Genomic DNA, 144,179 nt, shown 5'->3' with positions numbered 1-144,179 from the left:
TCAATGAGGTCTTTGTAGGAAAGAAAAAGTAATCTCGAGCCGAGTCACGTAGTAGGAAGCAGCAACGCGCAATGCAAATACTGAAGTCCGCGTTTGGAGCCAGCGTCCTTAATTCCCCCAGCTCCCTGTAACTTTGCCTCCGAGGAAAGTGCTGGAAGGGAACCTCAGCTGTAGTTAATGATTACCGGTGGGCGGCTCCTTCTCGGCCGCGCTCCCGCCTCGGGGCGGCCCGAGCGTGGCCCCGCCCGACGGCTTCCCAGAGCGCCAGGCGTCGCGCTAGTGGGCCCCGCAGCCACCTGCTGCTGCCCGTCCCCGCGTCCGGCATGGTAAGGGGGCTCACGCGCTGCCACCGTCCGGGCAGCGGGTTAGGAGCGGACGCGCGGGAGGAACGGAGGAGGGCCAGGGGCCCGCGCAGTATCCCCGCCCAGGCCAGAGGACCGCGCTAGGCGTGCGGGGGAGCCTCCCTCCCAGGCCTTAGCGAGGCAGCCGCGCGCCGGGCGGGGAGAGTCGGGGTCTCGGTCCCTCCTCCACCCTACCCGCAGTGGTGCCGCCGGGGACACTGAGGCCGAGAGACGGGCGGTGGCAGGTTCAGTGACAGCCAGGAGGGAGCTCAGGCCAGAGTCCGCTCAGGGCCTCGGTGCCTCGGGCAGGGAGTGGGGCGGTGAGGCGGGGATGGGGAATGGCAGCATAGTGAGCCCGCAGACGCGGCCCTGTCCTATATTGGGGGCTGGCGCGGGGCGGGGTGCAGCGGCGAGGAGACCGATGCCTGTGTGGGTGTGCAAAGGAGGGGCGGCTGAATTTCCCCTGTGCATCTGCCTGCCTGTTTACTGCCCTTTTCGCTTGCACTTCTGGGCACGAGGTCTAGCTGAGCCCCCTCTGCTGAGCCCGGACCTCAGGGCCAGCCTCTGGCGCCTAGTTTGAGGCCTATGCCCGGCAGTGGGGACGTGATTGCTCAGGATCACACGCCCTCCAGGCTGAGCTTTCTGGGAGCAGAGTGTCAGCTATAGAGATGAAGGTGAACCTGCAGGGCAGCAAGAAGGGAAGCTTCTAGACCCAGACCTTTACTAAACAGCAAAAACGTTAGGCTGCAAAGCATCAGGAGCAGTTGGGACTGTGGTGACACCTGGGAGGGCACTTTGGAGACCTTGGCTTGAACATAGGGGAGGTGGTGGGTGAGCTGATTGTGAGGTACACCCAGGCTCCGCAGCTGCAGGGCATGGGTAATCAGTAACCCCTCTGCACACCCCCAGAGGCCCAGGCCTGGCCTGGGATTTACTAAGCAAACACTGCCCCTGCTCCCTCTCTGAGCCCAGATCTCAGAGGGGTTTGTCAGTTCAGCCCCAGGCTGTGAAATGTGGGGATTCCAGAAGACTCTAAAGAGAAAGGGGAGCCTCCTAGGAGCCTGCTAGTAGCCACGCACTCCTTTCAGAGTCAGCGTACCAGGTGGTAGCTTCTGATGCCTTAGCTGCCATCTGGTTGCCTGGATACACAGACCAGGCTTATCAGCCACTGAGACAGGGCCAGGCTCTGGAAGAGAGACTGGGTTGAATGGTGATGCAAATCTCAACTGTCCTTGCTGATCTTCCAGAGCCTAGGAGAGACGGACCCATCCAGATCTGTCCAGAGAGAGCCCACGCTTTTTAGGAGGGAGAAAACTGTTGAGTTACCAGAACCCTGCAGTGTTTTGTTCAGTTCTAACCCACACCTGAAGGCCTGTCACAGACCTGCTTGCCCCAGGAAGTCTCCTTCTAAAAATGCAGATAATATCCCTGTAATAACAAGGGAATTAAGCGTCTCCTGGCTCCCCTTGCTGATTCCTAAAGTGGCAGTTCTCGTAACTTTTACCCTTCAAGTCAGGAGAAATGAGTGCCCCCAGGCCACCTGGCTTCCAGTTTGCAGGCTGCCCTATCAAAACTAAATTAACCTCCCTCATATTCTTTTCCCAGACCTAACTAATTCACTTTTAATTTAGTACCCAACAATGTCCATCCTTGGGTAGTTCTACTTCACAGGCCTAAATTCTAGGATCCCTTAAGCTCCTCTGCCTGGATCTTTTTAAGAGGCTGGAGAACGGACCTTCCCTTTCTTCTGTTTTCCAAGAGAGGGTTCCACTCGTGGCCTGAATGGTGCCAGTTTGGGCTGCCCTGGGGACATTTTGCACAATAGGAAAATGGCACTGCCCTGGCCGTTTGCCCTTGGCCAAGTTACTCCTGCTTTGGGCCTGAGCTCTGGCTCAAGCTGACAGAATAGAAAAGAAGGTGCAAATAAAAGAAACATAGGCCTGGCAGCTGGGAAGCAGAGGCTGTGTAGGAACGAGGTGGGGTACCCACCAGGAAGGAATGCCAGTGGCTAAGAATCTCCTGGAACATGTTTTAAGTGCGTTCCTTTGCCAATCCCCAGGGATATGGACCCATCTTGAGAATGATGCCTGTGCTTTCACTGACTGGGGGGAGGGGGGCTGGTCATTTCCCCTCTCCAGGCCTCAGTTTCCTCTTCAGGACACAGTAACAGTAGGACTTGCTTTTATTCTCTCATGAATGAAAGAGACCTGATTTTTAAATGGAGGGGTGCCCTCTGAAAGCTCTGAGGACAGGCGCAGGGAGGAACATTTCTCTGCCCCGGTGATTGGCATTACACCTCAGGACTCTGTTCTCTAAGAACCTATGAGTGCCCAAGCCAGAGCCCCGCCTCCCAGTCTGTTGCGTTAGACAAGCTGCCCTTTGACTGTGTCACCACGGCCACCAGTGGAGGCTGGCTAAATTTCCCCAATGGCCCAGGGCCCTCTCTTTTGTCCTGTTTAAAGGGAAAAAAAAAAAATAAGTGCCCTTGAGCTTCTGTGTTTTCCCTCTCCTAGGCTGGCAAAGCACACAGGCTGAGTGCTGAGGAAAGGGACCAGCTGCTGCCAAACCTGCGGGCCGTGGGGTGGAACGAGCTGGAAGGCCGGGATGCCATCTTCAAGCAGTTCCATTTCAAAGACTTTAATCGGGTATGACGGGTGGGACACAGTTCTGAGACCGGGCCGACTGGGTCACATTCCAGAACGTGTCCCCTCCCTGAGAGTCCTGTTAGCCAAGACTGTCAAGATGCTGGGCTAATCCAGTTTAGTTGTCTTCATCCAGTTTAGCTGAAGATAGGTCCTGGGCTGTCTCCATTTTCTGTATGTGAGTCGCTCAGTCGTGTCTGACTCTGCGACCCCATGGACTGTAGCCTGCCAGTCTCCTCTATCCGTGGGATTCTCCAGGCAAGAATACTGAGTGGGTTGCCATGTGCTTCTCCGGGGGATTTTCCTGACCCAGGAATCGAACCTGGGTCCCCTGCATTGTAAGCAGATTCTTTAGCCACCAGGGAAGCCTTGGACTCTCCATGCCTGGAACTTTTAGAAGTAGTCCTAAGAGGAGACAGTTCAAGTGGGAAACGGGTGACTATTTGAAGACATTTTAGTAGATAACCTAAAGATTGGCCAAGATGCAAAACCTCTTTGGGATTTCCACCTTCTTAGTGGTCCTGGTGATAAGACTTTCTACTGCAGAAGGACCACCTCAAACTCCAGCCTCAGAACTAGTGGCAAGGCACCAGGAGGAATGCTTAAAGCTGGGAAGGTCACCTTGGAGGGAGCGGGGCTATCCTCTTCCTTCTGGGCCTCACATTGGCCATAACGGGAGCCCAGCTGTCCTTTCTCTCAGAATGCTAACCCGGGTCTCACTTCATTAAGCAGGCTTTTGGCTTCATGACAAGAGTGGCCCTGCAGGCTGAGAAGTTGGACCACCATCCCGAATGGTTTAACGTGTATAATAAGGTGAGTGATGCATGCCTTGAACTCCAACTCACTCTGAGGGCCTCTCCCTTGGACTTCCCTGTGGGCCCTCCTCACTGACATAGTATCAGCTCCAGTTCCTTTCATCTCCTTCCTAGAATCGACATAAACGGCCCCTGGAAAATATTCAGTCTCACTACAGATTGAAAAAAAAAATGCAAACTAGAACGCTAGTGAGATAATGTGTGGTTAAAGTAGACATTAAGGAGGCAAATCCCAAGGACGGAAAACCTGTGGGAACCAGGCATATTCATTGTTAATCGCTCTCAAGGGCTGAAATTTTTCTTGAGATATAGAAGAATGAAAAAGCAATAATCTTGAACTAAGAATGCCCAGGCACACCAGGAAGGTCAGCCTATCTGCTGAATGAACGGAAACAGTCATTAAATGCCTGCCATGCGCCAAGCGCTGTGCTGGACTCTTTCTAAAACATTACGGTTGGAAGAGACAGTCTGTAAATGGACAGTGTTTAGGAGCTGAAGTTGGTCTGGAGTCTTGTCTTTAGCTTTTAGGTTGCTCTTGATATTTGGATCTTTCTTTTTGATCCCGTGCTGCAGTCACCACTGTTTATGGGGATGTAGTAGAAGCCAGTTTTGCCCTGTTAAAGACCGGTCAGGAAGGCAGCCCCGGGGAGAGCCAGTGTGCCCAGGTACTCTTCATAGTGTGCTTGAGCCCGGGAGCTGGCGACTCCCGCCTGCTCGTGGGTTCAGTTGGTGGAAGCAGCTGGCCTGGAATCTCTGGTTTTGTTTCAGGTCCACATCACCCTGAGCACTCACGAGTGTGCGGGCCTTTCAGAACGGGATGTAAACCTGGCCAGCTTCATCGAGCAAGTAGCGGTGTCCATGACGTAGATCCTGCCCTCTGTCAGCTCTTCCGGGGAAGGGTTGGGGCACTGAACTGGGATCCAGAGAGGGAGCTGGGGGAGCCCCGAGATGCTACTCTAGTCAAAACTGCCAAAGTGACCCTGCTGCCTCTTTAGGGGCAAGTCCTTGCTGCTGGAAGGAGAGGCCAGCATCACTGCTAAGACCAGGAACTTAGACCAGTTTTACCCCACATCACTTTCATCTTCTTTGAGGCTCTATGATGTGTACGCTGATTTGAATAAGCTCTTCTCTTTCATTACAACTCTCCAGCAAAAATAATGACTTTATGTCCAAGCTGTGTCTTGCTCCCTTTCTAATTCACTTCCTAAAAAGCTGTGATAAAAGCTGTGTATAAGATAAACAGTCTTATCTTAGAAGCTAGGACCCTAGGGCCATCTTTATCCTATGTGACAGAAACCCATGCACTTTTATGCCTAAAATAAAACTGTTGTTTCACTTGGCCTCAGGCTCTAGAATCTTCTTTTCCACAGTTCAGTCGCTCAGTTGTGTCCGACTCTTTGCAACCCCATGAATCACAGCACGCCAGGCCTCCCTGTCCATCACCAACTCCCAGAGTTCACTCAGACTCACATCCATCAATTCAGTGATGCCATCCAGCCATCTCATCCTCTGTCATCCCTTTCTCCTCCTGCCCCCAGTCCCTCCCAGCATCAGAGTCTTTTCCAATGAGTCAACTCTTTGCAAGCCAAGCCAAATTGGAATCAATAGACATTTAAAGCACCTACTTTGTACAAGACAGTGTTCAGATTGCTAAGGGGAAAGGGGACCAGAACACCCTAAGCTCCTATTATCTCTGGGAATTAAGTAGAAAAATAATTAAATATTACTAGGCAGCATGAATGAAGTTAATGCCAGATGCAAAGATAAGAAATGAGTTAATGAACATACAATGATTCACACAGTTGAACCAGGAAGAATTTGACTTAATTCTTGAGGCAGAGGTAACTGAGGGAGCATCTTGAACAAAGATAAAGGTTAGCCAGACAGTTTTATGCATGATGGGACCTATGACTGGGTCGTCTTCCTGGCCTACAGCATCCAACGTGGAGACTTTTTTTTTTCTTGAAGCATAGTTCTTTTGCCATATTATGTTAATTTCAGGTGTAAATCAAATTGATTCAGTTGTATATATGTGTGAGTACATATATATATACATACACAATATACGGGCATATGTTTTTTATACTTTTCCATTGAAGGTTATCACAAACTGTTGGATATAGTGCCCCTTCTGTACACTAATCTTGTTTATTTTATATGTGATAAGGTATAGCTATTAATTCTGTACTCCTAATTTATCCGTCCCCGGCCTTCCCCTTTGGTAGCCATGAATTTGTTTTCTATTGCTATGTTTCTGTTCTCTAGTTAATTTCTTAATTCCACATATAAGAAATTATATTCTGACTGATTGCATGTAGTACGGTAATCTCTAGGTCCATCCATATTTTTGTGAACAGTATTCTTTCTTTTTTTATGCCTGAGTAATATTCCATTGTATGTGTGTGTGTGTGTGTGTGTGTGTCTATGTGTGTTCACGCACATGTAAACGTGTGTGTACAAATGTATATACAGGGGTCCTCAACCCCCAGCTGAGGATTGGTGGTGGCCCGTGGCCTACTGGGACCTGGGGCAGACAGCAGACGGTGAGTGGCTGGGCAGGTGAGTGAAGCTCCATCTGCTGCTCACCATTGCTGGCATTACCACCTGAACCTTCCCTACTCCATCTGTGGAAAAACTGTCTTCCAAAAAACCAGTCCCTGCTGTCAAAAAGGTTAGGAACCGCTGATATAAACTGTATCTTCCTTATGTTGATGGACACTAGGGTTCCTTCCGTGATTTGGCAATTATAAACACTACTGCTTGCATATTGGGGTGCATGAATTTTTTCCCCAATGTGTATCTATCATTTCTTTTAATGAAAAGCAATTAGAGAAAAAACAAAGAGCATATATTTCCCTAAGTGCATTTTTATTTTTACATTTATAAAATGTAAAACTTATTTTTACATTTATAAAATGTAACTTACTGGAAATGTTTTTAAAATTTTTATTTTATATTGGGGGATAGCCGATTAACATACGATGTGGTGGTGGTTTCAGGTGAGCCGTGAAGGGACTCAGCCATACACACACCTGTGTCCATTCTCCCCCAGACTCCCCACCAGCCAGGCCCGTGACACTGAGAGCATACCACACTGTAAGTTCCGTGTGCTACACAGGACGTCCTTTTTGGTTATCCATTTTAATACAGCGTGTGTGTAGCATGTATATTTTTTAATTAGAGTTTTTTGGAGGGTATATTCCCAGTCATGGGATTCCTGCATCATATGCTAGCTCTATTTTTATTTTTTTAAAGAACCACCATGCTCTTTACTGTTGAGGCTGCACCAGTTCACATGGCCAGCAACAGGGAGGGGAATTGCTTTTTCTCCACTTCCTCTCCAGCATTTATCATTTGTAGCCTTTTTGACGATAGCCAAGACTCAGACCAGTGTGAGATGACAGCTCACTGGAGTTTTCCCTTGTGTCTCTGGTAACTAGGGATGTTGCCTGTCTTTTCACGTGCCTGTCGCCCCTGCGTATGTTGTCTTTGGAGAACTGTCTCTTGAGGTCTTCTGCCAGATTTTAAAATTGGGTTGTCGATGGTTTGGTATTGATTGTATGAGCTGCTGGTATATTTTGGAAGTGAAGCCCTTGTTATTCGCTCTTTGCAGATATTTTCTCCCAGCCCGTAGCTTGGCTCTTGGTTTTGTGTATGCTTCCCTTTGTTGTGTAAAAGATGGTGAGCTTGACTGAAGTCCTGTTTGTTTAGTTTTGCATTTTAGTTTAGTTTAGTTCCTGTAGCCTTGGGAGACTGACCTAAGAAGACATTACTAGGATGTACGTCAGAGAATGTATTGTCTGTTCTCTTCTAGGAGTCTTGTGGCGTCATGTCTTGTGTTTTAACCCGGTAAGGCATTTGGAGCTTATTTTGTATGTTGTATGAGGGAGTATTCCAGCCTCATTGATTCACATGTAGCTGTCCGCTTCCACAACACCAGTTGCTGAAGGGACTGTCTTTTCTCCATGGTATATTTTCTTGCCTCCTTTGTCTAAGATTAATTAACCATAGGTGTGTGAGTTTATTTCTAGGCTCTTGGTCATGTTCCCTCGACCCATAAGGCTGTTTTTGTGCCAGTACCATGCTGCTTTGCTTACTGTAGCTTGGTAATACGGTCCGAAGTCTGAGAGCTTTCATTTTGTATACAGGATTGCTTTGGGCATTCTGGGTTTTTCTGGTTCCATATACATTTTAGGACTATTTATTTTAGTCCTGTGAACAACGTCATAGATTGATTTCAGTCGTATGAAATCTGTCATTTGCTTTGGGTAGTGCACGCACGCATGCTGAGTCCCTTCAGTTGTGTTCAACTCTTTGTGACCCTATGTACTATAGCGCCAGGCTATGTCCATTGTATTCTCCAGGCAAGAATTCTGGAGTGGGTTGCCATGCCCTCCTCCAGGGGATCTTCCTGACACAAGGATCGAACCCATGGCCTCTGCAGTGCAGGCAGATTCTCTACCACTGAGCCACCAGGGAAGCCCCGCCCCCACACCCAAGAGAACAGGGTGGCTGTCAAATTTTGAATCCCCTTCACTTGCCTTTATCCGTGTTCTATAGTTGTAAGCAGATGAGTCTCTCACCACCTTGGTCAGGTTTATCCTATGTATTTTATTTTGCTTTTTGATATGATTTTAAATGAGACTCTTTGCTTTACTTTCCCATTCTGTTAGCGTGAAGAAATGCAGACGATTTCTGTGTATCAGGTTTGTTTCTGCTACATTGCTGCATTGGTTCACCACTGCCAGGAGTCGATGTGTGACATCCTTAGGGTGTTCTGTGTACACTGTCTCATCATCTGCATGGCATCACAGTATGCTCTTTCCTTCCAATCTGGACACCTTTTCCTTCTGTTTTTTTTTTTTTTCTGATTGTTGTGGCTAGGATTTCCAATATCATGTTGGATAGAAGTGGTGCTAGGGGGCATCTGGATTTGTTCCAGCTTTCAGTGGGGAGGCAGTCAGCTTGTCACTAGTGAGCCTTATGTTGGCTGTGGGTTGGTCCTACATTGCCTCTTCCCATCCCTGCTTTGGGAAGAGTGTTTGTGATGAATGGTGTTGAATTGTATGAAACGCTTTTCCTGCATCTGTGGAGATGATCATGTGATTTTTGTCTTTTCCTTTGTTGACGTGCTGGGTCACATTGATTGATGAACACTGAACCATCCTTCTGAGCCTGAGATGAATCCAACTTGATCATGGTGTATGATCCTTTTTTATGATTGAAGTATCTTTAATTTAAAATGTTGTGATAATTTGTGGTGTAGAGAGAAGTGACTCAGTTAAATACGTGTACATCTCTCTATTCCTTGTCACAGTGTTTGCATTATAGCTCCTTATAAGACATTGAATGGAGTTCCCTGTGGTACGGTAGGACCTCGTCTTTCACTTCTATATATAGTAGTCTGCCTCTGCTAATCCACAACCCCTCATTTATCACTCCCCCACCCTTTCCCCTGTGGTGACCATGAGTTTGTTTTCTGTATATGAGTCTGTTTCTGATTTGCAAATAAGTTCATTTATATCATAGTTCAGGTTTCACATATAAGTGATCTCACAGAATATTTGTCTTTCTCTGTCTGACTTCACTTTGTATGCACATTCACATTGCTGCAAGTGGCATCATGTCATTCTTTGTTGAAGACTGAGTAACATATTCATGTGTATAGGTAGAGATATTCATATGTGTCTATAGAGCACAACTTTTTGCATTCATCTGTTCATGGCCATTTAGGCAGCTTCCATGTCTTGGCTATTGTGAACAGTGCTGCTATGACCCTTGGAGGACATATATCTTTTTGAATTAGAGTTTTTTCCAAATATAAGCCAGGAATGGGATTGCTGGATCGTGTGGTAACTGTGTTTTTAATTTTTAAGGCACCTCCATACACTTCTCCATAGTAGCTGCACAGTTTCAAGGCCACCAAAGGGTGTTGGGGTTCTTTATTCCCCACATCCTCTCCAGCATGTATTATTTGTAGCTCTTTTGATGATGGCCTTCTGATGAGTGTGAAGCGATAATTCATTGGAGTTCTGACTTGGACTTTGATAATTAGGGATGTTGGCCATCTTTTAACATGCCTTTGCCCACAGGCATGTCTTCTTGGAGAGCTTCCCTGGTGGCTCAGTGGTAAAGAACTCCCCTGCCAATGCAGGAGACATAAGAGATGTGGGTTCGGTCCCTGGGTTGGGAAGATCCCCTGGAGGAGGGCATGGCAACCCACTTCAGTATTCTTGCCTGAAGAATCCCATGCACAGAGGAGCCTGGCAGGCTATAGTCCATGAGGTCACAAAGAGTCAGACACGACTGAAGTGACTTAGCATGCATGCACCCACATATCTTCTTGGAGAACCAAAAAAATTGGGTTGTGTCCAATTTTAAAATTGGGTTGTTTGTGGTTTTGGTATGGAAATGTATGAGCTGCTGATGTATTTTAGAAGTGCAACCCTTGTGGGTCATTCTGTTTGCAGATATTTTCTTCTAGTCTGTTGATTGTGCTTTGATCTTGTTTATGGTTCCCACAGCTGTGTAAAATATGATAAGTTTGATGAGGTTCTATTTGTTTAGTTTTGCTTTTGTTTCAGTTGCCTTGGAAGAATGACTGTAGAAAAACATTACTATGATTTATGTGAAAGAATGTTTTGCCTAATGTTCTCTTCAAGGAGTCTTGTCACCGGTGTATTGTGTTGTATTTAAGCCATTTTGAGTTTATTTTTGTGTGTGGTGTGAGAGAGTCTTTGAAAATTTTTGACGTGACTGTCCCGCTTTTCTAGTATTACTTGCTGAAGGACTATTTTTTCTTTATTGTATGTTCTTGCTTCCTTTCTCAAAGATTAATTAAGCGTAGATGTGTGTGTGTTTATTTCTGGGATCTCAGACCTGTGCTGGGAAGATTGAGGGCAGGAGGAGAAAGGGCCACAGAGGATAAGACGGTTGGATGGCATCACCGACTCAATGGACATGAGTTTGAATAAACTCCAGGAGATAGTGAAGGACAGGGAAGCCTGGCGTGTTGCAGTCCATGGGGTCACAAAGAGTCAGACATGGCTTAGCCACTAAAGAACAACTGACCTGTGCCTCTGATCCATATGAATGTTTTTGTGCTAGTTTCCTGAATGTTTTGGTTATTGCAGCTTGATAGTAGTGTCTGAATTCTGGGCAGCTTTTTCTTTTTGCACAGGATTTCTTTGGTTTTGGTAGGTCCTTTATGGGTCAATATACATTTTAGGATTATTCTAGTTGTGTGAAAAATATCATGGTTAGTTTGATATGTATCACATGAAATCTGTAGCTTGCATTGAGTAGTAGAGCCAATTAAATAACCATAATTTTTCCATTCCAAGAGTGTGGGATGAATGTCCACGTCTTTGAATCATTTTTAATTGCCTTTATCAATGTTTCAAAGTTGTCAGCAAAGAAGTCTCTCACCTCCTTGGTCATGTTTATTCCTATGTATTTTGTTTTTTGAAACCCATTTTAAGTGCGATTGTTTTGCTTAACTTCTTTTCTGAAATTTAGTTGTCAGCATGAAGAAGTGTAACGTTTCTGTACGTCAGTCTCGTACCCTGCTGCCTTGCTGAATTTGTTGGCCAGTGCTAGTGGTTGATGTGTGGCATCTGGAGGGTGTTATCTGTATAGGATCATGTTACCTGCCTACCATGACTGTCATACCTCTTTGCTTCCAATCTGAGTGCCTTTCATTACTGTTTCTTGTCTAATTGTTGACTTATTCCAGATTTTAGTGGGAAGGTTATCAGCTTTACATTATTAAGCGTTACGCTGGCAGTGGGCTGGTTCTGCTGCTGCTGCTAAGTCGCTTCAGTCATGTCCGACTCTGTGTGACCCCATAGACAGCAGCCCACCAGGCTCTGCCGTCCCTGGGATTCTCCAGGCAAGAACACTGGAGCGGGTTGCCATTGCCTTCTCCAATGCATGAAAGTGAAAAGTGAAAGTGAAGTTGCTCAGTCGTGTCTGACTCTTCGCAACCCCATGGACTGCAGCCTACCAGGCTCCTCCATCCATGGGATTTTCCAGGCAAGAGTGGGTTGCCATTGACTTCTCCTGGGCTGGTTCTACGTAGCTTTTATTATGTTGAGATGTGTCCCCCCCATACCCAGTTTGGGAAGAGTTTTCATGATGAATGGATGCTGAATTTCATGAGATGCTTTTCCTGTGTCTGTGGAGATGCTTGTTAGGTTTTGTCTTTTCCGTTGTTGACGTGCTTGGTCACATTGATTGACTTGTGTGTGTTGAATCCTTCTTGTGAGACTGGGATGAATCCAACTTGATCGTGGTGTATGCCCTTTTTAAAAAAATTTTTTGTTCATTCATTTTTTACTTCCCTCAGTCTTTGGTGCTGAGTGCAAGCTTTCTCTAGTTGCAGTGGGCAGGCTTCTTATTGTGGGGACACTCTTGTTGCAGAGTATGGCCTCTAGGGCATGGGGGTTCAGTAGTTCCAGTGTGTGGGATTAGATGCCCTGCTGCCTGTGGAATCTTCCCAGACTAGGGATTGAACTTGTGTCCTTTCCTTTGGGAGGTTGATTCTTAACCACTGGACCACCAGAGAAGTCCCCACTTTTTAAAACATTGAATTGCCATTAATTTTCAATGTTGTGGTAGTTTCTGGTGTACAGATGAGAGGTTCAGTTAAAGATATCCTGTCATTGTCATATTGTTAAATTATAGTTCCTAAGACAGTGAGTAGAATTCTCTATGCTGTACAGATGGGCTGTGTCTTTTATCTGGTTTATATATAGTAGTTTGTATCTCTTAAGCTCAAACTCCTAATTCATCTCTCCCCTACCCTTTAGTTCAGTTCAGTTCAGTCGCTTAGTCATGTCGGACTCTTTGCGACCCCATGAATCGAAGCATGCCAGGCCTCCCTGTCCATCACCAACTCCCGGAGTTCACTGAGACTCACGTCCATCGAGTCAGTGATGCCATCCAGCCTTCTCATCCTCTGTCGTCCCCTTCTCTTCCTGCCCCCAATCCCTCCCAGCATCAGAGTCTTTTCCAATGAGTCAGCTCTTCACATGAGGTGGCCAAAGTACTGGAGTTTCAGCTTTAGCATCAGTCCTTCCAATGAACACCCAGGACTGGTCTCCTTCAGAATGGACTGGTTAGATCTCCTTGCAGTCCAAGGGACTCTCAAGAGTCTTCTCCAACACCACAGTTCAAAACCATCAATTCTTCAATGCTCAGCTTTCTTCACAGTCCAACTCTCACATCCATACATGACCACTGGAAAAACCATAGCCTTGACTAGACGGACCTTTGTTGGCAAAGTAATGTCTCTGCTTTTCAATATGCTATCTAGGTTGGTCATGCCTTTCCTTCCAAGGAGTAAGCGTCTTTTAATTTCATGGCTGCAGTCACCACCTGCAGTGATTTTGGAGCCCAAGGAAATAAAGTCTGACACTGTTTCCACTGTTTCCCCATCTGTTTGCCATGAAGTGATAGGACCAGATGCCATGATCTTAGTTTTCTGAATGTTGAGCTTTATGCCAACTTTTTCACTCTCCTCTTTCACTTTCATCAAGAGGCTCTTCAGTTCCTCTTCACTTTCTGCCATAAGGGTGTTGTCATCTGCATATCTGAGGTTATTGAGATTTCTCCCAGCAATCTTGATTCCAGCTTGTGCTTCCTCCAGCCCAGCGTTTCTCATGATGTACTCTGCATATAAGTTAAATAAGCAGGGTGACAATATACAGCCTTGATGTCCTCCTTTTCCTATTTGGAACCAGTCTGTTGTTCCATGTCCAGTTCTAACTGTTGCTTCCTGACCTGCATATAGGTTTCTCAAGAGGCAGGTCAGGTGGTCTGGTATTCCCATCTCTTGAAGAATTTTCCACAGTTTATTGTGATCCACACAGTCAAGCCTTTGGCATAGTCAATAAAGCAGAAATAGATGTTTGTCTGGAACTCTCTTGCTTTTTCCATGATCCAGTGGATGTTGACAATTTGATCTCGGGTTCCTCTGCCTTTTCTAAAACCAGCTTGAACATCTGGAAGTTCATGGTTCATGTATTGCTGTAGCCTGGCTTGGAGAATTTTGAGCATTACTTTACTAGCATGTGAGATGAGTGCAATTGTGTGGTAGTTTGAGCATTCTTTGGCATTGCCTTTCTTTGGGATTGGAATGAAAACTGACCTTTTCCAGTCCTGTGGCTGCTGCTGAGTTTTCCAAATTTGCTGGCATATTGAGTGCAGCACTTTCACAGCATCATCTTTCAGGATTTGGAATAGCTCAACTGGAACTCCATCACCTCCACTAGCTTTGTTCGTAGTGATGCTTTCTAAGGCCCACTTGACTTCACATTCCAGGATGTCTGGCTCTAGGTCAGTGATCATACCATCATAATTATCTGGGTCATGAAGGTCTTTTTTGTACAGTTCTTCTGTGTATTCTTGCCACCTCTTCTTAATATTTTCTGCTTCTGTTAGGTCCATACCATTTCTGTCCTTTATCGAGCCCATCTTTGCATGAAATGTTCCCTTGGTATCTCTAATTTTCTTGAAGAGATCTCTTGTCTTTCCCATTCTGTTGTTTTCCTTTATTTCTTTGCATTGATTGCTGAGGAAGGCTTTACTATCTCTCCTTGCTATTCTTTGGAACTCTGCATTCATATGCTTATATCTTTCCTTTTCTCCTTTGCTTTTCGCTTCTGTTCTTTCCACAGCTATTTGTAAGGCCTCCCCAGACAGCCATTTTGCTTTTTTGCATTTCTTTTCCATGGGGATGGTCTTGATCCCTGTCTCCTGTACAGTGTCACGAACCTCTGTCCATAGTTCATCAGGCACTCTATCTATCAGATCTAGTCCCTTAAATCTATTTCTCACTTCCACTGTATAACCATAAGGGATTTGATTTAGGTCATACCTGAATGGTCTAGTGGTTTTCCCTACTTTCTTCAATTTCAGTCAGAATTTGGCAATAAGGAGTTCATGATCTGAGCCACAGTCAGCTCCCGGTCTTGTTTTTGCTGACTGTATAGAGCTTCTCCATCTTTGGCTGCAAAGAATATAATCAGTCTGATTTTGGGATTGACCATCTGGTGATGCCCATGTGTAGAGTCTTCTCTTATGTTGTTGGAAGAGGGTGTTTGCTATGACAAGTGCATTCTCTTGGCAAAATTCTATTAGCCTTTGCCCTGCTTCATTCCGTATTCCAAGGCCAAATTTGCCTGTTACCCCAGGTGTTTCTTGACTTCCAACTTTTGCATGCCAGTCCCCTATAATGAAAAGGACATCTTTTTTGGGTGTTAGTTCTAAAAGGTCTTGTTTATGCTGTGGTAACTATGAGTTTTTCTTTCTTTCTTTTTTTTTTTTAATGTGTATGAGTGTTTCTGGCTTGAAAATATGTTCAAGTATATCCAACCAGTCCATCCTAAAGGAAATCAGTCCTGAATATTCACTGGAAGGACTGATGTTGAAGCTGAAACTCCAATACTTCATCCACCTGATGCAAAGACCTGACTCATTTGAAAAGACCCTGATGCTGGGAAAGATTGAAGGCGGGAGAAGAGGGGGACGACAGAGGATGAGATGGTTGGATGGCATCACCGACTCAATGGACATGAGTTTGGGTAAACTCCAGGAGTTGGTGATGGACAGGGAGGCCTGGCGTGCTGCAGTCCATGGGGTCGCAAAGAGTCTGATACGACTGAGTGACTGAACTGAATTGATATCAAATTATAGATTTCACATTAAATGATAGCATAGAATATCTATCTTTCTGTGTCTGACTTCAAAGGACCGTCTCTTGGTCCATCCACACCGCTGCAAATGGCATTACGTCATTTCTTTTTTGAGGGCTGAGTTGTATTTCATGTGTACGTGTAGAGATTTACACATATCTAAATAGAGTACGTCTTCTTTATGCTTTCCTCTGTTGATGGAACATTTAGGTGGCTTCCATATGAGTGTTGTAAACAGTGTTGCTGTGACCACTGGGGGGTACATGTATGTTTTCTAATTAGTTTTCTCCAGATACATTCCCAGGAGTGGGATTGCTAGATATTATGGTAGCTCTCTTTTTAGTTTTTTAAAGAACCTCCCATAGTGGCTGAACAAAAAAACACAGCCACTGACATGATTGAGGGGTGGGGTGGGGATTCCTTTTTCTCCACATCCTCTCCGGCATTTAATATTTATAACCTTTTTGATGATGGCTTTCTGACCAGTGGGAGGTGATGACAACTCATTGGAGTTTTGACTTGCACTTCTCTAACAATTACCAATGCTGGCCATCTTTTCATGTGCCTGCTGTACACGTGGATGTTATCTTTGGAGACTGACTGTAGAGGTCTTCTGCCTGCTTTTAAAATTGGGTTGTCTGTGGTTTTGGTATGGAGTTGCTTGAGCTGCCAGTATATTTTGTAAATGAAGCCCTTGTCAGTGACCCCATTTGCACGTTTTCTACTAGTCCATACAGTGTACTTTAATCTTGTATGTGGTTCCCTTTGCTGTGTACAAAGATAATATGCTCGATGAAGTCCTGTTTGCTTAGTTTAGTTTTGTTTCTATTGCCTTGGAAGAATGACCTAAGGAAAACATTACTAAGATTTATGTCAGAGAATGTTTTGCCTGATGTTCTCTTCTGGCAGTCTTTTGGTGTCATGTTTTCTACTTAAATCATTATCCTTTTGGGGTTGATTTTTGTGCGTGGTATGAGGGAGTGTTCCAACTTCATTGATTGACAGGTGGCTGTCCAGCTTCCCTAATACCATTTGTGGAAGGGACTGTCTTCTCTCTTGTATATTCTTGCCTCCTGTGTCAAAGATTAATTGACTGTGGGTGTGTCAGTCTCTAGGGTCTCTGTCCTGTTCCCTTGATTAATCTTCTTTGTGTCTCTCCCATGCTATTTTGGTTACTGTCGCTTGGTGGTGTTGTCTGAAGTCTGGGAAGCTGTGTTTTTTGTGCCCAGGATTGCTTTGGTAATTGCGGGTCTTCTCTGGTTCCCATGTGCATATTAGGGTTATTTGTTCTAGTTCTGTGAAAAATGTCATGGATACTTTGACAGGGATAGAATGAAATTTGTAGTTGGCTTTGAGTAGTAGACTCTTTTAGATGATATTAATACATCTATTCCAAGAGCATGGGGTAGTTCTCCACTTGCTTGAATCATTTTCATTTACCTTTATCAGTGTATTATACTTGTCTGCATATAAGTCTCTCACCTCCTTGGTCAGGTTTAGCATTACGTACTTTTTTTTTCAGTATGATTTTAAATGGGATTGCTTTGTTTTCATCGCTTTACTTTCACTTCCTGATTTCTGTTGTTAGCGTGAAGAAATGCAGCCAATTTCTGTATGTCAATCTTATATCCTGTTACCTTGCCAAATTTGTTTACTAGTGCTAGGAGTTGATGTGTGGCATCTTCAGGGTGTTGTCTGAATAGTATCATGTTACCTGCATACCAGGACAGTCATACCTCTTTGCTTCTAGTCTCAGTGCCTTTCACTTCTGTGTCTTATCTGATTGTTGCAGGTAGGATATCCAGCCCCATGTTGGATAGAAGGAATGCATTTGGGCTCCCTTTCTTCTTCCAGATTTTAGTTGGAAGACTATCAGCTTGTCACTGTTGAGCATTATGTTTGCTATGGGTTGGTCCTTCATAGCTTTTATTATGTTGAGATAAGTTGCCCCCATGGAGAATGGAATGGCAGCCCACTCCAGAATTCTTGTCCAGAATTCTTTCCACAGATGAAAGGCAAATGGACAAAGGAGCTGGCGGGCTACAGTCCATGGAGTCATAAAGGGTTGGACATGACTCAGCAACTAATACACAAGCATGTTGCCCCCATACCCGATTTGGGAAGATTGTTTATGATGAATGGATGTTGAATTATATGAAATGCTTTTCCTGAGTCTGTGGAGATGACCATTTGGCTTTTGTCTTTTCCTTTGATGATGTTCTGGGTCATGTTCATTAATCTGCATTTGTTGAAGCATCCTTGTGAACCTAAGATGAATCCACCTTGACTGCGGTATATCCGTGTGTATTACGTCACTTCATTCAAGTCCAACTCTTTGCAACCCTGTGGATTGTAGATTTCCAAGCTCCTCTCTTCATGGGATTCTCCAGGCAAGAATACTGGAGTGTCTCGCCATGCCCTCTTCAGGGGATCTTTCCGACCCAGGGATCATACATGCATTTCTTATGTATCCTGAATTGGCAGGCAGGTTCTTATACCACTAGCACTACCTTGGTGTGATGTATGATTCCCCCTTAATTTTTTGATTAAAGCATTAATTTACTTTAGTTCCTGGTGTATAGTGACTCAGTTAAACATACCTGTATACCTATTTTTTGTCATACTGCTTATGATTATAGTTCCTAAAGACATTGGATATAATCTTCTGGCTATACAGGAGGACCCTGTTTCTCTGTTTTATATATTTTTTAAAAAATGTTTATTTACCTCTGTCGGGTCTTACTTGCGGCCTGTGGGATCCTTTGTTGAGACTTTCTCTAGTTGTGGTGTGCAGGCTCTAGAGCATGTGGGCTTAGTTGCCCTGCAGCATGCGAGATGTTGGTCCCCCAGCCAGGGACCAAACCCATGTCCCCAGCATTGCAAGGTGGAGTCCCAACCACTGGACCCCCAGGAAGTCCTGTCTGTACAAGTATAGCAGTCTGAACCTGCTAATTCCAAACTCCCTATTTATCCCTCCCTCCACGCTTTCCCCTGTGGTGTCCATGAGTTTGTTTACTATGTGTGTGAGTCTGTTCTGGTCTATAAGTAAGTTCACTGGTATCATATTTCAGATTCCTCAAATAAGTGATACCATCATATTTGTCTTTTTCTGTCTGACTTCACTGTGTATGATCATCTTTCTATTTCTTCACATTACTGCAAAAGCCATTATGTCATTATCTTTGATATCTGAGTAGTATCTCAGTGGTATATACAAAGATATCTGTATAGAATACATCTTGTTTATGCTTTCATTTGTTGATGGACATTTAGGTGGCTTCCATGTCTTGGCTATTGTAGACAGTGCTGCTGTGACCCTTGGGATGCATGTATCTTTTGGAATTAAGAGTTTTCTCCTGGTTTAAGCCCAGGAGTGTGACTGCTGCTCATGTGGTAGCTCTATTTTTAGTTTTTTTTTTTTTTAGAGTGAAGTAAGCCAGAAAGAAAAACACCAATACAGTATACTAACGCATATGTATGGAATTTAGAAAGATGGTAACAATAACCCTGTGTACAAGACAGCAAAAGAGACACTGATGTATAGGTCAGTCTTATGGACTCTGTGGGAGAGGGAGAGGGTAGGGAGATTTGGGAGAATAGCATTGAAACATGTATAATATCATGTATTTTTAGTTTTTTAAGGAACCTCCATACTCTTCTCCAGAGTGGATGTGCCAGTTTTCATGACCACCAAAGGGCAAGGGGGTTCCTTTTCCTCCACATCCTCTCCACATTTATTTATTATTTGTACCCCTTTAGGTGACGGCCTTCTGACCAGTGTGAGGTGACAACTCATTGGAGTTTTGACTTGCATTTCTCTAATAATTGGACTTTCCCAATGACTCAGCAGTCAAGAATCCACCTGCAATGCAGGAGGCCTGGGTTCAGTCCCTGGGTCAGGAAGATCTGGTGGAGGAGGAAATGGCAAACCACTCCAGTATTCTTCCCTTAAAAGTCCCATGAACAGAGGAGCCTGGCATGCTACAGTCCAAAGAGTCAGACATGACTGAGTGACTGAGCACGCTCTCAAATATTTAGGGATGCTGGCCATCTTTTCCTATGCATATTGCCCACAGGTATATCTTCTTTGGAGAACTATCTGTTGAGGTCTCCTGTCTATTTTTATTTTTTATTTTATTTTTAAACTTTACAATATTGTATTAGTTTTGCCAAATATCGAAATGAATTCACCACAGGTATACCTGTGTTCCCCATCCTGAACCCTCCTCCCTCCTCCCTTCCCATACCCTCCCTCTGGATCGTCCCAGTGCACCAGCCCCAAGCATCCAGTATCGTGCATCGAACCTGGACTGGCGACTTGTTTCATACATGATATTATACATGTTTCAATGCCATTCTCCCAAATCTCCCCACCCTCTCCCTCTCCCACAGAGTCCATAAGATTGCTCTATACATCAGTGTCTCTTTTGCTGTCTTGTACACAGGGTTATTGTTACCATCTTTCTAAATTCCATATATATGCGTTAGTATACTGTATTGGTGTTTTTCTTTCTGGCTTACTTCACTCTGTATAATAGGTTCCAGTTTCATCCACCTCATTAGAACTGATTCAAATGTATTCTTTTTAATGGCTGAGTAATACTCCATTGTGTATATGTACCACAGCTTTCTTATCCATCCATCTGCTGATGGGCATCTAGGTTGCTTCCATGTCCTGGCTATTATAAACAGTGCTGCGATGAACATTGGGGTACACGTGTCTCTTTCCCTTCTGGTTTCCTCAGTGTGTATACCCAGCAGTGGGATTGCTGGATCATAAGGCAGTTCTATTTCCAGTTTTTTAAGGAATCTCCACACTGTTCTCCATAGTGGCTGTACTAGTTTGCATTCCCACCAACAGTGTAAGAGGGTTCCCTTTTCTCCACACCCTCTCCAGCATTTATTGCTTGTAGACTTTTGGATCGCAGCCATTCTGACTGGTGTGAAATGGTACCTCATAGTGGTTTTGATTTGCATTTCTCTGATAATGAGTGATGTTGAGCATCTTTTCATGTGTTTGTTAGCCCTCTGTATGTCTTCTTTGGAGAAATGTCTATTTAGTTCTTTGGCCCATTTTTGGATTGGGTCATTTATTTTTCTGGAGTTGAGCTGTAGGAGTTGCTTGTATATTTTTGAGATTAGTTGTTTGTCCGTTGCTTCATTTGCTATTATTTTCTCCCATTCTGAAGGCTGCCTTTTCACCTTGCTAATAGTTTCTTTTGTTGTGCAGAAGCTTTTAAGTTTAATTAGGTCCCATTTGTTTATTTTTGCTTTTATTTCCAATATTCTGGGAGGTGGGTCATAGAGGATCCTGCTGTGATGTATGTCGGAGAGTGTTTTGCCTATGTTCTCCTCTAGGAGTTTTATAGTTTCTGGTCTTATGTTTAGATCTTTAATCCATTTTGAGTTTATTTTTGTGTATGGTGTTAGAAAGTGTTCTAGTTTCATTCTTTTACAAGTGGTTGATCAGTTTTCCCAGCACCACTTGTTAAAGAGATTGTCTTTAATCCGTTGTATATTCTTGCCTCCTTTGTCAAAGATAAGGTGTCCATATGTGCGTGGATTTATCTCTGGGCTTTCTATTTTGTTCCATTGATCAATATTTCTGTCTTTGTGCCAGTACCATACTGTCTTGATAACTGTGGCTTTGTAGTAGAGCCTGAAGTCAGGTAGGTTGATTCCTCCAGTTCCATTCTTCTTTCTCAAGATAGCTTTGGCTATTCGAGGTTTTTTGTATTTCCATACAAATTGTGAAATTTATTTGTTCTAGCTCTGTGAAGAATACCGTTGGTAGCTTGATAGGGATTGCATTGAATCTATAAATTGCTTTGGGTAGTATACTCATTTTCACTATATTGATTCTTCCAATCCATGAACATGGTATATTTCTCCATCTATTAGTGTCCTGTCTAATTTTATTTATTTATGTACTTACTTAGTTATTCATCCATTCATTCATTCATTTTTTATTTATGACTGCCCCATGTCTTCATAGCTGTGCACGGGATTTCTGTAGCTGCAGTGACCAGGGATCACACCTGCGTTCCCCGCATTGGATGGCAGACTCCCAGCCACTGGGCCACTATGGAATTCCATGCCCCGTTTTCAAGTTGGATTTGTAGTTTTGATATTGTTGTTTGAACTGTTGGTATATTTTGGAAAAGAAGCCCTAGTTGGTCACCCCGTTTGTAGATGTTTCCTTCCAGTCCATTGGTTGCATTTTGATGTTTATGGTTCCCTCTGAGGTGTAAAAGGTGATAAGTTTGATGAGGTCCTCTTTGTTTAATTATGATTTTGTTTCTATTGCCTTGGAAGACTGACCTAAGAAAAACATAACTAGGATTTATGTCAGAGAATGTTTTGCCTGATGTTCTCTTCTAGTAGTCTTTTGGTGTCAAGTTCTCTATTTAAGTCATTAAGCCTTTTTGAATTTGTGTCTCTTGTATGAGCCAGTGTTCCAACTTCATTGATATCTGTATGTCCAGCTTCTGCAATCCCACTTGCTGAAGGGACTCTCTTCTCTCTCTTGTATATTCTTGCCTCCTGTATTGAAGATTAATTGACCATAGGTGTGTGAGTTTATTTCTGGTGTCTCTGTCCTTTCCCTTGGTCAGTCTATCTGCTTTTGTGCAAGTTCCATGCTGTTTTGTTGCTGTAGCTTGGAAGTATTATTTGAAGTTTGGGCAGTTTTGTTCTTTTTGCACAGGATTGGTTTGGTAATTCTGGGTTTTTATGTTTCCATGTACATCCTTGGATTATTCTAGTTCTGTGAAAATTGCCATGGATACTTTGATAGGGATGGCATGAAATCTGTAGTTTGTTTTGGATGGTAAGACTCTTTCAGTTCAGTTCAGTTGCTCAGTCGTGTCCGACTCTTTGTGACCCCACGAATCGCAGCACGCCAGGCTTCCCTGTCCATCAACAACTCCCGGAATTCACTCAAATTCACATCCATCAAGTCGGTGATGCCATCCAGCTATCTCATCCTCTGTCGTCCCCTTTTCCTCCTGCCCTCAATCCCTCCCAGCATCAGAGTCTTTTCCAATGAGTCAACTCTTCGCATGAGGTGGCCAAAGTACTGGAGTTGCAGCTTTAGCAGCATTCCTTCCAAAGAACATCCATTCTGATCTCCTTCAGAATGGACTGGTTGGATCTCCTTGCAGTCCAAGGGACTCTCAAGAGTCTTCTCCAACACCACAGTTCAAAACCATCAATTCTTCAGCACTCAGCTTTCTTCACAGTCCAACTCTCACATCCATACATGACCACTGGAAAAACCATACCCTTGACTAGACGGACCTTTGTTGGCAAAGTAATGTCTCTGCTTTTGAATATGCTATCTAGGTTGGTCATACCTTTCCTTCCAAGGAGTAAGTGTCTTTTAATTTCATGGCTATAGTCACCATCTGCAGTGATTTTGGAGCCCCAAAAAATAAAGTCTGACACTGTTTCCACTGTTTCCCTATCTATTTCCCATGAAGTGATGGGACCAGATGCCGTGATCTTAATTTTCTGAATGTTGCACTTTAAGCCAACCTTTCCACTCTCCTCTTTCACTTTCATCAAGAGGCTTTTTAGTTCCTCTTCACTTTCTGCCATAAGGGTGGTATCATCTGCATATCTGTGGTTATTGATATTTCTCCCGGCAATCTTGATTCCAGCTTGTGCTTCCTCCAGCCCAGCGTTTTTCATGATGTACTCTGCATAGAAGTTAAATAAGCAGGGTGACAATATACAGCCATGATGTACTCCTTTTCCTGTTTGGAACCAGTCTGTTGTTCCATGTCCAGTTCTAACTGTTGCTTCCTGACCTGCATATAGGTTTCTCAAGAGGCAGGTCAGGTGGTCTGGTATTCCCATCTCTTGAAGAATTTTCCACAGTTTATTGTGATCCACAAAGACTCTCTGAATAATACTAATACTTCATTCCAAGAGCATAGGGTAGCTTTCCACTTCTTTGAATCATCTTCAGTTGCCTTTATCAGTGTATTATAGTTGTCAGCATATAAGTCTCTCACCTCCTTGGTCAGGTTTAGTTTTAGGTATTTTACTTTGTTTTTCAATGATTTTAAACAGGATTGTTTGTTTTCTTAGCTTTACTTTTCCAGTCTGATATTCTGTTGTCAGTGTGAAGAAATGCAGTTGATCTCTGCACATCAATCGTGTATTCTGCTATCTTGCTGGACTTGTTTACCGGTGCCTGTAACTGACGTGTGGCATTTTTAGGATGTTATCTATATAGTATCACATTACCTGCATACCGTGACAGTTGTACCTCTTTGATTCCAATCTGGATGCCTTTCATTTCTGTTTCTTAGCTGACTGTTGTAGGTAGGACTTCTAGTCCCATGTTGAAGAGAAGACGTGCAAGCGGGCTCCCTTTTCTTCTAGATTTTAGTTGGAAGGCTATCAGCTTGTCATGGTTGAGTATTATGTTTACGGTGGGTTGGTCCTGCATAACTATTACATTGAGATATGTTCCCTCCATAGCTGTTTTGGGAAGAGTGTTTATGATGAATGGATGCTGAGCTGTATGAAATGCTTTTCCTGCATCTGTGGAGACGATAATGTGGTGTAGTCTTTTCCTTTCTTGATGTGCTGGCTCACGTTGATTTATTTGTGTTATGTTGACCCATCCTTCTGAGCCTGAAATGAATCCAACTTGAATGTGGTGTGTGATCTTTGTGTGTGTGTGTGTGTGTGCTTAGTCACTCAGTTGTGTCCAACTCTCTGCAACCCCATGGACTATAGCCTGCCAGGTTCTTCTGTCCATGGGGATTCTCCAGGCAGGAATATTGGAGTGGGTTGTCATGCCCTCCTCCTCCAGGGGATCTTCTCAACTCAGGGATTGAACCCAGGTCTCCTGCATTGCAGGTGAATTCTTTAGAGTCTGAGCCATCAGAGAATCCCAAGAATCTGGAGTGGGTATCCTGTCCCTTCTCCAGGGGAACTTCCCGACCTGGGAATCGAACAGGGGTCTCCTGCATTGCACGTGGATTCTTTACCAGCTGAGCTACCAGAGAAGCATGTTGTAATAGTTTGTGTATAGAAAAGCAGCTCAGTTAAACATATGTATATCTATCTATTCCTTGTTATAATGTTTGTTTTTTAGTTCCTTGTTAGACATTGGAGTTCCCTGTGCTATACAGTAGGACCTTGTTTGTCTGTTTTATATATATTAGTCTGCATCTGCTAATCCCAAACTCCTAATTTATCCCTTCCCCACCCTTTCCCCTGTAGTGACCATGAGGTTTTTTTATGTGTATGCATCTGTTTTAGGTTTTCAAATAAGTTTATTTATATCATATTTCAGATTCCACATATAAGTGATCTCACGGGATAATTGTCTTTTTCCGTCTGACTTCACTTTATATGATCAACTCTCCATCTGCCCATGTTACTGCAAATGGCATTATGTCATTCTTTCTTGATGGTTGAGTTGTATGTGTTCGGTTGCCCAGTCGTGTCCAACTCTTTGTGACCCCAGGGGTTCTTCTGTCCATAATATTTTCCTGGCAAGAATGCTGGAATGGGTTGCCATTTCCTCCCCCAGGGCATCCTCCTCACCCAGGGATCGAACTCATGTCTCCTGCATCTCCTCCACTGCAGGCAGATTCTTTACCTTTGAGCCACCTCAGTCTGTCCATGTTGCTGCACATTGCATTATGTCATTTTTTGGTTGATGGCTGAGTAGTCTGTCCATGTGTATATATGGACATATCCATATATCTCTGTAGAGCACAACTTCTTTTATGCATTCATCTGTTGATGAACATTTAGGTGCCTTCCGTGTCTTGGCTATTGTGGACAGTGCTGCTATGACCCTTGGAGTGCACATACCTTTTTGAATTAGAGTTTTCTGTGAATATAAGCCAGGAAAGGGGTTCCTGGATCATGTGGTAACTGTTTTTAGTTTTTAAGGAACCTCCATACACTTCTCCATAGTAGCTGCGCTGACTTTCAAAGAGTAGCATGGTTCCTTTTCTTCACATCCTTTCTAGCATTAATTATTTGTAGCCCTTTTGATGATGGCCATCTGAACAGTGTGAGTGACAACTCTTTGGAGTTCTGACTTGCACTTTAATAATTATGGATGTTGACTGTCTTTTCATGTGCCTTTCCCTAGGGGTAGTCTTCTTGGTGAAATGTCCGAGATCTTCTGCCCAGTTTTAAAACTGGGCTGTTTGTGGTTTTGGTATGGAGTTGTATGAGCTGTTGGTGTATTTTGGAGATGAAGCCCTTGTCAGTCACTCTAGATATTTTCTTCCAGTCTGTTGATTGTGCTTTGATCTTGTTTATGGTTCCCATTGCTGTGTAAAATATGGCTTAAGTTTGATGAGGTCCTATTTGTTTAGTTTTGCTTTTGTTTCAGTTGCCTTGGAAGAATGATGACAGAAAAACATTACTTTGATTTATGTCAGAAAATATATTGTTCTTTTCAAGGAGCTTGTGGTGTATTGTGTTGTATTTAAGCCATTTTGAGTTTATTTTTGTGTGTGGTGTGAGTCTTTCAACTCACTGACATGTGGCTGTTCAGGTCTTCAAGTACCACTATTTTAAAGACTATCTTTTCTTTAATGTATGTTCCTACTTACTGTCTCGAAGACTAATTGACTGTAGGTGTGTGGGTTTATTACTGGGCTCTCTGACCTGTGCTGGGAAGATTGAGGGCAGGAAGAGAAGGGAGTGACAGATGAGATGCTTGATGCATCACTGACTCAATGGACATGAGTTTGAATAAACTCTGGGGAGATAGTGAAGGACAGGGAAGCCTGGCATGCTGCAGTCCATGAGGTCACGAAGAGTCAGACATGACTTACCGCTGAACAGCAACAGCTGACCTGTGCCTTCGATCCGTGTGAATGTTTTGTGCTAGTTCCATGAAGTTTTGATTGCTGCAATTTGGTAGTACTGTCTGAATTCTGGGCAGCTTTTTTCTTTTTGCACAGGATTGCTTTGGTTATTCTAGGTCTTTTATAGTTCCATATACATTTTAGGATTATTTAGTTTTGTGAAAAATATCATGGTTAGTTTGATAGGTGTCACGTGAAATCTGCAGTTTGCCTTGAGTATTAGGGCCAATTAAAAGCCATAATTTTTTCTACTCCAAGAGCATGGGATGAGTGTCCACTTCTTTGAGTCATCTTCAAATCTGCATTTGAAGTTGCATTTATCAATGTTTTTAAGTTGTTGGCAAATAAGTCTCTCACCTCCTTGGTCATGTTTATTCATACGTATTTTGTTTTTTGAAACAGTTTTAAATGGGATTGTTCTGTTTACTTTTCTTTCTGAATTTCATTGTTAGCATGAAGAAGTGGAAATGATTTCCTTGTGTCAGTGTTGTATCCTGCTGCCATGATGAATTCGTTCACCAGTGCTAGTACTTGATGTGTGGCGTCGTTAGGGTGTTGTCTCCATAGTACCACATCACCTGAACACCATGAATGTCCTACCTCTCTCCTACCAATCTGGATACCTTTCATTATTGTTTCTTGTCTGATTGTTGTGGGTAGGACTTCCATTTCCATGTTGAATAGAAGGGGTGCCAGTGGGCTCCCGTTCTTCCAGATTTTAGTTGGAAGGCTATCAGCTTGTCACCACTGAGTATTATGTTTGCTGTGGGTTGGTCCTGTGTAGCTTTTTTTATGTTGAGATATATACCCTCCATACCCACTTTAGGAAGAGTGTTAATGATGAGTGGATGTTGAATTGTATGAAATGCTTTTCCTGGGTCTGTGGAGGTGATTATGTCATGGTTTTGTCTTTTCCTTTGTTGATGTGCTGGAACACATTCATTAATTTGCATTTGTTGAAGCCTGCTTGTGAACCTGACGAATCCAACTTGATTGTAGAGTGTGTGTGCGCGCTCAGTCCCTCCAGTGGAGTCCTACTCTTTGTGACCCATGAACTGTAACCTGCCAGGCTCCTCTCTTCATGGGATTCTCTAGGCAAGAAAACTGGAGTGGATTGCCATTCTTACCTCCAGGGGATCTTCCCGACTCAGGGATTGAGCCCACATCTCTTATGTATCCTGAGTTGGCAGGGGGGTTCTTTACTACTGGTGCCACCTGTGAAGGGCATGGTGTGGTGTATGATTCCCACTCGTGTTTTTGATTGACGTATCATTGAGTTACAGTGTTGTGATAGTTCCTGGTGTATAGACAAGTGACTCGGTTATACATATATGTATATCTACTTTTGTCATATTGTTTATGGTTATAGTTCCTATAAGATGTTGAATATAGTCCCCTGTGGGATACAGAAGGACCTTGTTTCTATGCTTTATATATATTTTTAAAATATTTGTTTAGCTGTGTCGGGTCTTAACTGAGGCCTGTGGAATCTTTTGTTGAGGCTTTCTCTAATTGCGGCCTGTGGACCCTAGACAGCGTGGGCTTAGTTGCCCTGCAGCATGTGGGGTGTTAGTTTCCCGACTGGAGATCGAACCCACGTTCCCCAGCATTGGAAGTGGGACTTCAACCACTGGACCTCCAGGTAAGTCCCCTCTGTTTTATGTCTAGCAGTCTGAACCTGCTAATTCCAAACTCCCACTTTCCCCCCCGCCCCCATGCTTTCTCTGTGGTATCCGTGAGTTTGTTTTCTATGTGTGTGAGTCTGTTTCTGGTTTGCAAATAAGTTCATGGTATCATAGTTCAGATTCCTCACTTAAGTGATACCATATTATTTGTCTCTCTCTGTCTGACTTCACTTTTATGATCATCTCTTGGTCCCTCCATGTTGCTGCAAATGCCATTATGTCATTCTTTTTCTGATGTCTGAGTAGTATTTCAGTATGTGTTTATAGAGATGTCCATGTATCTGTATAGAGTACATCTTGTTTATGCATCTGTTGATGGACATGTAGCTGGCTTCCATGTTTTGGCTATTGAAAGCAGTGCTGCTATGACCATTGAGGTGCCTGTAGTTTTGGAATTAGAGTTTTCTCCCAATATAAGCCCAGGAGTGTGGCTGCTGCTCATATGGTAGCTCTATTTTTAGTTTTTGAAGAATTTCCATACTTTTCTCCAGAATAGGAGGGCCAATTTTCATGGCCACCAGAGGGTAGGGAGTTCTTTTTCCTCACATCCTCTGCAGCGTCTAAATATTTGTAGCTCTTTTGATAATGGCCTTCTGACCAGTATAAGGTGACAACTCATTTGAGTTTTGACTTGTGCTGGGCTTCCCCAGTGGCTCAGCAATAAAAAAATCCACCTACAATGCAGGAGACTCAGATTCGCTCCCTGGGTTGGGAGATCCCTTGAAGGAGGAAATGGGAACCCACTCCGGTATTCTTACCTGAGTAATCCCGTAGACTGAGGAGTCTGGCGGGCTATAGTCCAAAGGGTCACAAAGAGTTATACACAACTGAGTGACTGAGCACCCTCTCTAATAATTAGGGATGTCAGCCATCTTTTCATGTGCTTGTTGCTTACGGGTATATCTTCTTTGGAGAACTGTCTTTTGAGGTGTTCTGCCCCATTTGACTTTTTTATTCAGTTATTCATCCATCCATTTATTTATTTATTTTTTTGGCTGCCTCATGTCTTTATTGCTGTGCATGGGTTTTCTCTAGTTGCAGCGAGGAGGGGCCCCTCTGTTGCAGTGTCCAGGCTTCTCTTTCTAGTGGCTTCTCTTATCTCAGGGAACAGGATCTAGGTATGCAAGCTTCAGCTGTTGTGGCACACACCTCACACTGGTTAGAAGGCCATCATCCATAGGGCTACAAATAATAAATATTGGGGAGGATATGGAGAAAAAGGAACCTCCCTCCCCTCGGGGGCTATGAAAACTGGCTCAGTACTTGCAGCGTGCAGCTCTGTAGAGCGTGAGTGGCCTGCAGTAATTGCCGTCACCAGCTTAGTTGCTCTGCAACATGCAGGGTCTTCCTGGACCAGGGCTCACACCTATGTTCCCTGCTTTGGAAGGCAGGTCCCCAACCACTGGACCACCAGGGAATTCCATGCCCAGTATTAAAGTTAGACTGTTTATGGTTTTGATACTGAACTTATGAACTGTTGGTATATTTTGGAAATGAATCTGTAGCTGGTCACATCATTTGCAGATATTTTGTCCCAGTTGTTCGTTGTGTTTTGATGTTGTTTATGGTTCCCTTTGCTATGTAAAAAATGGTAAGTTTGATGAGGACCTATTTGTTTAGTTTTGATTTTGTTTCTATTGCCTTGGAAGACTGACCTAAGAAAAACATAACTAGGATTTATGTCAGAGAATGTTTTGCCTAATATTCTCTTCTAGCAGTCTTTCGGTGCCATGCCTTGTATTTAAGTCATTAAGCAACCTTGAGTTTATTTTTGTGTCTTGTATGAATGAGTGTTCCAACATGTGGATGTCCAGCTTCCCCAATACCGCTTGCTGAAGGGACTGTCTTTTCTCTTTTGTATATTCTTGCCTTCTGTGTTGAAGATTAATTGACCGTATGTGTCTGAGTTTATCTCTGGTGTCTCTGTACTGTTCCCTTGATCCATACGGCTTTGTTCTTAGTGCCAGTTCCATGCTATTTTAACTTGGTTGTGTTGTTTGAAGTCTGTGCAGCTTTGTTCTATTTTGCACAGGATTGCTTTGGTAGTTCTGGGTCTTTTATGTTTCCACATATGTATTAGGATTCTTTGTTCTAGTTCTGTTGAAAAATGTCATGGATACTCTGATGGGGATGGCTTGAAATCTGTAGTTTGCTTTGGGTAGTAGAGCCCTTTAAATAACCCTGATACTTCATTCCAAGATCATGAACAGCGGTAGCTGTCCACTTCTTTGAGTCATCTTCATTTGCCTTTATCACTGTTTTATTGTTTTCTACATGAAATTCTCTCACCTCCTTGGTCAGGTTTATTTTTATGCATATTGTTTTTTGATATTATTTTAAATGGAATTTTGTGTTTGCTTTACTTTTTATATTGTTAACGTGAAAAAATGCAACAGATTTCTGTGTCAGTCTTGTGTCCTGCTGCCCTGCTGAAATTGTGTATCAGTGCTAGGAGCTGATGTGTGGATCCCTAGGTATCCTATGCATAATATCACGTCCTCTCCACACCATGAAAATCATACATCTTTGCTTCCATCTGGAGACCTTTTATTTGTTTCTTGTCTGATTGTTTTTGGTAGGACTTCTAATCCCATGTTGAATAGAAGGGATGTGAGTGGGCATCCTTGACTTGTTTCAGATTTTAGTGGGAGCACTACCAGTTTGTCACCATTGAGAATTATGCTGGCTGTACATTGGTTATAAGTGGCTGCTTATATTATGTTGAGATATGTTCCCTCCATACCTGCCTTGAGCAGAGTTTTTACGGTGAATGTATGTTGGATTTTATTAAATGCTTTTCTGCATCTATGAAGTGATTTATGTGTTGTTTTTTCTTCCTTTTCTGTGTGGGTGTTCTGGGTTGTTGATTTGTTGTTGTTCAGCCATCCTTAAATGCCTGGGGTGAATCCAACTTTAACTTGGTATTTCATCTTTCTTATGTGTTGTTGCTTTCTTTTTGCTAATATTCTGTTGAGAATTATTCCACAGGGATATTCCACAGAGATATTTGCCTTTAATTTCTTTTTGCTAGTGTTTTTGTCTGTTTTTTATATTGGGGTAATTTTCCCTTCACCAAATGACTTCTCTGTGTTCATCCTCTTGAGTTTTTTAAGAGTTTCAGAAGGATCCATGTAAGTTCTTTGTATGTTTCTTGTAATTTCCCAGTCAAGCCATCTTAGATCGGTTTTTTGTTTGTGGTATATTTTCTAAAAATTATTATTTGTTTGCCAGTTCTTGTGATCGGTCTGTTTTCATTATATATTTCTTTCTGATTGAATTATGGTGGAATGTTCTTTTCTACAAACTTCGTCATTCTTTCTAGGTAGTGCAGTTCTGGGGGATTTGGGATATGTGCAGTTCACAGGATTGAGGGGTTTTTTTGGTATTTTTCCAATATGAGTTGTTATATCTCCTCTTTCATATCTTAATTTTTTAATTTAGGTCTCCTGTTTATTCTTTAGTGTCCTGCCCAGAGGTTTGTTGATTTTGTTTATTACTCTTTGAGAAAAACAGCTCTTGGTTGTTTTGAAATCTTTAATTGTTGTTTCATCTTGTTTTATTTTCTCTCTAATCTTTATTGTTTCTTTCATTACCTTTACCTGTTTTTTTTCTAATTTTCTTAGGTAGTAGGTTAAGTTGTTTATTTGAGATTTTTCTCATTTATTAGGAAGACTTGTATTTATTTTATTTTAGGAAGACTGTACTTCCCTCTTAGGACTGCTTTTGCATCATCCCAGAGATTTGGCATGGTTGACTTTTTTTTTTTGGCTCTGCCACATCTTCACTGCTGCATGGGCTTTTCTCTAGTTGCAGCGAGTGGGAAGAATTCTGCAAATGCAGTGCACATGCTTCTCATTGCAGTAGCTTCTCTTGTTGCAGAGCATGGACTTTAGGATGTTCAGGCTTCACCAGTTGCTGTGTGTGAGCTTCAGTTCAGTTCAGTCGCTCAGTCGTGTCCGACTCTCCACCGCCCCATGAATCGCAGCACGCCAGGCCTCCCTGTCCATCACCAACTCCTGGAGTTCACCCAAACTCATGTGCATCAAGTCAGTGATGCCATCTCATCCTCTGTCGTCCCCTTCTCCTCCTGCCTCCAATCCCTCCCAGCATCAGGGTCTTTTCCAGTGAGTCAACTCCTCACGTGAGGTGGCCAAAGTATTGGAGTTTCAGCCTCAGCATCAGTTCTTCCAATGAACACCCAGGACTGGTCTCCTTTAGGATGGAATGGTTGGACCTCCTTGCAGTCCAAGGGACTCTCAAGAGTCTTCTCCAACACCACAGTTCAAAAGCATCAATTCTCGGTGCTCAGCTTTCTTCACAGTCCAACTCTCACATCCATACATGACCACTGGAAAAACCATAGCCTTGACTAGACGGACCTTTGTTGGCAAAGTAATGTCTCAGCTTTTGAATATGCTGTCTAGGTTGGTCATAACTTTCCTTCCAAGGAATAAGTGTCTTTTAATTTCATGACTGCAATCACCATCCACAGTGATTTTGGAGCCCCCCAAAATAAAGTCTCACACTGTTTCCACTGTTTCCCCATCTGTTTGCCATGAAGTGATGGGACCAGATGCCATGATCTTAGTTTTCTGAATGTTGAGTTTTAAGCCAACTTTTTCACTCTCCTCTTTCATCAAGAGGCTTTTTAGTTCCTCTTCACTGTCTGCCATAAGGGTGGTGTCATCTGCATATCTGAGATTATTGATATTTCCCTCGGCAATCTTGATTCCAGCTTGTGCTTCTTCCAGCCCAGCGTTTCTCATGATGTACTCTGCATATAAGTTAAATAAGCAGGGCGACAATATACAGCCTTGACGTACTCCTTTTCCTATTTGGAACCAGTCTGTTGTTCCATGTCCAGTTCTAACTGTTGCTTCCTGACCTGCATACAGGTTTCTCAAGAGGCAGGTCAGGTGGTCTGGTATTCCCATCTCTTTCAGAATTTTCCACAGTTTGTTGTGATCCACACAATCAAAGGCTTTTGCATAGTCAATAAAGCAGAAATAGATGTTTTTCTGGAACTCTCTTGCTTTTTCGATGATCCAGTGGATGTTGGCAACTTGATCTCGGGTTCCTCTGCCTTTTCTAAAACCAGCTTGAACATCTGGAAGTTCACGGTTCACGTATTTCTGAAGCCTGGCTTGGAGAATTTTGAGCATTACTTTACTAGCGTGTGAGATGAGTGCAATTGTGCAGTAGTTTGAGCATTTGGCATTGCCTTTCTTTGGGATTGGAATGAAAATTGACCTTTTCCAGTCCTGTGGCTGCTGCTGAGTTTTCCAAATTTGCTGGCATATTGAGTGCAGCACTTTCACAGCATCATCTTTCAGGATTTGGAATAGCTCAACTGGAATTCCATCACCTCTACTAGCTTTGTTCGTAGTGATGCTTTCTAAGGCCCACTTGACTTCACATTCCAGGATGTCTGGCTCTAGGTCAGTGATCACACCATCATGATTATCTGGGTCATGAAGATCTTTTTTGTACAGTTCTTCTGTGTATTCTTGCCACCTCTTCTTAATATTTTCTGCTTCTGTTAGGTCCATACCATTTCTGTCCTTTATCGAGCCCATCTTTGCATGAAATGTTCCTGTGGTATCTCTAATTTTCTTGAAGAGATCTCTAGTCTTTCCCATTCTGTTGTTTTCCTCTATTTCTTTGCACTGATTGCTGAGGAAGGCTTTACTATCTCTCCTTGCTATTCTTTGGAACTCTGCATTCAAATGGGAATATCTTTCCTTTTCTCCTTTGCTTTTCACTTCTCTTCTTCCCACAGCTATTTGTAAGGCCTCCCCAGACAGCCATTTTGCTTTTTGCATTTCTTTTCCATGGGGATGGTCTTGATCTCTGTCTCCTACCATGTTACGAACCTCTGTCCATAGTTCATCAGGCACTCTGTCTATCAGATCTAGTCCCTTAAATCTATTTCTGACTTCCACTGTATGATCATAAGGGATTTGATTTAGGTCATACCTGAATGGTCTAGTGGTATTCCCTACTTTCTTCAATTTCAGTCTGAATTTGGCAATAAGGAGCTCATGATTTGAACCACAGTCAGCTCCCGGTCTTGTTTTTGCTGACTGTATAGAGCTTCTCCATCTTTGGCTGCAAAGAATATATCAATCTGATTTTGGTGTTGACCATCTGGTGATGTCCATGTGTAGAGTCTTCTCTTGTGTTGTTGGAAGAGGGTGTTTGCTATGACCAGTGCGTTTTCTTGACAAAACTCTATTATCCTTTGCCATGCTTCATTCTGTACTCCAAGGCCAAATTTGCCTGTTACTCCAGGTGTTTCTTGACTTCCTACTTTTGCATGCCAGTCCCCTATAATGAAAAGGACATCTTTTTTGGGTGTTAGTTCTAAAAGATCTTGTAGGTCTTCATAGAACCGTTCAACTTCAGCTTCTTCAGCATTACCAGTTGGGGCATAGGCTTGGATCATTGTGATACTGAATGGTTTGCCTTGGAAATGAACAGAGATCATTCTGTCATTTTTGAGATTGCATCCAAGTACTGCATTTCGGACTCTTTTGTTGACCATGATCACTTCTCCATTTCTTCTAAGGGATTCCTGCCCACAGTAGTAGATATAATGGTAATCTGAGTTAAATTCACCCGTTCTGGTCCATTTCAGTTCGCTGATTCCTAGAATGTTGATGTTCACTCTTGCCATCTCCTGTTTGACCACTTCCAATTTGCCTTGATTCATGGACCTAACATTCCAGGTTCCTATGCAATATTGCTCTTTACAGCATTGGACCTTGCTTCTGTCACCAGTCACATCCACAGCTGGGTATTGTTTTTGCTTTGGTTCCATCCCTTTATTCTTTCTGGAATTATTTCTCCACTGATCTCCTGTAGCATGTTGGCCACCTACCGACCTGGGGAGTTTCTCTTTCAGTATCCTATCAATTTTGCCTTTTCATATTGTTCATGGGGTTCTCAAGGCAAGAATACTGAAGTGGTTTGCCATTCCCTTCTCCAGTGGACCACATTCTGTCAGACCTCTCCACCATGACCCGTCTGTCTTGGGTGGCCCCACACAACATGGCTTAGTTTCATTGAGTTAGACAAGGCTGTGGTCCGTGTGATCAGATTGGCTAGTTTTCTGATTATGGTTTCATTGTGTCTGCCCTCTGATGCCCTCTCGCAACACCTGCCATCTTACTTGGGTTTCTCTTAGCTTGGACGTGGGCTTAGTAGTTGCCATTCCTGGGCTCTGGAGCACAGGCTCAATAGTTGTGGTGCACGGGATTAGTTGCTCTGCAGCCTGTGGGATCTTCCCAGCCAGAGATTAAACCTATGTCTCTGGCATTTGCAGGTGGATTCTTTACCACTGAGCCACCAGGGAAGCCCATGTTGATTTTTCTTTGTCTGTCTCACAGTTTTTAAAAATTTGCTCTTTGAGGTCATCATTCACCCATTGGTTTCTTAGTAGCATGTTATATAGTCTCCATGTAAGCCTTTTTTCCTCCTCTGTGTCTCTGTAGTTGAGTTCTGGTTTCATACCACTGTGGTCAGAAAATATTCTTCAAATAATTTCTATCCTTTTTAATTCATTGAGGCTTCTTTTGTGATCTAGTATGTGGCTTATCTTAGACAATGCTCTGTGTGCAGTTGAATAGAATGTGTATTCAATTTTTTTCCATGTAATATCCTAAAAATATCAATTTAACTGTTCTATTGTGTCATTGATGATCTTTTTTGCCTTACTGATTTTCAGTCTAGAAGACTGTCCATTAATGTCAGTGGGGTGTACAAATCTCTTACTATTATTATATTCTTATCAGTTTCTCCCTTTATGTCTGTTAGTATTTGTTTTACGTAGTTAAGACCTCTTATAATGGTGCAAAATGTTAATGTAGTGTCCACTTCTTATATTGATCCTTTTATCATTATATTGTGTGTGTGTTTCTTTATGGCCTTGGTTTTTAAGTCTGTGTTGTTTGATATGAGTGTTGATCCCCCCTCCCACCTTATTGTCATTTCCATTTGCAAGAAATATTGTTTTCCATCTCCTCAATTTCAACCCATGTGTCCTTTGCCCTAAAGTGGGTCTCAGGTAGACAGCATACTCTTGGCTCTTGTTCTGTTATCCAGTCTGCCAGTCTGTGTCTTTTGATAGCATTTTAGTCCACTGACATTTAAAGTAATTACTGAAAGACATCTTGTCATTTTAAACCTTATTTTCCCATTGATTTCTCATTTCTTCTTTGTTCCTTTTCTTAAAATTAATTTATTTTTGGTTGTGTGGGTCTTTGTTGCTGCGTGTGAGCTTTCTCTAGTTGCAGCGAGTGGGGGCTACTCTTGGTTGCGGTGCAGGGGCTTCACACTGTGCTGGCTTCTCTTGTTACAGAGCACAGGCTCTAGGCACATGGGCTTCAGTGGTTGTAGCCTGCAGACTCTCTAGAGCATGTATTCAGTAGCTGAGGTTCCCAGGCTCTAGAGTGTGGGCTCGATAGTTGTGACACATGAGCTTTGGTTGCTCCAGAGCATGTGGAATCTTCCCCTGACCAGGGATCAAACCCGTTGTCCCTGCATTGGCAGATGGATTCTTATCCACTTACCACCAGGGAAGCCCCTTTTTTCTTGTAATTTGATGGTTCTTTTTTGTATTATGCTCTTGTTCTTTTTTTGTTTTTTTTGTGTGTACATATTCTATGTTTTTGTTTGGTGGCTACCCTGTTTTTAAGTATGTTAACCCATCATTATATCTACTTGCTTTTAACTGGTAGCCATATACGCTCAAGCCTATTCTGGAAAATAAGCTACATTGTCTTTCTTCCTCCACATTTTAAGATTTTGATGTCCTCTTTTATCCTTTTCATGTTCATTGTAGTTACCATGACATACAGAAAAACTTTTATTTTTTTAATTTCTGTACTGGTTTATTTAAGTGATTTACTTTCCAATTGTGTTTTCTCTTTGCTATAGATTCTACTTTAGTGAATATCTTTCAATGTTTCTTTTAGTGTAAGTTTTGGTTTTACTGTATTCTTTTATTCTTCTCTCAGACATTCTTTTTCTCTCCTTCCATTCTAAATGATAATCTTGCTGGTTAGAATATCCCAGGTTTCAGGTTTTTCCTGCCACTCGCCTCTGGTCTGCAGTGTTTCTGTTTTGAACTCAGCTGTAGCCTTACGGTGGTTGCCTTGTAATTAACTCTCTCTCTTGCTGACTTTAGAATGGTCTCTTAACTTTCGCCATTTAAATTACAAGACGTCTTGGTGTAGGTCTCTTCATCTTATTTTGGACCATCCATGTTTCCTCTACCTGGATATCTGTTTCCTTAGGATTGGGAAGTTTTCAGCCAGAATTTCTTCAGATACATTTTTAAAATCCCCCTTTGCCTTTTCCCTTCTACTGGGATTCCTATTGTGCATAGATTGACATGCTTTATGTTATCCCATAGGTCTCATATATTCTTTAAAAAATTTTTGTTGTTCTGATTGGATGATTTGCTAATGCAAATTTCTATCTTCCAGATCACTTATTCATTCTTATGGATTATTTAGTTTGCTATTTGTTGCCTTTAGCTTGACTTTCATCTTGGATAATGAGTTTTATAATTGGCTCCTCTTTATGGTTTCTAGGTCCTTTTACACTGATTTGTATTTTGATCAATAGCCTTTCTTAATTCCTTCAGTCTTTTTTATTACCTCCTTCTTGAACTCAGGGCCTAGTGGACCAGAGAGTTCTGTTTTATTGTTCTTTCAGGGGATTTTCTTGTTATTTTAACACATTATTGACCAGAGATATAGTAATGTCTTTTGGTGCCTGATCATTATCGACTGGAGATGTTTCAGTGTTCACTTACGTAACACATACTGGCCAAAGATATTTGTTTTTGCAAAAATCCCCCAGTCATTATTGGGAGTAGTTCCTCCGCTTTTTCATTTCACTTAAATTTCTCCGACTCTGATTTGAGGTAGGTGGGACTAGCGCAGATTCTCCAGAGTCAGTTATGGGCACTGTGGTCGTCACACACCTGGACCCGCCATAGGATGTGTGCAGGACAGAGTGTAGGTCGGTCACAGAAACCCTACTATTAATGTGCACACAAAGGGAGAGGTGGGGTCCTGCCATAGCAGCCACATTGTGTAAAGTGCTTACAGAATGTAGGCAACCCACCAGCACCTGCACACTCGTAGAGGTGGTGCCATGCTCACTGTTAGCACCTCACAGAAGGTGGCCAGGACCAAATATGCTGGTATCTCTCTCTCTTCTGCCTACTGCAAGCCAACTGCTGCCCACTCCTCTGAGTTCTGAAGCTCCCTGTCCTGGCTCATCACCCAGCTGATGAAGGGGCTGCCCAGGGTGAGGGAACCTTTCCTCTTTCACAGCTCCCTCCAAGGGGTGAAGGTTCTGTTAGGTAGTTAGAATAGGAAACAGGAGTCCAGAATGGCGGTGGCTAAAAGACAAGGGAAAAGCCTGTGAAAATAGAACAAAGGAAGGTCCGAGGACCGGAGTGAGGACCTCAGGTGGGACAAACAGCGCTCCTGACTAGCCCAGTTTACACAGGGCAGACCCGGGGAGAAGGAAAAAACATAAAAAGAGGAGCCAAAGGGCTGGGAGTCTCTCTCCCCTCATCTTTTGGCTCATCACGCCCTCATGCCTCTAGCATGTCTTTCATTTTCTAAATAAAACTGAGGGAGCTATAACACTGTCCGAGAGCTGTGACGCACAAGGGCTTTAACGTCCGTCGCTTCAAATTTTTGTTGAGACGAGACAGAACCAAGGGGATTACACTCTCCTGACAGTTCCATCCTGGTTCTTATTTCCTGTTTCATCCTACCCAGTTACATGGTGATCTTGCCTGCAACTTTGTTTGTATGAGATTTTCTACCAGCATTCAGTAGGTAATCTGTGAGAATTATGCCACATGTAGATGTATTTTTGAGGTATTTATGGGAGAAGGTGAGCTCCATACATATCATTCTATTTGCCATCTTGATCTTTCTCTTTGATGCCTATTTTTTATTGGAATATAATTTATTTATAATGTTGTGTTAGTTTCTGCTGTACAGCAAAGTGAATCAGCTATATGTATGCATATAACTCCTCCCTCTTGAGCCTCTCTTCCACCTCCCCAACCCCATCTAACTCATCTGGGTCATCACAGAGCACCAAGCTGAACTCCTGGTTAATACCGCAGGTTCCCACTCTCTGTTTTATACATCAGTTCAGTTCAGTCGCTCAGTGGTGTCCAACTCTTTGTGACCCCATGTACTGCTCATGCCAGGTTTCCCTGTTCATCACCAACTCCCAGAGCTTGCTCAAACTCACATCCATCGAGTTGGTGATGATGCCATCCAACCATCTCATCCTCTGTTGTCCCCTTCTCCTCTTGCCTTCAATCTTTCCCACTATCAGGGTCTTTTCAAATGAGTCAGTTCTTCACATCAGGTGGCCAAATTATTGGAGCTTCCGCATCAGTCCTTCCAATGTATATTCAGCACTGATTTCCTTTAGGACTGACTGGTTTGATCTCTTTGCACTCCAAGGGACTCTCTCAAGAGTCTTTTCCAACACCACAGTTCAAGCATCAATTCTTCGGTGCTCAGCTTCCTTAATAGTCTCAACTCTCACATCTATACACGACTACTGGAAAAACCATAGCTTTGACTAGACAGACCTTTGCCAGCAAAGTATTGTCTCTATTTTTTAATATGCTGTGTAGATTTGTCATAACTTTTCTTCCAAGGAGCAAGTGTCTTTTAATTTCATGGCTGCAGTCACCATCTGCAGTGATTTTGGAGCCCAAGAAAATAAAGTCTGTCACTGTTTCTATTGTTTCCCCATCTGTTTGCCTTGAAGTGATGGGACCAGATGCCATGATCTTCATTTTTTGAATGCTGAGTTTTAAGCCAGCTTTTTCATTCTCCTCTTTCACTTTCATCAAGAGGCTCTTTAGTTCTTCTTCGCTTTCTGCCATAAGGGTGATATCATCTGCATAGCTGAGGTTATTGATATTTCTCCCAGCAAGCTTGAGTCCAGCTTGTGCTTCATCAGCCTGGCACTTCACATAATGTACACTGCATGTAAGTTTAACACATGGTAGTGTATTTATGTCAAATTTAGTCTCCCAATTCATCTCACCCTCTCCCTTTTCTCTCGTGTCTACACATCTTTGCTCTCCATCTGCATCTCTGCCCCTGCCCTGAAACTAGGTTCATCTGTACCATTTTTTAGATTCCACATACATGCATTAATATATATTTTTCTCTGACTTTATTCTGTATGACAGACTCTAGGTCCATTCACATCTCTCCAAATGATCCAATTTTTTTTCCTTTTATGGCTGAATAATATTCCATTGTATATATGTACCATATCTTTTTTATCCATTCATGGATATTTAGGATAGACATTTAGGTTGCTTCCATGTCCTAGCTGTAGTAGATAGTGATGCAGTGAACATTGGGGTTCAGTTCAGTTCAGTCGCTCAGTCGTGTCCGACTCTTTGCGACCCCATGAATCGCAGCACGCCAGGCCTCCCTGTCCATCACCAACTCCCGGAGTTCACTCAGACTCATGTCCATCGAGTCGGTGATGCCATCCAGCCATCTCATCCTCTGTCGTCCCCTTCTCCTCCTGCCCCCAATCCCTCCCAGCATCAGAGTCTTTTCCAATGAGTCAACTCTTCGCATGAGGTGGCCAAAGTACTGGAGTTTCAGCTTTAGCAGCATTCCTTCCAAAGTAATCCCAGGGCTGATCGCCTTCAGAATGGACTGGTTGGATTTCCTTGCAGTCCAAGGGATTCTCAAGAGCCTTCTCCAACACCACAGTTCAAAAGCATCAATTCTTCAGCGCTCAGCTTTCTTCACAGTCCAACTCTCACATCCATACATGACCACTGGAAAAACCATAGCCTTGACTAGACGGACCTTTGTTGGCAAAGAACATTGGGGTACATGTGTCTTTTTATATTATGGTTTTCTCAGGGTATATACCCTCTAGTGGGATTGCTGGGTCATACAGTACCTCTATTTTTAATTTTCTAAGGAACCTATGTATTAATTCTCCATAGTGGCTGTATCAATTTACATTCCCACCAACAATGCAAGAGGGTTCCCTTTTCTCCACACCCTTACCAGCATTTACTCCTTGTGTATTTTTTTTTTTATCATGGCCATTCTGATTGCCACGATATGGTACCTCATTATAATTTTGATTTGTATCTCTCTAATTAGTGATGTGGTGAGCATCTTTTCATGTGCCTCTTGGCCATCTGTATGTTTTCTTTGGAGAAATGTCTGTTTAGGTCTTTACCCATTTCTTTTAATTGGGTTGTTTTTCTGATACTGAGCTGCATGAGCTGTTTGCGTATTTTGGAGATTAATCCTTTACTGCTTCATTTGCAAATATGTTCTTCTGTTCTGAAGGCTGTCTTTTTGTCTTGCTGTGCAAAAACTTTGGAGTTTAATTAGGTCCCATTTGTTTTTGTTTTTATTTTCTTTACTCTGGGAGGTGGATCCAAAAAGGTGATTTATATCAGAGTATTTTTCCTGTATTTTCCTGTAAGAGCTTTGTAGTGTCTGGCCTTACATTTAGGTCTTCAGTCCATTTCGAGTTTATTTTTATGTATAGATAGTGTTCTATTTTCATTGTTTTACATATAGCTGTCCAGTTTTCCCAGTACCACTTATGGAAAAGATTGTCTTTTCTCTGTTGTATGTTCTTTGCTCCTTTGTCTTGGATGAGATGACCATGATGCATGGGTTTATCTGTCCTATACCACTGATCTCTATTTCATATTGATCTGTATGGTATTTGTGCCAATACCATACTGTCTTGATTCCTGTAGCTTTGTAGTAGTCTGAAGTCAGGGAGCCTGATTCCTCTAGCTCTTTTTCTTTCTCAAGATTGCTTTGGCTATTTGGGATATTTTGTGTTTCCATACAAAGTGTAAAATTTTTTATTCCCATTCTGTGAAAAATGCTGTTGGTAATTTGATAGGGTTGTAGTGTATGTGTAGATTGCTTTGGGTAGGACAGGCATTTTCACAATATTGAGTCTTCCCATCCAAGAACACGGTTGTATCTCTCCATCTGTTTGTGTCATCTTTCTTTCATCCGTTTTTTAGTTTTCTGAGTACAGGTTTTTTGCCTCCTTGGATAGGTTTATTCCTAGGTATCTCATTCTTTTTGTTGTGATGGCAGATGGGAGTGTTTCCATAATTTTTTTCTGATCTTGTTTGTTGTTAGTGTATAGGAATGCAGGAGATTTCCGTGCATTAATTTTGTATCCTGCAACTTTACCAAATTCATTGATGAGCTCTTGTAGTTTTCTGGTGGCATCTTTAGGATTTTGTATATAAATAGTATTATGTCATCTGCAAACAGTGACAGCTTTACTTCTTTTCCAACTTCTTTTTTTTCCCTGATTACCATGGCTAGGACTTCAAAAATTAGGTTGAATAATAGTGGTCACAGTGGACATCTCTGTCTTGTTCCTAACCTTAGAGGAAATGCTTTCAGTTTTTAACCACTGAGAATGATGTTTGCTGTGGGTGTGTCATATATGGCCTTTATTATATTGAGATAGGTTCTCTCTATGCCCTTTTCTGGAGTTTATTTTTTTTTTTAATCATAAATGGGTATTGAATTTTGTCAAAAGCCTTTTTTGTATCTATTGAGGTGACTGTGTGGTTTTTACTCTTATATTTGTTAGTATAGTGTATCACATTGATTTTGTATATATTGAAGAATCCCTTCATCCCTGGGATAAATCCCACTTGATCATGGTGTAAGATCATTTTAATGTATTGTTGGATTCTGTTTGCTACTATTTTGAGGAGTTTTGCATCTGTGTTCACCAGTGAAAATGGTCTGTAATTTTCTTTTTTGTGTGTGATACATTTGGTTTTGGTATCTGTGATGGTGGCCTCATAGTGTGTTTAGGAGTGTTCCCCTCTCTGCAATTTTTTGGAAGAGTTTGAGGAGGATAGGTTTTACCACTTCTCTGAATGTTTGATAGAATTCGCCTGTGAAGCCATCTGTCTGGTCCTGAACTTTTGTTTGCTCGAAGATTTTTCACTGCAGATTCAATTTCATTACTTGTGATTGGTTTCTTTATATTTTCTAATTCTTCCTGGTTGAGTCTTGGAAAGTAGTGCCTTTCCAAGAATTTGTCCATTTCTTCCAGGTTGTCTATTTTATTGTCATATAGTTGCTTACAGTAGTAGTCCCTTACGATCCTCTGTACTTCTGTGGTGTTGTAATTTATTTCTAATTTTATTGAGTCCTCTCCCTTTTTAATTTTTTAAAGAAAATTTTAACTGGATAAAAATTGCTTTACAATGTTGTATTGGTTTCTGCCATACAACAGTGTGTTGCTGCTAAGTCGCCTTAGTTGTGTCTGACTCTGTGTGACCCCATAGACGGCAGCCCACCAGGCTCCCCCATCCCTGGGATTCTCCAGGCAAGAACACTGGAGTGGGTTGCCATTTCCTTCTCCAATGCATGAAAGTGAAAAGTGAAAGTGAAGTCGTTCGGTCGTGTCCAACTCTTCTCAACCCCATGGACTGTAGCCTACCAGGCTCCTCCGTCTATGGGATTTTCCAGGCAAGAGTACCGGAGTGGGTTGCCATTTCCTGCTCCACAACAGTGTGAGTCAGCCATAATATACACATATCCCCTTCCTCTTGAGCCTCTCTCCCCTCATCCCACCATCTAGGTCATCACAAAGCACCAGGGTGAGCTGTGTTATATAGCAACTTCTCACCAGTTATCTGTTTTACACATGATAGTGTATATATGTTGATGCTACTTTCTCAAATTCAACCTACCCTCTTCTTCCCCACTGTGTCCACATGTCCATTTTCTTCATGTACATCTCCATTCCTTCCTGCAAATAGATTCAACAAAACCATTTTTCTAGATTCCATATATGTGCATTAATATATGATATTTTTCTCTTACTTCACTCTCTGTAAACAGGAGCTGGGTTCATCCATCTCAATAGAACTGACTCAAATTTGTTCTTTTTTGTGCCTAATATTCCATTGTATGTATGTACCACATCTTCTTTATCCATTCATCTGCAGATGGACATCTACATTGCTTCCATGTCCTGGCTATTGTAAATAGTGCTGCAGTGAACATTAGGGTCATGTGTCTTAGAATTGTGGCTTTCTCAGGATATATGCCCAGTAGTGGAAGTGCTGCATCATGTGGTAGATTTATTCCTAGTTAAGGAATCTCCATAATGGCTCTATCAGTTTCCATTCCCACCAACAATGTCAGAGGGTTCTCTTTTCTCCATGTCCTCTCCAGCAATTTATGGCTTGTAGGTTTTTGGATGATGGCCATTCTGACTGGTGTGAGGTGATACCTCATTGTAGTTTTGATTTCTCTATTAAGTGATGTTGAGCAACTTTTTATGTGCTTATTTGCCATCCCTTTTTCCCTTGATTCTGGCTAAAGGTTTATCAATTTTGTTTACCTTCTCAAAGAACCAACTTTTAGTTTTACTGATCTTTGCAACTGTTTCCTTTGTATCTACTTCATTTATTTCTGCTCTGATCTTTATGATTCCTTCTAACTCTGTTGTTGCAGTTGTCTGGTTGCTTTAGGTATAAGGTTAGATTGTTTGAGATTTTTCTTGTTTCTTGAGATGAGACTGTATTGTTATAAGCTTCCCTCTTAGAACTGCTTTTGCGGTGTCCCACAGGCTTTGGGTCATCATGTTTTCATTGTCACTTGTTTCTATTTTTTCTTTCCTCTTTGGTTTGTTCAGTGACCTCTCAGTTATTCAGCAGAGTGCTCTATCAAACCAATGAAGTGCAGACAGTGGTCCTACATCCGCTTCACTTCTGACTTGAACTCTTCTAAATGTGCTTTGACCTAATGACTATGGATCAGAGCACAAGTCAGTAGTCATGGACTACTGTGTTATGTTGAGTCTGTGTTATGTCACCTTCTTGTCTCTGCTTACTCTCATGCATCAAAGGCTGAAAAACACCAGCCTGGAGGTCACTACAGTTATATGAAGCACTTCTATGTGGTACAAAGACATAAACAACACTTTTTAGAAATAAATATGTTTATTCTAAAATTAATGCAAATAATTAAAATTATAGACAAGGATGTTAAGGAGAGATTATGGAAAAAAAAAGCAAGCACAAGATAAAGTAAGGCTATTACAACAGACAACTCACAAGGCTCTCAAACAGCTGATTTTTTACAGGCTGTAGCTGGTGGCTACCGAGTCAGGCCTCTGTCATTACTTCTGTCACTACTGGATCTAGGTAAAAGCAGGCTGTTGCTAGTAAGACCCACAGAGAAGGCAAAGGAGCTCACAGCTGTATGGAGCAGGCAGAAGCATCAAACCACCACCTCTTGGGTGTGCCATGCCTCCCTCTAATCATATCCTGGGCCTTCTTTCTCTAGAGTTTACCCCTAGCAAGTAGGTCCTCAAGGAACCAAGTCATTTGGCAGAAAACTATATAGCAAAGGTGGCATTCTTTAGCTTGATTCTGGCAAAGTACAAGTGGGCTGAGAGCCAGAATGCAAAGCTAGGGTACCTGATGGACAGAACTAATCCAAATAATCCTTGAGAAAGACTTCTTACTTCCTGTTCATAATGGAACAAGAGGCCCAGTGGTTACCTCTGCAGATATCTGAAGGGTTCTGTCAGCTCCCAAACCAAATGCAGGGTTTGAAGTCAGTGTCCTTTCATAAGATGGAACCATACTGCCCAGCTAGCTAGGGACCACCCAAGACAGTCCAGTCCATCATTAAGATGTGTGCAGATACGCATGATGACAACTGAAAACATAAGGCAGGACACTGGCTCTGAGGAACTCGAGATGTGAGTTCCCGACTTCCCTTTCAACAGGTGTGACCACCACTCCTGGTGGAGCTACCAAGGGTAGTGCTTGGAACTGAGCAGAGCTGCCACTCATCTATGGCTGTGACCTGGTTCTAGTATCAGTGGGCACACACAACCACCTCACCACAAAGGAGCACTTTCTCACCAGCAGCCAGTTTGCAGCAACCACCACCCATACAGGTTATCTCCCCTGTATGCCTAAATAAACAAATGAATGCAGTCATCCGTCCACAATGATTAAGATTTGGGACATTTTATTACTTAGTTGCTTCTTAAGAGATTATTGCTACAATTAGGAAGGGAGCCTTGAGATGGAAAGGGGGGAGGTTAAAGACAGAAAAGATTTAAAAGAGGCAAGTACCATTTTCCAAGTATAAAACTGGTCATATTAAAAGTGACACGGCAGTATATTCATGCAACTACTTAACCTCTAACCCAGAAACAAGAGTACAGTTTTTGCAGAGGCCAATGAGACATCTGCAAGCAACATGATACCATGAAGACATTCCATCTACCTCTGCAGACTAGATGCTACTTACGCACACAGATATGTAAAAAAACAGAAAGCCCACAAGTGTTAAGTCTAACACTCATGATCGTAAAGTGGCGACAGCAGGTCCCTTTGAAAACACCACAGCCCACAGAGGAAGGTCCTGGGGAGACATGGGAAGCAACAGGACACTCTGCAGGTATGTGCTTCTTTGTTTTTAGCAGCTGACAAACCACAGAGGTGCCTGTGAGTGGTTCTGGGTCCCTGGAATTCCTCCAACACGATGAACGCACTGGAGATCCAGGGATGGTTCACACACAGTGCCCATCAATTCATCAACCAGGGGGAGAATGTGACTCCCCTATCCAAAGGAGCTCTGCTTCTAACACAAACATACCCACATTCCTGGAGCCTACAAGGACAGAATGAAACACAACACACCAGCCCTGCAATGACGCAGCCAGCCAGTCAGTTATTGTGGAGGAAGCACAGTGCTAAAGAACACTTAGACGAATGTGCCAGGGAGTCTGGGGGAAGTCCAGGCCAGCACTCCCAGTGAAGAAGGCTAGAGGACACCAGCCGGAGGCGGCTGGGTATTCAGGAGTCCCTGAGAAGGGTGGTGGAACAGAGGAAAGTGTCTCCTGACTTACCCTACCCAGGTAAAAACCTCAAAGACTGATTCAGTTCCCTCCGGGCCTGGGTCAGGAGTAGCCCAGCACTGCTCACTGTTGAGAAAGAAGGCACATTGTGTGTTGGCATGCGGGTAGGACAGTGGCTCAACTGAGATCAGGGCCCTGTGCCAGGGGCAGAGGGTAGGAAGTGGGCGCAGGGTTGGGTCCTGTTCCTGCGCCACCCTGAGCAACTGGTCTTAACGAAGGAATCCCAGGCCCTAGGCCTCAAGTGACACTTGATGTCTTCCTATTCCAGAGTCTCTCTCATCCTAGCCAGGGCCGAGGAGCGTCCAGTACCTGAGGCTTGACTGCCGTCGTACCTTTGGGAGTTGAATGAAGGGGAGAGAGGCAGAAAGAACACACTAACAGGGATTTTCCTTGCCTTGGGGGCTCTCTCACGCCCTCCCTGGGGAAGTCAAGGCAACTTGTGAAGGTGCTTTGAGCTGTTCCTTCAGGCAAACAAAAAACAAACGTGCATGACAGCTAGAGCAGCAGGGCGGAGGGACTGCTGCTAACTCTGGGTGCTCGTCCTGCGCTGATGCTCAGGGAAGTCTAGAAAAAGGCCTGGTTCCCGTCTTCAGGGGCCCAGCAGAGGGCTCAGGTGTACTCCAAGAGGCAGCACCAGGGCCAGAAGGTCCTAGCTTCTCTGGAACCCACACCATTCTCGTCCTAATCCATGCAAAGAGGAACAAACCACTGGGAACGGAAGGTGATGGCAACCAAGTACTACAAGGGGACCGCAAGCACAGATGGGGAGCAGCAACCACTCCAGACCCTGCCTTGGGGGACTGAGCAGATTTGCCTGACCCTGCTGGCCCCGCATAGCAGAATGATGGCTGGCCAACCTGTGTCCTTGAAAGCATAAGCTGTGAAAGAAGGGACTCTAAGAGAGAACACTAGGGCTGGGAAAGCCTCCTGCTTGAGCGGACCTCACCCTCACCTAGGGGAACACCAGATACAGAACAGAATTCCTGTCTGACTAGCCCAGCTGCCTGAGGTAACAAAGTACACCTTTCCTATCGTAACCTGGAGCCCAGCTTCCCTAAGGAGTCAGGACAGGTCAGAGCTGCCACACCGTGATTAAGTGAAGTTGACAGCAAGAGAGGTTAGAGAAGGAAATGGTTAAAACAATTCCCAGGGGAACATTTAGAACAAGGACAAAATAATTACGTCATGGGATCCTTTGAGGTCTTCACATTCAAAACCACCAAAGGATGAGAATCCTGAGGATCAAGCTGTCTCGTGCTCTGCGTCGTGCTCTATGGAGCAAGACCAGATGTTGAAACCACGTGGCCTGTCCCACACCCCGAGAACCTTCTGAAGGTCAGACACCCCTCGGGGTTACAGAGGGTCTCAGCTCAGCGGGGTTTCGGAGAGCCATTCATCTGGCTGCCCTGAGTTGTAGTGTCTGTACTGAAAAGGCTGTCCAAGAAGACGGAGGACAACTCCGCCACCAGGTTCCTGTCGATGGTAGCCTGGGCCATGCCATAGATCGCACCCTGGAAATCCAAAGAATGTCATTAGTGATGAGGGGTTTGAAGGAAATAGAAAGCTGTGGTCATGCGCTCCTCCTCCCCGCATCTCCCCACTCCCATCCCAGGCGCAGTTCCACCAGAAAGATAGCTGGCGTAAGATGTTTGTCATAGGCATTTGCCAGTCTGCCCTTCTGCCTAAAGAACTAGCCTGTGGGATCTGGTGTAGAAAATTTCAGAGGAAACTGGCTTAGTGCCTTTCCTGTGTAAAGATTTTCTTTTTAAAGGAATACTACCACTGCCTGCCTTCATGTTAACACTTATTATTATATCTATAGATACCTTACTTGAGACCAAAAATCCCTGGGAATGGGTAAGCAGAGACCATCAGTTCTGATTAATAAAGAAGTTTGTGGATAAGGGGCAGAGGCAGGAACAGACTGGAGGTCATCTGATTTTTTCAAACCCACCACCAACACCTAAGCTTCCACAGAAAAAAAAAAAAAAAAAAAAAACCCCAAATGTCCCTACCATTCCTGTGGTCTTTGCTTTCGGATTCTTCATGATTTGAGTGACGGATTCCCGGATATCCTTAAGGAACTGTATGGCTACCCGCTTGCGGGTGTGTACCAATGTGATGCAGAAATGAAGGCTACGGAAGAAGAAAGACAAAGTGAGATGAATCTGGGACAAAGAGGGAAAAACATTCTGAAATCAAGGAGCTCCAAATGCAGGAATTTATTGGTTGCTTATTTATGTTATTATTCATGATAAGCATAGTCAAGTTGCTCCCAGTCCTAGGCATCAGGGCTCTTAAATACCCAGACTGTTGACTGTAGGCTGGCATGAGGGCATCATGCCCTGAACATGATCAAGAACCACCGTGGTAAGTCGAATACAGCTGGCTGTTCTGTGCCACCCCTCCCCTCAAACTGTCCACTGCGTTCCTTCAACTATAGGACACTTATCTTAGGTGGTAAACCTCATGGTGATAGGGCCATATGGCTGGGGTCTTGAAGGACTTCAGGGCAAAGAAACTCTGACTCCCTTTGGAGGGAGACTGGGTACAAAAAGATTGTGAAGAGGAGAACAGGGAGTCCGGATGGGACTGGCAGTGCACCAACACGTGAAAGCATCAGGGCTGCGTGGAGGACACCGAGACCCCTACTCTTGCAGCGGAGTGCTTATTTACAGGCATCATGCAAGACTAGAAAAGCATATGCAAGGTGACAGTATCAGGTCCAAATGATTTAGAGGCCCTCTGGAAGGTTCTAAGCTCACCATTCCTCTGATTACCTGAGTAAGAGAGAGAACAGTGCCCAGAGCAAGGGTGCGGGTAACAATCTCACTGTCTCAAGAGGTTGCCACCTCATTTGCCACAGTTTAAAGCTAACAGTCTTATTCTTGAAACTGAGTAACTCCTAACGGCAAGGCCGACGATCTACAGATACTACAGTTGCCATGAAAGTGCTGCTAGCAGTCCCTCTATCCTTGAGGTCACCTTGCTGCCAAAGTTCTTCAGCAGCCATAGACCAAAGGAAGCGTCTTCAAGCTCACCTGGGTGGGAACTGCAGCTGATTCAAGTTCCAGCCCTTGGCATTCATCAGGTTGAATAGTCGATAGATATCAAAATCACGAGAGCCCAGAGCGATGACTGACAACTGAGGATTCCCAAAGACAAAGATGCCTTTGATATTTTCTAGTCTTAAACAAAGGGAACAGAAAGGAAATTCAGTCACATACTTCTGGCCATCATCTCATGTCACCCTTATAACAATCTGAGCTTTGGGGACTTGAGTTTCCTAATCAGGTGGCTAGACTGAGATCGGTAGTTCCTAAATATTACAAACACTTAAAGGCCCAAACCCCACTAGATCCAATACTTTTGGCTCCTAACCTGTCTGCCCAACTCCTAAATTATGTATCCCCCCACCTCCCACAGGAGTATCTGAGGAATAAACAATGCACTTTTTTTTTTTAATCCTAGAAAAACGATCCCTCCATCTCTCCTTAAAAACTCATCCATGTAATCCCTGAAGCAGGAGATGGTACAGCAGTTCTCAGCAGATGGGTGTATCAGGACAATATACGGGCCATGGTCAAACGAGCCAGGCCTAGTGGCCACTTTCGTTCAAACCTCGGTAACACACAGAACCAAGCAGGTAACACATGAAGAAGAGACGTTAGTGGAGAAGGAAATGGCAACCCACTCCAGTGTTCTTGCCTGGAGAATCCCAGAGATGGCAGAGCCTAGTGGGCTGCCGTATCTGGGGTCGCACAGAGTTGGACACGACTGAAGTGACTTAGCAGTAGCAGCAGCGTGGTTTTGCCTTAACAACCCAGATTTCAGCACCCCTTCCTCCCCGACCCCTTCCAATTCTTTTCTTCTTCTAATGATTCCACAAGTATGATTCTTAGACCTGCAGCATTGGTGTCTACTGGGCATTTTCAGAAATGCAAATCCTCACATTCCTGTTCCACACCTACTGCGTCAGAATACTAGGAGTGGGGCCTGGTGGTCTGCCTTTTAACAAGCCCTCCAGGTGATTAGGATTCAGCCTCAAGTTTGAAAACTACAGTCTTAACCATTAAGCACTTGGTAAGAGCTGCCAGTTGGTAAGACATCCTTGGAGACAAGATGGCCTACAGAGGAAGCCTGGCTGTGACCCCAAGTCACAGCACAGCAAGGGAGCTTATTCTCCTCAGCCAGCACCACACTCCTAAGCTTCAGGGGCCTACAGGTGCTGGAGCTGTGGTGCTTGGCCTGGCAGATGCCTTGAGCCTATGTGCATACAACGCAAGAGACAAGGCAGAATGCCAGCCTTGCACACGTACTCTGACTTGAGGAAGCGAGTGGTTTTGATGATCTGTTTGGTAGCTTCAACGTAGCCGCTCTCACCGAAGTACATCAAGGAGGCCCAACAGGCTGCGCTGATGCCGCCAGGCCGTGAGCCCGCAATGGTTGGGGAAGCGTAGATGCCGCCCTGCCAGTCTGTGGCAACGAAGAACTGATAGCTCCTGTACTTCTTGTCAGAGTACAAGAGCACGGAAGAGCCCTTGGGGGCGTAGCCATACTGCAGGGAGAAGCAGACAGGTGAGTGAGTGGTTCGCGTGCAGACCCGCCCCAGGACTCCAGGCATTTCCCCTTCACCTATCAGGGTCTCTTGACAGTTTCATCTCACATTAAGATTTCCAACTCAGAACTTACTAAAGAATAGAGGAAACCAAAGGGATGGGGTTTAAAATTCTCTATTTTAGGATTAAGGAATCTGAGGCCTAGGAAAAACAATGTCTTATCTAGTTAATGGATTTGCCTCCTCTCATCCAGCATGTAGTTTTCCTTATTTAAAACAGGACCTCAGGGTGGTATGTCAGGATTGAAACTTCCTGGAAGGTAAATTTCCACTGGAAGCCAGGAAAGCAAGGAATTCAGGTCACTTGGAGCAACTAAAATCATGGTTTGACTCACTTTCCATCTTTTTTGCTTAGTATACTTTCCTCTTCAGAATACCATGGTGCTCAAAATCTAGAAGCTACTTAATCCAGCTTTAAAATAAACTATGTACTTGACTAACGTGCCCTCCTAATGAAGTCTCACTGAAGCTAAGACGGAACTCATTTCACTCCCTGAGCCGCACAAGGACAGATGGTAAGAAGAGGGCATGGGGCTGTCTGACGTAGACTCTGCCTCTGGGGATAGCGGGCATGGACACTTCAAACTTCGCAAGGCGAACATTCCTGAGCTCCTAAGGGTTCATCCCTTTTCCCAGAGGCCTCTTCTGTTGATAAATTCCAGTCCCTCAGGTGCAGGAGCCCCAGGAGCATGGGGGCTGAAACATTAACATACCTCCTCTTAGGAATTCTGGTATCAACCTCACCTCTTCCCCAACCCCAAAACTGTTAAGGGTCCAGGATCCTTTCTTTGTGTAAGAGCCACCACACTAGTATGTCCTGGTTACGTATAGTCACTGGATACAGAAATTCTCTTAGCCATATGACACAAAGATAATAGGTTCCTTTCCACTACTGCTTATCACCTCCAGCTCTATATCCTGTCATATCACTTTACCTTGTGACAACCATCAGCTGCCCTGGCAAGAGCAAAGAGCCAGATCTAATTTTACACTTACGGGGGACACTGAGGCTTTGACTGATTTCTTTTGTTGATGATAGTCAAAATAATCAACTGTCAACTTTGATTAACATGTGGTCTCTCTCTTCACTCACCTTATGAGTATCAGCTGAAATGCTGGTCACGCCTTTCACCCGGAAATCAAACGGCTGCTCCAGCGGGTATCCCGCTTTCTCCATGAAGACGATGAGGAAGCCCCCCAGACAAGCGTCCACATGAAGAGGTATTTTGTATTTGACAGCCAGCTAGTTCCAAAGACCATAAAGAATATCAGTTATAGCCCTATAACAAAAGCTTTGCGAGACATGGGTGGAAAGCTGGGATATAACCACAGAGCATTATGTACTATGTTTTAAAATCCTGGCTATTTTTGACATTCTTTTTTTTTTTTTCTATTTTTGACATTCTTAATAAAGCTCATCTTTCAAGTATAGTTAGCCTTTAAAATAATTCACCTGAAATGTGATTTCTATTTTAAATATGCAGGGCCTCCAACTCACTGCAAAATCATACAAGAAATAAGCAGAACTGTGATTTAGGCTTGAAGGTGTGTGGTGTCCTGCTCTAGTAACTGCAGGGTTGGGAAGGAGGGAGGGGTGCTCTGGGGCAGCACAGTGGGTGAAGATCACCCTCTGGTAGGCATGCCCCTAAATGCAGATTATTTCCTGATCTGAATCAAAATGTCAGTACCACTGCAGAATGTACAGTTTAAATGTGTGTTATCCCTCTCCCACAGCCCGAGCTAGTCACCTTCAGAGGCTTCCATAAAGCTGTGCAGCTTACCTCAGGGTGGATGACCGGTATTCACCACCACTGGGCTACAATCTAAACTCAAAATCACTTTCTTCTTTCCTATAAGGCACCATTAGACTCTACTCTAAAATCTCTATCTGCCTGCCTACTAGTCCTTTCTCCCACATACCTTGGCCACTTCAGGGATAGGGTCTATCACACCATGAGGGAACTGTGGGGCAGAACAGACGAGCATGGCCGTATTCCTAGAGATGGCTCTGCGCATTGCCTGAGGGGATAAAGTTGAAAGGAAAATGAGAAGTCACATCACAGTTACTCTGCTCTTATGCTGCCAAGAGCAGCCTAGGCTACCAACCTAAAGGTTCAGCTCCACCAGCACACCCACTTCACCTCTCCAGCCCAGAGGATGACCACTGCCCCACCATGGTGGCCAAATACAAACACCGGGGGAAAACAGTCTGCAAGCATAATATGAAACCGCAAAATCACTGTGATGGTAAAGAATAGTGGGCTAAGAGGCAAGAAAGCCAAACGCGAGTCCTGGCCCCACATTAGCAGTGAAAGCTTGAGGAAACTACTTAACTTCAGTCAAGTATGTTTCCTCATCTATGAGATGCAATAACACTAACTGCTTCTATGCTCTCCCCAGGTTATCATGAGGCTCAAATGCGGCTCTGAAACTAGAAAGTTCCTCTACATAAATGCAAGGCACAAAAATAATTACTAAAGGCTTATTATTCTGGCTTAAAAAAGAAAGCCTACCATTTGAGACCATGTAGATGAACTTGGAGGTCACAATGCTAAGTTAAATAAGTGAAGTGAAGTCGCCCAGTCATGTCCAACTCTTTGCAACCCCGTGGACTGTAGCCTACCAGGCTCCTCTGTTCATGGGATTTTCCAGGCAAGAATACTGGAGTGGGTTGCCATTTCCTTCTCCATGGGATCTTGCCAACCCAGAGATTGAACAGAGATCTCCCACATTGCGGGCAGACGCTTTACTCTCTGAGCCACCAGGGAAGCCCTAAGTTAAATAAGCCAGACATAGAAGGACAAATACTGCATGATTTCAATTATATGGGGAATTGAAAACAGTCAAACTCATAGAAGCAAAGAATAGAATGGTGTTTGCTAGGAGCTGGAGAATGAGGGAAATGGGGAGATGTTGGTCAAGGGGTGCCAACTTCCAGTTATTAAGACGAGTAAGTTCTGGGGATCTAACGTAGAGTCACGTGACTACACTGAACAACGCTGCACTGTATACCCGAAATCTGCTTAGAGATCTAGAGGGTAGTTTTAAGTATGCTTACCATGAAAAAAGAAAAAACTATGTGAGGTGATGGAGATGTTAAATAGCTTAACTGTGATGGTTATTTCACAATGTATCCATATAGCAAAACACCAAATTGCATACCTTAAATATACACAATTTTTTTTGTCAATTAACACCTCAATTAAGGTGCGAGAATAATGCTAGTGGTAATAAATTGGACAGTTTACTTCTAAAAAATACTTACCATTATAAGGGCAATGGTACTAATTCAGGCCAACTGAAAACAACAATGAGTGTCTTGGGGCAAGTTAGTCCAGGCTCATTTTACAAAGAGAAGAGAAAGTGATGGTGCTGAAGCAAAATTCAGGTCTTTAAGGTACCAAGTTAGTCTCAGCTTCCTGTTAAGAGTTCATGTACATATGAAAAGACTGATGCTGCAATGACTCACCACTGCCAGTGGCAGATTTTGCAAGTCCTAATGCTATAATCAAAGGCACTTTGAGCCTATCCATGTGTGACCCTGAAAAAAGCTAGTGATCAGGTGCACTTCCTGCTTCTCCCAGCCCCAGACAACAGCCCTTCAAAGGAACTCACCCGAACATCCACCTCCATCATTTTGTTTAGGGGAACCCGTATAATCTTCATCCCAAAGTAACTGGCGGCTTTGTCAAATGCAGCGTGGGCACTCTGGGGGGCTACGCTAAAGAAATCAGTGAAATTCAATCAAACCAGGTTCAAGAGATACCATGGCTAGCAGTGAATTGCAATCACCAGGAATAAACTGCTGGTTATTTTTCCTCAAATTTTTTAAAGTGTTTCTGTTGTTTTACTTTTTGTTTTAAACACAAACAAAAAGAGGTCAAATGATTTTCTAGAGAAACCTCCCTGCTATTTAGGAAATCACTTTGGTAGCAGGAAGAAATTGGAAGTAATGCCACAGGGAGGAATCCCAAGCTTAAATCAGGGCAGACAGGTAAAAGGGGACAGAGAATTTGGATCAGATCAACGTGAGGGTGTGCTTTCTGGTGGTTGTCTATCCAAAGAAGGGCACCCCAGTGAGGAGCAGGCTTCCTGGCACAACACACGCTCAGGCAGAAAATAAAAGACTGCTTGGCAGGGATGTTAAAGCAGCAGTCAAGCATCACATCAATGGTCGTCTTCATCTCTGGAAGACCACGATCCTGTGAAAAACTAAAATCTCCGTTTGTCCTACACAGTTGGGAACAGCATTTCAATGGTATTGAAAAAGGAAACCAAGTCATTTGCTTTCAGACTTCCCTCAATTACTCCACTCTTAAAATTAATCTGTTCCCTTTGAAGGAAAAAAATTGCCATCACTAAGTACCAAGTACCAAAGATGTATGTGTGAAGAAAGATGGTAGCCTGACTTACTCTCTCACGCTTGGCGTGAATTATAGCATGAGATCACTGCAACAAAACCCGCAGTCACTGACACCTGTGGGAAACCATTAACCCGAAAGCTGTGGTATGCGCTACTGTACAAGGGAGGGGACTGAGAGAAAAAACTAAAGCAACCAAATAAAATTATGGTCATCTCTGGATTTTTAGAATTTTCCTTCCAAGAACACAGCTGGCAGGCTGAAATTTTCTTAGGGAGCACCCTGAAGCAGTCTAAGTAATTTTTACTGAACTACAATGTTAGAGGGTTTTCCTTAGGTTCCAGATAAACTTACAGTAAGTATCACAGAACTCAAAGATACAGTCCTAACTGTTACTTTTAGAAAAAGAATCTTGTGCTTGCAGTATATACCGTGTATAAGTTTGGGGGTGGGGGTAGGAAAGGGACTATGAACTAGCAGATGCACTCAGGATTTTGCCGAATGTGAAGGGCAATGGTCAAGGGCACAGGATAGGACGGAGAGGACTGGAATTGCCAGAAGAAGCGGAAAACAGATGGTCAGGCTGTTTCACACAGAGAAACTTAAATGGGGGGAAAAGTCAGCTACACGTAACACAAAATATTAGGGGGGAAAAGTTCCAAAAAGCAAAACCTGGATTTGCTGCACACCAGCAACTGTTTACATAGCATTTACATGTTAAGTACTGTAAGTAATCCAGAGATAGAGATGATTTAAGACTATAGGGAGGATGTGTGAAGATCATGTGTGAATACTACACCACTTTACATAAGGGGCCTGAGCATGGAGGATTTGGTATCCACTGGGGTCCTGAAACCAATGCTCCATGGATACTAAGGAACAACTGTACCTACATTTCTGGAGTTTTGATCCCATTCTCGAAGGCTAGTTCCCGATAAGCTTTGCAGGCCATCAAAATACTTTCTGTCCCCCCAGAGGTCACCTGTAATAAAAAAGAGAGTTGGGGTAGCTATCAGCATGCACTTTCTGCCTTGATCTTGAGGGTATCTGATGCAGAGACGTTCAAGCTCTGGGATGCACACTTTAGAGCACCTGCTGCTGTCTTTCAGAAGGAAAATTTGACTTTATTGGCTAAGCCCAATCTTGGCTCAGGAGAAGAATAAAACTACTGAATGATCAGAAGCTCCACACTGTATGTGTAAACAAATAAATGCGTATCTGCCCAGACCACCTGTGCACAACACACTTATATTTCTGTTGTTCATCCAATTGCAGACAGGACAGGGCATTTTATCCCCTTCCAGAAGCATCAGGGTTACTGACTGATTTAAATTTTTAATGCCCACTAAAGAATGTGAAACTGGGAAGTTATAGCTCTAGTCAACTATGCGATACATTAGAAGACCAAGAAGAGACACTCAGGCATTCCAGAGTAAACTTGTGATTTTGACAAGTTTGAAAGACAGAAAAGCAAGGAGCCTCTGCTTAGTTTATTAACTTACTTATCTGAAGTCAAAACAAAAGTCCTAATGTTTTTAAAGAAAAATGTCTTCCTGAAGCTAGGCCTACCTAGCCCCTCTGACACAGGCAAATTTTACCTGAGTTGATACAAAAATACTCGAGGTCATTTCCTTCATCCTGTTTGCCTCACTGGACTACAACCTCATGAAGGTGGCGACCAGTCTGTTCATGACAATATTCCTGATACCCAGCTAGTAAAGCTGACACCCATCAGACCATCAGTTAACATTTCCTAATGCCTGATTTGACTCTCAGTAAACCACAACCAATACAGGTACGCCATACCCATCTGGCTATCCTTTGGTAGCTTCTAAGAATGAAATCATTTCAAAACACACACAACACACAAAAGAGCCATAGCATTGAGCTAGGTGAATATTTCCTTAGATTTGTCATCTCCAAAGATTCATAGAATCTTAGAAAACTTTTCCATTTTATAGGTAAGAAAACTGAGCCCTGAGAGACTGATTCACCCAAAGTCATCCATCTTTTGATAAAAAGTAAACCTTTCTATATTTTCGTATTTAGTGTAACCTGATGAGATGAAATGAGAGCAGATGATGGCTGAAATTTCCTAAAGTAATATCCACATATAAGACAAAAATACCATAGGCTACAAAATCCAAGCGGTCAGGAGTTACGTGGCAGATTAAAAAGTCAGTCATTTTGTAACTGAGGAAGCCGTCAGGAAACACATGACCGTCATCCACACAGGCAGGTACTGAGCTGGGGCATAGGACCCTTGTTTGTAGGCTCCTGCGTTTCTGCTTACAGCTGAGGTCAGTGCTGCAGATCGCAGTGTGTCCTGGGGTCCAGCATAAAACCTCAGAACACCACATGAGGAACCAAGACAGCTGTGAAGGAAGTCAGGAAAGCACCAAGTTCTCAGTGCACTGTTCTCTCACTAAGGTTCAGCAATGACCTAAGCAGAAATATTTCCAAATCCCTAGTCACTCACTTTACATGTCCTATTTTCAGTCCAGTAACAAATCCAATCAGTATCATTATCTGTTAGGCAAACAATGGTGTACTTTGGACTGTAAAAGCAGGAACACCTAAATTCTGCTTCTGATTTTAATTTCTGACCCCAAATTCTGTGTTCAAATTTTGCTGCTGCTATTTCCTCTATCCCCTGTCCCCTGTCCCACCCCTCCAAAATGGAAATCTAATTCTAAAGAAGACAGAAGCCTCAGTAACTACTTGACACGTTAGTCAACATCTTTCAACACTTTCAAAAACTCTCACCCCTTATATGCTATGTCAGAAAACAAGAGTAGAACAGGACCTACTGGGAAATTTTTCTTTTAGATACTCTTTGGACCTGATGGCATTTGTACAAGCCAAGACTTTACTGCAGCAACCAAATTTCTTTCAGTATATAAAGTCACCTCCCACTCATTCTAACTGAGGCAAATGAAGCTACAAAAAGGAAAGACAGTGTCAGGTAAAGAATACAGAATGAGAAGAGCTTAAGACCTTAGTTAGGAACAGGCTCCAGACTGCCCAGGCAGTTGGCTTTGTCTTCTGTTTCCTGCCTCTGAACTTTCCTCACCAAAAGGAGATCATCCAGAGAGAGACAGAGACAGATACACAGAAAGGCAGAGACTTAGGAGAGAACCAGAGAAACTCACATAATCCCAGAGGTAATTAGTTCTCTTATAAAAGTGTAAGTATCTGAACAGGCTGGGGATCTGAGATTCTATCTGTCCTTCTGACCCCTGACACAGCACTAGAAAAAGGTCCTAATTGGAGAGGCACGGTTTAATTGTAGCAATGCAAGAAAACAAGAGTTGGACTTTGGTATTAAGATGGAAGACTGAAACTACGTCACAGATTTTCTCTCCCTCGGGACATGAAAGAATGAAGGAAAAAAGCAGTAAAACCCTGCAATAACAACAACCAAACAAGGAGATAATCTAATACAACAAACTTCAAATACTGGTGATGAGAAAACAAGCTTCTGAATCATGGCAAAGAGTCAAACACAGTTCCTAATCCCTCCTCCAAGATATGGAAATTGTCCAGATAAAACAGCAAAATGCTGAGAATTGTCATTAATATTCCCCAAGTCTTCAGAGAAGCAAGTGGAGGGGGTTTCCTTATTGTCAGATGAGTGGGTAAGAGGGATGGCGGCTAAGGAGAAACAAGCCGCCCAGGGACAGGGAACACCAGGACTTGCTCTTTAAAGTGAAGACTCCAGGGATATAAGATGAGCTAAAGAAATAATCAAAGCCCAAAGAGTATTATTCTCTTCCAGTTAGGCAGAGTGAACTCTGGTAGGTGACTTTGAATGAAATCGCAGAAGAGGCCGAGATATTCTAACATAGGTGGAACAAAGCTTTACCCAAGCCTTCCCTCTCAGACAAGACCAGACCTGCCATGCATCAGAACAAACAGAATGTCTAGAGACAGTCACCGAAACACGAGCCAAGATGAAAGAAGATGACGTGGTAACTATGCAAACACAGAAAAAGAAAAGAAGGTAGCCTGCAAAATAAAGGCCAACTCAGAAGGTAACAACCTAAGGAACAGAAGGAAATTCCTCCTGTTTCTCACTGTAGGACAATATAATAAGAACAGGAATTCAAGAAAACAAGAGCTCAGAGTGGACACTGAAATAACAGAATGAGGCTGCAGACCTAAAAAAACACAAAGTATCACAAAGCATGACTGCAGAATTACTATATACATTAGGACAGCAAGGAACATATTAAACACTGCTGAGAAGCCGAGAACCACTATGCTGATTACAGGAAACGTTTGAGGTCAATTTAGTGAATCCAGAGAAGGCAGAGACTGAAAACTCAGTGCTCTGGAGAACTGTGTCCATGTGCTAGTCATACATAGCCAAAAAGCACTGAGAGGAACGCTGGGCACACATGGAAATCTGTGAGATCATATTCTCTTAGAAAACTGAGTATCGTAGGAAAACCATGGTGAAGAGAGGATTTGGGGGAAAGAAGCTTTCAAGTATACAAAGGTCTCACATGTAGAAAAAAATAATCATGGAACTTCTGTTTTCAGCAATATACATTATACATCTTGGGCCACCCTCCTATATGAAACAGCTAAAAGAGCCTGCTAAAACATTAACAAGTATTTTTACATCCATCCACGACTGAGCTAACATAAAGGAACACACTGAATCAAGAATTATATGATCAAGAATCATATAAGCTAAGTGTCAAAGCTGGTTTTAACTCGGAAGGTTACTGCCAACTCCTAGATCAGACTTCAAACTTTCACTTTGACAAATAAACAGGAAAGAAGTTTGGGGCCTGTTCAAGGTGAGGCATCTAAGAGGGCATGGCTGAAAACACTGACTTCACCCACACTCCTGGCAGTGAGAGAAATAAACCCCGCTGGTACAGAAGAAGATAGCAAGAAAAATTGCTATTACCCAGATACTCAGGGCAACGAAAAATAAGGATCTCTCAAGAATGTACGCTGAAACTGCTTTTATTTGAGTGTGTGGTCTGAGTTCAGACTACTTCCACAGTACAAAACTATGGGCTGAAAACTGGACTTACACTGGCTCCGATGTGGCAGTACTTCCCAGCCATTCCCCAGTAACTGGCAGAAGTAAATACAAATCTCTGAAAGAACTTAACTTCAACCATCAAAGTTAAGTTTATAGGAAAACCCTAACTCATAGGGGAAAAAAAAAAAATCAAAGAGATAAGGATACAAGACAACATAAGTAAAACCAGAACAGAAACAAAACAAAACAAGTAAGGCTCATGGAATTATCAGACATAGAATGTAAAACAATTATGTGCAATATATTTAAATAAACAAAACATATGCCAAGGAAAGGGACTACAAAGAACCAAACCAATTAAAAAAAAAAAAAAAAAAAACAATTCTCAAGAGTGAAAAACACAGTAAATGAAAATAGAAACCCAATGGAAGAACGAGTAGCATACACACAGTTAAAGAGGGAATTAGTAACACACCTGCGTGTATCACCCAGCTCCAATGTTTCTTAACTCACAGCCCATCTTTCTTCTACCAGCAACTGCCCAAGCCATTGCTGCTATCGAGAATATCAGTTGTTCTAACAGTTACACCTTTACAGGCTATCTATTTTGGGGGACTGCTTTTAAATATGAACTAGAGGTGTGTTAGCCTTTCTCACTCTTTCTTTCATATCTCTTAACTTTCTATTCATCTCTCTGGGTTTTATTCTGGTTAACTTGTCTTTGTTCCATAAATTTTACTCTTAGGAACCATGAAAATATTTTACATGGCTATAAATGAACTAGGGCTGATTCTGGATCTGAAGTAGGAAATGTAAAAGATATTTTCACCAAATAAAAATATTTTGTCCAAAAAAAAGGGGGGAGGATGGGGAGGAAAGAAAGGAGGCTTTCAAAAACTACTTTGAGTCATGCAAAAAGACACAGGAGTCAAAATTAAGAAGCTCTCACTGGCAAAAACTGGAGTAATCTGCACATCAATCTGAGTGACAGCTATGGTAGATTGAAGCATACACAGTCCCTACAATTTATCAACCCCACCACTGACAGATATTTGAATTATTTCCAGTATTTAACTATCATGAACAATGTTGCTATGAATATACATCTATCCTGATATACACATGTACTAGCTTTCCTAGAATATATCCCAAGAAGTGGAATTTTAGGGTCATAAAATATGGATATTTTCCACTTTACTAGATAAACTGCAAATTGGTTTTGTGGTTGTTTAACCTGTACTCTCTTAAAAGTTCATAAAGAGTCTAATGGCACAGAATACCCAGGTACTGTAAGAATACTGGCATCTGTGTTACCCATTCATCTAAGTGCCATAAGGGAACCCACTTATGATTCAGTTTTTAACAGTTTTAGAATTTTTTTTTTTTTAAATGAGTGTCTGGAATACCAGATTGATTTTTCATGGTGCCAACTGAAAAGTAAAACCCAATGCTGCTTACTGGGGGAGAAAAGAGTAACTATAAAATGTTCTTGTCTTGGATGGGCCCTTCAGTAGTTTAACTTGCAGACTTTATGATGATTAGAGAAGTATGACAGGATCAGCACCTAGAGGTTACCATTATAGTACCCCGGGTTAACTCCATCTTGCATAAGCTGAAATTTAGTTTTTTCTAGAGAAGGCAATACCAGTCTGTAGTAACAAATCTCAGTAGAAGTTCATCAATCACAGTTTAGGAAAACTAACAAACATCTACTAGAAAGAACAGTTGAGAGAAGGAATCCTCGTGTGTATCTTTAAATACAATGACTCTTTCTTTAATCCTAAATCAACTAAGATTTGATTTATGGCAAAACAATATCCAGCTCAAGCAAAACAAGTATATCAAAAAATGATGAGATGCTTTGACAAAATTATACAGCAAGGAGATCCAACCAATCAATCTTAAAGGAAATCAACCCTGAATATTCACTGGAAGGACTGATGCTGAAGCTCCAATACTTTGGCTACCTGATGCAAAGAGCTGACTCATTGGAAAAGACCCTGATGCTGGGAAAAATTGAGGGCAAGAGGAGAAAGGGACAATAGGGGATGAGATGGTTGGATGGCATCACTGACTCAACGGACATGAGTTTGAGCAAGCTCTGGGAGTTGGTGAAGGACAGGGAAGCCTGGCGTGCTGCAGTCCATGGGGTCACAGAGAGTCAGACACGACTGAGCGTCTGAACAATAACAACAAAGTGGTTAGGTGTGTGGGTCAAAGAAAGAAAGGGAGGGGGAGAAAAAGAGGAGAGGCAGGAGAACTATCCTGACAATGTAAGTTTAAAGATTTTCAAAATAAAAGACTGAAGAGAAAAAAAATCTAGAAGATATTTACTAAAATGCTGATAAGCCACTAATTACAAAATTGCAAGTAATCTTTAAAAATTTCTGTTCAACTGGATCTTCCTACAATAATCATGTATTATTTGTGTAATAATGTTTTTAATAACCTTCTACTTTATGCTAAAAAAAAAACACAAGTCATATTATAGAATGTCATTTGCGTATACTTACACATCCACAGGAATCTGGTCCCCCATTGAATAGGGAACAAGCCATCCTCACAATCTCTGCCTCTATCTTCCGGAGTCCGGGGAAGATGTCTGGATGCAGTGGATTACTCCATGCGAAATCTCCATAAGCCTACAGAGAAACGCAAGCACAAGTGGAGACGCTTACGTCATACAGGAAAAAGGATCAGGCAAACCATGTTAGATACAACAGGAACTGGGAAAACGGTAGGATACATCCTCCGGTCTAAAGAAGATTGAAGTGTTGTAGTGGAGGAGACAGGCATAAAAATTATTTTGACAAAGTGGTAACAGAGAAAGTATAAATGTGGTTAAAAGCACTGACTAAAAACACCCACCAGACCCAGTTTGAAATCTTAGCTTTATCTGTCACTTCTAGCTGTGTAATCTTAGGTAAATAACCTCACTGAGGCTGTTTCCCCATATGTTAACGAGGATAATCCCAGTACACAGCTGATGGGGTTCTAGCCGTAAGTAAGATAAGACACACGTGAAGCACACACACGCAAAGCACTTAGTAGAGTGTGTGGCACAACTATTTTCAGTGTGATAGCAGATCTGTGTATGTACATGAAGGTAAGGGGCCTCAAAGAGGGAGTAGCAAACATTCTGAGTGGTCTGGTGGTGTCTGTTGAGTGGAACCTTGAGCCGTGAATAGGAATTCATCATTAAGAACAGGTAGCAAGAACAAGGGAAAGGAAAACAACAAAGGAGCAAGGCACTCAGTAAACAGAAAAGGCAGCGGTTAGTGTTCATGTGGGAAAATCTGGCTCACGAAGGGACTGGCATTTTTGGTTGCATAAGCAGCTTAGGATTTGTCCTATAGACAATGGGAGTCACTGAACGATTGTTAAGCACAGAAGTAAGGTCAGGGTATTATGTCAAAATACAGCTGGGCAAAACATGTAGTGTGTAGTAAGCTGTGCACAGTTTCATAGTTCTAATAATCAAACACAAAGACCTTAGAAAGCAACAGTCCAATGCCAATTTTGTATGACAAAGTGAGATTTAAAAAATAAATCTGATTAGAAATGGAAGAAGCTAAAGCAATTCTAAAGTCAACCAAAAAATATGAGAATTATATGAATTATAACTGAGACCACTGCTCATTCTCAGATTCTGTGATTTGAGACTCAGGAAATCATGACCAAGTTTCCATCCCTTATCTCTTCTGATCCAACAAAATATATCTTATCATTAATAATCGCAAATGATGGACTACCTTCCCTAGCAATCTGCTTTCTACACAAGGTGTCTATTAAGCCTGGAGACATAAATAACATCTTACTTTTTTACAGACTGAAGATGTCTTGGACAATGTTATGCATTTTTGTCTGTTGGGTAAGAGACACTGAACCTCTTTAGTTTTAACAATAAACTTTGCTTAAGTAATTTTTTTTTTAATTACAAGAATAAAGAGAAAAAGATGTGATCATCTAAACCAGCAGAGCCGCACACTCCTTCCAAGGACTGAGCACTTGCTCACCTTCACGAGGAGGTCGGTGAGCTCCTTCTCCCCACTATACACTGCTCCGGAGGCTTTCCCCTCTTGCCACAAGACATCTGCAGAGAAAAGGCAGACCACTGGGTCAGTAAGCAGGAGCCTCTGGGGAGACAGATTCTAAAGAAGAAACAGGGAGAAACTCCTCTGTGTACAAGAGTTGGAGCAGAACCTCCAAGGCGTCCTTACATTAAATCAAGAAAAAGAGCTTCAGTAAAGAGTGTCACAGCAAAATAAAGATGAAAGGTCAACCACCACCATCAACAACAGTGTGAAAAAGGTAGCAACAGCATCTAGGTACAATAGAGAACGTCCACTAGTAACGTCGTCATCCCCAGCTGGCCTCTAACAGCAGAACCACTTCTTCTGTCTACACTCGTTTTCAGTTCTCTGTATGGCTCCGCTTGACCTTTTTCTGCAGTGGCTTCCACCTTCTCTCCCTTTTTAGCCAGTCAAAGGGAGTGTGGAAACTGCTATGGGCACAGTTAGCAGAAAGAGTAAGGCAAAGTGCAAAATTTCAGCACAGTATCACCAGAGCTGGAGTCAGGGAACTGAATCTCTGACTGGACAAACCATGGTGAGATGTGAGCCATCAGCATCGTCCTCAGACAAGCCTGGAAACCCATACAGAGTTAGCCACCTGCTTCCAGCAACATGTGCTGCAGCACTCAGCGTCAGCAGCACAGCCAACACTGGGAGAAGGACCAGAGGAAAGGTTCCTGACCGGGATGTGAGGTCCGACCTTCCACTGTTCTCTGAGGTCCTCCCCCAGAAACACTCCCCAATACCAACAAATCCGTTCACATGGGGGTCTCGGGTCCTTTAAGACAACATGCCTGTGCCCTACTGAAAGTGAGTGGTGAGAATTATAGAAGCACTCAAACTGAAAACTGCTGCCATGGTTCTGACAAAGCCAAGGTCCGCAGCTCCAGTGAGAGCACAGACTGAGCAGTGACTATCCAGACAAACCCTCGTTCTCATGTGACCAGCAGCTCTGGCTTGTGGCCAAGCTAACTTTGTCCTCAGAGGGACTGGTTTGTGACAGGCACGTCTTCAGACCAGAGGTCACCTGCATTTCAAAAGTAGGGTGTGTGTTTCATTTCCTGTTCTTTTACTGGAGCTGCAGAGTAATGGCAATGGACAGCGACTTAGAAATGGAAGGGAGGGAGACAGGAGGCAGCCAACCCAGCACTCATAATTGTAGACATCTTTAATCTACAGGTCTCAGAATGCTAATCCCTGTTTTATATCCTGTATCATTCCTGGACTGTATCTAGTTTTGTATCACCTGATCAAAAATATCATCAAAAATTCAACACATGTCAATTAGAACTTTTTTTTTTTTTTTTTTTTTTTTTTTTTTTTTTTTTTTTTTTTTTCTTCCAAGTAGTTTTTATTTTTATTTTTATTTTTAATTTTTTTTAATTTTATTTTATTTTTAAACTTTACATAATTGTATTAGTTTTGACAAATATCAAAATGAATCCACCACAGGTATACATGTGTTCCCCATCCTGAACCCTCCTCCCTCCTCCCTCCCCATACCATCCCTCTGGGTCGTCCTACTCAGCCATTAAAAAGAATACATTTGAATCAGTTCTAATGAGGTGGATGAAACTGAAGCCTATTATACAGAGTGAAGTAAGCCAGAAGGAAAAACATAAATACAATTAGAACTTTTAAAATACAATATGGTACCCTGGATCCTAGAACAGGAGAAAGGACATTATAGAAACCCTGGTGAAATAGGAATTGAATCTGTGGTTTAGGTAACAGCACTGTACCAATGTTAATTTTTTTTTTAGTTTTGACAAATGTACCAAGCTTATTTTAGATGTTAACATCAGGAGAAGCTGAGTGAGAGGTTTGTGGGAAATCTCTGTATTATCTTTGCAGACTTTCTATAAATCTAAAATTATGCCAAATGAAAATGCCTATGTTTAATTTATTTGTAATATAATCCTAAGTTTGTAACAAACATGTTTGCATTAATAATAGTTAACATTTATTGAAATTTATTGAGTACCTATTATAAGCCAGGTATTATATGCTTATATGTATGACTGCATGTAATCGCTACAATTATCCTTTCAGGTAAGTACTACAGTTACTATCCTCATTGTAGAGAGACAGATACAGAGGCATGGAGAAGTGAAGTAACTCACCTGAGGCCATCTTGTTAAGTGGCTGAACCAGATGTGAGTCAAGCCTGAGTCCATGGGCTGTACTCTTAACACTAGGCTGCTAAGTGCATTTATCCTTCCTACATGCATACATGTACATGTGTGGGCTTATTACACAAAACACCATTAACATTCTGAGAGAGAGAGAGAGAGATATATATCATCTGTGTTGGTGTTTTGAGGATGAAATTATACTGACTTCTTATTTCTTCTGTGCCTCTATACAGATTCCATAATTTCTAAAATGAATCTCTATTTCAGTCTTATCACATATTTTGTCTTTCCAAAAAACAAATCTATTTTATTCAGGCTTAGAAAAGAAAATGGAACCAAGTTCCATCTTCTCTGAGATCTGCTTGCTTTATAGGTGAAGAATGAATCTAAATACAATTTTTAAAAGATGAAATTCAGCCTTTGAGACAGGAGGCGGGCCCTCCTGAACACAGAAGCACCAGGGATGAACTCTACTTAACCTCTATAAACATCCATGATGAGCGAGTGACCAGCCACGGGAAGAAGTAGGGAGCATGCATCTGCTGAGAAGCGTACCCTTCGAGCTGTATTCTTTGAGTTTCTCCAGAACGGCAGCCGGGCTCAGGCCTTGAGAGGGCAGGGCTTTCACGTAATCTTGGTCCACTTTCAGGAATGTCATGCTCTTGCTAATATCTTCCTTGGTCTTGTTCAACTTATCTTGGATCTCCAAAGGTAAGGAAGATAAAGTTAACAGGAGACAGGAGAATACAGTACTGAGAGTGAAGAACCAGTTACGTCACCAAACCACCACTCGGTGCTGGGCACTGCACAAGTGCTCGAGAACAAGGACGGTACTTTTTCTTAAAGAGGTACGTTGACATTTGGACCCCTTCACTGTTATCTCACCTGGACAACAGTCTCTTAAAGTCTGCAAAGTCAACTTTCTCTCGAAAGGTCAAAGATACACTCGGTTCCCCACCCCACCCCGTCCCTTTCCTTTGTCACGTTGCTATCACCAATGCTTTGCTTGGTTTGCATTTGCTGAAGTCAGCACTTCTCTGTGGGCAAGAGTCAGACCTTGTTCATGCCTTGACAGCAGCTACAATATATGCACCAAAGAAACCAAGGTAGAACCATGAACAGTAGCCAGAGAACAGGCCAAGCAGCAGTAAACAGATTCCGGTGCTTGGGCAAGTGATGGGCCCCTTCACCAGGCACGCCCAGAACCACCAGGAACTGGAGGCCTTACCAGAATCCCCACACAGAAGAGTAAGACAGAAGTGCCGGGAAGAGCCAGGGAGGCTGCCATCTGTCTCCTCAGGTTGGAAGCTCACACTGCCCCATTCTCCAGTGCCAGGAAAGTGGTCCTTCTGCCACATAATTTATCAACTATGGTTATTTCGTTTCCATCCTCATCAGACATGTTCTTTCATTCCTTCACTTGGTAAACATTTGTTGAACTACACAGCAGTGATACACAGTGAACAAAACAAACTCAGGCAGTACACAGCTTAGGTGGGGCAGGGCTAAGTCCTGTCCTGAAGCTTATCTGTAAGCATCACAGTCAGAAAATCAAGGTAATGAAAAGTGCTAGGGTAAGAGGGGAGGGGAGGAACAGAGCAGATGGGAAGAATACAGCAGAGGCTGCCAGTGGTAATGAGAGACTCCTGGTTTGCAGATTTAGGGAAGGGTGGCTACACATTACGACTTGTGTGTGTCACAGTGACATGGTTTCAGCCCTATGTCTGCTAAAGTTTGATGTCTCATTCCCAGCATTTAGGTTGTCTCATCTCTAGCAGTGGATGATTAGAATCCAAGACGGTCTTAGATGCGGCCCTCAAAAAAAACACAGGGAAAGCCCCTCCTTTAGAACATGTCTGTAACAGTCTATCAGGCAGGCACTGGCAGGAAGACCAGGGCACACTCCTGGACAATGCCAGGGCAGCATGTGATGGACATGAAGATATTTTTTAGATTTAAATAAAGAACTGTGCTGCATAAATGTAACCAGAACTATGAAAGCTGGGCTTCCATGCACAGATGATGCTACTGTAATAAAACAGACAAAAATGACCATGAGAGGCATATGAGAAAGCACAGCAAGCACTTCCTCAAATCATCTCATCAATTCTTGCCTCAGAAGCTCCACTGCATTTTAATTTCTTCACAGCATTTATCTCGAAGGGAAATTCGTATGCATTTGCTTCCTTATTCATTTTCTGTCTTTCCTTAGTACTGAAATGTAGATTCCATGTGGGAAGGGCATGGCCTCCCAAGTGGTCCTACACTATGTCCCCAGCACCCAGAACGGTACCTACGCTGAGCAGATGCTCAATGAATGAGGAGGGACACACACACTCGCTCAAAACGAGTAACTTTTGTCTCTGCACCTCAACATCTGCATCTGAAAGTTGAAAGGTGATTATACATTTTCTAAGTACCTTCCAATGCTGTTGTATTTACTGAGTAACAAAATTGAATAGTATCTTCCAATGCTGTTATCATATAAATTTAATGGGTTCTGGAACCCCAGCATTCATTTGTATCAAAATTAGAAATGGAAGGAGCAAAGTGTAAGGAATAAGGGCAGGGGAAAAATACAGGAAATGATAAGGGGAAACACTCTTCTCCCTTGTAATCAGCCTGTCCTCTGTATCCTTCTTCTCCCCTGCTCTTTGTTCTCTAAGGACTACAGCAGATTGATTTCAGGGCTTAATATGATTAAGGGTCAAATAAAAGCCCTCATTTCTCTCCTTCTCCAGCCGTTACTACTTCCACTTCCCCACAGGAAATGAACCTAAAAATACAAAGTTCTGGGAGAGTTCACACAGTGGTCTGAATGAACATCAGTCAAAGGCTGGAAGTAACTGCCGTCTTTTCTGATTTGGCCAGGCAAGGGGGAAAGGAACTGAAAGCCAAAAAAGAAAGAAAGCTTGCAGGAAAGCTGAGGGGGAAGGTGGGAGGCAGGGGAGATGACGCCATCGAGGGTCGTGTGCCTTCGTTAGAACCCGCAGAGGGGCCTGCCCTATTTGTCTTCATCTGTGATAAAGAACCCGTGGGAAGGCAGAGGCGACTGTCTCATCCTGAGCATGGGTGAGGTCAGAGAGGAGCCAGTGAAGGGAGCAGACTAGACTACAGATACGAACAAAGAGCAAGAGGACAGCTCTGCTCTCTAAGTTTCTGAACCTGGGATCAGCAAACTACAGGCCTAATCAAACTACAGGCCGAGTGTGGACTGTGGCTATGAAGAGATTCTTGCTGCAACACAGGCCCACTCCTCCACCCACTGTTCTACTGCTGCTTTCCCTCCACAGGGACAGAGCTGAAAAGCTGACAGATGTGGCGTGGCCTGCCACGCCTAAAACGCTTCATATCCAGCCTGTTACAGAGAAAGCCTGCCAACCCTGAACCATGTAAGCACTCAATCCCTGCTAAGTATCTAAATTCAGCTCAGCCAAATATTGCTCCGCTTCCCTCGTAGCTTAGTTGGTAAAGAATCTGCCTGCAATGCAAGAGACCAGGTTTGGATTCCTGGGTCGGGAAGATCCCCTGGAGAAGGAACTGGCAACCCACTCCGGCATTCTTGCCTAGAGAATCCCCATGGACAGAGGAGCCTGGCAGGCTACAGTCCATGGGGTCGCAAGAGTTGGACACGACTCAGCGCCTAAACCACCACCACCAAATACTGTTCCAAAGCTTCCTGTCACTTCTGTCAGGTTGTCTAATTTCAAATTTTTCCTGAACAGACATCTCCTTTCTCCTCTGGTCAAATATGGTGGAGAAAGAGTGTCGTCACGCTTCTCACTTGTGGCACTTCTGGCGTTGAGTCTGATGGGTCTCCGCTGCGTGGCCTGTCCTGCGACTGGAGGATGTTTAGCAGCATCCCTCGCCCCTGTCTGCTCAGTGCCCAGAGGATTCACCTCCTCTTCTGATATCCAAAAATGTCTCCAGATGTGATCAAATGTTTCTTGGAGATGGGGGACAAAACGCACCCAATCCCCCTTGAACTCCTAGTTTTAGTAAATAGAAAGAGGTGTGATGAACATGGGGGAGGGAAGCAGTAGGGAAAAGTGAAATGACTCTGCTTACCTTACGACCAATGATAGGCATCTTCCGGATAAGCTTAAAACATCTCTTCTTAAACCTTGACCATAAACCTAAAAGAAACAAATGGTTCTATTGAAATTCCCATGGATTATGACCTGATAGTCATAATGTATGAACTATTGAATATTCAGCATGTCCTCTGTAATCACACTTGCCTTCAGATTACAAAGGTAAGTTTCTTAAAACAAAAAAACAACTTTTAATTTTTGAACAAGTAATATAACATGGTTCAAAAAAATAAACACACACACACACTCTCATCTATCCCCCAGACCCTCATCCTACCCCCAGCTTAGTACAACTACTACTAGTTTCTAGATACCCTTCCAGAGTTTCTGTATGCATATACAAGCAAGAGGGAAGACTTGTTCTTGTCTTGTCTCTTTTACACAAAAGGTAGCATACTCCAGCACTGCACGAGACCTGTTCTACTCAGCAGCAGTCTTTTACAGACCGGTGCTCCCTAATGCAATCTTACAACTGTAGAGTATTCCATTAGATGGACGTACCTTAGTTTATTTAACCTGCCCTTTCCTGATGGAAACTTAGGTTGTTTCTGATGTCTGCTGTTACAAACCACGCTGAAATGGCTCAGCCTTGTAACACATGCTGTACTGCATGAGAGCATATCTGCAGGATAAGTTCCCAGAAACACAACTGCTGGGCCAAGCATACCGCAGACTTCCTTACCTTCCCAAGGTTGCCAGGCGCCCAACACTTCTCTCCCCTGCCTCAAAATAAATGACCAACCCATGCATCTTCTCAGAATCTGTGCTCTAGTCTCTCATTCAACACATATCCCAACAACATTTTCTGGACCTAGAAAGGCTTTCAGATATCATGGACACCAATCAGACTTCATTCTGTTGGGCATAGGACAAATCTGAAATCCTGATCCTGTAAATTACAATTATTATAAATACATGGCATCTAAATACACAGTCATGCCTTTTAATGAATTCACGTTCAGTGTATCTCAACTGACTCCAACAGCAAGATTTTGAGGCTGGCATAGAAGGCACTGCCTACTGTCCAAGGGCAGCTGAGGATCAAAGCATTAATAACTTGCTCAAGGCCGAGGATCATATCAGTGATGGGGCAAGGATTTAAATGAAGTCTCTGTGTTTCTAGTCCTAGACTCCTAGGACTCTATACTGCTTCACATGCACAACAGAATTTTCAGTTATCTCAAATGAGTTTCAAAGGAATCTAGACCTATGCTTTCTGCAAGGATACAAGGCATGAACTGAATGAACTTTGCTGCTTTCCTAGGAGATATGGGGATTCCGATTTCCTTGCCCAAAAGTAGCTTTCAACAACCAAAGAAGGTGTCTCCACCACCTACGGGTATTTATTAAATGGTGCTATGCATCTTTACTGGTAGTGTTTGCCTAGGGTGCATCCGTAAGTGCCTAGCACTGAGGCTGACACTCTATAAATGTCTGGGACAAAAGCAGGTATCTAAGACACAGGCTGACTAAGACAAAGGGCTGAAACCAGTTACTTTTTGCTTAAATTTTAGAGTATTTTGTTTCAGTCCTGAAATCTTATGGTACACAGAATACTGTATTCTCTTCTCATTTACAGCATTTCTACATTATTAAAAATTCTTCCAAAGTGTATTTTTAAATGTCACCACAACAATCCATCAAACGAGCAGCATTTAGTGTTAGATGGTTCAGCTGCTTGTTATTTGATTATTTCTAACAGTGTTAAAGCTGTAAAGATTCAGAACTACTCCCTATTTTAATGGATGAAGCAATTAATTAATGAGGTAGAAAGAAGTCTAAAAATCAGCAAGCTGAATCAGGTGTCTGAAAGTACATTCATGTGACTGGGAGGAGGAGAACACATAATTTTGTGAAATCTGTGAGATAACACGGTACAGAGTAAAAAGAACAGAATACAGATCAGACACAGAGAAATTAAGAATGAAAAGACCATGTGGTCGAGACCTAAAAAGAGTATCTCCAAAGTAAAAACCAAGAACTGGGAGAGTGGGACTAACAGAAGGTGCACCACTGTGCACAGAATAGGCAACTAGTGAGAACCGACTGTGCAGCTCAGGGAGCTCCAGCACGGTGCTCTGTGTGACCCAAATGGAAAGGAAATCAGACAGACGTGCATACGGACAGCTGATTTACTCTGCTGTACAGCAGCAAGTAACACAACAGTGCAAAGCAACTACACTGCAGTAAGAGTTAATTCTTTAGAACAGTAAAAACCCCCAGAGGTCCAGAAAGAAAAGTAACGAGAATGTTTTAAGGTAATCAATAGGAAATGCCAGTGTGACAACAACAATGCATGGCTCTTTTTAGTTTACAAATCCCTTCACACCAGTGATGCCACTCAAGCCTCACAGCACTCTCTGACTGGGTAAAGCAGTATAAGTATGCCCATTTCACTGCGAGGAAGCAGGCTAACAGGCTTAAGGGCACTGCCCAAGGTGCCATGGCTAGAAACCTCCTCCAACCACAGAACTCTGATGTCTACTGATGAACTACAGACAATCCCACAGGTAAAACCAACATCAGTGAGGAAGGATGTGAGCTGATAACCACAGAGAAGTAGAAGAGAGATCACGCCTTAGAAGACTGCCAACCCTGCCCTACCCTCCTGCCGTGTCCAGTTCTTATCTACCTGTGTCCATGCTGTGTTCCACAATTACCCTCTCTCCCTCAGAAGGGTACGCAGAATTTGAAGATCAGCAAAATTTTTCACTAGTCAGACTTTAGACTCCTCTAGGGCAATACACCAAAAGGAACTTGATGCTCACTAATACACAGAACACTTCTACGTGAGCAAGGTGCTAAAAAAATTGGCAATTCTATCAAAATTTCCTGATCTCTGGAGGAAAGACATTTCTATCCGTGTCTAAAGTTCAAGTTGGAAGTTATAAAATAAAAAGTGTGTTGTGTATTTAAGCAATATGAAATTGCCAATATTCAGCAATTTTCAACCTACGAAATTAATTTTGTATAATTCAGATATAGAAAGAGATGGGTGCATGCATGATCAGTTGCTCAGTCATGTCCAACTATTTGCAACCCCATGGACTGTAGCCTGCAGGCTTTTCTGTCTGTGGAATTTTCTAGGCAAGAATACTGGAGCAGGTTGCCATTTCCTACTCCAGAAGATCTTCCCAACCCAGGGATTGAACCTGCATCTCCTGTGTCTTCTGTATTGGCAGGCAGATTCTTTACCACTGAGCCACCTGGGAAGCCATAGACAGACATACAGATACATAAACAGTGGCTATCTCTAGGTAACAAGATTTCAATTTTATTCTTATGGTTTACCATATTGCCTGATTTCATACAATGAAAATGTACTGCTTTTATAGTAAGAAAAAATGTTACTAAAAACCATGCAATGGCTTGGAGTTCATGAAGATTTAGATGGCACACACCATTAACACACTGCTAGTGTTAGTTTTCTCATGGCATGCTCAGAGCTGGCACACTCGTTTCTGAACACTAAAGGCAGGTAGGTAAGTTCCAGGACCTCAGATGGCTGAGCTGCTACTATGGGTTAAACAAACTGGACACGGGCACTGTGGGCTGCACAACGGAAAATACAAGTAAATACCTAAAGCTAATACCCAGCATATTGAAGAAATATAAACCTCAAGGTCTCTGACCTTGACTCCTGTCTGACCAAGGTCTCTGACCAAGACCAAGTAAATAGATAGTTTCTCTAACAGGAAGACATGCTTATGATAGTAAGTAAGTAAATCTGTAGTTCAGATTTACAAATGCGCCACTTTAAAAGGAAAAGCACACAGAACAGTGAATGCCAGGAGCTGAGGAGAGAAAGTAGTGGGAAGTTCAAGTTTCATGGGCACAGAGCCTAAAATTATGAGAAAGGTGGTGGTGATGGCTCCCTAACAATGTAAGTGTTCTTAATGTCACAACTTTCCACTTAAAAATGGGTAAAATGATACATTTTATGTTCTATATATTTCATCACAACAAAAAAAGCAAGAACTGCTACTCCTTAGAACCCTCTGGAATCAGACAGAATGGTGGGCGGCACTGAATCAAATGCTTCCCAGGAAAGGAATAAGCCTGAGCAGAAGGACAAGGGTTGCGTCTGTTTCCAAACCATGGAGCAGATGAAGCACAAGGGTTAGTCTGTCTAACCTGTCATGAATTTGTGAGAAAGTTTTGCAAGCACTAGGAGCAGAGACTGAGGACATTTCACCTCTACTTTAATTAAGCGCAATGCTAACTCTGCTATAACTTGGCAATGTGGCACAGTGTTACCGGATGGCTGGCTAGTCGTCATGGTAAAGGGATAAAACAGAATCTGGCCTCTAAGCTGACTTTCCTAGGGGAAGAAGAAAAAAAGCAGAAAAAAATATCAGTTGAAGAGCCTCTTCAAATAGATGTTATCAGGGAAGCAAACAGTTAATGGAAATTTTAAACAGATGGGAAATGATAAGGAAGTCTCATCAATGTTTCTAACTCAGATACCCTACTGTGGGTGAGGAAGGGGTGCAGGGGCGTGTACGGAACACCCATCACCTCTCCTACTGCTGACTTACCCAACCCAGCCCACAGGGGAAGAATTTGTAAGGAGCTCACACACAACCAGGTGGTAGGCGGGTGGGGGGGGTGGTGCAGGGAAAGTGAGCAGGGTCTTAGGAAGATGAAGATGAAGATGGACAAACTGATCACTACAAACTTCTCAGTTTCCACACTCCCTGAGGAGTGGCCTTCTTTTCCCATCAGTCTGGCTGCCGGAGTCCCTGCACAGGAAGCTCAAAGGGTACTGTCTCCTGACAGCAGAGGTTCAATTCCAAGAGGACAGGGACCCTGTATTACTTGTACTGTAGAGATAGCTCTCGAAGAAGGCAATGGCACCCTGGAGTACTGGAGTACTCTTGCCTGGAAAATCCCATGGATGGAGGAGCCTGGTAGGCTGCAGTCCATGGGGTCACTAGAGTTAGACACGACTGAGCAACTTCACTTTCACTTTTCACTTTCATGCATTGGAGAAGGAAATGGCAACCCACTCCAATGTTCTTGCCTGGAGAATCCCATGGACGGGGGAGCCTGGTGGGCTGCCATCTATAGGGTCACACAGAGTCGGACACAACTGAAGTGACTTAGCAGCAGCAGAGATATCTCTAGAGCATGGCAGTGCCTGACACACAGCAGACATTCCCATGGTCGCTGCATGGGTGCTGTTCTAATTTCACATAATCTTTATTGAAAAAAAAGCCTACAATGAAAGCAATAAATCCATGCTTGGAGAACTCTGGGTGACACAATTATGTTCTAGGCAAGAAAGTAAAAGTGAAGAGGGTTTGAGCGACACTCTGGATCCTTATGATGACTAATCTCTCAGGGGTTTTAATGTAAATTGCAAATCCAGAAAAATCAACATAAACAGTTACAGTCACACAAGAGTCCTATTAAAACATTACCAGTCAGAAGGCAATGCCCTTTCTATCTAAATAGATTTTAAAAATCAGAACCAAACCAACCAGGCAAGAGGTTAGCCCAATCCGTTAGCCCCGAGTTCCAAAGCTGGTGTTCACTCCACTGTACCTTTACAGAGGGGGGCAGTATACTTACTCTCTGGCTGGAAGACAAACTCATACACCCAGACTATCAGCAGAGTCCACACGACACTCCACACAATCAGCTGCCAGGGCTCATACTTGGTACAGTGCCCATTCACGTAGTTCTTGGCCTTTGTGGAATATACTTCCAAAATCTCAAAGTAGGGCTCAAAGGCCTTCTAGAAATACAAAAGAAAAAAAATATTACTTTCAGAGAGAGAAAGGAAGTCTGTTCTTAGTTTGTTTTTCAACCTTATGTTTTCAAGGGCAAGGCCATTCATGATGTGGCCCTACCCCAGCAGTAATCTTATCATCCTCTGAAGTCCGCAAAGCTTCTGCTCCAGGAACTGCAGCGGACACTGCCCCTTAACAGACACGTGGACTTTGACAAAGTTTTTGATCCTCTGTCTGTAAAATAAAAGGTTAGGCTGGGTCATCATTTCAGTCTAAAACTTCTGGAAGACTGCAGGATTTACTGTCCTACTGTCTTCTTTGTTGGCTGCACCGGGTCGCTGCAGGGGCACAGGCTTTCTCCAGCTGTGGCACATGGTCTTAACTGCCCCACGGCACGTGGTATCTTAGTTCCCCGACTAGGGATCGAACCCACATTCCCTGCATAGGAAGTGGATGCTTAACCCCTGGACCACCAGGGAAGTACCCATCCCATTATCTTAACTCAAACTAATCCTCTCAATATCTTTCTCTTCTTCTCTTCTTTATTTGAATCTTTCCCGTTCTTTAACCCAAAAGGCAAACAGACAATTCACGGGAAAAGTCCCCAATGCTGGGAAAGATTGAGGGCAGAAGAAGAGGACATCAGAGGATGAGATGGCTGGATGGCATCACCGATGAACATGAACCTGGGCAAACTCCAGGAGATGGTGAAGAACAGGAAGGCCTGACATGCTGCAGTCCATGGGGTCGCAAGGAGTCAGACACGACTGGGCAACTGAGCAACAACAACACAACCCGAAAGGCAGCAGACTGTTTCTGTAAAAGGCCACAGGCTAAATATTTTAGGTACTACAGGCCAAACAGTTTGTGTCACAACTACTCAGCTCTGCAACCACAGCAAACGCAGCCACAAAACAGAGGGTGAAGACTTGAAGGGAGCCGTGTTCCAACAAAATTTAATTCCAGATGCTAAAACTTGAATTTCATGTAATTTCACAATCACAAAATACCTTTTTTATAAAAACAGTTGCAAAATTAAAGTATCATTCTTAGCTCACAGGCTATACAAAAACAGGCAGCAGGCAAGGTTTGGCCCATAGGCCATAGTCCACCCATCTCTGCTCTAAGGTCCCATTTGACAAAAACTCTTAAGGCAAGGAACTGTATCTTATGACATGAATCATTCACAACAGCTAGCACTAGCAAGAAAAAAAAACCCTCTCCTCTGAAAAGTCACCAGAATACCCAACTCATGAGAGTAAATTCACTCGTGCCTCAACACAGAGCTTATGACAATGTGCCATGCAGTCGACTCATGATCTTCATCTCCCTGCACGGTTGGGGACCTGAAGACTGACCAGATCCCAGCCATATTCACAAGCCCCCCAAGTGCCCCAGACAAATTAAGTTCATCTTTAGTTTGCCATTCATTCCCTTCCTCAACATTTATGAAGCTTCTCCAGTGTTTAAGACATTAAGCTGGGGGAACATCAAGGTAAACAGTGTAGCTTCTTGCCCTTACAGAGCTTAGAATCTAATGAGAGAGGCCATACATACACATGCAGACACACATGGGCACACGCATAAACAAATGAGTAATCAGAACTACTCAGGATAAACACTATAAGAAGGATGCTAAGACAGATCACTAAGGAAGCCCTACCTCTCTCTACCTGTGGGGAGATGGGGAAGACAAGACAGAGGATAAAATCTATAGAATGACCAAATAAAAGTCTCTAGGCAGAAAAAACAAAAACTCATACCCAGAAGACAGAAGAATAGCGGCAAATGCATCAGGGAGCCTGGGAATGGCAAAAAGCCCTGTGCAGTAAGAGCACACACAAGATGAGGGCAAAGACTGGACTCTGTCTTCTCCAGAATTCATCCTCAGCACCCAGCATGGCGCCTGGCAGACAGGCTGTATCGAACAAAGGCTGGGACAGTGGCTGACAGAGACCAGGTAAATGAGGGAACACATCAAGTTACAAGCGAACCGAGGCTAGGAGGAGAACACTAGGTCTGGATTTAAAATGATCTTAAAAAAAAAAAAAAAAAAAGCACAGATGGAAGCATAAATTGACAGGTACTTTTGTAAGTGATTTGTCAGTATCTATTAACATTTTACGGAGAAGGCAATGGCAACCCACTCCAGTACTCTTGCCTGGAAAATCCCATGGGAGGAGCCTGATAGGCTACAGTCCATGGGGTCGCTTAGAGTCGGACACGACTGAGCAGCTTCACTTTCACTTTTCACTTTCATGCATTGGAGAAGGAAATGGCACCCCACTCCAGGGTTCTTGCCTGGAGAATCCCAGGGACAGGGGATCCTGGTGGGCTGCCATCCTTGGGGTCGCACAGAGTCGGACACAACTGAAGTGACTTAGCAGCAGCAGCAGCAGCAGCATTAACATTTTAAATGTACATTCATTTTGACTCAGTAATTCCAATTTTGGTATCTACCTGTTTGTATCTATGTGCATGTTCAAGGACATACACTTTGTGACAGCAAAAGAAAAAAATATAAACAAACATAAACATCTACTGATAGAGAAACAGTTAAATAAACTATAATATATACATTTTATATATCCATACTTAGCAGCATTAAAAAGACAGATTTAAATGAACCACAATGAGAAATTTCCAGAACACAGTGTAGAGTTTAAGAAAAAAGCAAACTGAAGAACAATTAAAAACAAAACAAAATGCATGGGTTATTAATCAAGAGAGCAATTTTTTTCTAAGATAACTTCATGGGAAAGGAATAGAAACAGGACAGAGATTATAGAGACAAAAAATTTTAGTTAAGAGGATTGTTGAAATAGTCCAAAACAGAAATAAACTGGGTTTGACAAGAGCTATGTATCAGGGCCAAAAAAACAGCACAATTTGAAAAACAATTTTAGAAGTAGAACAAACAGGGTTTAGTAACTTATCAGACATAGGAAGTATGGAGCGGGAAGCATACAGATAATTCCAGATTCTCAAATTCTCGTTTGAGAGACTGGGTAAGCAGTGACAGCATTAACTGCGGTAGACAAGAAGAGGGGAGGGAGGGAAGCTGAAGATGGTGGAGGAGATTGTGAAAAAAGACAATGCTGCTGCTTTACATTCCTGTTGGCAATCTACATGCCATGTTCTAGCAGTAGCATGAAAGCTTAGGAGGAGGATGGATGGCTCAACTAATGTTTGCTGAAAACATTTGTGCCCTTACCAATTAGGCTGTGGCATACAGTAATTAGCACTGGGCAATTCCTGGGTCCCCAGAGGGCTATCCATAGAAACACAGCTTATTTGCAACCCCCTCCCCACAGTTCTTGGTGGTCATTCCCTAGAGCACACTGTTGCTATCAACAATCAATGCTGCACAGCAGTGGCAGTGCCGGCTGAGACCTGAGAAAGAGCAGAGGAGTCTACTATCATCGAAGGTATGTCATAATTTTGATTATTACAGAGCATCTTCTAGTGTTAAAGCTGTGATAAAACCAAATGGTTAAAAGTGTGCATGAACGGGACGATGGGAGAACCATCATTCCAGCTTTGCAGATCAGTTTTCCCTCTGGTGATTCTAGCTCCTAGTTCACCCATAAAATAAAGAGGTTACCAATGTCAGAAGATAACTGGATGTTATCATAGCACTGACTGAACAAAAAAGTAACATACTAGTATTAGGCAAAGGGCAAAGGATCAGCAAATGCTGACTATTAATAATTCCATTGTTAAAAGCCTATTAAAATACAAAGGCATTCCTTGCTAACGTTTACAAAATTATATTCAGCAGAAGTATATTTTCTTTGTAATTGCTCTGAGAAGATAATGGGAATCCGTGAATTTGAAGTCTTTGACTACATCTCCTTAAGCACAAAGAAACACCTTTTAAGGAGATGTATTTCTGTATTCTCTTATTCCAATGATAGAATGCTACTGTACTTGGACGGGTCCTAGCAAGTTTTCTGAATAGGTAACTAGTTGGTCACAGAAATTACACCTCCTGGCCTCACTCCAGGGTCCTTTTAGGTCACCACAAACAACCTAGGCTCAGTCCTCAACGAAGAAGCACCTCACAACACTGGCGGCTCACGGCGTGACAGGGCTGTGCGGTAATGTTTGCTATCTCCTTGGATAGCAAACGGGAGGCCGCAGTTCCTCGGGGCCTTGCAAACAACACCAACCCTAGGCTGGATTCTGACGCAATAAGCCAGCCCTGGGGAAGCATGCAATCTAAATGCTGAAGAGAGCTTTAGAGACCAAACCCACGTTTTCATTTTATAGAGGCCCTGACGTGGAACGGGGTGCCTAAGCTCATCCGGATGGGCTTGCGTTAAAGCAGAGACTAGGAACCCAAGCCTCCCGACAGTACCCAGTACTCTTTCCAGCCCTCATTCTCAGCGGCACAGGCAGAGGAGTACTAAACACATCACAATCCAGCGCCATTCCCAGAATTTTCTTTCTATACTCTATGCTCTGGGTAGAATATACCTTGGATATATGGTAACATACAACTACAGAGGCTTCTATTTATTCCAACTTAATCTCTACACTGTGTCTCTGGAAACAGAAGAGCTATGAATGGTCATCTACGAAGGCCACTAGCTTATTGTACAACTCCAGGCAATTACTTCACCTGTCTGGGCCTCTATTTCTGTACCCAGAAGGGACACAGAACATTCACTGAATAGTGTCTGTGTGTGTGTCTGTGGGGTGGGTGTGGGTGTGGTCTATTACGCAAGGATCTTCTTGGTATTGGTGAAACTTGCACCAAAAAGCATTCTCTTCTTCATACTTCGTTAGAAAACTGAAAATGTATTCTTGTAGGAAAAAACAAAACACTTTGCTCAATGAATGTATATAAAATGAAAGTAAGGAATACCATAAATCTTTTAAAAGTATATTAAAGGAAAAAGATCAACTTTAGTGTGAAGATTCAAACATTAAGCACTTTAAGAAGCTATCAAATAATGATAAAAGTAACCAGACTTCCTCTTTCTCTTTATCCCATTTCCAATCTAAAGGTTTATTCAATAATCCTAATCATTATTAAACAAAAGGCAACCGCTGGAGTGTCTGGGAGCTTGGTAGCATTCTAATACTGAGCTCTTTCACCCCCTGTGTCATTTCAAGGGTGCAAGACACTTTCGTGACCACGACAATAGCAGTCTACAAAGCTAGTAAATTTAGGGCCTGTTGCTTTTTAGACTGAGTTTCAAACTTTCCCAATGCAGTTCCACAGAAATGTATTTTACAACACAAACTCACATATATAGCAACAGAAGATATAAAAACAAAACAAAAATTTCCAAAATACTTTATACTTTATTACTAGTGACAGACTTACATTTCTTTTCTATTTCTTCCTTCTTTTTAAAGGTTTGGCCCACTGAATTGATTCTACATCCCTCTAAATGGATCATGACCTTCAGGTTTAAAACCAGTGTCTTAGAGTGATTTCCCTCCTGGCTTCCTTAAATTCAGAACGTGACTGTGTAACAGCACAGGAATTAACACTAAGGTTCCACTCAACACAATCTCAGTGCTTTTTATACTTAGGGTTTATTTTCTTAACATTTTCACGAGGCCAGGACTATGATGTGACAGAGTCCATCTAAGTCCAGGAAACTCAGAATTCTTGCATCACAAATTACTTTCCTATCAGCACGGACCTACAGATCTCCCCAATGATATTAACCATTTTCAGTCCTTGAATCCCTTCAAGAGAACATGACTCTGTAAGCAAACTTTGCATAATGGCGCCATCCACATCTTCTTCCCCCTCTCCCCTCCAAAAACCTTCTTTGAGAAACAGTACTGGCACCATCCACATCTTCTTCCCCCTCTCCCCTCCAAAAACCTTCTTTGAGAAACAGTACTGCACCTAATCAACTTCCTGATTATGCACTGATATTTTTTCCCCATTAAATTTCTTAATTAACAACTCAGACCAGAAGAAGCATTCTAAAAATTACTATCACTCAAAGAAGGTATTTCCAGACCCACAAGGGATGATGCTTCTTTCCTTAATAATAACCATCCTTTCCATTACAGGGAAAGGATGGTTATTATTACTTCTAACCAGTAGAAGGCACCAAAATCATCCAAGGAGCTTTTCTCAGATTAATCCACCCTGCAGGACTGTACGGACAGAGTGGAGCCCAGAAATACATATTTTGGAAAATGTCCTCCAGGTGACAGTGACATCCTCACTTGGTTAGGAACCCTTTCTCTACACCATAACATGACCCCTTCTCTCCTCATCCCCTACTTTGATAAAAGAAATACTCAGTAATTGAGTTAATATATTACTGTGCTTAGTCGCTCAGTTGTGTCCGACTCTTGGCAACCCCATGGACTGTAGCCCACCAGACTCCTCTGTCCATGGGATTCTCCAGGCAAGAATACTGGAGTGGGTTGCCATTTCCTTCTCCAGAACATATTACTAGATGGGGTAAGAGACATCCACCAAGCTTAACTGGGAGTGTTAAAGCTGGGGCCCCGCCACATCAATTCACTGCTCATGGCTAATATTTATTCTTTGGTGAGACACTAATGATCTAATCTAATCTAATTATAGATACTAATAATCAAAATCCTCTAGTAAAAGTGCACAACTCAACACTCAATAGTCTTTCCACAAGATCCCGAAGTCTGAGCTTTAAAGCAGGAATGGGCTGTTGAGGAAAAGAAAAACCTGTTTTACCCAGTCCACCCACTGTCTTAATGTCTTAAAAGCAAATCATACTCTAATGACTGAGACTGCAATAAGGGCATGAAATTAAAATAGAGAAGAAAGCCAAAGAGTTAAGAGCTTATTCTTACTTTACTTCTACTCTAAAAATAGGAGGAAAAAGTTAACTGAATCTGATTCTCCTTCAGATTACATTCTGCAAAACTTCAAAGTATAAAGTAAACAGGTAAGAAAACACTATTGTCTTTAGAGCCTCAAAAGGCATTAAAGTTTATCAGCAAAAACAGATCACAAGCCCAAAGGGAAAACTCCCTTGAGTCATTAAAGAAATTGAGCAATAAACCAAACAGCTACTCCAACCAACCAAGGGTAACTGTGTGATACAGGAACGTTTGAAGGCAATGAGTCATCATTTCTTAGGAGGTAAAAAGCAAACCATATACTTCCCCCAAAATTCCGCTATGTAAGTCAAATGATCCAGTATCTGAGAAGTTCGTCTCAAAACGCTTAACTGTCCACACTTTCCCTTCCAGTCAGGCCTCAAGAGTCAGATATACATTCTCAGTACTAGTTCACAGGCCTGACAAGACTGACTGCTCTACACTTAACACTAGATTATTTGGGCAAAGCACCTCAACCATCACTGGAACACAATCTTGGCCTCTGAGAGGAGACAGCCATGCAATGTAACACAGTTGTTAAGAGTGCATTCACAGAAAATTCAAGTTCCTAAAAGCTGGCAGCCCCAAAGACTACCAAATGGTTGTTGAAAACTTTTTATTAATTTAGGTCAGGAGCAGGCATCCAGTGAAGACAGATGCTGATTCTGTCAACTGTTAACTCTGAGCACCGCTCTTCTAAAATACATCAAAAAAGACATTATGGGGAGCTTCAACCTAGCAGAGAATACTGAAATACACAAAACTAAGTTCAACAAGCAAAAGGTACAGACTGAGGGATACAGTTCGTGCTCAGTCACTCAGTCATATCCAACTAACTCTTATCAATCCCACGGACTGTAGTCCTTCACTCTCCTCTGTCCATGGGATTTTCCAGGCAAGAACACTGGAGCAGGTTGCCATTTCTTTCTCCAGAGGATCTTCCTGACCCAGGGATCGAACTGGCATCTCCCATGTCTTTTGTATTGGCAAGCAGATTCTTTACCACTGAGCCACCAGCGTTTTCTTGGTAAATATGACCTCAGGCCGAGGGAAGTACGGAAGTAGGGCAGATGTTGAGGGAAAGCACTCCGCAAATTTGAGCACATAATGTTGCCAAATCTGCAATGAACTCCCAGAGTCTCTTACAGTCAGTAGCTAAATGACTTACTGTGCACATGTACACAAAGTTACCTGTCAAAGTGCAAAAGAAGTTCATCATCCTCTTAAGACCAGAAAGGACCCCTTGGATAATAAGCAAGGTCTAGTAGGAACAGTAGAAGAGGACAACAGAGGATGAGATGGCTGGATGGCATCACCGACTCGATGGACATGGGTTTGGGTGGACTCCGGGAGTTGGTGAAGGACAGGGAGGCCTGGCGTGCTGCAGTTCATGGGGTCGCAAAGAGTCGGACACGACTGAGCAACTGAACTGAACTGAGTGGGAATAATCCCACATTCTTCACACAAAAAGGAGAATTCTTGACTTCCCTGAGCAACTGGGGAAGAAGTCAGTCATCTAGGTTTCTCCCTTCCCGTACTTCTTTTACTAATAGGATTATCCACCTACCTTTGTCAAGAGTTAAGACAGCTAGACTTTCCAAATTATAACTAGTTACAGAAATCCCCTCCCTTCAATAACAGTCACGCAGCTATTAGAAATGAGAAATACTGAACACATGCCCAAAAGTGTGACCTAAGTAAACCGCAAGGGCTACTTCTCTGGAACTTTCTAACAAGTAACACTGTTCAAAAAAATTACTAGAGACTTATCCCTGGGTCTCTGATCCTCAACAGATACAAACACTTTTAGAATGTCTGCTTTCAAAATCTAGTCATGAAGGAGCTACTTTTTAAAACTGAAGACTTTAAATTTAAAATGAATACTTGGAAGACTTTCAGACTTTTTGGATAATCTGTTCAAAGTGTAGGAGAAAATGTGTGCTTCCAATGAAAAAGTATATACTATCAAGGACACCCCTCTGAATTATTGCATTCTGATTATATGTAAGTTGTTTTACAGGTTTGGGCTTTGCAGGTGGCTCACTGGTAAAGAGACACAGGTTTGATCCCTGGGTCAGGAAGATCCCTTGGAGGAGGGCATGGCAACCCACTCCAGTATCCTTGCCTGGAGAATCCCAAGGACAGAGGAGCCTGGTGGGCTACAGTCCATACAGTTACAAAGAGTCAGACATGTACAAGCTGTAGATAAGATAGTAATGCAGACTCCTCTTAATCTATATCTCATGACCAGCGAAGGCTCAATGGCCTCCCTTCTCCACTACGGAAGAAACTGTTTTGACTCTATTTGCATATTCATTTTAATACCCCTGAACTACAAATGTATTGGTTCGTTGGACTTCTCTTTTGAACACTGTAAGTAAGATAAAAGTGTGTATTCATTTCATACCTGTATGAGTGTCACAACTTTACCTTCTGGGGGAAATTATCTTTTAACAAAAGCTAAATGTTCTCAGTCCCCTATGCTCCCCCATCAAAAAATGCTTTGGAATATAAAATCTCGCAGATAATTACAAAGGGTTCAGGGCATCCTAAAGGCCAAGTCCCTGGGGTCATATTCCTCAGGTTAATAACTCCTCTAATAACAAAAAACTATCCTATTGTATAAAGCAAACCCAAGACGCCTATGTTTCCTGCAGGTGAGAACAAAATAGAAACACTGAATATATCCATTACTTAAAATTCTTCAGGAAAAGCCTCACGCCTATAAATAAAAAGGAATGACATTCTGATCCAAGCTACAACATGGATGAATCTTGAAAACATCATGCTAAGTGAAAAAAGCCAATTATAAAACACCACATAGTATATAATTCTATTTATAAGAAACGTTCTGAACAAGAAAATTTATCAACAAATAGTAGTCTGGTATTTGTTCAAAACTAGGAGACTAGGAGGAAGTTACTACTAAAGAATAAGGGGTTTCTTTTGAAAATGTTCAAAAATTGTGGTGATGGCTTCACAAACTCTGTGAATACACTAAAAACCACTGGATTGTATACTTTAAAAGAAAAAAAAAATTATGACTCAGCAATTCCATTTACGTTCACCAAATGTTCTCTCAGCTAAGACCAACCACCTAAATTGTTTGTATTCACAGACTTAAAAAAAAAAAAAAAGTCTTTCTGAAAAAAAGTTTCCATATGACCAAAGATAGCAGAAGCTTTGCAATTCCAAAAACAGAGATTAAAGCTTTGGGCTCCAAATAAAAGGATCCATTAAGTGTCTAAAAACAATGAAGAAATCTGTACAGTAATTATGTATAAACTAGACAAAAAGGTATCATTTTGAGAGTTCATAAACAGAAATACTAACTGCTAAAATGATGACACTTTTTAAAAACATCTTTTGTGTTTTTTTATGAACACATACTCCAGCCACTCTCCAGGATATCTGAAAAGGACACCCACCTCTGAGTACTGTCCTGAACTTAAACCTCATCACGACTCCTGTGGACTCTGAGAGTTGTGTTAATAGTGTTTCACAGGCCACTGTTGTATCCTAGAAAGTCTGGATAGTGTTCAAAGGCTTCTACTCTAATTTTCGCTCTAACTTAGAAGCTGTGTGACTTTTGGTAGTTACTGAACCTCTATGCAACTGGATTTTCCTCATCTGCAAAAACAGATGCCATTGTTATAATTCAACAAAAAAAAATTCACAAGAAAAATAATAATTCAAGGGTTGCTGTGAATCTTAAATGCTGTAAGGTAATGAGCAAACAGCTTCAGATAATACACACTTAACTAAGTATCTGATGAGTGAGTTCTCTGGTGATAAACATTTTCCTTTCCTTTTCATAAGCAGCAAGGAAAAGTGACCTTTGCAAGTTCCAAGCAAAGCCATAGAGGCAAAGCTTTAAGAGGCTTTACATAGTTTGATTCCCATGCCTATGCTGTATTTTCTTACAGATAATGTTAATAAATGCAGGTAAATAGTAAGCTGCTCCTTGGTTTTGTAAGACAGATGTTAAGTCATCTTATTGCCTTCATCAATTGAATTCAATCAGAAGGTTGCAAGTGTCCCCTTTGATTCTAAGAAAACCAGATTAAACCAGTTACCTATTAATAATTATGTTTACAGATCATAAACCTGATTTCAGTCATCCAGATAGACTGCTGTTGACTGCTGCAGTCATGATTTGTGGGACAACGTCTGAAACCTTATCAAAAAAAAAGGGTTGGGTAATGTAATCCTAGGCTTTCTTTCACCATGCCTGTGATACAACTCAACCATGAACAGGGCCACAGAGGCATTCTCATATTTGTCCTCAATTCCGTCCCATTAAAATTTGAAACAAATATCGATTTGCCTCAGCTTTCTCAAAGACTCAGCACCATTAAGACCAGAACTCAAGATAGGATCAATGCATTCCTTTTTAGACTCATCAGCCAAAATGCAATTCAAAGGACTGAATTCAAATGCCTCTCGGTAAAAGTCTCCAAAGAGACAGGTCTTCTCACTACCGAGCATGAAGTATAAATATTCCACAACTCCTACTTAGGTTTCAAAGAGTTCCAAAGGATTATGATTTCAGCCTTGGAATTAACCGCTACAAATGGTGTTTTACAAATCTAAACTTTTAATATTCAAAAAAGACCAAGTTTGCTTGTTTTTCCCATCAAATGTTTATTAATATTTACAGACTAGGTAAGACTGAAGAGAAAAGAAAGGGTATAATCACATTTTAAAAGTACCTGCATTACTTCAGGAAAGTTCTCAAAGCTCTCTACACTGTCTAGTATGCAGGTAACAAAAAGTGAAGACTTTTTGCCCAAAGCTAAATCCAATAGTTACATATTAAGAAAACATAGGAGTAGCAACTGGTACCACCACTTTAGAAACCTGTTTGGCAGTATACCTCGTGACCCAACAACTGTATTTATGGTTACTAAAGGATAAGTTCAAAAATGCTGCAATGTCACTGATAACAGCCAAAAAATAGAGACATAAATGTTCATCAATTATAGGATGAATAAATTATAGTATTTCATACACTGTAAAACTGAACAGCAATAATTTTAAAAAATCTTCCTACACAGGACCATGGATGAAATTCACAAATACAATCAACATTGGAGGGAAAAAGACATTCATGAAAGATAATGTATGTTTCCATTTACACGAAGTTGAAAAATCTTCAAAACCACTTATCATGAGAAGAGTGACCACCTTTGGCAGGCATCAAGTGGGAGGGAAATAAGGAGCTTGCTGGGAGGCTGGACACTTCTCACATCTTGATCTGGGCAGTGAGGACATGTATCCATATGCCCATAAAATTAAGACTGGAGCCCTTTACTGTATACAAGTTGTACCTCTCAAAAAGAAAACTCTATTGCCTTTTTAAGTGCTTTGTTCACTTCATAGGATAACAGGACACATAAATAACTGTGCCAGGAGAACAGACTTGGCGGAGTGCTCTGAAGTTTCTGCCTCTACAAGGTAAGTCATTCATTCACCAAAAATTTATAGTTTGCCTACTTCATAACAAAAAGTTCATGTAGCTATGTTATATTAAGTCAAAAAGCATTGTTAGATAAAAATCGTAGCTTACTAGGTAAGATGTAACAATTTTAAATCTCTATGTACCTAGTAAGAAAACATCAAATTATGTACAACAAAATCTAACAGAACTACAAGAGGAAACAGATAAATAATAAGGTATAAGATTCAAAGAGGTATCCACAAAACAGGAAATCCAAATAGTCAATAAACATTTAAAGGACACAACATCATTAGTAATCAGGGAAATGCGCAAGGAAAGCAATTAGATTTCAACCCTACTGGACTGGTATATAAATGTAAAACTTTTAAATATCAAGTTTGTCAAGCTCTGTAGAAACAAGACTTGCATATAATGTTGCTAGGAGTTATAAACTGTATCAACCTCTTTGGAAAAGTCTGGCATTATCTAGGGAAGTTAAGGCTATATACTCTTTAGAATCCACCTATTCCACTACTAGGAATAAATCCCAGAAAAACTCTTTTAACACTGGTGATCATCTGTCAGATACAAGAATGTGTGTAACAGTAATCTTCAAAAAGGAAATTCCAAATATCTATCTTCAGTGGTATGGCAAATAAATTGTGATAATCATGCATTGATTATGCTATAATGAAATGCTATACAACAATGAAAATGAATGCACTAAACTATGAACTACATGCAACAACGTGGATGAATCTCACAAGTACTAATATAGGAAAACCATCAAAAACACATATAAATTATTCAATGCAATCCCTTATCAAATCATCAGTGGTATTTTTCACAGAACTAGGACAAAAAAATTTTAGCTTGTGTGGAAACATAAAAGACCCCGAACAGCCAAAACATTCTTGAGAAAGAAGAACTGGGAGAATCATACTCCCTGACGTCAGACTATACTACAAAGCTACAGTAATCAAAACAGTATGGTGCTGGCACAAAAAGAGAAATATAGATCAATGGAACACAATAGAAAGCCCAGAAATAAACCCACACACTTATGGCCAATTAATCTACGACAAAGGAGGCAAGAATACACAAGGAAGAAAAGACAGTCTCTTCAATCAGTGGTGGTGGGAAAACAGGACAGCAACATGTAAAAGAATGAAATTAGAAAACTCCCTAACACCATACACGAAAATAAACGCTAAATGGATTAAAAACCTAAATGTAAGACCAGATACTATAAAACTCTTAGAGGAAAACATAAGCAGAACACTCTTTGACATAAATTGCAGCATTATTTTTCTGGACCTGTCCCCTAGATAAACAGATACAAAAACAAACAAATGGGACCTAATTAAACTTAAAAGCTTTTGCACAGCAAAAGAAACCATAAAACAAAAAGATAACCTATGGACTGGAAGAAAATATTTGTAAATGACGCTACTCAATGAGGGATTAGTTTCCAAAATACACAAAGAGCTCATGCAGCTTAAATATCAAAAAAACCCAAACCACTCAATCAAAAAATGGGCAGAAGATCTAAATAGACATTTTTCCAAAAAACACATATATAAGAATGTTCGTAACAGTAATCTTCAAAAAAGTCCCAGATTGGAAACAGTCCAAATATCTATCTTCAGTGGAATGATAAATAAACTGTGGTAATCATATATTGATTATGCTATAATGGAATACAACAATAAAAATGAATCAACCATAAACAGATGGCCAACAGGCACACAAAAAGATGTTCATTATGTCTAATTATTAGAAAAACGCAAATCAAAATTACAACGAGGTATATAACAGTCAGAACGGTTAACATTAAAAAGTCTACAAATAATAAATGCTGGAGAGAGCGTAGAGAAAAGGGAACCCTCGTACACTGTTGGTGGGAATGTAAATTGGTGCATCCACTATGGAGAATACTAGGGAGGTGTCTTAGAAAACTAAAAATATAGTTATGTGATCCTGCAATCACACTCCTAGACATATATCTGGAGAAAATTCTAATTCAAAAAGATACATTCACCTCAGTGTTCATCACAGCGCTATTTACAACAGCCAAAGCATGGACGCAACCTAAACATCCACGAACGGGTGATGACTAAAGAAAACGTGGTGCACACGTACAATGGAACACTGCTCAGCCGTAAGAAAGGACGCAGTGCTGCCAGGTGCAGCACCACGGAGGGACCTAGTGATCACCGTGCCAAATGAAGCAAGACCAAGACAAATACCACACGATGCCACTTAGAAGTGGAGTCTAAAAAATGATCCAAATGAACTTATCTACAAGACAGAAATAAGACGCAGACACAGAAAACAAACTAATGGGTACCAAAGGGGAGAGTGGGGACCAGAAGGATAAACTAGAAGTCTGGGATTAACATATACACACTACTGTATATAAAATAAACAACCAAGACCTACTGTGTAGCCCAAGGAAATATATTCAGTATCTTGTAATAGCCGATAATTGACAAGAACCTGAAATATAAATGGATATGCACATCTCTCTATATATATGCTGCTGCTGCTAAGTCGCTTCAGTCGTGTCCGACTCTGTGCGACCCCACAGACGGCAGCCCACCAGGCTCCCTTGTCCCTGGGATTCTCCAGGCAAGAACACTGGAGTGGGTTGCCATTTCCTTCTCCAATCTCTCTCTATATAAAAATGTATATATATGTAACTGAATCACTTTGCTGTACACCAGAAACAAACTCAACACTGTACATTAACTAAACTTCCATTTTTTTAATGGTTAAAAAAATACATATAAATCCATTTGTAGCAAGTTGAAAAATAAAACTAAAATTAGGGATGCACAAATAGGTGGTAACACAATTTTTTTTCTTAAACAGTAAGGGAATAACTATTCTGCAAAATCAGGATAGTAGAGTAGTATCCCTAGAGGAAAGGGAAGGAGATGTTACCAGGGTGGGGAACATGGGGTTGGGGGTAGATATTCTATTTCCTAACCCAGGTGGTAGATACATGATTGTTTCCTTTACTATTATTCTTTAAAATGAGGATAAGTGCTTTATTGGGGCTTCCCTGGTGGCTCAGACAGTAAAGAATCTGACTGCAATGCAGGAGGATCCAGGTTTGATTCCTAGATCAAGAAGATTCCCCTGGAGGTAGAGATGGCAACCCACTCCAGTATTCTTGCCAGGAGAATCCCATGCAAAGAGAAGCCTAGAGAGCTACAGTCCACGGGGTCGTAAAGAGTTGAACACAACTGAGCGACTAATACTTTCACATGCTTTATACAGGTTTGCTTGTATAATAAATTAAGAATGCAGGCAAGCTCTTCTCCTTCCCTTTCCTCTTCCTGCCAAATGAAATGCAAAATGTGACAGCTCAAGCTCCAAGCAGCCGTCTGACCCCGAAGGGATGCACTCTGAGCAGTGGAACTTCCTCAAAGAATTAGGAATGATGGTTATCAGTCATCAACTGTCTACTCTGGATTTCTCTTTAGAAAAATTTACTTCTATCTTAAAAATCTCTGATACTTTAGATTTTTCTCTTACATTCAGCCAAACCTAATCCTGATACATTCTGTGATTTGGACAAATAAAAAACTTTCTAACAATTAAAGCTGTCCGACAATGGAAAGGACTCCCCGAGAAAGTCTTCTGCACCCACTCCTGGCCAGGCATCCGAGAACGGCTTCCCACACGGCAAGGTAAGTGGCAATGAAGGATGTCTAAAGGCCCTTTGGCAGTTAAGGTTCTAAGGCTACTATGGAAACAAACTAGCTCTGAAGTTACGGCAACTGTGCTTCTGAATCTGTGCTTCTGTAATAAACGACAACACTTCTTTTCTATAATGTTCCCTGACCTGCGTTCTTCAAGACTCTGCTCAAACACTGTCTTCTCACCATATCTTTCAAAACTAACCTGAGGGTTTCCCTGGTGGCTCAGTGATAAAGAATCCACTTGCCAATGCAGGAGACACGGGTTTGATCCCTGATCCAGGAAGATCCCACATGCCAGGAGCAACTAAGCCTGCGCACCACATGCCCTAGAGTCCCTGTTCCATGACAAGAGAAGTCACTGAAATAAGAAGCTCGAGCACCACAACCAGAGAGTTAGCCCCTGGTTGCCACAACTAGAGCAACGAAGACCCAGCACGGCCAAAAATAAATTAAGGGAAAAAACCCCAAAACTAACTTGACCTTGATTTCAGCATACTGGGTATCCTGATCCTCTACCCAACCTTCCCCAACTCCATTACGTGCCTCATGGGGCTGTCCCCTCAATTCAATCACCCAGGTCCCCATGTCCTCTGGCTGCCAGTTGGGTTTGACAATGAAAACCTCCAGCAGAACATCTGAGGTGTTTATTTCCCTGGATCCCCTCCTGCTAGGCCACTGTTCGGAAATGGTTCCATTCCCACAGCTTACCCTCTCTTTCAAGTCCCTCTCTTGCCCTTTCAGGCCTAAGAGAGCTAATCGCTCTTAACACCAACCCCGCTGGCGTTCCCTAACTCTGGGCACTCAAACTGTTGGAGTGCACCAGGAGATAACAGACAGACCCAACAAATTATTTTCAGCCTGCACTGTTCCATCTTCCCCGGTGAATGGCTCCTTTCTCTGCCCTTACCCCTTAGCATGGCTTTTCTCTCAGTAATTGCATTCTGTGTCTTTCCACATGTGGACCAATTCACTGCAGATCAGTTCCCTATGGAAAAGTCTCAATCCCAAGCCGATTCCCATTTCTGCCACCAATGTGAACAAACTGCATGTAATACTGGATTGTGCAAAACCTAATTAGGAAGCTATCTGTTACTAAAAAGTTACTAAAAATTCCTGACACACAGACTGCAGAGTCAAGCCAAAGACTAGGATTTGGGGATTATCTATTTATAACTTCCCTTTCCTTCACACCAAAAACTGGAGAAATTATCATACTTGTTATTATAATCTGCTTTATTTACAAAATTAGAACCGTCAAAACCAGTGCTCATCCTACAATGGCCACTCAAACTGTCAACAAAATTTCAAATGTCCTGCCTGTCCTCCCTCTCTTCTAGACAAGCCTACAAATAAGACATCAGATTCAAATACAGAAATGAGCTTTTAGTGTCCATCTTTCAGTTTATTGCTTAACTCCATTAGAGAGTCATTAAGAAAACATCCCTGAAAAGGAGTCAAGGGTGAAAGATAAAGCTCTAAGATCTGGAAAGATCTGATTTTTGAACCAGAAAAACAAAACTGAGACGGGTTTACTGCTTCCAAATCAAGAAAACTGTGCTGCAGAAATGTAGTAAAAGACAGCATTTCTTAGGAATTTTACCATGCTTCAGAAAAGTATGCTCTCCAATGTATATTCCAAAGTAGTAGAGCTTGATCCACGGGCAAAATAACCCAACTATCACTGTGCTTATGCTCACTCACCTTAGTCGTGTCTGACTCTTTGCAACCCTATGGACTGTAGCCCTCCAGGCCCCTCTGCCCATGGGATTCTCTAGGCAAGAATACTGAACAGGTTGCCATTTCCTACTCCAGGAGATATTCCTGACCCAAGGATCAAACCTGCAACTCCTGCATTGCAGGTGGCTTCTTAACCACTGAGCCACCAGGGAAGCCCTTAAAAATGTCTCTGCTGCTGCTGCTGCTGCTGTGTCGCTTCAGTTGTGTCCGACTCTGTGCGACCCCATAGACCGCAGCCCATCAGGCTCCCCCGTCCTTGGGATTCTCCAGGCAAGAACACTGGAGTGGGTTGCCATTTCCTTCTCCAATGTATGAAGGTGAAAAGTGAAAGTGAAGTCGCTCAGTCGTGTCCGACTCTTAGCGACCCCATGGACCGCAGCCCACCAGGCTCCTCCGTCCATGGGACTCTCCAGGCAAGAGTACTGGAGTGGGGTGCCATTGCCTTCTCCGAAAAAAATGTCTCTAGACATTGCCAAATGTCCTGGGGCTGTGGCGGGGAGGGGAGCAAAAATTGCTCCTGGTTGAGAACCTCAACCCTAGATATACAACTATCACTCAAACCCCACCCAGAACTACCACAGTCCATACAGTAACACTGCACCGTCCCTTTAGACAAGTCTAAAACCTAGACTTAGCTTTACAAAGTATCTTTTTCTTAGAATCTAGGAGTATTTTGCAACTCTCAAAGTGATCTAGCCCCTGAGCACTAGGAAGGAGGAGAATATGGATAAAAAGAATGGTTGCTAAAGTGGAGAAAGATTGCTAAAAGATTTCCAGACTTTAATTCCCTCTGAAAGCATTGCAATTCTCAGATGAATGAATCCACTCACTCGTTTTATTCTCTCTGAGACATAAGTGGAAAGTATTACAGTCCATGGCATAAATGAGCAAATGGAAAAAAGGCAGGCATAACACCTTAATCAAATGTGGACAAAATCAAGGGCAGGAAAGCACCGAGGGCTGACAGCCCAGGAGTCCTCCTCCGGAACCCTAGGCTTGTTACACATGGACTCCAGTTCACCTTCGAGTTTTACTGCCCTCCACACAGTGGTATTCAACCCTATCAGACCCAATGCCCTTTTCTATAACTAATATTTCATAATGCCCTTTATTATGAAATGAAATTCAAAGAATATAACATTATACCTATAGACATAACTTTTAAAAATTTCAATACAATGCCCCAACTGCAACGCAAGAGAAAACAAACATGAAGATCTGTATAATAAAACATGTATGTTCAGACAAGACTAGATCAGAAGCCAAAAGCACCCTCCCCCACTCTTCCAAAGTGCCCCCTTAGAGGGCAGAACTATTTCACTCCTGCTCCACACAAACCTGCTCTCAACAGCCACAAAGTTCAGTAACTTCTTTACCTTTCCGTGAAGACAACTTAGAGGTGGCTTCACAAAGTAGACAAGAAAGAGGGTTTTTAAGACAGACTAACCGTGGTTAAAATAAAGCTCTACTACCTCATTGCTATGATATGCTAAGTCTGGTTTTTCATCTATAAAAGGAGAATGCCAGCATATTTTTCAAGGAATTTTAGGAAAATTAAATGAGTATGTAGAGTATCTATTTCTGCACCTAATGCGTAATATGTGCTTAATAAATGTTAGCTATCAGACTTACATTATTACTCCTGAATCCATCTCTTATTGTATCTTAGCTTATGCCTGTCTGATTCCCCCAGGAGAAAAGATGGATGACTGGATATTCATTTAGCAGAAATACTCTAAAAAGGATGCATGTACAATAAAAGTAAGAAATTGCATCATATAACTTGCAAGGTTGTTTCTAATTCTGTAATTCTACCATATGCTGCCCTATGCTGAGGTTATCTTCTATTAACTAGAGGCCTTCCTTTCCAGTTAGAGGGCCAAGAACATGTGTAATGCATCACACGATACAAAGCAAGTACAGAGAAACACCTTGAACTCAGATGTTGACCAAACGTTTATAGCATCCTCATTGAAAACCCAGCCCTGATCACTGGTTCTTTATCATTTAGCACAGTACAGTCAAAGAAAGAAGGACAATTTTTCCCTCAAGGGCACCTCAAGCAACATGTACAGTGTCTTCAGAGAGGGATGATTCTCACAGGCCAGCTGTTATTTATATGATTTAATTCTTTGCACCAATGAGCAAGGCAACACCCATAAAGAACTAGATTTTCAAATGAGGAAGTGAAAAGCAGTAGTGATAGCTAGAGAAATACTTCAAAACAAAACTGATTCCAAAGTTAATATTGTAAATAAAAGCACTCACTGCTCAGACTGCTAAAGGGAGCCCACAGGCCCAGGATGTAATACATACATCTCTGGGTATGGAGTTATATCCTACTAACATATAGGAATCTTAATTTACATATACGTACTGATTTATAAAAGAGATAGAAATTGCCAATTATTGCAGATCATTCTGCAAGGTGCTGGTAGTGGCTATTTCTGAATAGCGGAATTATTGGGGGCTGCTTCCTTTTATTAATAGCTTCCAATTCTTCTAACATAACTGCTCTTGTAATAAGAATTTAATACTACAGAACACAATTTATTATCTACTGACAATGTATGAAATTTGAGGCAAAAACAACTATTTTAGGTGAACCCTTCATCTGAATCTTGGATAAACCAAGTACCTGTCTATGTCTCCAAAGTCATCCTCGCTCCTCACCGCAAACCAGAACTAGTCACAACTTGGTTGATCTCTCAACTTCTCCTGCAGACCTTAGAGATTTTGACATTACAGGACATCAGCCGTGGATATTTAAAAAAACAAAACAAAACTCACTACTAGTTTTTGCCAACTTCCCAGTGACAGCTATCAACTCTCTGGGATACTGACATCGAGAGAGGGAAAGGAAATGTTTTCAAATCAATGTCTCTTTGTACAAAGAGACATCAAAGACGTAACTTATTAAAAACTAAACACATTGCTATTTGAAAATCATGGGTTCCTCACAATTCTCTCACTAACACCCTCTATGAAAAAAATAAAAATCAATAAAGAACTTCTATGGAACCTACAAATGTCCCAAGAATAAAACGTCATTTTGGTAAACGCTCATTTGGCAATTCTATCTTCCCTGCTCACTGGGGGGGGGAAAAAAAAAAAAGCACAGAAAGATCTCAAAAGAGGGGAAAAAACAGCCTCTACCAAAACAGGCCAACTCCTCACCACAACAGAAGAAAGTACATTCAAACTAGCTCAACTCAGCAAATAGCAACTTATTATATACAGAGCACCATGACAGGTGTTTATCACCTCTAAACAAATAAGACAAGATATCTGCCTTCCAGGGAATAACTCTAGTCTGGGAAACTAACACTTATAAACTAATATATGGCAGATCCAGACAAAATTTCATTGACGTTTTAAAACGGTTCTGGTAGTATACGAAAGGAGAGATTAAAATCAACTGCAAGAATTTTGCAAAAATTCTTCACATTCATTAAATATATATATATTCATACATTTATTTCAGTCACTACCCATCTAATCATTAAATCCAAAGTAAAAGGAGGCAGAAACTCTTAGCTATCAAAGGCAAGCATCAGAGATGAAATCTACACACTCATCCTTTGGATTAAAAATAAAACATACTGGACAAGTGCCTTACAACAAGAAAGATACTTGGAAAAGGACTCACCAACGACATTAGGTCTGCACTGGGCATTTTCCTCTCCCAGACGTCCTTTCAGCGTCTCCCCTCTGCAAAAGGAACCAGGTTTGTTTACTTCTAACGCTACAAACTGCCCGCTGGCCCGCCTATATTCGCCAGAGCTGCAGAGAAATGGTTCTGTTCCCTCCTTGGAGAGCTCAGCTTTCACTCTTCGCTTTCACACTAAAGCCCAGCACCCCAACCCAGCGAATTAAGAATCCTGCTGGCACTCTGCTTCCCTCCCGCCGCTGACCAAACGCCACCAGAGCCAGCCCCCCTACAAAAGCAATTCCCTTCCAGGTAGATACTAGGGAAACGCCCAGCCCGCAGCAGACCGAGGCCTCGAGGCCCGGAGCCCCGCCCACTTCAAACTAACCCGGCGGACCAGCGGCCGCTCCAGGCAGCCCAGCCCCAGGGTCCAGCCTCCACTGGCAGCTCTTCAGAAACAAGCTGGCCTCGTTCTAGACTTCATCCCTCCCTCCACACAACCCTTTCCTCGCCGGGGCAGGATCGGCAAACCTGCCCACCGCGAGATCACTCCTACCGCGCCCACGAGTGGAGTTTCATATCCCGCTCCGTCTCGGCCCTGGCGCGAACCCGGCATTCAACTCAAGACCTCGGGTGGCCTGCGCCCCTACCCTCAGCCCGAACCCGAGCCCGCCCCGAGGTGCTGGCCCCTCGGTCCGGTCCGGCCCGGCCCTTCCAGCAGTCCTCACCCTCTCCGCATCAGGACCCCCCGCCGTCCCGACACTCCTCCTCCGCCCCGGCCAGGACCCGCCTCCCATTCAGTCCCGACTCTCTCCAAACCCAAACCAAAGCCCTCCTCCCCAGCGCGGACCCGTCGTTCTTCTTCAGGGTCCGCGGCGGCCCAGTAAACCTTCTCAGCCGGGAGCCAGCTCCCGCGCTCCTTCCCTCCTGACACTCTGTAGCCGGCCTTGCCTCTCCTTCACAGCGAAACCGACTCACCGGCTGCCGCCGAGATTAAAGATCCGGCCGGCGGCGGCCCCGCCCCTCCCCGCCCCGCCCGGAAATGGCCCTCACGTTGCCCCCCGCCTCGTTCCTCAGCCCTGGCGTGCGCGGCCCCGCCGCCGATCACGCGCACGCGGGGAGTCGGGCGCCGGGCCCGCGTCGCCTCCAAGCCCCAGGAGGCGCGCGCGCCTCCTACTGGCCTGGCGGGGGCGGCACCAAAGCCCTCCTGGGAAGGTGGAACCAGCCCTCCCCATAAAGTCCCCAGGTTCGTCAGTCTCCTTTAAAACCAACTTACTGGCAACTTTTGGTGACTTGAAGCCCCTGAGAGAGTCAGCCTGCAGAGCACTGTACAAACTGATCCAGAACGTCGATTCAAGATGTGTCTCTAGAGAGGCTTCTGGGATTTCAGTGAGTGACTCAGAGATATGCTCCTTGTCTCTTTCCTAAGACTTCTATTAAGGTCAACGATGCGTGAAAAAAAGCGACAGGAAAAGGCTCCCTTATTGGAAATGTCATCCCCATCCTTCCCTCTGCCCACAAAAAGGGAGAACAGGGACTATAAGTGCAAAAATTCTACCAATACTACTTTATTTTCATGAGCAATGTTGATGAAAGTACTCACCGAGATAGCAGAGGTCACCCGTCATTTCTAAAAGCACTAACTCTGAAGTCAGTTTCATGACTTGTCTATGTTGTCACGACACTAATTCGGCAGAAGCATAAGACAGGTTAGTCACTTGTAACTGATCAGTGATCTGCATACAGTATTTTTTCAACAAATTATTTAAATGACACCTACCTGGAATCTTGACATCTTAATAAAAAATGACACTTAAGGAGGGTACCGAATTCCATCTTCTTGCAAAATGCTGTCATGACACTATTTGGGGGGGGGGGTGGTCATCACTACTGTCATTACCCTCATCTAGTGTTTTTAGGATGGAATTCCTTGTTATCACGCCTGCCCTCCTCTGCACAGCCCCTTTTGCACTTCACAGTTTCCCAGCTAGAATGGTCAAAATTCTGAAAGAGTCAAATAAGTTCTCTCTGGGCTTCCCCGGCTTCGCCTCCACCCATCAGAAGTCCCGGACACCTCTGCTTATCAGAGCTCTTGAATCAGACACTAATAATGCCATACCCTTAGCCCTTTTACTGCTGTTCCCCAGTAGACATTCACTCTCTACTGTGTTGAAGGGTCAGAAAATTTTCTGGAAAAAAAGAAAAAAAAAAAGAAAATGTTCTGGGACTTCCTGCCAATGCCTATTCATCAAGAGTAATTCGGGGGACTGGTGGTCCAGTGGCTGGGAATCCACCTGCCAATACAAGGGACACGGGTTCAGTCCCTGGTCCGGGGAGACCTCACATGGCATGGAGCAACTAAGCCTACACACCAGAACTACTGAAGCCCACGCACACCTAGAGCTCATGTCCCACCACAAGAGAAGCCATTGCGATGAGAAGCCTGTGCACAGCAACTAGAGAGTAGACTCTGCTTGCCACAACTAGAGAAAGCCGTGCGACAATGAAGACCCAGAGCAGCCAAAAATAAACAAATAAAATACCTTTAAAAACAGAGTAACTTTAGGGCTTCCCTGATAGCTCAGTTGGTAAAGTATGTGCCTGCAATGCAGGAGACCCTAGTTGGATTCCTGGGTCAGGAAGATCTCCTGGAGAAGGGATGAGCTACCCACTCCAGTATTCTGGCCTGGAGAATTAAGTTATGACCAACCTAGACAGCATATTAAAAAGCAGAGACATTACTTTGTCAGCAAAGGTCCACCTAGTCAAGGCTATGGTTTTACCAGTAGTCATGTATGGATGTGAGTTGGACTATAAAGAAAGCTGAGCACAGAAGAATTCATGCTTTTGAACTGTGGTGTTGGAGAAGACTCTTGAGAGTGCCTTGGACTGCAAGGAGATCCAACCAGTCCATCCTAAAGGAGATCAGTCCTGGGTGTTCATTGGAAGGACTGATGTTGAAGCAGAAACTCCAATACTTTGGCCACCTGATGCGAAGAGCTGACTCATTTGAGAAGACCCTGATGCTGGGAAATATTGAGGACAGGGGGAGAAGGGGACGACAGAGGATGAGATGGTTGGATGGCATCACCGACTCAATGGACATGGGTTTGGGTAGACTCCAGCAGTTGGTGATGGACAGGGAGGCCTGGTGTACTGCAGTTCATGGGGTCACAAAGATTCAGACACGACTGAGTGACTAAACTGAACTGAACTGATACAGTCCATGGGGTCACAAAGAGTCGGACACGACTGAGCAACTTTAATTTTAACTTTGGGGATTCCAGGTTATGTCTTCCCTAGCCCTCAGGCCCCACCTTTCTGCTTTATTTCTTCTTCAGATCCCAGGATCTGCTTTCCCTAGCCTGCTTCTTAGCTGTCACCTCTCATCCTTTAATCTAGAATGTCTGTGCCAGCTGACTGATGAGCAAGGTCCATGTCTGATTCCTCCCTACACTAGTGTGGTACAGCTTCACTGGTCACACGCACAGCAGGCAGCCTGTTCATCCTTCCCAAGTGAATCAGTTCAACTATATTGTCTAATCTTTATTGTTATGGACTAAAAGATCTCCCCCGAAATTCATATGTTGAGCTCTAATGGCAGGACCTCTGGGAAACAGTTAGCTTTAGGTGAGGTAGTGAGGGTGGAGCCCCAAAATAGGATTCAAGTCTTTACAAGAACAAGACAACAAGACCAGACAGAGCACACACCCCCTGTCTGTCTCCCTTTCTCTCTCTCCCTATCTCTCTGCACAAAGTAGTCATGCAAGCACACGGTGAAATGGTCGGCATTTACAAGCCAGGAAGAGGATCTTGCCAAAAACTGAATTTGCCTGCCCCTTGACCTTGGACTTCCCAGACTGTAGAACTGTGATAAATCAATGTCTCTTGTTTAAGTCATTCAGTCTGCGGTACTCTGCTATAGCAGCCTAAGCTGACTGAGATAGAACTGTGCTAGGCACCTTTACATCCAAAGCTCTATTTATGTCCTAACGTGCCCAGACAAGCCGACACTCATCATCTCTCAACTTATAAATAAGGACATGCATGTGTGCTTAGCTGCTTCGGTTGTATCAGACTCTTTTCAACCCTATGGACTGTAGCCCGCCAGGTTTTTCTGTCCATGGAATTCTCCAGGCAAGAATACTAGAGTCAATTGCCATGCCCTCCTCCAGGAGATCATGACCAGAGATAAATGACCAGAGATAAAACAGGTGTAAGAATTAAGAAAGAAAACTTCAGCCTTTACAGGAGAATCACAATGTACCAAAACAGAACAACGTCCCCACTGACTATCAGATTCACATGTCCTAGCTATATTGGTGGGCCCTGGGGAGAAAGGAAGAGAGCAGAGAGCAAAGGGGACATAAATAAAGGAGAGAATTACGGTTCAGAGAGAGGAAGGATTTGCAAAATTAAGAGTGGTGGTTAAGGAAGGGACCACATGCCCTCTCCTCCCTCCCCCACCCCCTAGACACTCCCATGCTAGAGACTTCAGAAGTTCTACAAATGAGGGGCTCATCTGGCTGGTGGAGGGGCAGAGGTCGGGTGCTGGGGCTCCCATACTGGCAATGAGGTCTCCCAGCGAACAGCCCTGGCATCCCAAGGGAGCTGATTAGAAATGCAGGTTCCTGGAACCCGGCTCCAGACCTACAGAACTGCAATCTACATTTTATCAAGATCCCCAGACGTGGTAATATGCACAGTAAAACTTCAGAAGCACTTCCCTGAACACCTTGCTTGCAGAGAAAGCTTGGTGTTTTTCAGTTAAGATTGTGTATTTGTTTGGGATGGTTTAAATACTCATCTCACATGCAGTAAAGTAATGCTCAAAATTCTCCAAGCCAGGCTTCAGCAATACATGAACCGTGAACTTCCTGATGTTCAAGCTGGTTTTAGAAAAGGCAGAGGAACCAGAGACCAAATTGCCAACATCCACTGGATCATGGAAAAAGCAAGAGAATTCCAGAAAAACATCCATTGCTGCTTTATTGACTATGCCAAAGCCTTTGACTGTGTGGATCACAATAAACTGTGGAAAATTCAGAAAGAGATGGGAATACCAGACCACCTGACCTGCCTCTTGAGAAATCTGTGTGCAGGTCAGGAAGCAACAGTTAGAACTGGACATGGAACAACAGACTGGTTCCAAATAGGAAAAGGAGTACGTCAAGGCTGTATATTGTTACCCTGCTTATTTAACTTATATGCAGAGTACATCCTGAGAAACGCTGGACTGGAAGAAACACAAACTGGAATCAAGATTGCCGGGAGAAATCTCAATAACCTCAGATATGCAGATGACACCACCCTTATGGCAGAAAGTGAAGAGGAACTAAAAAGCCTCTTGATGAAAGTGAAAGAGGAGAGTGAAAAAGTTGGCATAAAGCTCAACATTCAGAAAATGAAGATCATGGCATCCGGTCCCATCACGTCTTGGGAAATAGATGAGGAAACAGTGGAAACAGTGTCAGACTTTATTTTTGGGGGCTCCAAAATCACTGCAGATGGTGACTGCAGCCATGAAATTAAAAGACGCTTACTCCTTGGAAGGAAAGTTATGACCAACCTAGATAGCATATTCAAAAGCAGAGACATTACTTTGCCAACAAGGTCCATCTAGTCAAGGCTATGGTTTTTCCAGTGGTCATGTATGGATGTGAGAGTTGGACTGTGAAGAAAGCTGGGCGCCGAAGAATTTGGGTGCTGAAGAATTGATGACTTTGAACTGTGGTGTTGGAGAAGACTCTTGAGAGTCCCTTGGACTGCAAGGAGATCCAACCAGTCCATTCTGAAGGCGATCAGCTCTGGGATTTCTTTGGAAGGAATGATGCTAAAGCTGAAACTTCAGTACTTTGGCCACCTCATGCGAAGAGTTGACTCATTGGAAAAGACTCTGATGCTGGGAGAGATTGGGGGCAGGAAGAGAAGGGGACGACAGAGGATGAGATGGCTGGATGGCATCACTGACTCAATGGACATGAGTCTGAGTGAACTCCGGGGGTTGTTGATGGACAGGGAGGCCTGGCGTGCTGCGATTCATGGGGTCGCAAAGAGTCAGACATGACTGAGCAACTGAACTGAACTGAACTGAAGGAGACTGATCAAAAAAAAAAAAAAAGGATGGGGGTAAAGAGGAGAACTAATGCTCCCCAAGTTGGCCTTTGGTGCCATCATGGAGCCTTTCAGGATAACAGAAGACTGGGAGGGTTTAGAAAGGCCAGGAGTGGTGGGGGGAGAGGGAGGGGGAAGGGGGAGAGGCGGGGTGGCAGGGTGGCTGGGGGTGGGGGGCAACCAGGGAGGGACTGAAATAACTGCTGATGACAGAGGGCTGGGGATGGCAGGGAGGAGAGTGTGGAGGAAGATGGTCTGGGATTTCCACCACCCCACGTGGATTCTTTTAAAATAATTCGTATCAGCAAATCTGTTTCTGCTTAAAATGGCAGCTGGCCATGGCCAAGTTGGTGACACCCCTCCCTTCGCATACAAGCACACACGCTCCACTCTGAAAAGCAGGAACATGCTATCATGCCTCCACTCCTGTTCCTGACACCCCTCCCCCAGCCCCAGCCATCCCAACCGGGGACTTTCTGTGGGAGCTCTGGTTAGGACAGAACTGCCAGCAAATCTCAAGGAGGTTGCAGCTTCTGAACTCTTGGGAAAGAACAGCCCACAGGAAAGCCCCCCACCGCAGGACATCCGCTCATGGAGCCTAAAACGCCTTGCCCGAGGAGGGGCTGTAGACCACTCAATGGCATCAGGCTGTGAAACGACCGTGACCGGACCTGCCACTGGGGAAAAGGGTGCTGAGAGCCAACCCGACGTGGGAGCACCTGGGCAGGAAGCGTGTATCCAGAGGTTGCCAAATGGGATGAAGACTAAGGAGCAGTGGATCACTAAGCTACATGTCCCAGGCGCCAATTCAGCCAAAAGTCAGAGTGGCCAAGTCTGATCTTGAGAGACAAGCGATTTCCCAGGAAAGCCCACCTTTCCTGAGGAAGCCCCCTGTTGCTATCCAGGCTGCACATTCACTCCTAGCAAAGCATCAAAACCAGAGAGCGACTGCTTATCGAAAACCAAATAAATACCAACTTCCTTGGGCAAAAGGAAACCACCTGGGCCTGCAGTGACGGAACAGCTTTGAAGGCAGGCTAGCCTCTACCCAGAGATCACTGTGTGGCCTCAGGAAAGTGGGTTTAACTGAGCCTGGGCTTCCTCAGTTGAAAAACAAAGGTTGATAGCATCTATCCTGGGACTGTGGTGGCAGGTGAATATGTTTACCCAATGTTGGGCCAAACCCACAGAAGGCATTCAAGAGGTATTAGTCTAACCTCCCCCACATACATGATCGAGTTCAGATAACCTGCCAGTCTGGGCTCTGGCACTGGCTAAACCAAACCTTGCCCTCTCACCTCATTGCTCTTGGTCTGGCTCGGTCCCCATCAGGACCTGATCCTGACAGTTGATTAGTCTTTCCAACCAACTTTCCACTTGCCCCATTAAATGCACCCTAGACCATTTGCCTAGGCCTTTTCCAGGCTTTCCCAAGAGCTACAGTATTCCTGCGGGTTTTGTTGTCTGTTGTCTCTAAATCAGTAAGTCCCAAACCAAAGAGCCCCAACACCCTTTTTATGGGGGTTACAAAATATATGTCATGTACAGGGGTGTGTACCCACCTATATAGCAATATAGTGTCTTAACTTTAAAAGTGAAAGACATCATTTAAAAAATTGTCCATGAAGTTAGCAGATGCGTGAACTTACAATGAATAAGTACTCATTGAAGAGAAGGCAATATTTAATCGAATATCGTTGTCACTTTTTCCTTTATATTTGCCGTTTTGAAGTAAGGGCTAAATGAGGTTCTTTATATTAGCACATACAGCTTTTGAGAACAGGAAAGCTACAAATGCAGGACAGAGGTCTTGTCTTTGTGACTCTATTACCCTGTGAACAGCAATGCCATGGGTGATGTGATTTTCCAAAATGACAGATTAAGAGTTGATAAAGTTCCAAGCAAAATGAAGGATAACCTACATGCAACATTCCGCATGGTAGATGTGTACCAGGAAGAGTGTATAATAAAACCATGTTTTTAAAGAAATCCACTTTTTTTTTTTTGGATGAAAGTGAAATTGAGCTCTTGGCTCATGTGACTGTGAAGCACAGCTTTTCCCCTATATGATTTTCTGGCTGTGTGTTATGTTAAAAAAACAAAATGTGTAGGGGTCAGGACACCTCTTCATTGTGAGGGGCTACCTTTGCAATGTCCACATTTCAAGACATCTAACATTCATCACCATCACTGAATGCCAGAGAAACTGCCCCAGTCATTGTGACAACCAGAAATTTTTAAAATTTTAGGATGCCTCCTAGGGAGCCAAATTGTCCCACTGAGGACTGATGACAGGAATGAATGCTAAGACAAGCCTCATCTTCATATCTACAGCTGAATGTCTGTCAAGTTAAAGGGACTCAAGGATCATCCAGCCCAACCTTGCCATCTAGCATTACACATCAGAACTGCCAAGGAACTTTTCCGAATCCCCAAGTTAGGACTTCCCTATATTCCCTGGTGAATGAGGGATAGGGTCCAAATATCTGTATTTTGAACACCCTTCCCTGGTGGCTCAGTAGATAAAGAATCTACCTCCAATGCAGGAGACTTGGGTATGATCCCTGGGTCAGGAAGACCCCCTGGAGAAGGAAAAGGCAACACACTCCAGTATTCTTGCCTGGAAAATCCCATGGGCAGAGGAGCCTGTTGGGCTACAGTCCATGGGGTTGCGAGAGTCAGACACAACTTAGCAACTAAACCAGCACCAGATAAAAGTTGCTAGATTCTATTCATTGTCATCAGTGTCTACGCCTTGGTCCCATAGCTAGTGGAAACCGAACCTAGAATTCCTGACCTTCCAGCTCCAGGAGCCCACGCCCACAAAATGTAATGAAACTTACAGGTTCTCACGATGCCTTTGAGACTCACACACGGTGTGGCTTTGGGTGCACCATTTGCCCTCTCTGGGTCTCAATGTCCTGACCTCAAATTTGTACAGACAGGGGACACTGCTCTCCAACTCTGTCAGCCTAGAATTCTCTCTGCCCTGCTTGGGTTACACTTTCCAGGTGCCACTCCACCTCTCTGTGCTCCAGTTCCCAGGAGGGACCCTTGATCACATAGTTTCTTGGAGGCGGATTGGAGGCAGAGGGTATCTGCCCTGGTCCTGTGCTGCAGGTGCATGGTGTGGCCCGGATACAGCAACCCTCCCCCTCTCCTCCCTCTCAGTATTGACACAGATGGGATGTGATGAAGAGTAATACAAGTCCTTTGCAAACAGAGGACTAGGCAGGTAATTAGTGACCCAAGGTTACTCCTTGCCTGGCTCTGTAGAACCTGTTTCCAGGGCTGACTCACTCAGAGGAGCCGGCTCGGGACAGCTGGGCAGTACCTGCATCCAGGGCTCAGGGTCAGAGTGGAAGGAGAAGGCATCCGTCTCTGCAAGCAGATGAAAAGCATTTTATGTCTTACAAGGTCAAAGAAATTTCCCCATGTTGCTATTAGTTTGCTTGTTTTTAAACTAAGGGCCGTTGTTCTCCATGTTCTGTGCCTGGGAGAATGGACGCAGGCAGAGGGATCAAGGATAGCATGAGCTGAGAGGGCAGAATGAGCAGGAGTTAACCAGGCAGAGTGATGCAAGAAGAGTGTGCTGGCTGAGGGAACTGTGCATTCCAAGGCCCAGTGGCCAGTGTAGGAGGGCCAGCGAGTGAAGCCAGAGTAAGGGGGAGGGGAGGGAGAGGCTGTACAGGTCAGTAGGGGCAGATGTGTAGGTCAGGGGTACAAATACACATGCCTTCAGGGTCCCAAGCATGTAAATGGGAGAGTGACTACTTTGGGGAGCAGACCTCAGGCTCATTCATTCATCCATTCAACTACTTATATGTTATGTTGCAATATCCCGAGTCGGGGATGAATCACTGAACAAAACAAAGATCTGTGCCAACATGCAGCTTGCATTCTTGTGGAAGGAGACAAACAGAATAACTGACTCTATGGTGAGTTAGAAGGTGCCAAGGGCTATGGAAAAAATAAGTAAAGCCAAGTATGAGAAACAGAAAGTGTAGGGGACGAGCAGGTGGTCATGGACGCTGCCGTTTTAAGTAGAATATAAGGTGAATGCAACTTGCGAAGACTCTTTTGCCTTAGTTAGCAATAGGAAACAGCAAGCCAGCATAATTTCTCAAGAGAAAGCACAAAAATATTGTAGGACCACATTGTGTTCCTGTTGTCATTTGCAAAATCTATCTTGTGACCATGATGTCACTTGCTGAATCACCCGTCTTGGTTAATTCCATCTTTCTCTCCCAAGATACAGAAGAGAAATTTGTAGTTGCAGAGTGATCATCAAGTGATCACTTGGCTGGAAGAAGAATCGAATGGCAGACTAGGCACCAGGCTTTTGCATTTATCTCAGCAAAGAGTAAAGACAGTTGGTTCTAGAATTTGAACAAGGGCACGAGCTTAGGACTCTTGTAAAGTGAGATAAACAGACTAAAAAGAGCTCCCTAGAACTACAGTCCACGCTGTGCCCTGACCAGCATCCTGCCATGTGTGACCTCAGGCCAACAGCCCCAGGGGACAAGTCATGTTCATAGCTCAAGACAAACTAACCCATGTCTAGAAGGCTATACCTTTAACCTGTCAGACCAGGATGGGTACCTCCCCCTTAACCACAGGATTCTTTCTGATCTGATCACTTCCCACAAAACAGAGTGGGTTTCAGCAGTAACCAATAGAGTAGCTACATTCATGCTGCAGCTATTTCTATCTACCCTCGTGTGGTATGCTGAATTGTGCCCCCCAATAATTCATATGTTGAAGTCCTCACTGTCAGCACCACAGAATGGAACATTCTTTGGAAAAGGGGTCACTGCACATGTAGTTAGTTAAGATGAGGTCAAACTAGAGGAGGATGAGACCTTCATCCAATGTAACTGGTGGACTTATAAAAAGGGGAAGTGTGGACACAGACATGCAAACAGAGAGAACACCACACAGAGACAAAGGTAGAGATGGGGACAATGCTTTTACAAGTTAAAGAACACGAAGGACGGCCAGAAAACTGCCCGCCTAGGGCAGAGGCTTGGGGCCCATTCTTTGTTACTACTGCCCCCGGAAGGAACCAGTCCTGCCAACACCTGGACCTCAGGTTTCTAGTCTTCAGAACAGTGAGACAACAAATGTCTGCCGTTCAAGCTACCCTGTTTATAGTCCTTTGTTACAGCAGTCCTAGCAAACTCATACACCTAGATTCCCATGCTTCAGTAGGTTGGAAAAGGACGCCTGGGAAGGGCAGGATGACACAGCCATTCCTACTTGCCTTACATCCCCTCTGAGCATCCCAGTGTCAGAGCAGTGACTAGGGTTCCGAAGTCTCCAGAAACCCTGGGGTCCACTGCTGACTCGCCTCCTGGTGGGCAAAGCAGCCTGAAGCTAGTCCTTGTGGATCTGCTTGAGGGGACTGCGACACTCAGTTTTGAGGTGCAAACCATCATCTGCCACTTAGGGACAGATGTTGCAAGGGTCACTGCAAAGGAAACCACTCACTCAGACATATCTCAAATACCTACTCTGACTATCCGCTTCCCACGTAAGTCAAGCATTCCAAATGTATAAACCATTCCACTGACTGCCCAAACAGTTAATGAAACAATCCCTCATTATTGCATCATCTTAGACCCAATTAAAAACTCGTTTCGTTCAAATATTCTTATAAGTCCCTATCATATACAAATCATTTCAGTCCTTTAAAGCAAGTTGTTTATAGCTATAGGCCTGCTTCTGACACTCGCTACATCCCTCCGGAGAAGTCTTACAAAGTCTCTAGTTGAGAGCAAAAAGTCCAGAGGGGATTGCCCAGTGCCGTCTCTGGACACAACCTCACAACCACAACAAGTCAAAACCAAGGCTAAGTGTCAGAGAATCCATTACAGAAAATGCATGAGCAAGGGTCAGCAGAGATTGCCTGGGCCACCCCCACCCCCTTCCCCAGACTATTTGGAAAGTGCTTACCTGCTATGTCTCCCATAAGTGGTAATCCATAGGGGGCTTCCCTGGTGGGTCAGTGGTTAACACTTTGGCTTCCAATGCAGTTTTGATCCCTGGTTGGGGAACTACAATCCCACATGCCACGTGGCCAAAAAACCAAGGAACATAAAACAGAAGCAACTTTATAACAAATTCAATAAAGACTTTAAAAGCAGTCCACATCAAAACAATTCATGAAAAAGATGGTCATCCACAGCAATAAACACCTATCAGTAGATGCACTGATCTGTCTGTGAATCAAATTATATACCTGGAGAGGATGACCTCTGAGGGAAGGTACCATACAAGGCCCAGTTAACTGAATGTTCTTCTTGAACTTGGCCCACAGGGCCCCTGGGGATCAGCCCCTGCCCTCTCTCTACCTTCAGCTCCCACATCTCTACCTCACTCTCAGACTTTCTACCCCTGGCATAGTTAGAGTAATCATGTAATTAATCATCCAATCTGGGACACTTCTGAGGCTGAGGACATATTAGTAAGTTTTCTGGGAGAGCAGAAAAAACTTGGGACTGTCTTGTGCCATCTGGGATTTCTGGTTTCCCTAGCCATGTTCCTATAACATGCCATGGGCTCCTATATCTCCAGACTTTGGCATATACTCTCACTTCTTGGAACATCTGCTTCTCCACTGAGACCACCTTCTATAGCCCACTCCTCTGTGGAGCCTTTCCCAAAACTCACAGATGAACTCAGAGTCTCCACTGTCCTTATTACATTCGATCTTCATTTTTATTGATGCCCCACAAGACCAGTAACCTCTTGAAGGTACTTATTATTTCTTTCCATCTTTGTGTTCTCTAGTGTATTCCATGTTGCAGGTGCTCAACAAATATGTGTCTAATCAGTGATTTTGTGACTAGCCTGGAGAAGAAGAGGTGGGTATGAGAACTAAGGTCAAATGTGTACAGGGTTGTCATCACACAGAGGACCTAGACTTGATTTATTCTTAAGAATAAATCAAGAATATTGACTGGAAGCTTCAAGAAGATATATTTAAGTGCAATATTGAGAAGAACCTTCTAGCCAACAGGATCACACAGAAAATGAACAGGCAACTTTGGGCAGCAGAGAGCTTCCTGTCACTAGAGCTGTTTTGTTGACAAATATTAGCATACAGTGGGTAGGAATTCTGAGGTGAGGATTCAGATATGGAACGGGTGACTGGCCAGAATAACTACCTTAGACTCTGATTCATCTATTCATGAATTCAGTGAATATTTACTGGGCATGAGGCATTGTACCAGGCATTTGATGAATTAGTATAACACAAACAGACCCACATAACTAACCATCATGCAGAGCAAGGCAATATGCTTGATGATGAACAAGATAGAGGTATCCTCTAACCTTTTGGAACTGACAGGCTTAGAGTAAAGAGATGTGAAATTATAAGAATTATTGGGTATTCAAAGAGAGTTTGAGGGGAGAACTTGGGGTGGAAGCAGAGAATGACATTTAAGTTGAAAAGAGATAGGAAACTTGTTGGATTCCATGAACTTAGATCTTTCTGGAGAGCTCAGACTTATTCTCTCTTCTCTGATGTCTGCTCTTCTAAGTCAAATTTCCTGAATGCTGACTTAGACCAGTCTGTAGCTGCCAGCTCCAGAGCCGTGAGTCCTGCTCAGATGACAGGTTACCAGGCAACTGACCATCATAGGGGAGACAGGTGGGGTGGCTGAGCCATGTGGGGTCATTAGTCATGCCTCTTTCTTTCCTCCTTTCTTCTCTAAAATATCATCAAACAGCTAGTCACATGGACTTTGGGACAATAGAAGCACAGGTAATGCCATGGTAGGTAAACCCAAGAGCCTGGTAGAGACTCAATTTTCAGAGCAGTTAAGTTTCATCAAAGCACCCAGCGTTACTGGCCACAATCCAGAATCCCATGTATGAAGCAGAAAAGACACAACAGGTGAGATAAAAGGCACGTCATCACAGGATTTTCTCCTGTACACTGATGGGAAATAGCACCGGGATAATACAGCAGCTATTCATGAAATGTTTGCTTGATTTTGCAAATAGTAAGAAAAAAAATACCATGCATTAAGCCTTCATGATGGGCAAGGCACTGTGCTGGGTGATTATATGCATTATCTCATTTATGCATCAAACAGCCCTATAAGGTTGGCAGAATTATTATCTTTATTTTACAGATGAGGAAATTGAGGCCTAAAGGTGTCAAAACTTATCTAAGACCACACAGCTAGAGAATGGCAGGTCTGAGTATCTCCAGAGCCTCTGTTCTGAGGACTTTTCATGGGGATGAATGGAAGCACAACAAAGCGGAGGGGGTTTCTGAATTCCAAAAGCAGGTGAGTAAGCCCTCAGCAGAATACCAATTTAGGAGGAGAGGAATCTAAATTCACAGCATAGACAGAGTCAACAGAAGATCAATGAACTAGGGAAAAAGTTTTTTAATTACTCATATTAAAAAGAAATAATCTAACATATATCCATGTAAGGACTAAAAAACCAACAGAAAACTGGACAAAGGACGTGAATTGAGATCCCAGGAAATGTATACAAATAGTACTTAAGCATATGAAAAGATGCTCAACTCCATTGATTAAAGAACTGCAAATTAAAACTAAACTTTTTGGCTCAGATGATAAGGAATCTGCCTGCAATGTAGAAGACCCAGGTTCGATCCCTGGGTCGTGAAGATCCCCTGGAGAAGGGAATGGCTACTCACTCCAGGATTCTTGCCTGGGAAATTCCACGGACAGAGGAGTCAGGCAGGCCCCAGGGCATTGGGTCACAAAGAGTCGGACACAACAGAGCAACTAACACTTTCACTTTGCAAGGTAATGTCATCTCCTGTAAACCTGAAAATTTTGTGGAATGCAGCTATTGTGACCTTAAATGTACAATATATTTGAAAAGAAGGAAATTGAAAGCAAATGACTTAAGCATCCTTGTTAAGAGATTACAAAAACACAAACTAAACTCAAAGAAAATTGAAGAAAGAAAATAAGGGAACCCCAAAACCTAAAATTTTTAGTGGGGTTGGGGGAGACTTCTAAACATAATAACCCTGGCAGGACTGATCAAGGAATGAGAGAGAGAGAATGAGCAAATTCAGTGCAATATCCGAAATGAAAAAGATATCACTGTATCACTGTAGTTCCTAGAGACGATACAAGGACATGTGAAAGTTAAAAAAGTAAAAGTGTTAGTCACTTCTGACTTTTTGCGACCCCATGGACTTGTAGCCCACCAGGCTTCTCTGTTCATGGAATTCTCCAGGCAAAAATACTCAAGTGGTAGCCATTCCCTTCTACAGGGGACCCTCCTGATCTAGGGATCAAACCTGGGTTTCCTGCATTGCAGGCAGATTCTTTACTGTCTGAGTCACCAGGGAAGCACTGAGAAGTTCCTAGAGGTAATACAAAGATAGACCCAGTGCTATAAACTTGAAAAGGTAGATCCTTTGGAAAAATTCCTTGAGAAATGCAATAGATGCCAACAGCAAAATTAAAAAGGTATTAGAATTAGAATTATTTGATGTATAAATATGAAGATTTTATAGCAGATGGGATTTTTTAAATGTTTCAATGAGCAATAAGGAATACACTTGAAATAAGTGGGGGAAAAAATAGAAAGCCTTAGCAAAGAAATAGAAGACATAGAGAACCAAAAGAAAATTGTAGAACTGAAAAATACAACAATTGAACTAAAATCTCAGTGGATGGGCTCAAAATCATAATAGAAGTGAAAGAAGAAAGAATCAGTGAACTGGAAGATAGTGAAGTCACTCAGTCAGTCATGTTCGACTCTTTGCGACCCCATGGACTGTAGCCTATCAGGCTCCTCCGTCCATGGGATTTTCCAGGCAAGAGTGCTGGAGTGGATTGCCATTTCCTTCTCCAGGGGACCTTCCCGACCCAGGAATCGAACTCGGGTCTCCCTCACTGCAGGCAGACGCTTTACCGTCTGAGCCACCAGGGAAGCCCCTGGAACTGGAAGATAGAACAATAGAAATTACCCAGTCTGGGAAACAAAAACTAGACCTCCAAAAAAGTGAAAGTGAACAGAGCTGTAGGGACCCGTGGGACTATAACAAAAGCTCTAATATTTGTTCTATCAAAGTCCCAGAACAAGAGAAAGAAAGAGTGCAGAGCTGAAAAAGAACTCAAAGAAATAATGGCTGCAAACATTCCAAATTGGGCAAGAGACAAACCTAGAGATTCAGGAAGCTGAACAAATCAAACAGAATAAAGCCAAAGAAATCCACATGCAGACACATTATTATTAACCTTCTGAAAACTAAAGACAAAAAAAAAAAGCCAGCCAGAGGAAAACCAACACCTCATCTATAAAAGAAAAGAAATAGAATGACAACAGATTTCTCCTCACAAATCATGAAGATCAGGACGTAGTGGTACAGTATTTTTCAGATGATATAAAAAAGAAATGAAAACCCAGAATCCTATATCTAAGCAAAAATATCCTATAGGAATGAAGGGGGAAATCAAGACATTCTCCAGATGAGGAAAACTAACACGATTTGTCACCAGCAGTCATGCCCTAAAAGAATAAAGAAAGTTCTCAAAACAGAAAGGAAACAATAAGAGAAGAAACCTTGGAACATCAGGAAGGAAGGAAGAAAACAGTAAGTTAAAAATATGTGTAAATAGGCTTCCTTTCTCGTGAGTTTTCTAAATAAATGTTTGACAGTTGAAGCAAAAATTATATATATATATTACTGCTTGATATGATTCTAAGTGTATATAGAGGAAATTATTTAAGACAGTGGTATTATAAAAGAGGAGAGTAAATTACATAAAAGGAAGTAAGATGTCTATACTTAAAACCTTCACTTGAACTGGTAACACAATGATACCAGCAGACTGTGGTAAGTTTTGTATGTATAATACAATACCTAGAGCAACCACTGAAAAGTTATACAAAGAGATACACTGAAAAACACCACAGGTAAATCAAAATGGAATTCTTTGCAGGCCGATTCTTTACCATCTGAGCCACTTAGGAAGCCCCAGCTGAAACCTCCATAAAAACCCGAAAGGATGAAGAGCTTCTGGGGGTTTGAAGAGCTTCTGGGTTGAGATGTCCACATGTTGGGAGTGGCATCCCCAGTTCCACACGGATAGATGCTCCTGCACACAGAACCTTGTCCTATGTACCTCTTCATATGGCTATTCACCTGTATCCTTTATGATACCCTTTACTATGACTTCCCTGGTGGCTCGGATGGTAAAGCGTCTGCCTACAATGCGGGAGACCGGGGTTCAATCCCATTTCCTTCTCCAGGGAAGATCTCCTGGAGAAGGAAATGGCAACCCACTCCAGTATTCTTGCCTGGAAAATCCCACAGACGGAGGAGCCTGGTGGTCCAAGGGGTCGCAAAGAGTCGGACACGACTGAGTGACTTCACTTTCACTTACTATACACTGGTAAACATAGGTAAATATTTACCTATGCTTTGTCAGCCATTCTAGCAACCTTTCAAACCCAGGGAGGGGATCATGGGAACCCCAATTTAACTCTGGCCAGGCAGAAATACAGATAACAACCTGGACCTGTGCCTGATGTTGTTACGAGCAAGGACTCATGTGTCTGAGGTCACAGAAAGCCAAATTCTGACAGTGGGTGTTTGCAGCAAAGTAAGGGTTTATGGCCACACACCCAGCAAGGAAATGAGAGACAAGTCTCGAATCCTCTCCATTTGGTGTCTGAGTGAGGGGTGTTTTGAAGGGAAGAACAAAGAGGCTGGGATTAATCTGTCATCACCGATGACACAGAAGGTGTCATCGGTGATGATGCATCTGTGACTACAGTTTTGGGACTCAGGAGGTCTCCAGTTTAGGATTCTTTGGCCAGGTTGTCCATGGCTCAAGGCCTGTTAGCTCACTTTGCCCTGGAGAAACAGCGTGACTTAGACCTTAATGATAATATCTATGGTAGCAACCTTAGGACACCAGTGTTACCAACAACAGCAATTTTAGTCATCTGACTTTGGCTGGTGAGTGTCCAGTTAGCACAGGACTGAGGTCAGAGGGGACAAGAAAGGGAATTCAGTTTTGGATAGAGAGATTAATCATCAACTTGGTAAGGGAACTGGGTTTTAGTGGGACTCAGTTTCCGGGTCTGAAGAGGGGGCAGCCTTGAAGCACTGAGCTCTTAACCTGTGGGGTCCAATGGTATCCCCAGGCAGATAGAGTCAGAATTAAGTTAAACCTGTAGGACACCCAGTTGGTGCCTGCTGAAATGGAGAAATGTATGGTGTGGAAAAACCCCTATACATCCAGTTTCAGAAATACTGAGAGTGGAGGAGAAAAATAGAGTTTTCCTTGATGGAGTTTTATTAAGAGTGTCCCTGGTGGCTCAGATGGTAAAGAATCCACCTGCAATGCAGGAGACCTGGGTTCGATCCCTGGATTGGGAAGATACGCTGGAGGAGGGCATGGCAACCCACCCAGTATTCTTTCCTGGAGAAACCCCATGGACAGAGAAGTCTGGCAGGCCACAGTCCATAGGGTTGCAAAGAGTCAGACACGACTGAGCAACTAAATACACAGTATTGGTGGAATGGTAGACTCAGGGCATTCGAAAGGAAGAATCCAGATATAGACCCACACATATTTGGACAACTGAATTTTGACAAAGATGATACCATAGAGAAGCAAGTCAAGGATAGTGTTTTTTAAACCAGTGCTGATCAGGGACTTCCCCTGGAGGTCCAGTGGTTAGGGCACCATGCTTCTTTGCTGGCCAGGAAACTAAGATCCTGCAAGCTGCAGTGTGGCCAAATAATAGCGGGGGGAAATGGTGCTGGTCAAAGAGATATTTGTAGGGGAAACAATATGGCTCTTGACCTCTAACTTACACCATACACAAAAACCAATTCCAGATTGAACATAGATCTAAATGTGAACAGTACAATAGGAAACTTTCCAAAAATAATATGAAAAAAAAAATACCTTCATAACTTTGGAGAGGCAAATATTTCTTAAACAGGATGAAAACACCTTTCATCACTAAGGACAAAATTAGCCAATCTGGCTAAATTAAATATAGGAACGTCTTTCCATCAAAAGACTGTATTTGGAGACAGAAGAGTAAGCCATGAGGGGAGAATATACTTTTCTTATATGTAAGAAAGGATTTCTCTGACCATCAACTTCCTCATCTGTAGAGTTAGATAGTATGCTTACAAGGATTAGCTCAATGCCTGTCACATAAGAGGTATTCCATTAAATTTTATATTGCTTCTCTTATAACTGAGGCATCTCAGCAGGATGATTGTACTTCAAACCATTTCCAGGCAGACAAGAATCTCCCTCCTCTTTTTGACGCTCAATAAAGAGGTGGCTCAGTAGTAAAGAATCCACCTGCCAATGCAGGAAACACAGGCTCGATCCCTGGATCAGGAAGATCCCCTGGAGAAGGAAATGGCAACCCACGCCAGTATTCTTGCCTGGGAAATCCCATGGACAGATGATCCTGGTGAGCTACAATCCATAGGGTCGCAAAGAGTCAGGGCATGACTGAGTGACTAACGCAGTCAAAAGGATTTACCCTGAATTCCCTCATAAATCTTACAAAACAGTGTTGAGGGCATCTATAAGGTACCCCCTCCAGTCCCAAAGCTGCAATCTGCTCGGAGACCCAGTGTCCAGTTTTAAGAACACAGCGGTAGGGCTAAGAAGTGCAACGGGAGGATGAGTGGGTTTTATTCTTGACTGAGTCAGGCCACATTGTGGGAAATCCCCCAGGTGAGCTGAAAGCAGTGTGGAGGGGCTGGCAGGAGGGAAGAAGCCCTCTCTTCTTTCAAATACAGTCTCATTTATCATTGTAGCCACCCGGATTCCCAGAAGCATGCAAGAGGGGGCTTTCAGAATGGTTCCAAAGGGATCACCTCATTCCTGCAGGGACAAGCCCAGGAGAAGCCAGAGCCTAAAAGCACCAGAGGCAAGGTCAAGTTCAGAAGCCACCCCAAAATGGGTCAATGCAGTGGCTTGAGTCACCACCCCGCAGAGGGGACGGGCAGAACTTTTGAAGGACTTGTGTTTGCTTCTAGCTATCCTCCTTCCTGCTCTTCTCCCCAGCAGAGGACACAGAGTCTAGAAGCCTCAGGCCACTGATAAGAAGCCAGGGAGGCTGAGAAGAAAGATCCTCCAATAGGCCCACACCCATCTGTTTTGAGGGCCAGCAGCCTCACTCCTTGGACAGGACCAAGTGCCGTCTGCAGACTCTTCCGTTTACAGAGCCTGTTTACACCCCTGGCAGCCTCTGATCTCACCTCAGTCCTGTGGACAAAGGATTATCCTGAGCCCCTTTTTCAGCTGAGTCTCAAAGAAGCAAAGTAAACTGCCCGCAGTGGTTCTCAGGCTCAGGACCCATCCCATCCCCCTCCATCAAGAGACCAGTGACAGATTAACCACAATTGAAAAAAAAAAAAAGATACCAATAACAGTACTGATTAGTATTATTACCATTTGTGAGCATCTCTTGTGCACCAGGCATCTGACAGGTGCTTCGCTTCTATCGGCTCATTTGTCCTTCAGAACGACCTGAGAATTAGGTGAGGACACCCCATTTTACAGGCTCCAAGAGGGTAATAATGTAGGAGACATATCTGGTGCCAGGGACTATTCTAAAAACTTCCATGTGCATTACATTCAGTTCAGTTCTGTCGCTCAGTTGTGTCTCAATCTGAGACCCCATGGACTGCAGCACACCAGGCTTCCCTGTCCATCACCAACTCCCGGAGCTTACTCAAACTCCATATCCATTGAGTGGGTGATACCATTCAACCATCTCATTCTCTGTCGTCTCCTTCTCCTCCCGCCTTCAATCTTTCCCAGCATCAGGGTCTTTTCAAATGGGTTGGTTCTTTGCATCAGGTGACCAAAGTATTGGAGTTTCATCTTCAGCATCAGTCTTTCCAATGAATATTCAGGACTGATTTCCTTTAGGATGGACTGGTTGGATCTCCTTGCTGTCCAAGGGACTCTCAAGAGTCTTTTCCAACACCACAGTTCAAAAGCATCAATTCTTCGGTGCTCAGCTTTCTTTATAGTCCAACTCTCACATCCATACATGACCACTGGAAAAATCATAGCTTGGACTAGATGGACCTTTGTTGGCAAGTAATGTCTCTACTTTTTAATATGCGGTCTAGGTTGGTCATAGCTTTTCTTCCAAGGAGCAAGTGTCTTTTAATTTCATGGCTGCAGTCACCATCTGCAGTGATTTTGGAGCCCAAAGAAATAAAGTCTGTCCTGTTTCCACTGTTTCCCCATCTATTTGCCATGAAGTGATGGGACCGGATGCCATGATCTTCGTTTTGTGAATGTTGAGTTTTAAGCCAACTTTTTCACTCTCCACTTTCACGGTCATCAAGAGGCTCTTTAGTTTTTCTTTGCTTTCTGCCATAAGGGTGGTGTCATCTGCATATCTGAGGCTATTGGTATTTCTTCTGGCAATCTGGATTCCAGCTTGTGCTTCATCCAGTCCAGCATTTCTCATGATGTACTCGGCATATAAGTTAAATAAGCAGGGTGACAATATACAGCCTTGACGTACTCCTTTCCCAATTTGGGACCACTCTGTTGTTTCATGTCCAGTTCTAACTGTTGCTTCTTGACCTTCACACAGATTTCTCACGAGGCAGGTCAGGTGGTCGGGTATTTCCATCTCTTTAAGAATTTTCCAGTTTGTTGGGATCCACACAGTCAAAGGCTTTCCATTAGGCAATCTCAAAAACCCCATGAGAATGAGCGCGAGGATCATCTCCCATTTCAGAGACATGAGAACTGAGGCTCAGAGACATCAGGCAAATTGTCTGAGGCTGCACAGCTAGGAAGTAGAGCTGGAATTGGAACCAAGTATTCTTGCCACTGTCCCACACCTCTGGCAGCACAGATGACACCCCTAGGGCAGCACACCTAGGGCAGGTCAGAATCCCATTGAGACCCCTGCCACCGACAGCCCAGGGCCCTTCCACCCAGCTCTCCTGCCTGAGTAGGGCCGCAGGAAGGCTTTGGATTCTGTTGGCGGCCACCTCCTCTCCATCCAAGAGACAGCTCTCTGAGAATCAACCCCCAGAAATAGGGCACATGGGGACAGACTCCTCCACAGTGGCAGACAGCCCGGTCATGCCGACAGAGCTGGCACCTAGCCCAACCAAACCTTTTTGCCAGTTTTTCTCTCTCTGCCTGCTGCACGCTGGCTGAAACCAGCCCCTGATTCTCATTTTCTCCCTTGAGCCCCATTGAAAGTGCTGAATGGGAGAGAGAGGAGGAGCCTGGAGGGCAGGCAAGCAGGGGGTGCTCGGTGAGACCTTCTGCCCCTCCAGGAAGGGTAAGAGGAGCTGGCTAGGGGTGAGGAGAGGGGTGCTGGGGAGTGGTTCTGGAGTTGTAGGGCAGGGGTAACCTAGCAACCACTGGCTGATGCAGTCACAAAGCGATAGGCTTACCCACAGAACTGACATCCTTCGGCTCTTTCCTGCTCAGGCAGCAAGGGCTACTCACCCACATACTATAGCGGCCACTTTCCTTGGTGAGTGCAGAGGTGAGCTGGGGGGAGGGCACAGAGCGGGAAAAGGAAGTTCTGTTTCTGAATTGGTATCAGCCTTCAGGGCCCTTGTCCCTGGCCAACTGGGAACCCAAGGGGAGAGGGAAGGAAGGTCAAGGGCAGATGCAGTGGGGCCCAGCCTGGCCCGCTCTGGCAAAGGCAGGCCGGGCCAGCTAGAGGCCCTGTTGACCTCTTCCCAGCAGCTGTGTGATATGACCCACAGTGGCTTATAAAATCAATGAAATAGTTTGATAAGGACAAAATGAAGACAAAAGGTAGGATGAAACTATCAGTACGTGTCATATACAACAAGGACAAGAACTGCTTCAGTTTCACGTATACACACAAGTAAATGCACACGTTAGGATATAAAAATGAGTTTCTTACGATGGTCACAGTCAAAAGTATTTTTAAAAGTCTCTATCGTGTTGATTCCTTTTATTGTAGGCAGGTGGGTATGGGCTTGTAAATGCCCTGTTCTCAGCCCTGCAGCATCGAAGTGCTCCAGAGCAAGGGTCCTCCATCTCTGGGATCTAATTCCTGACGATGTGAGGTGGAGCTGACATAATAAAACAGAAATAAAGTGCACAATAAATGTGATGTACTTGATGCATCCTGAACCCATTCCCCCTGACTCCCCGATCTGTGGAAAAATTGTGTTCCATGAAACCAGTCCCTGGTAACAAAAAGGTTGGGGAGAGCTCCAGAGCCTAGCCTCTTCATCACGGATGTCCAGACTCCCTTCAAAGGATGCCCTACCAGCTAGTTTTGTCTTTAGGGAAAGATTAGGAGACTGAGTCAGGATGCCTGGCTCCTTGATCTCAAAGTCCCTCCCCTTCCCCAATCTCATGCAGTGTTGTCTGCTCCCCTCCACCCTAACCTGATGGAAGCCTGGCCCTGGGGGAACCTCTGGGCAGAGTCTATGACTCAGAGGGTTAATTCTCAGAATGTACTGATTGTTCAACCCATCCTCGGCACCTGCAACCCCAGCACTACACTTACAGATTCATAATCACCTTGAAGTGTCAATTTGGCTTTGACATTTATCTTTCATTCATGTCATCTAGCTTATTTAGTAATATGATGAATGCCAATAAAAGCACCTCTCAAACCAAGAACTAGAATACCAGCACCAGGACATCCCATGTGCTCCTCTCCTCCCCCGACTCTCTATCTGCCCTCAGAAATAGCCACTACATGAATTTTGCAGCGTTTCATTGCTTTTGTTTTATTACCTTTATGATAATTCTGCTTGCTTTTGAATTTTATTTTTAAAAAGGATCTCATGCTATATGGTCTTCTGCAATTTGCTTTCCCTGACTATTCATTACATTTGTAAGATTCACCTATGTTGCTGCATGTAGCTGTGGTTCATTCATTTTCACTGCAATATAATGTTCAATTGTCTGAATGGGCCACAGCATATTTATCCACTCTTCTGCCATTGGACATGTGAACTATCACCAGGTTTTTGCTGATTTGAACAATGTTGGTTTGAATATTCTTACACATCTGCAAGAGTTCCCCTGGGGTATATTTCTGGGATAGTAATTGTTGGGTTATGCTGGGATATGGCATGCAAACATTCAATTTTAGGGCTTCCCAGGAGGAGCTAGTGGTAAAGAACCTGTCTCCCAACGCAGCAGACATAAGAGATGTGAGTTCAATCCCTAGGTTGGGCAGATCCCCTGGAAGAGGGCATGGCAACCCACTCCACTACTATTGCCTGGAGAATCCCATGGACAGTAGAGCCTGGCAGCCTACAGTCCATGGGTCACAAAGAGTCAGACACAAATGAAGTGACTTAGCAAGTACACACATGTAATTGCTGGGTTACACTGGGATATGGTATGCAAATGTTCAATTTTATAAGACATTGCCAATTTTCCCCCTAAAGTGTCTGTTCCTGTTATGCATCTTCAACACTCGTATTAAGAGCACCAGTCTTTACTCTGTTAGAGGCACCCCAATGGCTACAGAAGTGAGGGCCCAATTGGCAGAGCGTTCACTGCCGAGGTAAGGTCCCCAGTGCCCTCCCTGCTGACCGAGGAGGTGGAGGGAGCTGGGGAGGGTAGAATACAAAGGAACTCAACAGATTGAGGGTCCAAGTGGAGGTCACCTTCCCTCTGGTATCAGTCAGGCGCCCAGTGGGTTCTCAGGCCTGAGTTAACACAGGTCCAGGCAGGGCCCCTCCTGGGTCGGGAGAGGGTGTGGTGGCTCAGGGCAGGAGCATAAACATTCCAGGGGTTTCAGGGGGTGACTTCTACCGTTAGTTGGGGGCAGGGGAGGTCAGCTAACAGTGATGTTCAGGGAAGGTTTACTTTATTTCTTTAAGTCCCAGATCCCCTAGAAGCGAATCGAGGATGGAACAGGAACCTCAGGGGCCTGGTCATCGAAAGCATCAGAGGGCCCCGGGGCAAAATGCCTTGCTTAGCATATCCAGAGTCCATCTACACACCTCCAGAGGGCCTCCCTTCAGCCAGGGCCGCAAGAAGGGGAAGCAGAGAGCGAGCAGGCAGGTGGTCCCACCAGACCCCTGGAGGAGAGCAGCTCACCCCTGGATCCTTGCTGGACGGACTCCACCTATTCCTCTGGGGGAAGGCACAGCATCCTCAGGAGAGGGAAGGGGTGCGGGTGGAGGACGGAGAACCTGAGACGCTTGTCTCCAGTGAAGCGAAGCGAAGCGAAGCAAGAGCTTGAAGCTTCCCCACAGCGACGCAGCCCAGATAGCCAGACCAACAGTTCTGCGGCTCCCAGGGGGGCCCTCAGGGGAAGAGGACTGGCTGGCCTAGTGTGGCTTTGGCATCAGCTCCTGGATGCTGAGTCTGGGCCAAAACTGCTCCTGAGGGCAAGGGGGGGTTGGGTGACAGCCTATAGCTGGCTTCTCCTGGACCGCCAACTGTTTGGCTTGGGGAGAGGCCCATGCTAGGTCAGCCCCCTGGCCCCGGAGGCACACAACGTGCCTTTGCTCCAACGCAGGTGTCTGGACGAGGAGGTAGGTCTACGGCTTTTCCTTCTGGCTTCAGAAATGGTCTCTGAGAGAAAACCAGGGTCCTGAGAGATTCCATCTGAGTTCTCTCAGAGGGATCCTGGCTCTCTACTCAGGCATCGTAGGAAGACCGAAGGTTCCCCAGATGGGCCCTTCTGGTTCCCCAGAAGGGCCAGATGGCATGGCTGAGAAAGGACCTTGGGAGAGGCCCAGCTCTAGTGCCATGGGGGTGGTGGTGGAATCTGTTAAGCAGTTTTCAGAGTATCTCAGGAATGGACTCCCATAAGCTCAGGTGGGCACTGCTGCCTAAGGCTCCATTTGCTTCTCCCTGGCCCTCTCCTTTAGTCCAAAAGGTGAGCTGAAACTGGAAAAGAAGTCAGGGTGCCAGCCAAGGAGCCATGGGGACAGCGGGCCACAGAAAGAACTGATGATCCCAGGGATCGTGGATTTCAAGCTGATCCGAGAGGCAGTGAGGACATCCAAGCCCCAAACCCCCAGTGCCTACCGCTTCGGTCGCCTCAGCCACCACTCCTTCTTCTCCAGGCACCACCCCCAGCCCCAGCACGTGACCCACATCCAAGGTAGGGCTGGGGTAGGCCAGGGCCTGACGGTGGGGGTTGGGGGGCCGCTGGAAAGGGAGGACCCAGCCACTCTTGGCCAAGCCAAGACCTACCTGGAGCAGGGTGGGGATTCCAAGGGCAGACTGCAGAGCCCCACAGGATTTACATCCCTGCCGATTCTCCCACCTTACAAATCAGAGAAAGGGATGAATATTCTGCTCCAGAGCTGTGCTCTCGTCTCTGACTCAGGCCATTTCATCCATTCAGCTATTTGTTCATCAAAGATCTAACGAGTGTGAACTATGAGTGGGGCACATTTTCAGGTCCTGGCGTTACGACCAAGCCAGACAGATGGTCCCTGGTCTCACAGAGCCAACCTTTAGTGGGGAAGAATAGAAAACAGATAAGGTGTCAGAAGGTTGGAAGTGTCAAGGCTATATACAGAGCCAAGGCCTGACCAACAGCATGGTATTCAAGCAAAGACTAAAGGAAGACAGGACATGACCATGTGGATCTCAGGGGGAAGGTGTCCCAGGCAGACGGAAGAGCCGGGACAAAGGCCCCCAGGCAAGAGCCTCCTGTTGGAGAATAGTGAGGATGTGGGTGTGGCTGAAACAGAATAAGGAGGAGGAGAAGTGAGACACAGAGGCAGTGGGGCCCATGTCCTGTGGGCCTTGGAGCTCACCATTGTCATCCTTAAGCCATCTCACTGAGTCAGATGGCAGCCATCAGAGGGTTGAGAGCAAAGAAGTAACAGAGGGCTCTGCTGGCTTCTGAATGGACAGTGGCTTGGACCAGAGAGATAGCAGTGGAGGAGTTAGTGGCCCTGCTCTAGAGAGATAGAGAAGGCGAGGCCAACAGACTTGGCTGATGGATTAAAAATGGAGTATGAGATGGAGAGAAGACTCAGGGCTGACTCCCAAGGTGTTTGGTCTGAGTAACTGGAAAATTGGGTTTGGGCTAAGATAGAGGAGCCTGTAGACGGGGCCAGTGGAGGATGGGAAGGGTCAGGGTTTGGTCTGAGATGCTGGGAGATGCAGCATGTGAGATGCCTTTTAGAAGTCCCAGGAGGGTGGGTGGGGAAGCCCGAGGGAAGGCGCCAAGTAGGCAGTCGAGTCAGTTTCAGGCAGAGATGCAAATGTGAGAGCCACTCAAATGGGAGTGGTGGTTGAAGAGGTGTGCTGGATGGGGATCATCACAGGACCCTGTAGAGGCTAGGGAGGAGAACCTGGCATGAATCTGGGGACCCCAAGGTTACGGGGTCGAGGAGATGAAGGGGAAGTGGCAGAGCAGTGACTGGTGAGCTAGGAGGACCCAGGAGAGAGAGGGGTCCTGGCGCCAGAGGAAAGTGTTCCGGGAGGAGAGAGTGAGAAACTGTGGTTAAGTCCTAACCACGGTGCTCCCCAAAGCTTAACCATCTAACGATGCCATTGCATACATGCTAAGTCACTTCAGTCACTTTGCGACCCCATGGACTGTAGCCGACCAGGCTCCTCTGTCCAGGGGATTCTCCAGGCAAGAATACTGGAGTGCCATGCTCTCCTCCAGGGGATCTCCCTGACCTAGGGATCAAACCCACGTCTCTTTCGTGTCCTGCATCGGCAGGCGGATTCTTTACTACTAATGCCACCTGGGAAGCCAATGATGCTATAATCCTACACAGACCTTAGCCTGGAGGTTCCTCACATGTAAGCTGCCTCTCACCACCCCCAGGGTGCCATGCACTCAGACCTGCAAGGCTGACAGATGGCATGAAGTTTTATCCAGAGGGTCTCGCACCCCGTGGTTTGAGTCAAGGCCCTTCTCGCCACAAACTGTGGCTTAACACCCTGCTCCCACTCCTCTTCTTGAAGCTGCCTGCCTCTGTGTGCTCCACACACTCTGTGCGCTCACACCTGTACTTCCTTACCCCGTCACAGAAAACCAAAGGGACCCCCAGATGAGGGTCCCAGGCAGCCCGGGTTCTCCTCTCCCCTCGGCCAGTCTCACTATGTGACCCTGAGCCCATCCTTTCGCTGCCATGCTGAGTGTCCCCTGGGGTAAGGTCAGAGCGGTTGAGAGGCCCTCCCAGCCCTAGCCATCTCTGGGGTTGTGTTTACTGGAAGAAGTGGGGCTGAGTGCTTCCCTGCCCACCAGCCTCCTCCCATTTTCCTGGAGTTCTTGGGGTCCACTCAGGTCCCCTTTCCCACTGCCTCCAACCCTTAACAGATCTCACCGGGAAGCCTGTCTGCGTCGTCAGGGACGAGCTCTCTCTGGCCACCTCTCCTCAAGCCACACTCTTATCCCGCTACCTGATCAGGATGCCCACCATCTCGGTGCCTGTTGGAGACCCTCAGTCCAACCGGGACCCCCGGCTTTATTCTGGTGGGTACTAGGGCCCTATACCTTGGGGCTATACCTGGCCCCAAGGGCTGCCTGGCTTGGACAGGTGCCTGAGAAGGAAAAGGCCATGGCTCTTAGGTGGGTGGGGGTCCAAGGTCCTCAGAAATGCACCCTTGCTTGGCTCTGAGGTGTTTGAGGAGTCAGAAAAAGCAGAGGACAAACATATCTGGACAACAGACATGTGACTTCCAGCTCTAGCCAGGAACAGTATTGGAAATACTGAATTTTGTAACCTGTGTGCTCAGGCACCGGCCAGTCAGAACAGTTAGCCATAGGGAGTGCTGGGGCAGCATTTCAGAGGCCTCCACTTGGGCCAAGCCTCTCTCTTTCTCCAAAGAGCAGGGAGGATCCTGGAGAAGGGGCGGAGGGGCCCAGAAGGCTTCCTGCAGGGCTCTTTACCAACCTGGCCAGGAGTCGCTCAGTGTTGTAGCCACTGGCACAGCCTATCAACTGAATCTCCACCCTGGCTTCATTTTCCTGAAAGAGGCAAAGCGAGTCTAAATCACAAACATCTCGGTACACGTAGCCAAACATTCTCCAGCATTTCCCAACTAAGACACAGGCTGGGACACAAATGTCAGCAGCAAGCACTCCCACCCACCAACCAATAGTGTGATTCCAGCTCCTTCCCTCGAGGGCACCACCTGCCCTGTGAAAATACCCTTCTCTTTAAGATCCTGGGTGGGAGGGCAGGGAGGAGAGGAGGCTCTTCCACCTATCCCCCTTCCACACTCGGCCCAAAGGGAGGGTGCACAGGGAGACCCCGGGGATCAGTTGGCCAGATCTTGCCCCCTCCTCCCAGAGGCCTGGAAGAAGGAGTTGAAGGACCTGGCTTCCCGGGTGGCCATCTTCACCAAGGAGAGTGAGCTGAAGAGCAAGGAGGTGGGTGCAGAACAAAGGAGCTGTCCAAGAAGAAATGAAATGGACCCACTCCTTTGTAACTAAACCGCTCCCACGTGGTTCCAACCACACCAGCACAGAGCAAACCTTCTCAGGAAGGCGGGAGGCACTGCTGTTGGCAGAGGGGAGGGGTCCCTGAATACAACCCAAGGGACAGGGTCACAGTGAGGGTTCCGAGAACACAGTGTACCTGGTGGAGAAATCCAGGAAGGGTTCATAGTTTAGAAGAGGACGGAGGGAGGTGTTCCTGGTGGAGGCACATGGCACAGATGTTCATTCGCAAGCTAGAAAATACAGGAGAGCGTTTTAGAAAATGGAGGGTTTAAAAGCACAGGAGATAAGCGGGCAGCAGTGAGAGAGGAGTCACAGGGGGGCCGACTTTGGATGTGGGCAAGATCAGCTTTCTTCTCATTTCTGAACTTAGTTTCATGTTTCACCTGACAAAGGGATGGAGCATCACTGAAGGATTTCAGAGAGATTGGCGGTAGCCTGAGTGCTATTTGCTGATAAACCAGTAAAGACGAGGAGGAGGCAGCTTGAAGGTAGTTGGAACTGGTCCTAGGACAGGCCTGGCCCCTGTTGGCTGAGATTGGTCCTACCCTTGTCTTGGGCAGCAGAGTTCTCGTTCTCATTCCACAGCTAACTTGCTGTAACACTCAGGGTAACTCAGCTAAGCTCTCTGGGCCTCAGTTTTCTTATCTTTAAAATGGGTGGTCCCGTGGTTAAAAATTCACCTGCCAATGCAGGGGACAGGGGTTCGATCCCTGGTCCAGGAAGACCCCAGTTAAAGAGTTCGCAAGCCACAACTAAAAGATCCCCCATGCCGGAACTGAGACTGAGCCCAGCCAAATAAGTACTAAAAATAAATAAAATGGGGAGAAGGATACTACCAGTCTTAACTGGAGTTCCAGGGGCAGGAGGTCCCAGGCCTCGTGCCCACCTGGCTCGGGAAGGTTTTCCAGGGCAAAGAAAGGATGCTAAGCTGTGGGGGACAGGTTTAGGGGCAGCGGAGCTAAGAATTAAGGAAGGCAGTGGGGGTCTTGGTACAGGATACTATTTTCAAATCTCTGATGGGCTGAGGGGAGGGACCTGAAGGAGGGCCTACCCAGGCAAGACCAAGGACCATGGGGGTGGGGCAGCCGACCTTCAGTAAAATTCCAGGAGGAAGAGCAATGGCTATAAAGGAAGGGCTGCCCCCACTGGTGAGTGGGGTCTAAGACAGGTTGAGGCTGGCCTGGTTGACATCCTGGGTCCCTGGCCTCCTCCTCTTCTTTTCACCTTTCCCCTCTGCTTTCTCTTCTTTCTCTCTGCCTGGAGTCTCTGGCCACATTTTTCCCCAGCAGAAGGAGGAGCCTCAGCGGGAACAGGGGGCAAAGTACTCAGCAGAGACTGGCAGGCTCATTCCTGCTTCTACCTGGGCCATGGCCCGCCGCCACTCCCACCAGGGCCGAAACCAGCCTGCGAGCAGAGATGGAGGAGACCAGACCTTTGTCCTACAGGATCAGGAGCTGCTGGTGAGGTGCTGGGAAGGCTGGGGGCTGTGGACCCTATGGAGGCCCTCATCTGAGGGCAGAGAACTTGGTGGAACCTGCTCCCAGGCTCACGAGGATCCAACTAGGACCCTTGCATAGTGCTTTCACGTATGGCTTCTTCCAGGGAGAAGGTCTTGTCCCTGAGACCCTAAGACTCAAAAACCCCAGCTCCGGGAGTCAGGAGCCTGGATTCCAATCCCCAGCTGCTTCTAGGTTTCTGTGTAAGCCTTTCCATCTTTAAGTCCTTTCCCTTCTAGGGACCTTAGTTCTATCATTTAGTCAAACTGGAAGAACAGATGTTTTATCACAAGGTCTGGCCCCGCGGTGGTACTTGATAAGTTAAGGAAGGGAGCCGCAGTAGTGGAATGAGAAGCATGGAGGTGGAGGTCTGTCTGGGGGTGGAGGCCCTGCCTGGTGCATCCTCACCACACCCAGTTGCCCCCGCAGCCTGCAAGGCTGGTCCCAGCCAGGGCCCCACACTCTGGAGGGTCTGGTCTGTGCTGGAACAAAGCATAAAGACCCCTCCTCTGTGTTCAAGTTTCCCGTTAGGGCCTGGGAGGCACGCAGGATTCATGCCAGTGGGCAAGGCAGTACAAGTCCCTGTTCAGAGGTGCACGTGTTCTCCAGGAGAGGCCAGACTGTGGCGACATCTTGACACCTGCCCCGTGACCAGCGCTTTAAAGCACGCAGTCCCCTTGCAGCCTTATGACAGCTCAGGGAACAGACACAGCGGACAGGGCAGGGATCCCCACTCCACAGATGAGGAGGCTGAGGCCCTGCCGGGTGATGGCCTGTGGCCCAGGTCCCCAGAGAAGGAGCAGCCTAGCAGGGGCTCAAACACAGTGCTTTCTCCACCATAGGGCGGCCTCACCTTGCCTGGAAGTAGGTTCTCAGGTCCTGTGGGGAGGGGGCACAGGGCAGGTAAGTTGGATGCGGAGAATGGAGGAGGGTCCCAGGCCGATGAGGGGTGGGGGTCACCTCAGCAAGCGGGTTCCCTGAGGGAGAGGGTGGGCAGCCTAGCAAGCAGAGGCCTGGGGCAAGGCCTGGGGGCGAGACCTGGCCCAGTTTCCACTCTGCCAGGGACGTGGCAGACCTGGGGAGACTGGCGCCAAACACTGAAGGGACCCCACTTTCCTAGGACTCCAGGAGCTCCACCACCCACTGCAGGCCCCGGCTCTACACAGCCGCCGCCATCAGCAGCCCCGCCTAGGGAGCCCCCGTAGCCCTCCTCAGACAGGCCTGGATCTCCTGCCGCTGACCCTTTACTGGAGGACGCAGCGGGGAAAGGGTCCTGAAGTAGCAAAGATGTGGGAGGTTGAGTGGGCTGAGAAGGACCCTGGGAGCGAAGACAGCCCAGCCCTGGGCGGGAAGGGGCTGCCGACTAAGCGGTGCACAGAACCAGCTGGCTCCAACCCTCAAGCTGTCCAGAGGGATCAGCCCACCTCTTTGCTAACATCTCCAGACTCTGAGCTTAGGCACTTCAGGAAGGGGAGGCCCACGAGGTCCGTGAAATTCCCACACCAAGGAGCCAGGCGTTCGGGACTCGGTGCGTCTCTAAGGAGCTGACAGCCAGCTCTGACCTCGCCTCCCCAGTGAGGGACCTTGGGGTACAACCACACAGGGCTCAGGGATGGGGGGGTCCAAGAAACTGACTCAGAGGCTTCATTCTGCCACAGCATCTCTGCCAGGTGTCCTCCTCAGATCCCTCATCTGTCCAGGAAGGGGGTGAAAAACCTTCCTCCAGGGCTGTTGGCAGAGAAAGCTCTCTATAAAGTGTAAAGTCCATGCAGAGGGTAGGCAGGGACCATCGTGGGGGCCAGTCTAGCCAGGGATGTGGGGAGAGAACACTTTATGGGGAGGGGCTGTGCTGCTGGCTAGAACATGCTGTCCAGCCACACTGACCCAGGCCTGTCCTCCTGCCCACAGATCCTGGAACTGCTTTCGCAAATTCTGCAGACAGACTCCTTGAATGCTATCCAGTTCTGGCTACTCTACGCGCCCGCCAAGGGTGAGGACATCGTCCTGGGCCCCGGTTCTCATCTGAGTGGAGGCTGCTGAGGGCTGTGTCCTCTGGTTCTCCAGGACTCAGATTCACTCGGCTCCCATCCCATGGCCTTACACGGGGGCTGCTCCTCCTTTTTGGAGTCACAAACTAACCTTTTCCAGCTAGACAACATCACTGCCTTCTCCTCCGCATTCCTCCGCAGGGTTTCCACAACACTGCTTCTTAGAGCAAACCCTCCTGCATGCTGACCCCTGGGATTTGGCCCCTGGGAAGGAGACAGACAGTCCTTAATCCACCTCTGTGGGAAACACACATGCACAAAGATGCAAATACACACACGTAAGAGCACATACCTATGTGTACACATGAATGGACATACACATTCATGCTAATATATGTGCATAAGAGCATACACATGTGTACACATAAATGGATATACACATTCAGGCAAACACACACATAGGCGCACACACATGTGTACACGTGAACAGACGTACACATACACACTGGGATGGTGAGTGGAGAGTGTATCTAAGTAGAGGGGTGAGGAACAATCAGAGAACTGATTGGACCAGAGAGTGGAGGAGGAAGGGGAGGAGGACGGGGAGGAAGGTGGGTCCCCAGCAGGCTTCCCAGAGGGCCGGGGGTGTGATGGCAGGTAAACCAAGAATAAGATACACACGAGCAGGTGTGTAAAGGTGTGGAAGGCTGAGGCATGCTTAAGGGCCAGAGAGATGCACAGCCCTCCCCGTGGACTCCTGTGGGACAGAAGAGCTAGAGGCCCTGCTCCTGCCCGTCCCATCCAGCAGCAGGACGGGGGCCGAGGTCTTGCCCCTGAGCATCCTCCCCCCACCCTCGGCTGTGCTTACAGAGAAAGACATGGCACTAGGGCTCCTGCAGACCGCGGTGGCTCAGCTCCTTCCCCAGCCCCTAGTGCCCATCCCAGCCGAAAAACTCCTGAACCAGCTCCTGGAAGTTCAAGACTCACTTCAAGAGAGGCACCAGCTACCCTACAGGTGGGGGTCACACCCCTCACCGGCCCCTCTGTTCCCGGAACTGCTCCCTCATATTCAGCCACCTGTCTGCCCAGGTGTGGCCCGAGGAGGCCCAGGGAAGGAGGCCAGAGCCTGGGCTGCCTGTGCCTGCGCTGGAGGAAGAGGCCCCGCTCTCCCCAGGACCCCTGGTGCCACCTGACGGCTCAGAGGCTTTCTCTGCCAGACCAGACTCCAGAGGCCTGCTGTGGAGGATATGGCGGGGAGGAGCAGGGGAGGCGGTGACCTGCATCACTTGTAGCAAAACAGCTGGATAAGCCACACACATCAAGCTCCCCAGGAGCTCCTGGGCCTTGGGAAGACACAAGCAGAGAAGGAAGGGTAACATAAGGCATACAGAAGTAACTTTGTGCTGGTACTAAGTCCTCCAGATGGCTGAAAGAAGGATTAATGACAAGCTGGGGAAGGGGAAGATGAGGGAAGGCTGCATACAGCAGGGCAGCAGGGCCTGAGTGTCAGCCATGGGACCAGCGATCCTGAGTGTCCACTGTGTGTACCTGACACGGCTGGGTGTTGAACACATTTCTAGTCCATGCAGCCACCCATGGAGGCAGTATGGCTTCCCATTTTACAGATGAAAAGACTGAGGCTCAGGACAGTTGAATGACAACCCAAAGTCACCCGGGTGGGCAGCAGAAAAGCTGGGACTCATATTCAGGCTTGGGCTTCTCAGGTGGCGCTAGTGGTAAAGAACCCACTGGCCAATGCAGGAGACATAAGAGACAAGGGTTCGATCCCTGGGTTGGGAAGATCCCCTGGAAAAGGAAATGGCAACCCACTCCAGTATTCTTGCCTGGAGAATCCCATGGACAGAGGAGCATGTCAGGCCATAGTCCATGGGGTCACAAAGAGTCAGACAAGACTGACACGTCTTAGCATGCATGCAGACTCAGGCTTATCCAACTTCCCAGCCCAGCAGCACTCAGAGTCCCGAGGAGCTGGTTGGAAAGGCAGATGCCCAGGGATTGCCACATAGTCGAGTAGGGGTGAACATGGAGATGTGTATCTTGAACAAACAAATGCAAGAGTAGGGCAAGTCAGGAGTGAGGAGGGCTGGGAAAGCCAGGAATTCGAAGTGATAGGGAATGTGAAATTTGGGAGTGGCTGGATACTGGGCAGACTGAGAAGGAGGAGGCGGGATGCAGTGCTGGCTTGCATGTGTTAAAGGTTATAGGTGCCTGCTCTGGCCCCAAACTTGGTTTTCTTGTTTAGCTTGAGACCAGTGGAGACACAGTGGTAAGGCAACTTCACGGTGATCTTGGGAAAGCCACCTCCCATCTGTGAGCCTCAGTTTCACTCTTTCAAAAACCCCGTCTCCTAAAGTCATAGAGAAGAAACATTACATCGGGTGCATCAAAAGGCTTGCTGAAGTGCAGAGCCTATACAAGACAGGAGCATTATCCATACTTGTCAGTAATTCACTAGGGCTCACTAGGGTTCCCATCTTCAGGAAAGCAGCAGGCCAAGGGAGGGCCAGTGCAGTGGCCTCTCTTACAGCCCCCTAGAGAAGGGCCTTGGTTCCTTGTGGCCACAGTGAGCGATAGTGTGCAGTTGTTGGGGTCCTGCTCAGGGTGGGGCCATCCCTGGATAGATACCTGCTGGCTCTTCTGCCTTTCCCAGGGGCACCTTCCCTACCTCCCCGCCCACCCTGTCACTCAGCTGGCTGTCTGGCTCCAGCCTGACCTTCCTAGCTGTCCTTGTGTTGGTTTTAGCCAATCCCCGAAGAAGATGAAGACACCACCTCTATCAAAAAGCGAAAAACCAGGTAAGAGTCCCCACAGCAGGGCACTGGGGGGCTCACTGAAGCCCACCAAGGCTAGATCCCTTGGGGGATTCAAGGACCCCTCTAGAGATAGGCCCCTGCCCAAAGAAGCTGCTCATTTTATCCATCCATCCATCCACTCAGCAGATCCTTAGTTAGTACCCAGGTGCTAGCCTCTGGGGATCACTGGGGGAGAATTCAGAGATGGGTTCTGCTGCCTCGGAGCTTACATCCTAGGGAGAGACGTGCAGACCACAAGACACCTGAGGGAGACGGTGCCATAAGGGAAATAACAGGGCAACAGGAGAGTCAGAAGGATTGAGTGGGGGATGGCGGGGGCATGGAGAAGGGTCCCTTGAGCCGAGAGGCAGAAAGGATCCAACCCTCTGTGGGTCAAGGGGAAGCCTGCAACAAGGCTTCCACGGCCAGGTGTGTGGGTGAAAGAGCAGGCAGGCAAGCCAGGGTGGCTGGACACTTGTGGGTTGGGAACTGTGGTAAGAAGTGGGACAGGTGGGCAGAGCCAGCCCACAGGCTGTGGCCTTCCCCACAGGGAAGGTCAGGCATGTGGTCTCATGCAGGCTGCATGGGGTTCACTGGAGGGTTATCAGGGCATGGGGGGACCCTAGGGTGGCCGTGTAGACAATGGACTATGGAGGTCCAGAGGGGATGAGGGAGACAAGGGAGAAAAAGGGGTGCCTTAGGCCAGGGCAGGATGGTAAAGGGAGGAAGGTTTCAGGGAGAGAAGACAGGTATTCTTGAAGTACACCGCTCTCCCAAACAGATCATAAGGGGTCCTGTGTGCCAGGGTGAGTGTCTGACACAGAGTAGGTACTGTACAGACATCTGTGACCTGGATGTAGTAGAGGGTGGAGGTGAGGCTGGGGGAAGGGAGTCAGTCCCTCCCAGGTGACCAGGGAGCCTGAGCAGAAGCCTGGGCTGACCTGGGCACCGGGGCCTGGAGTGGGGAGCAGGGGTCTCCCCAGATCTCCTGGGCAGCTCCCTCACACTCTCCTGCCTGCTGTGTCCCCCCTCCCCATCCCAGAGAACATTGGAAAAGCTCAAGTTCTTCGAGTGCACTCCAGCCAGAACCCAGAAGAGAAGGCGGCAAAGGCAGAGGGCTGAGGAGTCTGCGCCTCGCTCAGGAAAAGCCCCTGAGTTCAAAGACTCCGTCCCTAAGTCCTCAGCAGCAGTACTGGTTTTCCTACCACGTGGAGCCCATTAAACTACTGTCTTCTCCTTAAGAGGACAGCTCCACTCTCCCATCAGCAGGAGGTCTCTGTGTTTATGTAGTTTGCTCTGGGAAGGGGGATGAGCTGAACCAAACCATCCCGACTCCCTTGGAGAAAGCCTCCCTGTGTGGGGCCTCCCTGCTTCTGTTCACTTCCAGAGAATCAAAGGGCAAGGGGTAGACAGGTCTGTGCTCATCCCTGAGCCAGGACTCACAGGGCTCTGGGTAGATTAGCGCAGAGGTGGGGAACTCACAGGCCGCTTTAGAAGACTCACCCATAGCAACGATCGAATTCCTACCAGACACTGGGGCAGGACTAAGGTACTAGCTATTGATGAACACTCTGAATTGTACATACTTTATATGTGGTACTGTATCTGATGCTCACCCAAAACCCTAGGAGGCAGAGAATCACTCTCATTTTCTAGACGAATAAACTGAGTGACTATCGGGTGAATCAGCTTGCCCAAGGCCACATAATAAAGTGAGAACCCAGGATCCAAACACAACACGTCTGCTTCTAGAATCCCTGCTTCGACCTGCTGGACTCTGCTGCCTTGTCAACAGTTCAGTTCAGTTCAGTCGCTCAGTCGTGTCCGACTCTTTGAGACCCCATGAATCGCAGCACGCCAGGCCTCTTTGTCCATCACCAACTCCTTGAGTTCACTCAGACTCACGTCCATCGAGTCGGTGATGCCATCCAGCCATCTCATCCTCTGTGAACAGTGACCCTCACCAAAAGTTGGGCTTACATTCAGGACGAGCATAGAGTTAGCACAATGGTGGTTGACAAAATCGAAAAGGAAAAGGATATTACATAAATATGACCCAGATGCAGCTGGGGTATCTCTATCCTTTAAGATATAGAGAAGATGGCCCTGACTCTCTGGGAATCCAACGTCTTCCTTGAGATTTCTGCAGATTTCTTGGTTGGGGCTGGGGGGATTGGCATTGAGTATTTGCAATGTCGTGGTCACTATGGCTCTGAGCTCCTACTTCTACTGACTTGGCTCCGTCCACAGGTTGTGACTCCATTCTACACTTCCAGCTCTGCTGCCATTCTCCCTGTGTCAATTCAGGGAGCCCCTTTCACACAAAACTTGTGCTCAGCAGGCTTCAATCAAGAAGAGGGACTGGGTGGGGATTTGCTGTGAATCCAGCAAAAAGCTTCACGGTCAGTGTAAAATTGTCTTGTTTTTAAAAGGTCCTTGGCCACTAGGGACGTTTCCCTGGTGGCAGCATCATATTAAACAACTATGCCCTGGGACTTCCCTGGCAGTCCAGTGGTTAGAACTCCATGTTTCCACTGCAGAGGGCACAGGTTTGATCCCTGGTCGGGGAACTAAGATCCCATATGCCAAGTGGCACAGCCAAAAACAAAACATACAGACGAAACCAAAAGCTATGCCATCTCGCTGACTTTCTCCTGCTCTGTCCTCAACCCTGCCACCAGTTTGCCCCCAGAAAGCCCACAAAAATTTTCCGAATTTTTTTCTTATAAAATAGACATGACAAAAAATGAACCATTTAAACCACTTCGAAGTGTACAGTTCAGTGTGTTTAACTCTATTCACACCACGTGCAACTCTCACCATCAGCCATCGCCAGAGCTCTTCATATCTTGCAAAGCTGAAACTCTGAAACCCATTAACAACTCCCCATTTCCCCCTTTTCCCAAGACCCAGCACTCTACTTTCTGCCTCTGAGTCTGACTACTCTAGATACACCGTGTTAGTATTAGTAGAATCATACATCTGCCCCTGCAGAGTATCATAATTTTCTTATTCTCTGGAGGGTACCTCCCCTTTTAAGTTTCTTAGGGGATTACCCAGGTGGGCCCAGTAGCTAAGACTCCTCACTCCCAATGCGGGGGTCCTGGGTCCAATCCCCGGTCAGGGAGCTGGATCCCGCAGGCTGCAACTAAGCGTTCACATGCCACAAGAAAGATCAAAGACCCCTCGTGCCACAGCTAAGACCTGGTGCAGCCAAATTAAAACATATATATAATTGAAAATACATATGTCATTTTTAAATATACAACTATATAATGGAGACACTTGCTACTTAAAAAAAATCTCAAGGTATAGCCTCTAAAGAAAAAATTAAGTTTCAAATCTGTTTACTTTGCTTTCTCCATCTTGTGTTTGCTTTCACAACTCCCTGCAGAATGCTTGTGTCACTGCCTGGCTTTGCACCCATTGGCACTGTATTTAAAGAGAAGACATTCTGGGTCAGGCTTCTTACCTGGGTATTTTGAGGGTAGACTGTGAACAGACGAGATCTTTGTCAGCAGCTCTGCAATCTGTGAGGAGAAAGATAAGGGAACCGAACTGAACCAAGTGCACATGGAAACACCGTGGAAATAAACACACAACATGCAAATGGGAAACGGCTCTGTTGCAAAAACACAGATGGCTAACCTCGGGTTGGCTGGGATGATCTGATCTCATTCAGGGCTCACAGCGACCCGTAGGTAGGTTTCACAGGTAGAAAAATCCAAGGCTCAGAGCAACAGTAACATCAAAATTCACACAGTCAATAAGTAGTGGATTCAAACCCAGGGCTGTGGGCTTCTCAGTCAGTGCCCCTTACTTCCTGCCACCTCTCAGGCTCACCCCAATGCCCACTTGTCTCGACCCATCCCTCACTTCCAGTCACTTCACCTGCTCTTCCTCCTGGCCCCTCCTCCTCCATCTCTGGAATATGGAGCTCAGCAGGGTTTGCTGACTCCCTGGCCCTCTTTAAAGTCCTCCAACAGGCTTGCCTACTTTCTCCATGTTTTAGGGAGTCGCTGCTGACTGCCCAAGGGGCAGCCAGCTGGGGGAATTGGAAGGCTCCATCCAGACATGTCACAAAGCACAGTCGCCACTGGCCTTCCCGCAAATGCAAGCGGCATCAGGCCTGCCTGCACTGGCCCTTGCACAGAGCGCCCTCTTGACCTAAGGCCCTGGGCAGGCTGGGGGCCGGGCTGGTTACTGGGCTGTGGTGTGTAAGCGCGACTCGGCTTTGCAGAGCTTCTGTGCTCTGCTTAGCAGTGCTCTCTGTCTGAGCCCCTGTTTGGCCATCAAGGGGACTTCTGCTGGGTGTCAGTACCCCATGGCCACTTCTGAGTCACTTCTGAATTTTCCTTGGCTCACGCTGCCCTGGAATTTCTCCTCTCCCTACTCTCTGCTGCTCTGACTGAAGCAAGAACACAGATTTTCCCTTCCAGTCTTCTCTGCTATTAGGTCCTCCTGGGATCCAGTCTCCTTGCCCACTGTGGAAGCCCCTGTTGGGGTGCCCAGATGTCCCCTGCCCTCCTTCCAAGTGTGCCTGAAACTTAGCTCCATCCAACCGGAGTATCGCATCCCTGGGCACAAGGACTGGTTCAAGGATTGGATAAGCATATGACCCGAACTGGAATAAACACCGTCTGCTCTTGGATTTTTTTGTTGAGTGGGAAGGAATGTTGGCTTTTGAGATGACACCATCGTTGGTCATCATTGTTCCAAGAGACAAAGCCATGGATTCAGTCACACTTGATGATTCTGACCCTCCCCCATTCTTCCCCATCATTTGAGAATAAAATTACTTCTTAATAGAATTGATTGTTAAGTACTTTTAATATAAACTTACCATTTTAACCATTTATAAGATACAGTTCAGTAAGATCACTCATACTCAGTGACTCAGTGTCCGACTCCTTGCAATCCTGTGGACTGCAGCCCACCAGGCTTCTCTGTCCATGGGATTTTCCAGGCAAGAGTACTGAAGCGAGCTCCCATTTCCTTCTCCAGGGATCAAACTTGCAACTCCTGCGTCTCCTGCATTGGCAGGTGTCTTTACCACTGAGCCATCTGGGAAGTGATATTAAAGACATGCATATTGTTGGGTCACCATCAGCACCAACCATCCACAGAACCCTTTTCATCTTGCAAGACTGAAACTCTATACCCTTTAAACCATAAGTCCCCATTCCCTCCTCCCCGATCCCCTGGCAACCTCCCTTCTACTTTTGGTCTCTATGTATCTGACTGTTCTTGGTACCTCATATAAGTAGAATCATGCAGTATTTGTCATCTTGTGACTAGCTTACTTCACTTACCACAGTGTCCTCAAGATTCATCCATGTTGTAGCAAGTCCCAGAACTTCCTTCCTTTTTTAGGTTGAATAGTATTTCATTATATGTGATACTCCACTGTGTTTATCGATCCACCCAATGATGAACATTTGGGTCCTTTTGCCTTTTGGCTGTTGTGGACAATGCTGCTAAGAACATGAGTGTGCAGTGGGTACAGTGTCCCTGGGAGGTGTGTCAGCTTCAGCGGCACAGCCAGGACTCAGGTCCCAGGTATGACCTACTGCCGGCTCTTATTCACTAAGACCATCACACTCACTGATTCATTCATACATACATGTATTCAAAACACACTGTCTTAGTTTCTCCCCTACACCAGGTACTTCCTGTGACCATCTGTTCTCAAGGGCTTCTCTGCTCTTCCCCCCTGACCAGGTGGATACACTCTATGCAGACAAAGCTGGCAGCCCCCAGACTCTGGATCCGGCCAGCCTCCCTCAGATGCAGTCTGAGACAGCACTGGACAAGGGTCAGGAGTGGTCAGCGACACCACATGGCCCCCTTGCCTGCCTGCCGCCCAGGAGATGCTCTGCCGCCCTTGGCAGAGCTGGGAGCCACAGAAGAAGGTAACCTCACACAAGACTCTGCCCTCTCACGAGAGTCCTCAGATATAAATGGAGGAGCTGGGCCAGGTGATTTTGAAGTCCTCTGAGAGCTCCTGTTCTCAAAAGTTCTAGGCTCCCCTGAGCTAAAAGTTCTAGGCTGCTTCACCTCTCTGGGAAGGTTGGTTTCTTTTTCCTAAGATTCTACAAGTGCCAGACTTTTATATTTTGGCAACTGATTTAAAAATCTTATGCTTCCATATTTCTGCATATCGGGGGAAAAAAGGACTGCCCCTAACAAGAGGACATCATTAGCTTCCACTCAAGTTACAAGAGTGTACTGCCTCTGGTGATAAGAGGCAGACTGCTATCTTTACATGTTGTTTATTTTTCATTTTCAAAATAACCCACGCTCACTGCAAATATTTGGAAAACAGAGAAAACTGGGAAAAGTAAATATAGAGTCAAAACACTAAAGAAAACTACTAGTATATTTTTAATGTCTTTTTTCATTCTCCAAGTCATAATGGTAAATAAAAGAGAACCATGCATTAAAACATGTTTTAAAATTTTACACTCCAGTTATTTCCAGAATTCCAATACCAAGTATTTCTGGGATTCTATGATTCAAACACTCTAAGATTCCACAATCTTAAGATTCCACAATCTTAAGATTCCCTGGCTTCGGGGAGACACCAGAGTCCTCTTTTCATGCCCTTGTGAGCTTCCACTTGGGCAGAAGGGGTAGAGAAAGGGTCATCCCATCCTCACAGCTCCCAAGGACTTGGCCAGGGTGTCTAAGCATCTCATCCATGCCCACACCATCCCTCTGAGGGCCCCCGCCTCCTCTGCACCCTTCCCCACAACTCACTGAGGGTGGGGCTCTGGCGTTTGCCTCTCATAAAGTGCTGGGGGTGCTGGCTGCTCTGGCGCCTCAGCCACCATGGCCTTGGCAGAGCCTGACCCGTGAAGTGCTGGCTCAGGAGGACCACACTGCTTCCTTCACTCACCCGTGGGAGCTAGACACCTCCAGGTGGGTGCTGCCCACCAGAACCAAAGGTCTAGATTAGGCTGCGGGGTAGGGGCTCTGGGCAGACCAAGAGGACTCACCCGGGAGCTCAGCAATTGGGCTTTCCCGAGGTGGGGGTCAGAGGACTGGTGGTGGAGGAGGGGCCTCTGCAGGCTGCGACCCACCTCCCCATGAAAGAATGTGATCCTCTGCTAACAGTTAGAGTGGTAGAGCTGGGGCTGGGGACTGTGGGTGCCTTCTCTCTGCTGTTCTCCGTCCAGGCAACACCCGGAGCTTGTCTCCTTATCTGTGGCCAGCTCAGTAAGGCACCTCCAGGCAGAGCATGCAGGAAGCCCTGGCAGCGACTGGGCAGCTCTCCCCTACTGCCACCACCAGCCAGGCACGAGAGGCCCAGCCACCTTCCCACCCCTGGTGCATCTCTCCTGTCCCTGCCACTCCAGCCTCTTCCTCACTCTGGGTTAGGAGCCACCCAGCTCTGCCACTGGACGACACCTGAGAATGTACATACTTCCACCCTGAGCCCATCACCCCATCTGCAAAGTTGACGGTCCAGACAATTTTCAGGCTCCCTCCAAGTACACAAATGCTTGCCCTGGCTCCATGGGACAGGAGTGGGGTCTGCTTGCAGGGAGGCTCTACTCCAACTATCCCAGCACAAATACTTGCCTTGTCAACAAAGCTGCTAAAGCAGAGGTGACTTCTCTACTGCAACTCAGATGTGAGTATGTGGTTCCTGCTCCTTGAGCTCCTCACCTCCTAGAATCTCTGCGCAGTTTGGTGCACTCCTCAGAATTTCTGTGACTTCCTGGAGTATGTGTGGGGTGGGGGACAGCCTCCTCAGCACCTCATTCTCTGCCCTGCCCCACTCCTGCTTTCCAGGGTTATGCTCACTATTTTATCTTCAACTGTGCATCGTTTCATTTTTTTCAATTTCTACCAAAATAAACACAAATCCTGACTCCTGCAAAGTCCTTAATGTGTGGGGTGGACACTCCCCAAGGATTGAGGGGACAATGCCAAAAAATAAACTATTAGACCCGTTAAGCAAACTGTATCCCCCAAAGTCCCCACCCAGCCCATTCCTCCCTGTCCCCACTGCCATCTCAGTTTTGTGGTTCCCCCACCCCTTCTCTACAACTGTTTTTTCTCTCCATTAAGGGTGCTCCCCATGGTTACAAAGGGCGCCTTCTCCAGCACTTTCCTCAGTGCCCCCAGAAGCACAGACCTGCTTACTCTGTGATATAAATTCTGCTGCTCCCTTAGAAGGCAAAAGTGGTTGCAGTCATTTGCTTTCAGTGACATTGTTCTCTTCTTTTGGTCAGTGGTGATCGCTTTATCAAAGCCTCTCAAGATTTGCTTAGTGAGCTCCCCTAGTTACATTTAGAACAGCATGAGGTTTTCATACATATGAATTCCGAAGAGTGTTTTCTTTCCTGCAGCACCACACTGAGATAAAGTGCAATCCTGCAATTCGGGCCTCAGGGAAGAGTGAGATTTATTAACCTGCAACCTGATGGAAGCCCCGTGCCAGCCTGGCAGTGCCCAGCACGGGTGGGAAGGTCGAGGGGCCACAGGAGGAATAATCTACCCCAGGACAGTGAGTTGAGACCAATGCAGCCTGAAGCCCCAGCCCTCCCAACCTTGGATGTGAGGCTGCCTCCAACACCCCTCTTCTCCCCACCCCAGTTCCAGCACGCCCCCTCCCCACCCCAGCAAAGCTGCCAGGTGGCTCCTCTGTTCAGGAGCCTGCGGAACTGGAGGGGCCCCCTCTCCTCACTGCTTACCCAGCAAATGCCCCTCACCTGTCTCGGCCTGACCCAGGAGACTTGGCCACGTCCCTTCACTCACGGGCCTCCTGGGGTAAGGTCCAGATGCTCCAGGGCAGAATCCCCACCTGGGCTCACATTCCAGCTCTGGATGCCTTCCTTGGGCAGGTCTCTTGACTCAGTGCATCTGTGTCCACATCTGTAAAGCAGAAGCAGACAAAGAAAGAGGTTACTTAGAGAAAGCACCTTATAAACTGGCCCTCTGCCAGCGTCCAGACCCAAGCACAGTATCAGCAAAGGATATCATCCCAGCTCCTGGTTCAGGTCTCCTGCTCAGTATTTAGTCCCCTGGGACTCTGGGACCCTCTCTTCCCCTGCCCATGGCTTCTAGGTGAGAAATCCTTGAACTGTCCCTGTTCCCATTGTCTAAAGATTTCTGGGGCTCCTGAAGACATAGAGACTTGGGGGGCTTGCTGCCTCTGACCTCAGCTCTGCCGCTCATATCAACCCAGAGGCAGAATTTGGCTCCTGCACAAATCACCAGGAGGAATCCAGTCATAATGAGCATTGGGGATTTCTGGAGATTTTGCAGTTTTGTGGGTCCTAGGGAAGAGCTCTGCTGTTAGCCCCTGGCATTCTACCACTAGGCACCCCCTCATCTCTCTTCTCCCATTGCCAGAAGCCCCCAGATAATACCCTTGCTTGCAAACCATCATTCCTAGCCTTCGGCAGTCTTCATGCTAGGGGACCCTTGCCTTAAATCAGCATCCTCCCGATGGATGTTACCAAGGGCTCTCCCTGAAAGGCACCTCCCTCCATCTAACTGCCCAGAAATAGACGAACCACTCCCCCAGTTCCCTATGCCCAGGAGGGGACCCCAACCAGCATCCCTGTGTGGCTGAAAGCCTCTTTCACCTGTGCCCTCCTTCCACCTTCTCAGCCCCCACAGTGTGGCCTGGCTCGTGCACACCCCCACCCCTTCTTAAGCTACCTCTGCTCAGAGTCACCCTGGCCACACAGGAAGTTCCTGGATGTCAGCAGCCCGCAACAGGACAGCCTGCTGGAGACGGAGGTTCTTGTGCCCCCAGCCATCCCCAGCCCCCCTGAATCTGCTGCATGGGACCCTCACCACCACTCTCCCCTCAGGAGGCTGGGGCAGGGGGGAGTGAGGCTGGAAATGGCAGCTAACACTCACGCAGCACTTACCGTGTGCAAACGCTGTCCTAAGGGCTTTGCATGGACCGCAACTATGT

General features: G+C 44.7%; 3 protein-coding genes and 1 long non-coding RNA gene across 16 annotated transcripts; 2 read left to right on the top strand and 2 right to left on the bottom strand.

Moving 5' to 3' along the window:
- Window positions 1–207: 207 nt before the first annotated feature.
- On the top strand, window positions 208–5,138 carry PCBD1 (pterin-4 alpha-carbinolamine dehydratase 1). Of its 2 annotated transcripts, none has more exons than NM_001206474.1 (4): window positions 208–326; window positions 2,855–2,986; window positions 3,716–3,796; window positions 4,567–5,137. In NM_001206474.1, the coding sequence occupies exons 1-4, from the start codon at window positions 324–326 to the stop codon at window positions 4,663–4,665; spliced, it is 315 nt and encodes a 104-aa protein (NP_001193403.1). In that variant the 5' UTR covers window positions 208–323; the 3' UTR covers window positions 4,666–5,137. The 2 variants fall into 2 exon arrangements, with proteins under 2 accessions (NP_001193403.1, XP_010818891.1); XM_010820589.4 differs by having other exon boundaries at window positions 259–326; window positions 3,713–3,796; window positions 4,567–5,138.
- Window positions 5,139–46,107: 40,969 nt separating this feature from the next.
- SGPL1 (sphingosine-1-phosphate lyase 1) lies at window positions 46,108–99,780 on the bottom strand. 6 transcript variants are annotated; one of them, XM_059882527.1, is made up of 15 exons: window positions 99,693–99,780; window positions 98,417–98,478; window positions 76,877–77,042; window positions 71,277–71,344; window positions 67,764–67,911; window positions 65,017–65,093; window positions 63,514–63,642; window positions 56,892–56,980; window positions 55,253–55,358; window positions 53,558–53,656; window positions 52,731–52,880; window positions 51,339–51,577; window positions 50,061–50,207; window positions 49,035–49,155; window positions 46,108–48,530 (listed from the first exon to the last, which is right to left on the bottom strand). In XM_059882527.1, the coding sequence occupies exons 2-15, from the start codon at window positions 98,441–98,443 to the stop codon at window positions 48,390–48,392; spliced, it is 1,707 nt and encodes a 568-aa protein (XP_059738510.1). In that variant the 5' UTR covers window positions 98,444–98,478; window positions 99,693–99,780; the 3' UTR covers window positions 46,108–48,389.
- A 4,894-nt stretch (window positions 99,781–104,674) lies between these two features.
- Window positions 104,675–127,799, bottom strand: LOC104976195 (uncharacterized). The gene is made up of 4 exons (XR_003033086.2): window positions 127,395–127,799; window positions 118,978–124,986; window positions 110,486–110,586; window positions 104,675–107,911 (listed from the first exon to the last, which is right to left on the bottom strand). It is a non-coding gene; the product is annotated as an uncharacterized lncRNA (long non-coding RNA).
- Window positions 120,937–135,507, top strand: TBATA (thymus, brain and testes associated). 7 transcript variants are annotated; one of them, NM_001038121.2, is given in 11 exon segments: window positions 121,029–121,057; window positions 122,958–123,076; window positions 124,395–124,630; window positions 126,818–126,862; window positions 126,911–126,973; window positions 127,794–127,873; window positions 129,235–129,405; window positions 131,350–131,431; window positions 132,300–132,444; window positions 134,193–134,245; window positions 135,285–135,507. In NM_001038121.2, coding segments are annotated over 10 exon segments (1,002 nt in total). In that variant the 5' UTR covers window positions 121,029–121,057; window positions 122,958–123,029; the 3' UTR covers window positions 135,365–135,507.
- The last annotated feature ends 8,672 nt before the right edge of the window (window positions 135,508–144,179 follow it).

This window comes from Bos taurus, chromosome 28 (assembly GCF_002263795.3).
Source record: "Bos taurus isolate L1 Dominette 01449 registration number 42190680 breed Hereford chromosome 28, ARS-UCD2.0, whole genome shotgun sequence".
NCBI classification, from domain to species: domain Eukaryota; kingdom Metazoa; phylum Chordata; class Mammalia; order Artiodactyla; family Bovidae; genus Bos; species Bos taurus.
Note: the sequence above shows the minus strand (reverse complement) of the source record. Positions and strands in the feature narration are given on the sequence as shown.

Excerpts from the sequence above, each read along its gene's own strand:
- PCBD1 (XM_010820589.4), top strand. Across the intron at positions 2,987-3,712 it reads ATTTCAAAGACTTTAATCGG|CAGGCTTTTGGCTTCATGAC; the intron begins GTATGACGGGTG and ends CACTTCATTAAG. Across the intron at positions 3,797-4,566 it reads GGTTTAACGTGTATAATAAG|GTCCACATCACCCTGAGCAC; the intron begins GTGAGTGATGCA and ends GTTTTGTTTCAG.
- SGPL1 (XM_059882527.1), bottom strand. The coding sequence starts at position 98,443 with ATGCCCAGTGCAGACCTAATGTCGTTG. Across the intron at positions 55,359-56,891 it reads GGGATCAAAACTCCAGAAAT|CGTAGCCCCCCAGAGTGCCC; the intron begins GTAGGTACAGTT and ends TGATTTCTTTAG. Across the intron at positions 49,156-50,060 it reads CAGCTGCAGTTCCCACCCAG|CCTTCATTTCTGCATCACAT; the intron begins GTGAGCTTGAAG and ends CTTCTTCCGTAG.
- TBATA (XM_059882505.1), top strand. The coding sequence starts at position 123,030 with ATGGCTACAGAAGTGAGGGCCCAATTGGCAGAGCGTTCACTGCCGAG. Across the intron at positions 129,406-130,283 it reads TACAGGATCAGGAGCTGCTG|GGCGGCCTCACCTTGCCTGG; the intron begins GTGAGGTGCTGG and ends TCTCCACCATAG. Across the intron at positions 130,970-131,349 it reads AGCCAGGCGTTCGGGACTCG|ATCCTGGAACTGCTTTCGCA; the intron begins GTGCGTCTCTAA and ends TCCTGCCCACAG.